Source organism: Alligator mississippiensis, chromosome 1 (genome assembly GCF_030867095.1).
Source record: "Alligator mississippiensis isolate rAllMis1 chromosome 1, rAllMis1, whole genome shotgun sequence".
Taxonomy (NCBI): domain Eukaryota; kingdom Metazoa; phylum Chordata; order Crocodylia; family Alligatoridae; genus Alligator; species Alligator mississippiensis.
The window spans coordinates 256,322,155-256,466,333 of NC_081824.1; the positions used below are offsets into that span (position 1 = coordinate 256,322,155).

Genomic DNA, 144,179 nt, shown 5'->3' on the forward strand with positions numbered 1-144,179 from the left:
TTTGAAAGATGCCTTCATCTCCATGAAAAGCCCTTGTATGGGCTTGTCCTGATAAAGCCTAGTAATTGAGACCCTGTGCATTCTGTGGTTATTTCTTAAATCTATTATGATCCAGATCTCTGAGAAAAAGAAAGGTCTTAATGAAATTTTATCTAAATGTAACAATAACATTTCATTGACAATTGCATGAAAATAATGCCATAATACCATCACTACAAGGATGGTGGAGCCTACACAGGGACCTTATTTTGCTTCAAATACATATATGCCAAACCCATTATTTCCTATATTAGTTCCAGTACCCCTAATGGAACTCAATTCTTTCAAATCCATTATTATGTTGCAGTACCTTATGCTATTGCAGCACTGTGCTCTTTATGATGAGGGTCTAGGAACAAGACCTAGGGCGAGAGTAAACTGTGCAAGCTTTCTGTGCGCTGTTTTGTTAACATAGCCCAGTCTTTGACTCCCTGTTATTCCAGTCTGGGGTTTTCCCCAAGGCACAGACGAATGAATAGGTGTCATTTCTGATATGAATAGAGGTATACCATCTGTAAGATGAGAGGCATTTTCTTATGCAGTTTCAGAAGAAAAAAAAACAAGGAAAAATCAAAATCAGAGCAGTTATGCTTGGTGGCACTTGTGACACTTGAGGACAATAATTCCTCATGTAACATTTTGGCTTCCATAAGCCAGCCCATTAACATGAGAACTCAGCATTTTTAAACACATGCTAACTGATTATAGAACATACGTTTGCATTTGATGGATGATCAGTGACATGAAAAAGCATGCTTCTGGAAATGTTATCAGTTCTTGTATTCTAAATTTGCCTTAAAAGTAAAAGTAAATAAACACCAATTTGCTTCTTGAATATCGCACTCAGGAATTCAAATGCAGGGCAGAGGAGATGGGATGGTGGCGGAGGAAACACTCCGATGGCAACCAGCTTTCCCACAGCTCCTTTATTCCAGAACTTTTGAATCCAACTCTGTGACTCCATCCTGCTGCCCTTGCCCTCACAAACCTCCTCCTTCTTGCCCTACTCCCCCCTCTGCTTACAACAGCAATTTGGAGCTACTCCATTCCCCAAGTATGGTAAAGGTGGTGGGCACAGGGAGGTAGACAGATTCTTCCCTCCCTCTCCAGCACCTTCCACTAAATCCATGGGAAGGCAACAGATAAAAATGAGCAACTGCATTTCTTCCTAGCAGTGCTGTAGCACATTCTCCCAAATTAGGAAGGGCTTAGGGCAGGAAAAATCACTATCGACAACAAGAGCCATGGGAACAAAACAGCAGAGTCCAGGCAAGGCTGCTTTACACAACTCCCACTGCTTGCAGATATTCTTCATGGCATGCTGCTTTGGGAGACAATGTAACCACTACCTTCCATTACAGTAGAAGCAAATTTTTCCTTCCCCCAGTAAATGAAATTGAAGGAAATATTGTTTTTTATATATACAAAAAAAATGTAATGAACTACATAAGAGCCAACACAAAATCAGGAAATGGGATGTATGATTTTTGTCAGCCACAATCAAACTATATGTACCAATATAGTGTCAGCAAGTCATGTGACACATGTTAAGAGCCATGTGATCAACTAATTTACCTTGTATTATTTACCAAATTTACCTAACAGTCACATGAGCAGACCTCAACTGGGGCAATTACAGGTTTTTTTTTCCTAATAAGTGTTCAATAGTTCTAGTTGTCTAATAACTTCATGGTTATTTTTTCACCTCAACATCACCAACTGGGGACAACTTAAAAATGTTAAATAGTATCATAATAATAAATGAATGTATATAAGGCAGCTTTCAAAATAATTCTTTAATATAAATTAACAACTTAAACTTTAGAAGTTTTTTTCCAAAAGCTCATCTTTCACCATAACATAAAAAGCTTTCTAAAATAACATGTTCATAAAAAAAAAAATAATTCACATTTTAACTTTACAAAAATATACACAGAAATTTTCCTGCTAGAATTATACTTCATTTATACAACATTAAATGTGTGTTCTGTCCACAAAGTCATGACACTTGTAAGGAAGTCTCCCTTCAAATGTGATCCCTTGCTCATGTGTAGTGTTGTAGCAAATTGTTACTCATTTTGGAACACATAGCTATATTACACACTTCAAAACAAAAGTTTCTTGATCGTCTACTGGCTTACTTGGCCCACTGTCTTGCCTTCATGAAGACCTAGTGCTTAATGCTTTGGTATACAGGGAACGTTCTTGCAGCAAAGTATCTGCAAGATCACAACACAGGACAATTTCTGAACCCCAGGAATGTCCAAGGTACTTCATAACACTGAACAACAAAGGACTCAAGTCTCCCTCCACCCCCAGCCTCGATCTTAAATTCTCAAGGCGAGAAAAAAAGAGAAGACAGCTCCTGCAAAGTGAACACAAGAAGGAAAAATGAGGAAGACAAGAGGATTCTGAGTTCCTGAGAGACTAATATACACACATAAAGTCCTTTAAAAAAATATAATAATTTAATCTACTTTTTCTAAACTTGCCAGAAATGGGTTTTGAGATCTATTTCAGAGTTACGGGTAAAATACAGGGGGGAGAAAGGGGGTGATAGTCAACAAGAGAGACGAGATGGAGGTGAGGTTGGGAATTAGACACAATGGGAAAAGCTTCATAGAAAGCTATCTTCTGGGATGAGCTCAGAAGATAGTGTGACTATCAACAAAATCAGTTAAGGTCTGAGCTTTAGAAAGCAGTGAGATTATGAAGGCAGGAACAAGGAATTGGGACCAGCAAAGGGACTTCTAAAGTGGATAAATGTGGTCAGGTGTCAGGCACAGTGCAAGATTTATTGCAACGAGCGTCAAATGGATTGAGAGGTGTGTGAAGTGAACATCAGGACAGTAATAAAAAAAGGAAACTGCCATATCCCAAGAGTAAGAAATTGCCGTAAATATGCTACATTTCCTACATACAGTCCGACATCATGTATAGTATTTCACATCACCACTTTTTCAGCAATGTGTCAGCACAACAAAATATCCATCAAGACATTAATAGATATGGCAAGCTCATCCCTCAGGCAGTTGCAGGAGGCTAGGGGCTGCTCCATGGATTCTCTAAAACAAAAAACAATGTTATTTAGAATTCATTTTAAATAACCACCTCAATTCCTCTTAAATACTTTGCATTATTTTTTTCTCACTACCACCATCTGACAAAGTGGACTCCAAGATTAGAATTCAAGAGTGCCTGGTCTCCAGTACCGCAGCAATACCCTTCTCCCTAGTGACATTACACACAGGGTAATGTCACCACCTGAACTTCTTTCGAAAGCAGTTAAAGGGAGGTAGATGTCCAGTTAACTGCTTTTGTTTTGTTTGAAAATCCCATTCCATAGATAGGCACCAAGAAGAATGGAAAGCCCTGAAAGTGAGTCACTAGAAACTAGCTAGGAAAGCAGAAGAGTCTATAATTTGAACTAGACCACAGCTCGAGTGAGACATTTTTAGAGTCTGGTCTGGGATTTTCCTCACTAAAAGAAACCTTTTTTACACCTCTGGACTTTTTAACAGTGCTTATACTCTGCTATAAAGGTATTGTTACACCTTTGGATCAGTCACATGTGCAAGCCTGCAGGGGCCTGGAGGACTGAAAGGTAATCCCCCTCTTCCTTGCTCTGGGTCCCTGAGGTTCCCTCTGCTCCCCACCGCTTCTCCCCCAGGTTTCCTCCATTTCCACCACCCACTGGTTACTTGTGGCCATGTGCGGTCTGTCCCAAGGGAGCTGGCAGGAAAGGCTTAACTTGTCTGTCCCACCGAAGCCATCAGGCTGCTGCTCTTGTCTGAGCTGGGCCGAGCCAGAGAGTAGCCACAGAGGCAGGTCAGGCAGGTTAACCCTTCCCTGCCTGCTCCCCCAGAGCAGACTGCACAGGCAGCCTCAAGGAAGTGGGGGGCAGAAGGCCAGTGTGCAGGGAACTGGGGTGCTGGGGAGGGTGAGGGGCAGTGACCCCAATCCAGGCCAGCAGGGGAAGGGGGGCAGGTGGGGTGTTTACACCAAGGTGTAGCCTAGAGTGACCACACCTTAGTGTGACCTGAGCTGCGTAGCATGGATCAGAGATCATCCTGCCCTGGAGTGTCAACATTTTGAGGTGCATAACTGGTGCTTAAAATTAGTTTCAGTTTGTAATGTACAGACAATCCTGGTGTTCAGAGCTCCAAGACCCAAAACTGCCAAATAGCAAAGCTATTCTTAGACAGGGCAAGATGCTTCATTCAGGGTCTACAGCAAAACTTGAAGCTCACTGGATTTTTAGTTAATGCATGTACTCTTAACAGAGGGGAAGCATGCTGCAATATAGCAAGAGGAGAAACAGGACGGAAATCCAGCACTTGACTTCTGCCAATGCACACTAAACTCCTGTTTATAATACATTTTCCCTAACTATATCCGGCACTTCCAAACAAATGAAATATAATTAATGAACATGATTTGTCTTGCTTATTTCTTTGTAATGAGCTTTTTCTGCCCTCACGCTCCATCATGGAAAAAAAACAATCATCATCATTTACTTGCTACTCCTCTCTTGTTCACTAGCATTTAAGCATTCAAAAAATCTTTTTTAATAAAAGCTTTTCTAACTAGTTTCTAAACCCTAAAATTATCTGCCTGATATTATAGATGCAACCAAAGTAGCATAGAAATTTAGCTGAGTGTTGGCTGGCAACAATAATTTCAGAACTCATTTGAGGACATCAGATCCATTTAGTACTATGACACTGAAAATTTTAGAATAGTGTCAGTGGTTTGATGTGTGGAAATGTCTTAACTGACAAATCTCACTGTCTTTCCATAACTAATACTTCAAATTTAAGAGAGAAGAGGATGTACACATGCTATTTCTGGAAATATGTTCTTTGTAACACATGACACTTACAAGTTAGCGTGAGAGAATCTGGATCAAGCCTTATCTTTGTACAGTCAAATGCTCCCTTATCATAATTATCTTCCTCGTCAAGAATATTTTGACGCAAGACATTCATCACAAAATCTTTACTCATTGTGTACTTCATGAACTCCTCAGTCACTGGCGGTAAGGAGAATAGCAACTGATAGGATGCAGTGGCGTTTTCATCACTGAAAAACAAACAGAGCTCCATGGACATATACACAAAATAGTCTAAGGGCTCATGTCTCCTGTCAGTCCTCAAGTGCAACTATTGTTGAGGCTAATAAGTTGTGCATGCAGTGCGGAGATAATGAGAGAGATGCTCTCAAAGGTACAAAGGGTAACTGGGCATGTAGTGATACAGTCAGATGTTTGTAACATACTTGTGTTATAAATTGAAAACAGCAATAAAAGGAGAGGTGTTAGCAACACAAAGCTTATTTTCATTAAGATCCCACAAGCAGCTTTCCTGATAATGATATCTGACACAACCCAACAATGCATCTAATGCAAAATCTGGAGTGGATTGTTCAAACCCCTGAACTAGAGTCAAACTCTGGAGCAGACCTGTTAGTTCACTGAGCTGGAATCACTGCCTTATATTCTGCATATACAGTTTCTATGAAAGTGAACTTAGTATGCAGAAAGAGGAAGACTGACACTAGCTCGTATGCAATGAACCACTTTGCATTTGCTGATCTTCTTTTAACTGAAAGAATCACACACTATATGACATCGACCAAACTGACCTGTTCCATGCCTGTCTCTAGAGTACTCCTCTACAGCCATCTTCTCGTAAGACACAAACAAACGCTCGCTAACTTACTCAAGGGAGGTTTTTTCTTGGTCTGTACACTGCAATGCATGCTGACTTGCATAGTTTAAACTACTTTCCTCAGTTTTTCCGCATCTTTCCAATCCATTTATTATATCTTATGTCCTCCACACCCTCCCTCAGTTTCCTTGTTTGGCATCACTTGGAAGGATTCTCCTTGGCTTCTCTCTTGCTGCCTCTTCTCTGTTCCTGCAGTTTCAACTACCCACCCTTTGGCAAGCTCAGAATCTCTTCCCCAGCCCCCAATTTCTTCCTTTTTTTCCTTTCACTGCAAATCACAGACAGGCATCTTCCTTCACCTCCCACCAGTGCTAATCCTGTTAGCAGCAGCAGCTCTACTACCTTCCCTTATCCTGCAAGTTCGTTGGATATCCAGTTGCTGCCTCAGACAAAATTTCCAGGATATTCTGATCCTGCTTTTGTCCTCTCACCACCACTTACTCTCCATCTTGTGCAGCTATAACTCTCTCCAGAATGAAACCATCTGCCACCTTGATTACTGCCAATTCTCCTTGGCCCCAGCTTCTACCTTGTCTGTCAGCTTCCCCAGTCTATACAAAGGCTTCTGCATTTCCCATCTCTCCCTGCTACCCTGAAAAAGCCACAGAAAATATGGCAAAATAATGATTCTCTCATTACTTACATTGGCCTATTACAGGGGTGATCAGCCCCCAACCTGCAGGCCAAATCCAGCTCATGGGGCTCCCTATGGGCCAGGAAATTGGGCAGCAGGGGAACAGTAGCAATTAATGCTGACACCCTTCCCCTACTGACAAATTCCCAAGCCCCAGGGCACTGGATCTGAGCTGGGCCACATCTCCTTCTCCCCCTGTGGCCAGGCTACATCCTCCTTACCCCTCTACGTGGCCAGGTTGGGGCCCAGCATGCCTGCAGGATCAGGCCACTAACTGGATCAGCATGCCTGCAGACACATCAGGCCCTGCCCATCTGGCCTGCCAAGTAAAAAGGTGGAATACCACTGGCCTGTCATATCTTTATGCTCTTCTTGCCCCTCTCATGTAGAGAACACTTCATAAAACATACTTGCACACTTTGAGGCACCATATAAATAATGGATATTTAAAATCAAGCTCTTCTGACTTTTAAGCCTCTTTCTTAATTCTGCAAGTTTGATTAAACTAGCAGTCAAGATCCAAAGCAATATGGATAATATTCAGGAGGTATCAAAATATTTTAAAATTATTTTCTATTTACACGCACCTTATCCCTTACAATATATTAGGCAAAATGTGATTAAGGTGCAATTTCACTGATTGGGGTGGTATTTCTTCTAGCAATAGTTATTTCACAGGTTTACACTGTTTTGTATGTCTGTGTCAGCGTCAATCCTCCTAATTCCTCCTCTCCACCCTCTCCCCCATCCCCTTGGCTGCTACATGTCTCAGGGAGTTTTTTAAGCCTCCCTCAGAGGCATTGGACGTTGCCTGCAGTCGAGGCTGGGGATCTTGCCTGGGGTGTGCCAAACATCCTGCTGGGACTTAAGCCCAGAGGTTCCTGGTTAGAGGGTCTTGCCTCTCTGCTCAGGGCCAGACTGATCACCATAGCTGTAGTCAGGAAGGAAATTTACCCCATGGTCAGATTGTTAAGGACTATGGTGGATTTTGCCTTCCTCGGTAGTGGGGGGCATGGCCCTTTTCCTAGGATCTCTTGAGAGTATATCAACAAACTGTACCGCAGTGCAACGTTGGCCACCATGTTCCCCCTGCTTTACCTGAGGCAAGTTAGGTGTTGTGTCAGTGTTGACTGTGTAGTATTGCTAAGAGGTTAGACAGTGAGTTTGTAAAGGATGGTTTGGATGGAAATAATCCTGTCTCAGGCAGGGGGTTGTACTAAATGACCTCTGCAGGTTTCTTTCAGTCATGCTTCTCTACGGTTCTAAACAAAAATAAAAGTTTAAAGAAAATTCTGATGATGGGAATTCCCTACCTGAAGGAAACTACATGAGCAGAGACAAAATAGCGCCCCAGGGCTGGAGAGGACTTGTAGACATCTGTTAACTTGAAAAGAGAAAAAGGTTAGCTATTTTCCCTATTGAATATCTTTCAATCCCCATGAAATAAAAGAGGACACATCCAGTTTTCAAAGTACTTTAAGAGAAAACATTGTAAGTACCAAAGTTTGACCCAAATCTCATTACAGTCTAATTACAAAATCCATTTAGCTGCTCCTAGTTGGTTTTCAATTTCACTTCCAATGTGTCAACTTAAATTGTTGGATTTATAAAATGATGTTCAACTAATCTAGAAAAGAAAATCACTAGAACTTGGTCCAAGAACGAGAGTCTCAAGAGCCTCCATAGAGTCTTCGCAGAATCTGTACAAGAAAGTAGGTAAAATACTTCCTTGGAAATAAAAGTAATGTCAAAACATCCTAGTTTCTGAAGCCCCCTGGAACTATGATATCTAAACAAGCAAGTTAAACGGTGATGTATAGCTTCACTGAATAAAATTCTGTAGTAAATGCAGAGCCTGTGCAAGTCCTAGGGAGACCAATGTTTGCTGCCTACAAGGTTCTTAGGACAAGAAATTTAGGGTTATACATATCCTAACAGATCACTGAAATGGAACTTATCCCCACTAACATCCAAGTTAAATTGTGTGTAGGGTGATTGTTGGGTAGCCCTGACAGAGGAAGAATTCAGGGTGAATAAAAAGGCTATGAGCTTCAGGCCACCACCCACTGATAAAAGCAATCAGCAGTTAGATCAGGGATGGGCAATTATTTTGGGCAGAGGGCCTCTTACTGAGTTTTGACAAAGCATCGAGGGCCGTATGACAGGCAGCACAGGGCATATAAATACTAATTTTCTAAATTTTTTAGAGGCCCCGGGCTGGATAGAATGGTCTGGCAGGCCACATCTGGCCCCAGGGCCACATTTTGCCCACCCTAGTTAGATAAGTTTTCCAAAAATTTATATGAATAGTGAAATAATTCCCTTCTACAGTACTTGAACAGATCTGTTGCATTTACTCAGACTAATTTTTGAGCAGCAATAGGCAAGGAGGAATTCTAACAGTAAATTTAACATGTCAGTCATTAGGCTCTTACAAGAATTTTTAACCAGAAGGCTTTCATTATTCTAATATAGGTAACCACTAGGGCTGTGCGAAATTTCACTGGGTGTTTCATTTCGAAGCTGTTCCGATGTGTTTCGAGCTCAAAACAGTGCAATCAAAATGAAACAAAAGCCTTTAAAACAACTTTGAAATGAAACAAGGGCACTCAATACATTTTAAAAGTTTTGAAACGTTTTGAGTTCCCAAATCGGGCTTACTTGGCTTCAGTGCCAGTCCCAGTCAGCAGCAGCAGTCTCCTGTCATCTGGTGCAGATCCGGGGGCCGTGCCCCGGGAGGATTCTGGCACAGCCCACAGCCCTCCCGGGGGTATGGGCCCTCGGATCTGCACGCCAGTGGCAGCACCAATCTTCCCAGCACTTGGCACAGGCTGTGCCCAGCGTCGGTCTCAGCTGGCAGCAACAGCCTCCTGTCATCTGACAGGTAGATTGGGGGCCTGCCCGCATCCCTGGGAGGGCTGTGGGGCTGTGCTGGACTCCCCCTGGGGGTGCGGGCCCCCAATCTGCCTGCTAGATGACAGGAAGCTGCTGCTGGGTACCAGTGCTGGGCGCAGCCCGCACCCAGTGCCAGGAAGATTGGTGCTGCCACTGGCCCCAGTCAGCAGAACCAGCCTCCTGTCATCTGGCAGGCAGATCAGGGGCCCGCGCCCCCAGGAAGAGTCTGGCACAGACACCAGAGCCCACCCAGGGGTGTGGGCAGGCCCCCGATCTGCCTGCCAGATGACAGGAGGCTGCTGCTGCTGCTGCTTGGGACCAGCGCTGAGCACAGCCCATACCCAGCACCAGGAAGATCAGTGCTACCGCTGGCCCCAGGTAGCAGAACCAGGCTCCTGTCATCCAGCAGGCAGATTGGGGGGCCCACACCCCTGGAAGGAGTCTGGCACAGCCCATGTAGCCCTCCCAGGGGTACAGGCCCCCAGATCTGCGAGCAGGATGATAGGACGCTGCTGCTGCTGGCAAGTGACAGGACTTTTGCTTTTCAAAGCCTTGAGGTGCAGTTTCCCAGAAACTTCTGCACCTATCTCCTTGAAACTTGGCAGGCTTCATCCCCTCAGAAGGGACTGCCATCCCTGCAAGCTTCATCCAAATCAGGGATGAAATGACAAAGTTTGGGGCATTTTCATGATTCCCCATTATAGCCTATGGGTGAAATGTCGAAACAGCAAAATATTTTCAATAAAATGAAACTGAACAGTGCTTCCGAAACTAAACGAAACTTGAAACGAAACACTCTTCCCTTGAAACGAAGTGGAATGGTGGTGTTTTGCACAGCCCTAGTAACCACACAGCCTAGTTCAAAACCACCTGCATTACTTTTACTCAGATGCTTAGAGATATGCAAATTGTTCGCTGGATTGAGACCTTGCATCACATGAGGAAGAGAAAAGAACCTCAGGAACGCTTTGCTTTAGTAAACTGCTTGGATAGAGGAGGGATCTAGAGGCAGTGTACAGGCACAAGAATTACTCAAAGGGACCCATACTCCTGCATTATGGTCAGAATTATACCTGACAGAAAGATGGTCAACACTTACCTTCTTTGTAAGATCTTCTGAGTAAGCAGTCCCAGCAGAACACTGTACTTTTAATGTTCCTGAAAAATTATGGTGATTTCCACTAGACACCAAGTCAGGGTCCCAATATTCATCTTCATCTATGTAAACCTCTATGTTTTAAAATGAGACAGAAGAGGAGCAAGATAAAAGTTCCTGTTGTCACAGATGGGTTGCAGACAAACAACTTGTTTCTACGCAGATCGTGAACTAACACAACACAGGCAGGCTTATTTTGTAGAAAACACTCACATCAGGATAAAGTTAGTCCTTGAAAAAGGTGTAGTAACTTGACCATGTCTCCCCGAATGTCTCTTCAATGCAAAAGAGCTTCCCTGCCACCTAGTGGCCAGGCCCTTGTAACTGCTACTACTGCAGGCAACTAACTTGGAGGGCTAGTCATGTATCTTCTTTCTACAGAGTACACGGAGATAAATTACAGGGTAATAACTATGTTGTGTACCTGCCCTCATAGAAAAATGATGCTGTTTCACTCAACATCTAGCAACTGTTAAGCATGTTCACTGGATGGAACACTGCCAAGTGGATCATTGGCTGTTATAGCCAGATTGCCAATGTATTTTTTCATGCTCAGAAAAAAAATATTTTCCACCACTTGTAATCTAGGCCTGGCTCAAGGTTTACAGACTTTATCTAGATGTAATCAAAAGTGCTATTCCTTCTATATATTTTCCAAGGCTGCTTTTCCCTGTTATTTTTCTGTATGTATATTTAAACTAGATTTAGAGAGAAGAAAACAACCAGAGTATGATTGAGTGAGGTGCATGTTGCCACTGACTTCAAGCCTTGTTTAGTGCCCATCCTGATGGTAAAGCACTAAAACAAACACAGCTTCAATGGAAGGATCCCAGTAGGATTTAAATGCACAACTGCCCAAGGCCAGAGGTCTCTGTGCATCTTACCCAAGGGCCTTTTTACATGTACTCCAGGAGTTGGGGTGGGGGGCAAGGGGGATTTTAATTAGAGAAGCTCTAATTAAAGTGCCTGGAGTGCCTCATGTATCAGTGTCCCCGGATTTCAAAATGGCAGTGGGGATGCTTTAAATCTATTTGAACGAGCTTTAGTTAAAGCACCCCCACCGCCACTTTGAAGCACAGGGATGCCGATACACGAGACACAGAGGCTGGCTGGAGTGTGCTAATTAGCATGCTCCAGCTGACTTGATTAATCGAGTCTGCTCCGGCGTGCTGTAATTACAGAACATTGGAGCAGCCTCCCAGCACATGTACAGGCATCCCAAGAGTCTGTACAAATTCAAGATAGTAAAGTCCTTATTTACAACTAACAATAACCCACAGTTCAGCCTAGCACCTTTGATAAATCAACACCCAAAACTGCAGTCTTTCCATCACAAAACTAAAGCCAGGTCACAGCATGATGTCATAGATCTCACCTGATTTGAGAGACATATACTATTAGGCTAAGGACAGAAGTTACACAAACTGGTTTAAGTGATTGGAAACTGGTTTAAACCTGTAACAGAACAGAAGTTCAATGTACATAAACTGCTTTCAAAATGGCCCAAACTGGTTGAAGATAAACCTGGCTGGATGCAGTATCAGATTTTAAGGAACTTGTATCCCAGAACCCCTCCTAACTCAAGTTAACTCATGGTCTCCTAGTATGTCAGGATGCTTTGAAGTTGTGGGCTGTGCTGCCTGCTCCATGGCTGGCTCTGCCCCCAGCTGTCACAGAGATTGAGGCATTAAAGCCTCTGCTCCCTGGCCTGCTTCCTGCTTGTGTCTGCTAGCTTGGCAGGTTGGGGGTTAGAAAAAGACTCCCAGGACCTTCTAGCCCCAGGCCATACAGCAACAGGAGGAAAAGCCCCTGTGGTGGGGACTTTTTGCTCCTTCCCTTGCAGTCCAGCCACCTGGGCTGGGATCAGCTTAGCCCTGCCCTCTCCCCAGCCTCTACCTCCTAGAGGTAGGGAACACCCCGCACCCCACTCCCACCTGGCATTCTCCCCACCAGGTTGCTTCCCCCACCCCGCAGCTCAGAGCCAGGCTGGGATTGGCTCAGCCCTGCCTTCTCTTTAGCCATCTACCTCAGAGAGGCAGGGGAGAAGGTGAGGTGGGAACGCACTCCCCTAGGTGGGGTCTGCCCAGCATGGTGCAGTGAGGACTGGGTGACAAAGGGGGTTGGGGGGCAGCAAGCCTGGCTGGGGATGCAGCCCAGTCTACAGAGGTGGGAACTGTCCCCTGGGAAAACCCCAGCTGGGGTCTGGGGCCAGGGAGGGGTTTTAAACACCCTTTCCCCTGCTCACACTTACTGTTGGCTGCAATTGTGGATTATAAAATCCCAGAGGCACCTGGAACCAGGAACAGGAAGTGATGAGCAACCCTGCAGAGTTCTGCTGTCGTCCTGCTGGACTGCAAATCCAAAAGACCTCAGGGGTAGCAGGAAGAGGAAGTGAACACAGCCAGAGAGCCATGCTCTAGCGCCCCCCCTATGTTCTGACCCAAACTACTGCAGGCATGTGACTGCACTTCCTGAATTAAAGGTAAATGTCTGTTCACTTCTATTTCAATTTAGTCTGTGCAGTTTAGACTAATGTGTAAAGATTGAATTGATTCAACCTTGGGCTTTTTGACTGTCTGTACCTAGCCTTAGACACTGAACATCAGTTCAGTTTGTTATCGGTTCAATCTATACAGCTTAGAAAAAACTGTGAAGATTGAATCAATTTTGTCGTGGGTCTTTTGAACCTCTGTTCTTAACCCCCATGTAATGTACATACCTGAATAAAGAATTAAGCTGAGGGTAATCAATAGGAGGATCACTAGAAAAACTGCCAGTATAAGCATCCACAGCTTACATTTCCAGAAAACTACTTTGCTACATGGTCTCCAGATTCTTTCCTAGTCACACAAAGAATAAAAAGGAAATTTATATTAACAAATAAAGATGGGGGAACCCCCCCCCCAACACAAGATTAAAATTTGAAAACAGATAATGCTATCTAGCTCTACATTTTCACTGTGCCTTTTCTTATTCACTCAAGGGTATCAAAGCACTTCCAAAATTATACACCTAGCTCTATCTTAATAAAAAGATGGCCAAATTCATGCATCCAAGGTCACACAGTAGCAAAACCAATTAATAGAAGGACCAACCGAGCCTTCTTTTTAACTGAAAGATGAAAACCAGGAGCTGTTGTGTACTATTTAGTCAACTGTTAAATGTGTAGGTTTGTTTCTACAAAAGGCAGACCTGCACTTTTGCAATTTTTCAACCAAATGTTCAATTTTAACCTGATTCAGCTAAGTTAGCTCAAAAGGTTGTATAAATACACTTGGCACATCCAGACAAGCACAAACATGCAGTATGTGGTGCCACAGATCCATCTGCAGCACCCACATCACACATGCATTTTCAGCACAGGGAGGTTGGTTTTATTTTGGTGTGGGTTTTTTGAACACAGGATCTCCTAGGTCAAAAAAAAGTGGGGCTGTGCATGTAGCAGCAGAGCACGCCACCCAAAACTGGAGCCTTGCTGACCAGAGCTGTGCTCCAACTACTGGCCAGGGTTTCTGCTGCAGGAGTGCCACAGCTACAGCTCCCAAAGGCCCCCAGGATACCAGGTAAGGCTGCTGGAGCCAGCACAGTTGCTGACCCCAGCCTCCCCTACCACACCCAGGGTAACCTGCCATGTACCAGAGCACGTGTGGCACAGGCATTCCCCAGGAACAAGTAGCAGCCTTGTGCCACCGCTGCTTGTCCCTGGGGGAAACACGCTTTCCCAGTTGTCTGGACGCACCCACTCATCTTAAATGAAACAGGTTTAACTTAAATACACCTGCATGGGTGGAAAATCAGTTTTATTAAATACCTTTAATATAAATCTGTCTGGTGAGAGTTACTGCCTTGATAAAAAGTCTAAGTTCCTTGAACCATTTTAACTAATGTGAAAAAGGTGGAAAACTATAGGCACATCAGGGATTTGATCAGGGGTTCACAGAAGTCACCAGGAAACTCAGGTCTTGCAGGTCTTGGTTACCTGCATAATGGGTAACTATTATAGGAGTTTACAAAGTCTGGAGGATGCAGCTATTTGCCAGTTATTCAGTTGGTTACCCCTCCCGCAAACACTGCAAGCTACCCTAACACAAGAGGACTTGTGTATCATAGAATCTTTCTAATGGTGAGTACATACAGCAGTTCAATAGGAAATTGTGCTCAGCACACAATGTCCACTTGCTAAATACCTTTAAGTATAGCTGTTTGGTTTAAATACTTTACAGACTGTGAGGGATTCATTTAAAAGCTTCCTGGTTTCCTAGGATCAGAAATAATCAGCAATGGTATTTGTACATTTCACAGCATTTCCAAGTTTCTTGAACCAGACCATATAGCCTGTTGCAGTTTACAGAGTCCACAAGCTGCCTCTTGAGTGTTTGCCTATTCTGGTATACTAAGGAGGAGGAGTTTACAAAAGTATTCACAATCTAACTAAAACATTAGGCCACAGAGTTTTCAAATATAAACACAGAGAGCAAATAATTCTAAGTTAACCTCTCCGTTTTCTAAAATAGAGTGGTATGTACTAAACCTTGCTCAGAAAAAATACTTTTTTTTTTTTGTTTTGCTTTTTTTTTTTTTTTTTTTAAGTTTTAGGGATTTTGGTTGTAGCCGTGTTGGTCTAAGGACATAGACAGGCAAGGTTCTTTCAGCAGATATGGTATCTTTGATTAGACTAACTAAATAGTTGGAAAAAGTTCTTTGCGACCTTTTAGGCACAAACACCCTTCCTTCAGGCATTGGGAGACTCTGCTGTTGTTCTGAGTTCTCCACGGTAGAAAAGAAGCTAAAAGTGTGACAAGAAGCCTGTGAAAATGTAAATGTGTGAAAGTTCAGAAGACTTCATAGATTTCATAGATATTAGGGCTGGAAGGGTTCCCATTAGGGATCATCAGGTCCAGCCCCCTGCCCCAAGGGGTAGGAAGTCAGCTACAATGGGTAGAGATAGGAGGGGAGGGAGGGAATGTGTGAAGAATGCAAATGGTAAGCTTCAGGCAGGTACCTGCTGAATCAGATGTCAGGCAGGTTGTAATGTGTCATAAATCCAATGTCTATATTAAGTCCATGATTTTTTGTATCCAGTAGATTTATGAAGTGAAGTTTGTAGGCTAGTCAACAAAAGGTATTTTGTAAATTCCCTTTGAGGATTATAACTGAAAGATTGGAGAGGGAATGATCATCTTGTGAGAAGTATATGCCCACAGGTAAGTGGATATTTTTATTTTGGATGGATTTTCAGTGTGTTCATTTTGGTATGCAGTTCTAATTTCTCAGTTGTAAACCTCAAAGGTAACTTACAAAACATCTTTCACAGATGAGCCTATTGGGATAGGGAGTTGGGATAGGAGTTTGTAAAAAAAAAATAGAAACAAATAACAACAAATGTTTACAGATAGATTCACACCACTGGATGAATTAACATTTGGTAGTTTTCCCTTTTTAGGAAAGAGTTTCAAGAATAAGGAGAAAATGAGTGGGGCATGCTATAGGGCATATTTATCTGAAAGATATATTTTAATTTGAATATTTAAGTATGCAACTGAATTTAACACTGAAAATTAATAGGAGTTTGGTTTTTAAAGAAAGTCATAGAGCTTTCAAATCAATACTTTGCACCCATGTCTCATGTTTTATCTGCCAATCATGTTTACTAATTGTTGCTTAAAACAATTCTGTAAACTCAGCAGGCATAGTTCCCATTTTAAGTTTGGGGCAACTAAGGAAAACACTTGCCCAAGGAACAGAATTTCTACTTTGGTTTCCAGCCATCTGCTAAAGCCATTACAAAAATGCTGCTTCCACTAAACATGTGTACACTGACATGACCTCAGTTACGTACTCAGATCTGACCCCTCCCTACAAAACGAACACACACCCTCTACTTACGAGCAATTGATGTGTCAGAGCTCGGGTGGGGAGCGGCTGTGGAAAGTTTTGCAAAGTTTTCTAGTCAGATATACTGGAGCAGATCAATAAGAGAAATGTCCAAAAAGGAGCCAGGAGTAATAGCATCCGCAACAATATATATCATTAGTCTGCTGACTAACCAATTGTTCAGTGGAGTTAGGGCCATATACATTCAAACAAAACCTTGCTTGCAGTAGTCTGATAGGTAAGGGACACAGACTCGGATTTAAAAACCTGGATTAAAATTTGGCTTTGCCACAGCCTGAGAGAGAGAGATTGTTTTTCACCCAAACTGAAGCCTGGGAGTCACTGAAACTTCTCAGTCTCCTCATCATACAAATTAATAAACTCTGTAGCACCTAAAAGCTGTGACCAGAGACAGGCCTGGTCTAGAAATTTGCTGTGCTATTATTTGGACAAATATAAATACATTTATATTTTATTTGGTGATGGGTTTTATCAACTAATATTGATCATCTCTAATTGTCATTGCTTCCAGTTCCATGCACATTAAGTTGTATATTAAAGGACAATCAATAATTTGATTTACATTGTGGGAGAGGACAAATTAAAAAAAAATCCCACTATCAATACCTTTTCCTAGTATGCTATTTCTAAGTGAAAAAATGGTTTGAATTTCAATATCCCTTTCACTTATGCAAAATGCAAGACACATCAAAAAAGGAAAGTGAAACTAATAAAATAAACAGGCTGCTTTCCCTTCGCTCAGGAAAAATGAAAAAATAACTTTATTCCCCAAATCCTGCTGCCATCCTAGCAGATGTCATTAACAGAGGTGAGAAAACACAAAACTAAGCCTCAAAACCTTGCTTTTAAAGTATAAGAACACATTAAGGAGGCCAGTGACATTTAAGCATAAGTGAACAAAAAATGTTATGAAATAGTTTTACAAAAAGCTCCCATGACCCTGAAATGCTCCTTTACTTCATTTTCTCTGTTTAGGTAACGTCTTTATAAGCACAAAGCAAATGACAAAGTCCTACCTTACTTTTTGTAGATTCTTCAGGTTTAAGTGGGTCCTTACTTTTTGCCTCATCTTCATCTTCATTCAGTTCTTCTCTTGCTTCTTGTAATTCAATAACCTGATAACCCTGCTCAGGAACATGGCCATTCACAGTTTCCATGTCTCTGTGAGAAACTGACTTTAAGGCAAGTCCTGAGAAAAAGCTCACTTCTTGCTGTGGTCACAGTTATCTCACTATCAGTTTAGCAAGGAGGTTTGAGGCATTGACAGCGAGGTCAGCATAGTTAAACAGGCGAGGGATATCGCAACTATGACAAACAAGGGGAAATCCATTTGTGAGTGTACCCTCTGCAAAGGAAAGGGATGGGACAAAAGTCTTGACTCTGGAAACAGGCTCTCATTCTCTAGCTGTGCAATACAGGATTTTCTAGTTTGGTTACCTTACTACATCAGCCCTCAGCAAGCATGAGCAGGCAAGTGACCCTGGGGCAAGAGAGTGTCCCTGATAAAACAACCAAGCAATACTAAAACAAATACAGTTTGTATTCCCAGCATCCACCACCCCACAACAGGACAAACAAGCAAAATCCTCTCTGTGTCACAAGCATCAGTTACTGGAGTGCACACATTTGGTATCCTGTCAAGTTGACTGGAGGGTCATACTGTGCTTCATGTTACTTAATCTTAGACCGGAGATGCCCTTTGCTGTCACAGACCCCATTAGAAGGCTGCCATGGGGAGCATGCGTTTGGAGAGAGAAGGGCTCAGAATTTGATCTTGACAGGGCTCAAGACCGTCAGTTTGCCTACATAGGTAAACTACTGTAAAATAAGGTAGGATGCATATCTGGCTGCTTCATCATGTGAAACCTCAGCTCACAGCACCTTTGGGCTATGCAACTGAACCCAGCTCCCCAGTCCCCCATTTTTTTCTCACTATGCCAAGGTGCTCTCTGTGCACCCCCACTCCTCTTTTTCCCCCAGACCTTCCTTTCCTTCACTGCCAGTTTGGTGTGCCATGAGTATTTCTTTTTTCTCCTCTATCCAAAATACCTTTCTTCCACATGGCTGAAAAAAGTTTGACAGAGGGCTGGTGCTTGCTTTTATGTTCAGTCTCTCTGAAGGTCCCTTCCACACTCAAGTGTGGGGGGAGTTAGTGCATGAGGAGGAAGTTAGGAGGAAGAGAAGCTTCTTTCACCCTCCTCTTCCTTCCCGCTGCTGGCTAAACATCCAGCTCACTGCAAGGAGAGCAAAAGTAACATTAAGTGTTAATGGCTTTTCCAAGTTCCATCACACTTACAATATAGTTCTGTCCACTGATTCTCTCAAAAATCAAGATTTCTGATTTTCAGGGATCAGCTTTCAAAGCTAGCTACATCCATCCATCCAATCATACAGCTGCCATCGAGCTTGATTGTAGTCTTGCTTTCCTTGTCCAAAACCAGAAAGACCCTTTAAATTTATGCAGCACCTTTTGCCTTAAATGACATCAAAGAGCTCAGCAGAAGAACCAAGTGCAAGTTATATGTCTTACTTTAGGGTGTTGATTCAGATCATTTCTACCTCAAATGGTCTCCTGGAACGTTTTGGTACTCCTGTCAGATCTCAGTTGCTTAATCCAGTGACTAGTTAGAAATCCAGTTCTGGTGAAGTAGGAAAGGTGACCTGCTTAACATCTTTCAATCATTAACTTGTGTAAACTTTATTAAGGTTGACTTTATATTTCTCTCATCCAACAAGATGGAAGTTAATTCATTTCACAACTGGAGAGAGACAGGCTTGCATACAAATTCTTGAAGCCAAATATGTTCCTTGGTTATGTTTGGACCAAGATCCATGCTTTGTGGTCCATAAACTATAAAAGGAATGACCTGAAACCTAACCCAACAACCCCTCCCCTCCATTTCAAAGAAAACTGAGAACTGAAATTGAACTTTGCCATCCAGATCTGTGATAAACCTACAGCATAAGACAAGAGGCTTGTTACAACCTTAGAAAAACAAAGAGACTCTAAGCTGCCAGTGCACCTCTGAGTATTCCAAGAATTCAGGCTACACATTTGTAGTGGTACAGAAAAACCAAAACACTTAAATCACTGCATTTCCATAAAGTTTATTTATTAAAACATAGGAAGGAAGGAAGTGATAGATGATTCAAGAAGAAGAGGAAGAAATACATTAGTAAGATAATTTTGTGATTTTTGATATCTTTAAAGTTTAGCAAATGGGGGGGGGGGTCATATTGGGTGCAAAATTAGAGGAAAAATACCACACATTTTAATATGTCAACTATATTAAAATCAGTCTTAGACACTGGGATTATGTACTAACCACAATATGATTAGAACTCCTATTCAGTACTTACATGATATTTACAAAAGATACCATGCACAAAATATACTGTAACACAAGTCAGATTGTAGAAATGAGTTTAAGAAGAAATAAGAAAGACAACAAAGAAGAATGGGATACTGAGCGAGATTTTTAAAGCTGTCTAAGAAGGGTTAGATAAATCTGTTGATAAAATTAATGAACTTAACATCTTCTGGACAGCTTTGGACAGTGTGAACCAAGTCTGTTACATGGATATTAGTAATGGACAAAAAAAGATTGTGATCAATTGGGTACATAGAAAACTACCAGAGGTGCACCAATATATCGGCATATATCGTATCAGCACTGATAAAAGGAAAATTGACATTATCAGCAATCGCCTTTTTTTGGCTGGTGCAGATGATAATGTCATCAATAAATGCCATGTGCATGTGCGCACCTGCAGCACACAAGCTGCCAGGAATGCAGCCCGGCAGCTTGGAGAGCAGTATCTGGCCAGTAAGTCTATGGGGGAAGAAGGGGCATGGGGGTACAGATTGAGGCCCCCCACAGTGAGGAAGGGAGTGGGGCTGGGGCAGGTGCTGCCCAGCTGAGGCAGAGTGGGGCAGGGTGTGGGATTGAGCTGTGGGTGGCTCCTCCAGGGAGGGAGGGCTCCCTGCTGCTGTGCATACCCCTGGGGGAAGCGTGGGGGTAATGTACCCCCTGGATTGTGGTCAGGGTGAGGGTGGGCTGCTGACTGCAGGCTGCACTGGCCTCTTCCTGGTCTGGGCAGGCTGGGCTCATCTGTGTAGGGCAGGAGGCAGTGACACTGGGAAGGGGGGCTACTGGATGGCCAAGGCAAATTTTGGTGTGGCTGTAGCTCACCCTGTAGCCCCCCCTCTCAGAGCCACTGCTGCCTGCAGCCCCAGCCCTGAACCTGCAGTGGGCCCGCTGGGAAGAGGCCAGTGCAGTCCCTAGCCCTAAACCCACAGTGGGCAGCCTGCCCTCACCCAATGCACAAATCCAGAGGACACGTGCCTCCTATGTGTCCCCCAGGAGTTTGTGCAGGGGCAGGGAGTTACCCCACCGCCCCACCCCCTGAATTCCCCCTGGACAAGCTGCCCATGGCTCCCGCCCCACCCCAGCAGTGCCTGCTCCTGCCCCAGCCCAGCCCAGCCCCATTTCCTCCCTCACTGTGGGGGGCCACAATCTGCCCCCTCCATGCCCCTTTCCTTCTCCATACCTCCCCCCCACCATATATTTACCAGCTGGATACTGCTCCCCAAGCTGCTGGGCTGCATATCAATTATCAGATCAGCATTGGCCAATATGGCTGATTAATATAATTGGCCATCAGCATCGGCCAAAACAATCTTTACCTCTGCACCCCTAAAAATACTATTCCCTTGAAACCTCCCTTCCCCTCTCGTGATTTGTGGTCCCCCTGGGTAGATATTCAGGCTTCTCCCTCTCACCTGCTTCTGTAGACATGCATGTATCAGCGAAGTCAAAAACTCTATGTAAAGCTGTGACAAAGTAACTCCACATTTGGGGAAAGGGAAGCAACATCCTGGGAAGATGAAAGCATGGGGAAGCTGCCCAGTAACTGGCTGTAACTGCTGAATGCTGTAACCAGGAAAAGATAAGAGCTCAGAAACCTACCGGTTTCTCTTGTATTTAGTAAATGAGTGGACTGAAGAAAAAGAATTCTAGGAAGAGGGCTTGAAGACCAGCGAACTTCTAGAGACTCAAATGTGAAATGCTGTTTTACTTGCATCACTTCTGACTGATTAAGCCACTGAACACGGGGCATTTGTCATCTGACCATTTCTTGAGCAACCCTAGCAACATACCCCTTTCATTTTAGCCATGTTACTGGGTCCTGTAGCATCTGAAATGTGAGCTGATAGCACTTGAAGAATTTGTTACTTCACAGCTTTGAACTGATGACAATTATATCCTAAAAACAACTACAGATCCTGATGAACCTCTAGCCTTCTGGAGGATCAACTATTCATCTGAAAGCTTGGATTCTTATTTAAACATATTACAGTCTTTCTGGTGTGGACTATCATGAGGTTAACCTCCTGACTTCAAACCACATCACCCTGACTTGACTTCTGTATATTCAGACATGACAAGTGGACAATGAAGCTTGCCTGGAAGCATTAACAAGAGAAAGGCAAGACCATAGCTACGCACATGGTCTGGGTACGTGTTCCTTATGCATTTGCCTCGGAGGCAAAAGAAACACTTTGAATATCAATTACGATTTTGTTGAATCTTAGCTCAAGGTTGTAAGCTGCTCTCACTTTTGTCAAACCTGTTGCTTGTTTCTCACGAGGAGGAAAACAAAAGATGAATCCATGAGAAAATAATGACACACACACAAAATACCATGAACTGTAATTGCCATGAAGATGTGCTTCACAAACTGCATTTCTAGGAATTTCAGCAAACAGGATGGTTTGTGCTGCCTGCCAAGTGCATCACTTTGTATACAGACGAATCCAGTCATAAAGAGCTGTCACTTTGGTGTATACACCAGGACGATTACGCCGAGCACATCCTTCACCCCAGCTCACAATTCCAGCAAGGTACCACCTATTTTCCTTTCCTATGCAGGCCAATGGACCTCCAGAATCACCCTAAAGAGAAGGATACAGTCCAGCCATTAGAACATACACAGAACACTATAATCAATGTCAGGATATATCTGGATACTTACATTTTTACATAATTTCTCCCCCAACTTCTAATCATTATTTCCTATTATTAGACAATGTCTATATGTCAGAGTAATTTTATTTAACATTTTCTCAACCAGTAAGACTCCAGCATGCAAATTAGCACTACAATGGTAAGAAAAAGGACAAAGGATATAAGGAAAGTGAGACTCACTAAACTCTCATGTCAAAATCATCATTCAACAAATAACTGATCATAAAGCAGAACAGAGGGGAAAAAAGACATGAAAAAGGGGAACTGCCATCTGTGCTAACCAATAAATTATTAACTGGTATCAGGAAGAACATGGTGACAAAGTCAAGCAATGAGTCATAAACCTAAAAGTATGCATACAATTACACCCAGATGATACAAGGAGATATCACTAATACTTTCTTAGGCAAGACTGTGGCAAACTTTGTAGTCATACTGAATTATAAACACAATGCAGCATATTCTTATTCGTTCTACAAATTTACCGCTCTAGCTTAGAGATGTCTTTCTGGAAAGGAATAGAAGTGTTCTGAGAAGTTACACAAGAATCACAAGTGTAAGATTACTTTCTTTTGAAATACAAGTCAGCCACCTATGTTTAAATACCCCAAGATCACAAATGATTTGGTGTTTTTAATTATTTTAAGCTTATTAGAGCAATTTCAGAACCATTAGCAGTTATATCTCTTAGCGCTCTTGAAGAATCAGAGAGGTTTCAGATTTGGGAAAGATAAACTTTCCCCCTTAAATGGGGGCAAAGGAAAGTGAAGGCAATTTTACATCAGTAAACCTAACTTCAGTCACCAAAAATAAATTCCTTTAGACCACTAAAGGAAACTACTATAAAATGGGTATGCAACTGGCTGGGGAAAAAAAACCAAACATTTTTCAAGAAGTGGTTATCAAGGGCTTGCTCTCAAAATGGAAACATTTATCAGAGGGCAGGAGGTAGGGGTGTTCTTCTGATGCTTATCTTGAATCAAGTATTCAATGGTTGCATCTACATGTGCCAATTTAAGGCAATTTAGCCCAATTTAAGGCACATTAAGGGTGCATATTTACACGTGTGAGCCCTTAATGCACCTTAAAAATGGCAATTTTAGGCTATTTGTGTGTGACTAGCTGAAGTGCACTAACACACATGTAGACACGTTATGGTGCATTAATGCTGTGTATGATGAATCCTGTGTAAGATGCTCTGTATAACATGCACATGGCATTAATGCACTTTAATGCATGCACACATAGATGCAAGCCTAAATTGCCTTAATGTGCATTAAGCTAATGCGCATTAAATTTAGGCATGCCTAAATGCATGTGTAGACACACCCAATGTTTTAATCAATTACTTGGATGACAGAGAATACACTTACTAAATTAGCAGGTACAAGGCTGGAAGGGATGGAACATATTTTTGAGGAGAGGTTTTAAAAATCAAAATGACAATTTGAAGAAAAAACCTGAAAATAATAGCTTGAATTCTATAAGAATGAATGCAAAGTATGACACTTGAGAAGGAATTGTCAGCTACATAAATACAACATGGGGGATAACTAGGTAGGCAGCAGTTTTGTAGAAAGTGAAGATGATTAACTAAATAGGAGTTACCAATGTCCTATTGTTGCAAAAACAGCCACCACACAGGGATATGTAAGCAGGAATATTGAATTGTATTCAGCAGTGAGAGGGCCTGAGCTGGATTTCAGTGTCCAGTTTAGGGTATTCACATGCAAAAAAGTTTGCCCAGTGCAGAAAGTTGATGGAAAGCAAGAAAAATTTTCATAAGATTTAGAAATTATGATCTCTGAGGAAAGATTGAAAGAATTAGGGTTGATTAGTAAAAGGCTGACAGAAGACAAAGTTAGAACGTTCAAGTATAAAAAAAATTACAAACTGTTTGCCACATTCACTGGACTTAGAAGAAGTAATGAGCTTAGGTTGCAACAAGGGAGATTTAGGTCAGATGAAAGGAAAACTAGTTGTAAAGATAGTTAAACACAGGACTGGGTTATCTAGGAAGGCTGTGGACCCTTCATCATGTGGCATTTATAAAAGCAGGTTAGATGAATATCTAGGAACAGTTTAGGTATAGCTGATATGACCTTGGAGGAAGAAGATAAATCACATGTTCTCCCAAGGTTCCCTTCCATCCCTATCTTTTTTATTCCATGGGGGGGGGGTTGTTTGTTTGTTTGTTTGTGTGGTTGGTTGGTTTTTTTGTTTTTTGTTTTAAATACACTGCGACTACTTTGGTGAATCCATCTAGGTGCAGTTTAGGGATCCAGTTTGTTATTTGGAATGTGGTTCTGACAGCGAATTCTAGTCTAGGACACTAGGTTTTTTTGCTCTCTTTTGCTTCTGTTTTAAGCCCAAACTGAATGGAAGCAACAAGAGAAATTTTTGCTTTTGGCACAGGACTAAACGTGGAGAATCATTAAACCTTCGTTATATATATCAATTTAATACAGCTAGAGCAAGAACCGCCCCCCTACCCAAGTAGGCTAGTATCTAAGCAAAGAATAGGCTTTGATCTCTTGACAAGGCTAACCACACAGGGCACTTGGCAAGGAGGACTGGAGATTATTAAGGGAAGGGTTTCTCACTAGTCTTTTGAGAGAAAAATAACAACAGACTTACTGTTCCAGAGGAAGAAAGCCATGTGCAGGCGGGATCGGAAAGGACTTTTTGATCTTTAAAAGTTTGACTTAAAACCATGAAACACTCAAGAACAATAAAGAAACCAAGGGAGAAAAATGCAGACAGATGTACCATTGTTTCATGAAAATCTATACAGAAGTGCAAGGTGTAGATTCAACCCCCCTCCAGCTGAGTGGGGTCTAGAACCCAGGCCTCCCACTTGATGGCTGAAAAGTACCATAAACATTAGGTTAATGGGCCAAATGAGGGCAGCGCCATTTCCTGCCACTGGGCCTTGGTTTACACTCAAGTCAATGCTCTTCTAAGATGTACTGGTTGAGGTAGACCTCTGAACAACCTAGAATCTAGGTCCTAGATTTGGCAGATATCTCCCCTCTGAGGTGGATAGATCCTGACAAAACAGACAAAAAAAAACTGCCCAGCATGAGAAGGGGAGAGCTATATGCCTCCAACATGTTGCAATAGGACTGGCCTCCAGAGGGGAGTATTTTTTGGGCAAGCAGCTGCAAAGTTTTTTAGATGTCCAGTAGGCAGATTAGATTTGAGCCATCAATCTTGCACATTCTTTTAAAATTAACATTTTTTTAAATTCTGTCACTGCTTCTGACACTAGGTTGCCGTGTTAAGAGTCATATTCACAAGCCATGTTCTCCACCACATATGAATAATCAAATATTTCTGATAAACCAAAAGAAATCCTTCTTCAAGTTTCCCTACAGCTTTCTGCTTTACCTGGCATGCATCAATGCCACCATTGAGGTTTCCTGCACACAGCATCCGAGAAGTAATGAGATCATCATAAAGCTTGCTGCAGACACTTCGATTAATTATTTTTACTCTAGCTTCTTGCAATGTTTTGGCAAGTTGACCTAGGAAAATAAGTATATAATTTGTAATGTTTCCAAAGACATTAACAAGTTAAGCAATGAGAGATCTGAACATACACTTCACCAGTTTTAAAAGAGAATTGCTATGTAATTCTGGCTCTCTCAGACTGTTTCTGCCCACAGCTTTTGCATGTCCATTTGTAATACCATTTATGTATGATCCTTCAAGAGAATAGAAAGTTGCAAACTTTTTACTGTTGATTTCTTGTATTTCCTTAATGCAGTCCTTGATCTTTTTAGACTCAAGGCACCCTTCCAGAATTTTTTTTGAATTAGTGGCATATTTCAAAAACTAAAAAAAAATTAAAAATGTAAAGACAACAGAACAGTTTTTCTATTGCAAAAAAACTCAAAACGACCACAACAGGACAGAATGGTTTTGACATCAATTTATTTATTTGAAATCTCTGGGTTTAATCTTGTGAATCATGTGCAGGTGTTTGCACACCAAACAGGATAATATTGTATGGCACCTTTAGAAGGATCTTAAGGCACCCTGGCTGAACATCATTGCCTTAGTCTTTCCTTTGATTAGCCAGTGCTACTAACAAAGGGTGAGAACTATTCGCAGAAATAGGCTAATAAAAATAAGATCATTTGTATAAGTTTATCTCATGACAGTTCTACCATTTTCCCTCCCAATATTTCACTCAGAGAGGGGTGAAGAGGATAAAAATAATGCCAGCTAGTCATATAGAAGGTTCAACTTTGCTGATATCAACTGTTTGCTATGCTATAGAAAGAGCCAGATTTGGTGCCATTAAATGTTTACCATTCATGTCACATACTGTCACCTTTAAACTTGGTCTTTACACATTTTTCTAGAATTTTTTTGTAGAATTATGGGAGAGCATGTGACCTATTTAATTCTACTTAGAGACATTTTAATTTAATCAGTTCATTGTTTTAATTGACAATTTAGGAAATTACATTTTTAAATATCTATTTGCAGTTTATTATCAAGTATCTAAGATCGAGAAGTTTGGGGTTAACTGCTAGATAAAGCTTATCTCAAGAAAGCCAAAATGAGTACAGTAACAACAAAGGATCAAATGCGAGACGTGCGGCCATAATACATTTCAAATTACTATTTAAGAGACTGGGACCCACAAGCTCTTGAACTCTGATTCAGATACATACTACTTCTTAGTCTGAGCTAAATCAAAACTTCACAAATAAAGCAAAGTATTCTGGAAGGGAAATGAACAAAGTACAATTTACTGCTAATCCAGGACAATTCCCCTTAGAAACTGAAAACTCATAGGTTATTCAAACAGTTATAGAAATTAAGAATCCTAACATTACTACATATAAGCATTCAGAATCTCTGCAGAACACCTTTTGTGGTTTGGTGCAGGCATTATTTAAAGTTGTCTTGGCTAAAAAGAAATATGTTAGATTTTAACAGATCTGTTAGGTAAGCCATAATTATTTTTCTTAGGCCCATGAACATGCAACTCCTTTACAGCCAAAATTTCAGTTAAACTTGCAAGAAACATATCCAGGAAATGAACATACTATTTTCTTTTATGGCTCCCCAGCCAGTTACATAGCAGACAGTTCCATAAAAAAATATTCTAGGGCTGCTGGGTAAACAAATGGGCTGTACCAGCTCACTGAAGAATACTGGCGTTTCCATTTCCAACAGGGCAACATCATAGTCTGAGATATACTGGTCATACCGTGGATGGACAACAATCCTTTTGATTGATCTCATAGCTACATGATTGCTGTTTTTGCTCATGATCCTTATGCCCATATATGCTTTCCAGCCAGAAGGCACAGAGTATCTGCAAGGTCAATAAGACAACCGTGAGGTAAGTAATACAGGACTAGTTTGTTTGGGTAAGAGTTAAGTGGGCTTCAGTTTTCATTGGTCATTCTCAAAAATGAGCAAGCAAGAGAGCAAACAAACATCTTACAAAGCATTTCTAGTAAGATAACTGTTTCGTGTTTTATTTTCATGGGAGGGTTAGGTTTTGTTTTTGCACACTGTTTACATAATCATGCATTCTGGGAAAGCATTTTTTTGCACTGAGAGATTTCCATCCCAAATTCCACAAAGTCTTCATCTAGGCGTTGTCTAGACAAGTTACATGAGCCAATTAACCCTTGGGTGGATGCAGCTGTAAAATACTCTGCACCTCTCTTATCCTTAAAATGCAACATTGTGCTTTCACCAGCATAGTGTAACTGCACCTTATCATGGCTTCTACTGGCTTACTTGTTCAGGGATTACTTACACCTCTGACCAACAGATCTTCCACTATAAATCTAATCTGTAGACATAGCCCTAAAGGAGGAAATTGGCCCCAATATCTGGAAAAAAAACTAGGGAGCAGGTAGGTTAAGGTTTTTTCCCTGACACCACACAGAGCTAAACTGGGAAGGCAAGGTCAGACAGTGTCAGCAGTGACTGCTACACATCAAACCACAGAGTGCTCATATGCCTCAGTTTTGTTTGTGGAAATTACTATTTCCTCTATATAAGCAGTAGCATGCCCATTCTCATTTCTGAGACAACAGGCAAACCTACAGGAAAAAAGACTTCTCTAGCGCCCAGCAATGGCTGCCCCACCTGCCCCAGCTCCCAGCACTTGTTAAAAAAAAAACCCTGTCTCAGAGAGTGCTGCTGGGCAGGGGGTGATCCCCGCTGCCCCAACTGCCCTACACTGCAAGGGGGGCTGTGCGTGAGCCCTGTAAGCCCTCCTTCACTCCCCCAGCCCCCCCATGGGTGCCCTGCCCAGGCCAGCTCTGGCCCTTTAAGAAAAAAAACCAAACAAACCAGAAAACCCCCAGACTCACCACTCCTGGCAGCGGAGGCGATCCCCACTGCCTCCCACTGCCCCGTACCACATGAGGGGCTCTGCATGAGCCCCCAAAGCCCCAAGGCCACTCCAGGAGCAGAGAGACCTGGGACTTTCCTCAGGTTTTATTTTTTCTTAAAGGGCCAGAGCACGCATGAGGCGCACTGGGGGAGTGGGGCAGAGGTTTAGGGGGTCATGCAGAGCCCCCCATGCAGCATGGGGCAGTGAGGACCATCCCCCCCCACACACACACATATATACACATCCAGCAGCACCTAGTGAACCGAGGCTTTTTTTTTTTTTTTTAAGTACTGGGAGCTCAGATAGCCATGAGGGGGCTGGGCAGCGGTTAGTGGGGGCTGGCAGGGGTCCCCCCATAGTCCCCTCCTCCCTCCCCCAGCCTCCACCTCCCCTTCCCTACTACTTACCAGATCAGAGTGGCTGCAGCTCCCTGCTGCAGCCACCAGGGACTGTCCGAATCAAAGCTCTCCAAATCTTTTCCAAAGATTCAGAGAGCTTTGAATCAATTTGGACATTTAAATTGGTCCCTTGATTCAGATTTGGAGATTTGGCCAACAAATCAAGCTAAATCTCCTCCAAATTGAAATCACTACCCAAAGGGTTGCACAATCCTACCAACTATTTCATTACAAAATGTTTTGTGAGCCACGCTCTTCATTAGACTCATATTTATTGAAGGAACCAAAACTTCCAATTCCCTGTCTTTGGGAATATCACCTATCCTGCCTATTTAAATCACAAGGCAACAACCCTTCTATCACCCTTCTATCAACTTTTCAGTCAGTGTACGCACTACCGTGCTTGTAAGTAAGTAGAGTGAGAGCATAATGGAGAATAAGTGGGTGGTGTGGTGTGGTTCATTAAGTCCTTAAGCAAGTCAGAACATCTATGGTGTTATCAAAGTTGCATCTGAATGTATTAACATGTTCATCTCCATCAATTACTCAGGATGGTTGGCAGGATAAGAATCACGGCAGCCATCTTACAGCATTTCCATCCTTCCCCTCCATTCCAGCAGAGAAAAATCAGCTTCCCTATTTAAGACATGCACTCCAACTCTGATTTTGAGGGGAAAGGTACATGTGATATTTGAGTAAATATGTCCAGCTCTCCCACTGTGAGTGATATTCAAATCTCCTGGCAATTTATTTGTATATAGTTATATTAAAAAGTTGCATTCGTAACCAGAGTCACATGGTTCAAACACAGGATTTACTGGTCACAATGGTGAAAGAATTAGTCTGAGCACTTCATATAGTATTCAAAAGTCGGAAGTATCTAAAATCTATTCAACATACCAATTACAGTCAGCACAGTGCATTAAAAGACTGCATCACTATTGGCATTGCATTTACTATAGATAACTGATGCCTAGAAAATGGTGTTTAGAGGTTTATTTTTGGGAATTAATTTTGTAGGTAAATATATATGTATTAGAATAATGGCCCAGGGTGGCAGCAAATGTTAACTGATTTCTAAAGCCTTGGTGTCACAGTCCTCACAGCCTTTAAGGCAGACTGGATGTCTAACACAACAAAACTAACATATATACACATAGCCTGGGAAATTGTGGGCATATACCATGCTGTTCCATAACCTGAGATAAGGTGGCATCAGGTCACAAGGCCCAAGAGTTGGGGGCCTGAGAATTCCAGTTTGTGGGGAGCAGACCAAATTAGGAAAAGACCTAGAAAGCCCAAATCAGGATGTGTGCACGTGATGGGCTTGTGAAACAAAGGAATATGCCGATAGGACAGAAAGCTGACAATATGACAACCACAGAAAGACCAATCAGTGATAACCATGGATTAAGGGTCATCAGGAGGTAAAATGTATACAAAAGGAGAGCAGAGACTTTAGTAACAAAGGGTCCCTGTCCCAAAGAGGGGAACACAAGGCACCATAGACTAAGGGCATACAACCAGCCTGTATCATTCACCCCACTGGATTGGGGGGCGGGGAAGGGGAAGGTGTGATGAGCCTCAGCCTCCAACCTCCAGGCTGCTGACATCTGACATTCAGGAGAGAACCTCAGACTTAATCTCACATCCTGGCCAGATATATCTTGACTCTGATGACAACTCTAGGATTGGTACCTATAGAATTGCTTGTATTATTCCTTTCTCTTATCACTGTACATCAATAAATTTGCCTATTATTGAATGAAAAGGTCGTGGTCAGTCTGAGGGTTTTGGGTCCCCACAGAACAAGGCATCTGGGTCCTAAATCCAGTGCCAACAATAACTTTTCTACTTTTTCTAACATATAAGTATAGTTCACAACCCTGAATTAAAAGTGGTTTCTACTGACCTTATGGAATCAGAATCCAAGAAACAGTGAGCAGCAGATATCAGCCATCTATTTGAAATAACAGATGCACCACAAATATGGCCATAAGTTCCCATCTGTAAGCTTGCTTGCCATGGCCACTTTCCAGACCTTGCATCCTCACCTCCCACAATTCTGTTTTTTTTAAATTGACTCTTTCCGCAGGCTAATAAAAAAAAAAAAGATGGATTAAGAAATGCTCAACACATTGGGCTCTTTTACATTGTTATTGTGTTTGTTTTTCTTATTTAGCTCTTACACTTATAATTTTTCATATGAAATACAATAGTACTTCCAAAAAGTAATCAGGAATACAGGTTGTAGCCATGTTGGTCTATAGGCAAAAACAATCAGAACTCATGGTAGAGGTGATATCTCTTATTAGACTAACTAGATAGTTGCAAAAAAATAAAGAAATTTAAAAAAAAGAAAGAAAATGTTTTGCAACTATCTAGTTGGTCTAATAAAACCAAAGTTCCTTAGGCTTTACTCAACCAAAGTGATGATACTTACTCCCATTTTTCTATAGAGATTACTGAGGAAGTGACTGACACAAGGTCATACTATAAGCAGAGCTGAAAACAGAACCATAATCTTTGGATCTTAAGTCCAGTGTTCTAGCCACTGGATCAACTATTAAAGAAGCTAAGAATTAAAGGGACACATACAAGTATAGGGCACCTATACATGAGCAGTGAAGCTATTCTGTCTCACTGTAATTACAGAACATTGGAGCAGGCTTGATTAATCAAGTCTGCTGGAGCATGGTAATTACTGCATGCGACAGGGGGAAAGTCACAAGGCTGCCCACAACGATGGCATGCCCCGTCTCACCTGTCATAACTTGATGTATAAAAGAAAGATGTAATAATGCAGGAGGTTGTCCATTTTATGCCCTAATACCTAGGACATTATACACAGCTCTGACCTTCCCTATATCATGTCCCATACCTTGCAGATGGCATCCAAAATCATCCAACTTCTCCCAGCTACTTTGCTGAGCTGTACCACTTGCCCTCGGGCCCAAATTCAGCCTCAGGGATCTGTAGACTTACCTAGGCCATTACACCCCCTCCCTGGGACCTCCACTCATGCCCCTTCACTGGGACCTAAACCCACACTCCCTCACTGAGTCTCACTCATCAAACTACTGAGGCCATCCTATGCACAGGGCCTGAAGGACTGGGGTCATTCCTCTGCCCCCTCACTGGGGCCTCAGGGCCTACGCCCCTCATGTCCCAGGCCTGATGATAATGCCTGGACCCATGCCTGTCCACACTCTAGGGTTACCCACCAGTTTGTGGGGGCTGTGACTATAAGGTGCCTCATACTTGCCTTTCACTATGGAGGCAACTAGTGTGGCATTTCCTGAGGACCACCTTGCCACAGGCACCCCACCATACCATCCTACCCTAACAGGGTAATTTTAGGTCATGCCCCAGGACCAGGAGTCTCCACCATACCCATAGCTCTTGTTCTGTACCTCCAAGATGTTATGTGAGCACCAGCTGCACTCAGGCAATGTTCCCCTTCCAGCTGCTTGCAGCAAACTGCTGGCCCTAATGCTCAAAGCCTGCTCTTATATCTAGCAGCTGGTCCCACTTCCCAATCAGCCAGCCCTCTGCTGGCCATATGACTCCTGACTGGGAGTGCAACCACCTGCAGGCTGCTTTGTTGTTTATTATAGCTCTTAAAGTGTCAGGCACCAAAGGTATCCTGCCACACTGCACTCCAGCAGATTCCAGTGTCTCATGTATCAGCATCCCCATGCTTAAAAATGGTGGCAGGGCTGCTTTAACTAAAGCTCATCAAATGAGATTTAGTTAAATCACCCTCGTCATCATTTGTAAGCATGGGGACACTGATGCACGAAATGCTCCAGGCACTTTAATTAGAGCAGTTCTCAGAGCCACTCTAGTTAACATCCCCCCACACTCACACTCCTGGAGCACGTGTATAAATTCCAATAGTAATTACAGCTGGGTGGACCCTCAGGAGGTTTTCTAGACCAACTCATTGATCATTACTGTCTAAACCATCCTTGAGAACAATGGGCACAAATTGATGGAGAGCATATTTAGGTTGGACATTAGAATTACCTTCTTCACAGTAAGGGTTGCCAGAATCTGGAATGGGCTTCCAAGGGAAGTGGTGCTCTCCCCTATGTTGGGGGTCTTCAAGAGGAGACTGGACAAGCACCTAGGTAGGGTCATTTGACCCCAAAGTTCTTTCCTGCCCAGGGCAGGGAGTCGAACTCAATGATCTACTGAGGTCCCTTCTGACCCTAACATCTTATGAATGTATGAGAAGTGTTTGCCTGACCTTCTCTTAAAAACTTCAAAGAATGGATATTCTACAACCTCTCTAGGTAGTCTTCTTCAATCCTTAACCACCCTCATAGTAAGAAAGTTCTTCCTAAGATTCTGTCCCTGCAGCCACAAACAATCAATTGCTGATTGTAGAGTATTTGAAAACTGTTATCAGAGCCTCAGTCTTTTCTTCTTTAAACTAAATAATCTCAGTTCTTCCAATTTTTCTTTAGACATCAGGGTGGGTAATTATTTAGGCCAGAGGGCCATTTAGGGAGTTTTGGTGAGCTGTCTCAGGCTGGGCCAGCACTCCCTTTCCCCACCCCCCACATACTACCTTGCCAGGTCAGCACTCCCTTCCTACCCACTCCACTACAGCTTGCCAAATCTCCCTAAATAGCTCTGCTACATGCTCAACCAAGAAGATGGGATGGGACTGTAGGCAGGTGGGGAATAGAATGGCAGGGCAGTGACAGTGCAGGCATGGCACATGGCTAGATGGATGGGATGGGGCCACAGGTAGGCTGGAAGCAGGATGGGCACAGATGGGGCTGGGAGGGTAGTAAAACATTGGAACAGGTTACCCAGAAAGGTGGTAGAAGCTCCATCCTTGGAGCTTTTTCCAAGACCTGGCTAGACAAATTTCTGGCTGGGATGATCTAGTTGGGGATGGTCCTGCTTTGAGCAGGGGGTTGGGCTAGATGACCTCCTGAGGTCCCTTCCAACCCTAAATTTCTATGATTCTATAATAGGGATCAGGATCTTGGGGCCATGACAGCATGGGACTTGGGCTCTGGGCAGAGCCATGATCTGCTCCCTGCACTCCCCTGCCCATAGCAGAAGGTGCAGGGCAGACAGGCCACGGTACATGGGCAGCAGCAATCATGGAGACCGCCAGCGGGGAGTAGTGGCAGGTCCAGTGGCAATGGCAGAGACTGGCAGTGGTGGCAGGAAGGAGATGCCACTACCAGGGCTGCCAAGAAGTGAGTACAACTGCTGCACCGCTTCAGCCCCACTGCACACCCAGGGGTAGTGGGACTGGCCACACACACCACAGCCCAGGCTGCCCTCCACACCTGGGATGGGCATTGCTAAGGGACCTGCTGAGGGCTGGATAAAAACCCTTGATGGGCTGGATCCAGCCCCTGGGCCATATTTTGCCCACCCCTGTTATATGTCATGGTTCCTCAATCTCAAATCAGTTTGGCTGCTCTCTGATGAATTCTTTCCAATTTATTCACCTATTTCTTGAAGTGCAGTTCCCAAAACTAGAGCAAAAGAGCTGAATAGAGCAAAAGAATGACTTCCCTTAATTTGCAAGTGACATTCCTATAAATACAGCTCTGTATGCTACTGGCTTTTTTATTCTTTTTTTGAAACAGGAACACACACATTGTCTCATAATAAGCTTGTGATCTACTCTAAACCCTAGGTCCTTTACGCAGTACTGCTGCCTAGCTGGTCATTTGCCTAGGCTGTATTTGGACTGGAACAAAAGCATGCATTGATTTCAAACAAAACCTTGCAGCTCTACACCTACTAAAGCTTTGATGACAAGTTTTAGTATCAAACTTCCATGTTTCTATTTACATATACATCCTTTACTTTTTAATTGTGGTCTGTACAATGAACCTAGACTGGCTAGTTTAGCTTATTCCCAATAATTATCACTTTTAGATGGCACAAGGTAATGATAATTGGTCTAAACAAACCACAAGGAAAAACAGGGAGAAAACTAGCAAATTGCCCATCAAGCATGATAGGGTGGCCAGGCAGGGACAGAAGCCTGCGTTGCCCCCCCGCCTGGGTCAGGTTCCCGCTTCCCTCCCATCCCCACCCACCACTTTGGCCTGGGCTCATTCCCCTCCTCCCCCCTGTCATTTAAGGTCTGGTTCCCCCCATTCCCCTGCTGCTTCAGGTGCAGGCCCATGCAGCCCCCAGCCCCATGCCTCCCAGGACTGGGGAGGAGAGAATAGCTTGCACACAGTGGCAGCAGCTGGCCAGCAGTGGCGATGGGCAGCTGTGACGCGGTGGTGGCAGCCGGCTGCCGCATGCTGCCACCAGTAACGCCCCCTCTCCTTCCTGCTCCCATCCATCCCTCCCTTTCTTCCTACCCTCTTCCCCGCTGCCTCCCCCTCCCTGCCAGCTGTTGTTGGGGGGGGGGGGGTCGGAGGGTCCCGCTCTGGCCCCTGGCTCCAAGGAGCAGGGCTGGAGGGGACAGCACTGCTGGCCTCACCCCACAACTCTGGTCCCTCAGTCCCCACCATCATAGCAGTGCTCTGCTGTGTGTGTCTGTCTGTTGGAGCACTCTGATTGGCTGCCAGGATAACCAATTAGAGTACAAATAAAGTGTTACAGACAGATGGACTAAGGCTTTTATAATATTAGTATATTTTCATACAAACAATAGCAGAAAATTATTTTTATTCATATCTAACTGTATAAATCCTCTGTTCTACTAATTTTTAACCAAATCTACTGCTAGTTATTTCAGCTTAGTGTAATAATTCAGCCCTAAATTAAACCCTAGTTTAAAATGGTTTTCCATTGGACCTTAAATGTTACATACCACAATTAACTTCATCAGATCCATCAGCACAGTCTCTTATTCCATCACATTCAGGGTTTGGTTTCATTGAACACTTGCCATTTGAGCATTTATATGCATATGGAGAACAATTTTTAGAGGCTGAGAAAAAAAATACATGACTTATGAAACATCTTGGAAGGTACTTTTTCGCAGGTTACTTAGCAGAACTCTATCTTATTAATGACTTGTATAAGGAAGTGAAAGGCTATAGGCTATCTCCACCTGACACAGTTTTAAATTAATACCAGGTTGTGGGATGTTAACTACATCACTGCTGTTTGCAGATGGTAGTATGCGCTACCCATACCCACCTACTGGGCAACTAGGTTCAGGACAGAATGCAACATATCAATAGATGTGATCGGTCCTCTGGCTGCATCGCTACAAAATGAGGTTGTTGGTATTAATTGTAGGTATACTAAACATTGATTATGATAAATCCTATGCGTTTAAGAATTCTACCTATCTCTACCCCCAAACAGTGGCATTTTATACCATCTCATTCATATTTTTGTTGTTTAATTATTGATGAACTTGTTAATTTAACATTTCTACATGGACTCAAAGTCCTAGACTTGTCCTGTGTATCTATGTGCAGTATGTGATAATATGTGATACTATGACCAATGATGGAGAAAAATGAGAATGTGCGGAAGGCAAGAAAGGGAGATGAAGCAGATGTTTTGGAAATAGCTAATGCTGATTGCCATGTATTAAAGAAATTGAGACATGTTAGATCATCTGGCTTCAGACTATATAGTTCATTCTGTTTGAAAAATCACAGATATTAGATATGAATTTTAATCTTGTTCATTTTAGCCATAGTGTAGATCTCTGTATTCTTCTTTGGTGCTCTCTCTACTGCAGTTTTAAAATATTTGAAACAATTATATTTCAACTACTACCTAACAATAATATTAGATATACAATAGATCATCACAGTGTACCAAGGTGGAGCTGTTCAGACAGATTTAACCTCATACCTTTAACAGCAATGAAACAGTGAGCTGTATGGTAACACACAACTTTTCATTTGGATGCACAATGAAATCCAATTTGAGAAATCACTTGATAATACTCCAATTCCTACAAGCTAAAAAATGTATTGCCTGTTTTATATATTAAGACTTTCTTCACAGTAATGGAGGAGACTACAGATATGCTAGAATAGATGTCACTTGGACAAATTAAATAACCCATATAGCATATATCCTGAAAATCATAAAGTGAGATGTGGAAAACTTAAACTAAAATTTACTTGAGGATTAACATTTTTAGATAACAGAGTACAAGTTAGATGGTTTTTAATGCTTCTTAATGAAAGGTATTACTATGCCACTACTGGTATCTTCAGAGTTGAGTTTTTTACTTTTTGTTTGGAGAAAATACTTCCCTTATGATCTGGGTCCCCAATCCTTACTGCAGAATTTGTTGTTCCACTAGAAAGCAGGTGATTCATTTCATGTGTCCCTGTTGAAAAACTTGTACTTTGGGCAGATGGTTCCATCCTAGCTTGTCTGATATTTGCATTTAAACCATGGTCTTATTGCTAAGTCAGCTGTTAAGACTCCAGGAGTCTCCTCAACTCAACAGTTCAGTGGGTGGAAACAGTCTGCATGGTAGGACCCAGAGAGTTCTCATGAACAGATCTGTCATCCTGGTGAGAAGTGTCCAGTGGTGTCCTTTAGGAGTCTGTGCTTGGACCAGTGCTTTTCAACATCTTATCAATGATTTAGATGTGGAGGGGAAAAGCTCGCTGGCCAAGTCTGTGGATGACACCAAGTTATGGGGGAGTGTGGTCATACCAGAAGATAAGTTGCAGATACAGGCAGACTTGGACAGGCTGGAGAACTGAGACGAGTGAAACCAGATGAAAGTCAACACTCAGAAGTGTAAGGTGCTCCATCTGGGGGCAAACAATCCCCCACATGCCTACAGGCTCTGTGGCAACAATTTGACTTAAACTATGGCCAAAAGGGACCTAGGAGTAGTTACTGACCATCACATGAATATAAGCCAGCAGTGCAATGCTGTGGTCAGCAGGGCAAATAACATGTTGGCATGCATTGACCGTTGCATCTCACACAAAACTCAGGAAGTGATACTCCCACTGTACTCTGCACTGGTGAGACCACAGCTGGAGTACTGCATCCAGTTCTGGGCACCATACTTCAACAAGGACACTGGAAAAACTTGAGAGGGTCCAGAGAAGAGCCACCCATATGATCAGGACTTGCAAGACAAACCATATGAGGAGAGGCTGAGTGACTTGGGCCTCTTCAGCCTACAGAAGAGAAGACTGAGAGGGGACTTGGTAGCGGCTTACTGCTACATCAAGAACTCGGTGAACACCTGTTCACCAGGGCACCCCTGGGGAGGACCAGGAGCAATAGATACAAATTCCTGGAAGGCCGCTTCTGGCTTAATTCCAGGAAAAATTCCTTCACAGTCACGGTGTCCACACTGTGGAATAAACTCCCTCCAGTGGTGTGCAATCACCTGCCTTGGAAATCTTCAAACAGAGATTGGACAGTCACCTTGCTGCAATCACCTGACCCCAGTTGTCTTTTCCTGCCTAGTGCAGGGGGACTGGACCTGATGATCTACAAGGTCCCTTCCAGCCCCTAACAATCTATGAATATTTCTGAAAACTGATTTATATATAAAGCCCTCATTGTGTCAACAGTTAGCATCTCAGAAGTTACTGCTTGGTAATGCATTTTGAAGTAACAAAAGCTACCATTTCTGCTGCATCATACAGCAAAAACAGTGTTTATTAATGAAATTTCTTGTTCTGATCCCATAGTTATCATAATATGCAGAAAAATATGATTCCACAAGCCACATAGGAAAAGCAATTTAAATTTCAAATATGAGGCAAGTCTGTTACCATACATGTCTAAAAAGAAGAAAAAAAAGCATGTTTATTGTCCTTTCTTCATTTGGGGAGACTAATGACTCCTCCATGTTCAGGATGTTCAATATATGAGCATCCTACCTACAAGAAGAGAGATGACTGCTACATCAAAGTGCAGTAGACCCAAGTGCACCGAGTGTCATGCTTCTAAAACGGGCAGGCAAAATACAGCCCACAGGCTGGATCCAGCCCACCAGGCCATCTATCTGGTGCGTGGGGCACCTAAAAAGTTAAAAAAATAATATTCATCTGCTTCTGGCTGCCTGTCAAAGATGACAGGAGCCAGGGGCAGTAAGACCCAGGGGAAGCCAGCAGGAGTCAGAGCAAGGCTGGCTGAGCCCTGCTCCCCCAGTTCCCTCCCACAGAAGCCTTTGCCTGCTCCATCTTTCACTGATCCCCTGTGTGCCTACTCCAGGACCCACATGGCCCTGGGCTGCATCACCGAACCATGGGAGCACTGGGCTGTGCCGGTACCCCAGGGCCAGGAGCAGGAGGGGGTGTGTATATGTGCATGAGTCCGTCCATCTGTGCAATGAGGGAGGGAGAGACAGCAAAAGTAATGGGGGAAGGTGTGTGTGTGTGTGTGTGTGTGTGTGTGTGTGTGTGTTCGTTCATAGGGTGAATCCCACAAGCAGACACCACCATACACATGCACCCACAGCCCCCTCACCGTGCCATACATTAAGGCTCCCACCCCCACACAAAACCCCCACAAACCCCATACCCACCCACACCCCACATAACCACACCCATATGGTCCCTCACCCTACACCCCATATACCCCTATACACCCCCTGACAACCCCCCACAAACCTATACCCCCCATGACCCCTCCCCAGGTTTACAAGAGTAGGCTTCATTTTAAGCTTTTATGCAATCACCTCTGTGTACTCTACAAGTAAATCAGGACAAAAATATTTTTTGAAATCAAATTAATTAATGTTGTAGATGTTTGATTTTTAGAATATAATTGGGTATTTTTCTGGTTCTGAGATGGCAAAACCCCTTGCTAAAAAGGAATATTTCTTGGGGCAAAGGGAGGGACTTCTGGTGGCAAACGCCAGGGGTTAGGGGGTGGGACTTCTGGTCCCAAGATGGTGACCTGGGGTCAAGGCACCTGTCAAGGGGTGGGGATACATGGGTAGCCCTCGACAGCTTGCCAAAACTGAGCAAGCGGCCCTCTGCCCAAAGTAATTGCCCACCCCTGCTCTAAAACATCTGATTACTGATGTTTATTAACCTAATACCACACGTGAAATAGAGAAACGAGAGAGAAATATGTTGCAGATACCACATTTTGTTGACACACTTGTCCAAAATCATCAGATTTACTGACACAGCAACACAAGGAATTTATGAGCTTTGTCCTGCTTTATATTACAACACCATTCCAGGATGCCCATATTTAATTACACTGGCAGAACAAACATTAATGTCAGAAAAATCCATTTTATTTTCCTTGGGGCTATTCATGCCAGGACAGAAATAGTTACCTGAAACCACTCATTGACTAGCAGTCACTAAAAGTTCCCAATTGTTGTTTCAGGAAATAAATCACTTTTGCACATAAGGAGAACTGTTGAAATGGTTTGCATCCATATATTACACACACACACACACACACACACACACACACACACACACACACACACGTGCCACAAAATCTACAAATGCAGTTAGTTTCAGAAAGAAAATGACAGTGGAAATGTTCCTGTTTCTACCGCTCATGCATCTCATATAGAATTACTTCACAGTATGCTTACAGCAGTTGTTTTCATCACTGTCCTCTCCACAGCTCTCCTCCCCTCTGCACATCTTAGAAGCATGCTTACACTTCCCATTACCACAATTAGACTCCTCTGGACTGCAGCCTGAAGCAAAAAAAATGTTAAAGCTTCCCATTAACTGTACCATTTGACCAGGGAATGAAGAAAATGTAATGGAGCATCAATACCCTGTGATATGGGTTAAGATTATTCTTTGTACCTCCTCTCATAGTCTAAGCCCTCCTTACAGAAATCTCTGTAATGAATGCATAACACATCATAGGTTTCTAAATAGAAGGAGGGTTTTTGGTTGTAGCTGTGTTGGTCTAAGGACATAGTAGAGGTGATATCTTTTATTAAAACAACTGACTCATTGGAAAAAAAGTTCTTAGCAAGTGTGCAGGCAAAGCACCCTTCTATGGGCATAGGGAGTCTGCTGTTCTGAGATATCCAAAGAATGAAAGAAGCTAAAAGTATGAAAAAAAAGGGTAAGGGAAATAATGCCAAGGTAAGTAAGGGATCAACTATTATAGTTGAGTTCTCCAAGGTAGAAAAGAGGTAGTTTGGGAAAAAGTGAATACCTGGAAATTAGGAAGACAAAGGGTAGAAAAGGAAAGGAGGACAGAGACGGGGGTTGGGAAGTGTAAATGGTAAGGTCAGGCAGGTACCTGGTGAATCAGATGCCAGATTTATGGCACATTAGAACCTGCCTGACATCTGATTCACCACATAGCTGCCTGACCTTACCATTTATACTCCCCCTCCCCACTCTCTCCTCCTCTCCTTTTCTACCCTTTGTCTTCCTAATTTCCAGCTATTTACAAATTCTGATGCATAATACATTTTATTTCTATGGGGTATATGCAACAGTACTGAAAGTTAGTATATTAAATGTTAATCCCTCTGTATTTTTAATGTTATACAGTCACACAAGTGCCTTGGTGCACCACTTTTGTTCCACAGTAATAATTACAAACTTACCACAATCTAATTCATTACTGCCATCTGAACAATCTTGCCGTCCATCACACTGATTGTTTAAAGGAATGCATGTTCCATCTGTGCACTTAAATTGTCGAGGACAAACTAAAGGAACCAAAGATGGGGAAAAAGTCACAACATTCTTGAAATAGCTTAGAACCCAATTTTCTCTTTCACCTCTACATCTGCCAGGCAGAACCAACCACCAGTTTTGTCCCACAGTTTTATTAATTTCAATCAGAAAAAATGAATTGAGTCTACTTTTCTGTATACTTCACACAGAAGTGGGGAAAGAGGATCTGATAAATTACTTTCAGGTAGTTGTCTATTCCTTTCACATCTTGAAGAAGGGTAATCCACAGTTACACATCCTTTTTTCTATATATATCTACATGTGCCACAACATGGATCTAGGTGTTTTTATTGCAACACTTTAGTAAAATCTCAAATAATGAAAGATTATGGATACTCAGCAGTCTATGAAGGGAGGAATTTGTTTTCTCCTAATTTGCAATTATCAGGCAGGATTGCATTGGGAGAACACAGGTCTCAGAATCCTGTACCCACATAAGCCACACACCTTGCCAACATCCTTCACTGAGCTTTCATAGGCTGCCTATATACGTGCTGAATCACATTCTAATTAGAACACATCAGAGCAGACTCGATTAATTGAGTCTGCTCCGCATTCTAATTAGAAGGCCCCAGTGTGGCCTGATCATCATGTCTATAAGCCCCCATGCATTTAAAAATGACTGCTGGGACACTTTGTCTAAACCTCATTGAAAGCACCCTGAGGCCATTTATAAACCCATAGGTGTTTAATACATGTGACAGTGAGACATTTTAATTAGAGTGGCTGTCTGGGAACTGCTCTAATTAAAACTCCCCCTCTGCCCCCGAGCAAACGTACAGGCAGCCATTGTGTCTAGGTAGCCACATTACAGCACTTGCCCACTGCTGTTGGCTGGCCCTACACACAGAACCATGAAGCCCACCGTTCTGGTCTTCACTGGATTAGCTATGTATTGCCATACCCACAGCCAAGTGGGAGAAGAGCATACAATGAGTGCATACCACTAGTGTAAGGAGAAAGAACTCTGTTCATTTTCTTTAAAGAAAAGCATTTTTAAGCTCTAGTTCTGTACCATTCTCTATTCCATATGGCAACCCAGGCAGCCAAGGGACCCTTAGCCAATGACACTTTAGAAACAAGAATCACCAAGGCATAGATGAAACGGCATCCCTGGAAGTTCCCAAATGCTGAAGTCTTAATGGCCATTGGTCCTGCCCATATTCTCCCAAGCTAAAACGTAAAACTGAGTCCTAAACTACTGAAATATGATAACATTAAAAACACCAACAAATCAGAAGACCAGAAAAAGCAAACAAACACCTCACCAACAAATCCAAATGAACAAAAAAAGGATACCACACACAATTCTCAATAGTAAAGACATCTAAGGACCTGATCACAACTTTTCAGATACTGCATAGATCTTCTGAAGATCAATACTTGTTTTGTTAATAAAGGAGGTGGTGTCTGAAAAGGGGAGTGTAGAGGTCTTTCAAAATATCAGTCATCCAAAATGCTGACTAGAGGACAGCTGCTGATAAATTTTTAAATAAAGCAGGCAAACCTTAGCCACTCCTTTAAGGGCTTATAGTTTATTCCAAACTATTCTGAAAATTAGTTCAGAACAAAATAGAAGCAATTCGTCAACTTTGAATTCACATCCTAGTTAATTCATTGGGTGGCTGCTTTTATTTTGGAATTAATTTGCTTTATGTCATTTCTGGAAAGCCACAGTAAGAGCAGCCACTGCTAAGGTAATCAGGAATAGTTAATACACTTTCAAGTCACACTTTGCACTATTCCAGATAGATATCAATGAGAAGACAAGCCCTAAATTTACCCCTTCTCCCCCTACTAGTGGCAGTGATCACAACATGGACCTTTTAAAATGGCTTGAGAATTTCATAAGCCTTCAACAAACTGGATTTGACAAATTTTTGGAGGTTCAACTATTATCTGCCAGTTAACAGAAATAGGCTGTAGTCCTATTTTCTCAATGTAATTCAGTGAAAAGTCCAATGCTTTAAACATCCAAATTCATGACACAAATACTTTTACATTAATAAATGTAACTAATCTAGTGAATTACAAGTTTAACAAGATTAAAGAAGCAAAAGAAATATTAACCCCTTAAATTAAAATGCACCTGTATCCACTTACGGTCCATGTAACTGAATGCTTTATATTCAATGTAAAAACCTCTATGAGTGACCAGTTCATCTGAATGGAAACTGATTGCAACTGAATAACCATAGTCTTTATTTCTCTGGCCTTCTGCAATAGCTTTACAATACCTGGAAAGGGAAAAGAATCATTATAACAACATTCCACTTCCATTAGATCTTAACTCTTTTTAACGTAGCAATTTTAGATTATCTTGCCACCCCAGCCTTCTTTTTTATTCACCATACAAAAACACTAATATCTATGCATGGGCAATACAGTTCCAATAAAATCTATACAAGTTCCCCAAAAGGTCATAGGGGTTTTAAGTGTGTGTGGTTCCCCTCCCCTGCAAGGATACTTTTCTTATCTTTGAAGTTACTGATTTTCATTAGGACAGGAAGCCAAAGAACAAGTATGCAAGAAGGCCGACATTAAAAACTATGGCCTATCTAACTGGAGCCCTTCTAAAAAAGTCTCTTTAAAAGGTTTCCTGTTCAGTTCTGCAAACCCAAGAAGTTCAGTTTCCACTCATGGAATTCCACAGTCCAACTGCATATAAACTTACATGTATTCCTTCCCAATGATGGACACTGGACATTTCTAAAACACTTTATATTGCCATGAAAAATGAAAGCAAACTGCAATCACTACAGATACATTGCAACTACAAAGCAAAGTTCTGCAATGACAAAGGAACTCACCCATCAGAACAGAAATCTATTTCAAGAGGGTGGCCAAAAATCATAGCTCCAGCAGCCCAATGAAAAACCCTGCAGTGGATCTCATGGACCACCACTGTTTTTAATCAAAGTTAACCAATTAAACACATTTTTATTATTATGAAATAGGAACGATGCTACCATTAGTGATATAAGTTTGTTGTTTATCCACAGGTAATAAAGTCAGAGTGAAAACGTGATAGTGTTTACAAAGCTGTACAATTCTTCACAAGAAACAGTTGAGAAATACAAGGTTTTAGTACAAAACATTTTATAGCACTAATTACATCCTCTCTCAAGATCACCAGGCAATTAGTATAATTTGTTTAACTCACCTAACTCCATCAATTTCTAACCAATCCTTATCACATTTACTAGATCCTGGAGTCTTCTCCTGAATTTGTATTACAAGAATTTTTAGTGACAACTTATAGCCAGGCAATGGTGCCTAAAATCAAAGGGTTGAAAAACAAAAGAAAGGAGTTTTACTATGGCAAATATATATTTTCAAATTGGCTCAGTATAAAGCAGCATTCAAAAGTTGTGTTCTCATCAGCAAATGATGCAGACCTTTCAGAAATGCATGGATTCACACGTTCTGTGGTGGCAGCTCTCTGTCACCAGGAGTTCTGGGCAGCAGAGCCAAGTAAGCATAGACAAGTCCTGAGCAGTTGTATCTGTGTTCACGAAGTAGAAAGCCAGCAGACAAAAAAAGCACCAGTGGTGAGCTTGGCCTAGATACGAAGCCAAGAGACAGCTGCTTTGGGACACAACACTCACTGGAAAGGCAAAACTGGATACATCCAAGTAAGGGAACTTTCTACTGTTTCTAGTAGTGTTGGGGTGCTGTTGTCTCCATGATGGTCAGGAAATGTGAAAGGCAATGATTTTTGTGGGTGATATCTGAATGCATTGCATCCTAACTATGCAGTTGGTTCAATAAAAGATGTCACCCACAAAAATCCTTGCCTCTGCTGTTTCTAGCATGTTTAGGGAAAAACAGGACTGTACTAAAAAAACACCTGAATAACGTTTCCTCCTGAAACAATTGAGCAATGCCCTCAATATGGAACACTAATCCTAACTCATGCAGTGACAGAAACTGTTATACCCTCACCATCTAAGATGCCTTCCTATCTTGCACATTGTGTGTAACACTGCCAAATCCTGTCTCCTCAAGGGACAGTGCCCCTTCTCGCCTCTGAAAAGACCCCAAAACCAGAGCTGCAGCCATACTTGGCTCTGCTGCCCAGAATTTTAACTGTCCTCAGATTTGTTCAAAACTGTTGCTAGCATGGCTCTCAGAATGGTTTCCTTTATTTCCTTCCTGTTTTACTGCCTCAGGATGTGCAATGAAGAACTTCACACAAAATCACAATGAATCTCAAGTGCAAGGACTTACTCTGATTATCCAGCTGCAGTCAATGCTTGGTGGATAGTAACTTGGATAATAAGGGGAGCTCACAGTCCCATTCCACGAGATGTAACGCCCGCCACATACTGGGAGAAAAAAAAACATTAGTTAACAACACAATTACAGAAATTGCAATTACATAAGTTGCACTCAGGGGTCAGCCCATGGGCTAGATCTGGCCCACAAAGATCTGATGCAGCCCAACATGGCCACACAGCTCCACCACTGCAGTGCCTGTTCTTACAGCCAAACTTACCGTTACAGGTAACAAATCAGCAGCACTTGGTGAAGGGGCATGAATAGCAGGGGTTGCAGTAGGGGAAGGGGCATGAGAGGGACTTCACCCTGATGCTAATTGTGTATATGCAGAAGCAGACACCATTAATGAACTACCTAGAGCCAGGAACAAAAAGTCACCTATGGGAAAGATGTTCTAGCTCTAACCCCAGGAAGACTAACCCTAAGAAGCAGAAGGATAGTATTCCCCAGACTCTGCTTAGCTGACTGAAACCTGCTTCAAGCAGACAGTGTGGGTTATTAGAATGATACTTCAATATCGTTGTCTCAGGGAAAACCCAGACAGTAATGTTTTAAATTACTAGTGACTATGAAGTATGAATATGCCTATGTCCAACGTGCAACTTGATTTGGTTACCTACCAATTTTAGGAACTGCCTGGAAGTAGGCTTTTAGTATGCTGTTCTCTTTTCTTTTGTCCAGCGAGAAGGTGACCAGCATTACATTACTTGATGAAGTTAACCGAACAATGGGGGGATTCCAAGCCCCTGGTACTCCACACCACCTGAGAAGCATGCAGATTTGATTAGACCGTGATTTCTATATTATTTATACTTCTGCTCAATTATATGGTAACAATGCCTAGAGCCCTGGACTCCATTTTGTTAGAGGATATACCAACAGAATAAAACAGATGCACTCCAATACTTAATACTTGGTGCTGTTTTATGCCATAGGGCCCCTCTAGATGTGCAGGTAAAGGTGAGATGGGAGCTGATGTGTGAGTCGCATGTTCATGCTTCTTGCTATGCCACACATGCATAGCAGGAGGCATGACTGTGGGATTATGCATTAGATTCTATCATGCCTTATTGCTGGTCCAGGGGGAGCCTGGGATCATGATCCCAGGCTCTGCCTCCACTAGCAAGTAGTAAACTCCCATGTCTGCGCGGCCCCTCAACTGACCAGGCTCCCAGACATGAGGACACCCTAGGCTTTCCTGTACCAAGGAGACTGCTGCTGGTGCAGGCTTCCAGCAGTGGGAGCACCCCAGGCATTGCTGCAGCTGGGAAACTGCAGCTGATGCAGGCTTCCAGTGGTGGGGCCACCCGGGGCGGCCCTGCAGCTGGAAGCCACATCAGCTATGAGCTCCTAGACTCTGGGGTGCATGTGAACCCCCACCCCACCAAACCCCTAATCAGCTGACAGGGCTCCCAGGTGGCAGAGGGGCTGGCTAGGACATGAGAGTAACAAAACTATAGAGCCATGTGGCTGCCCCCACCCGAACCTGGTTTGCCCAGGCTCAAACTGCTGCAGACCACATACGCATTTCCATGCAGTAAATGACTCTGCCATAAGATAGTACTGTTCCCAACAGTACTATCCTACGGTGGAGTCAATTAATTTATTGCAAGCCAATAGTAATGCACATGTAGATGGTTATGCTTTTCTGTGGAGCTAATTAGTTAACTCCTCGGTAAAGCGCACGTGTAGATGCACCAACCAACTGCAAAAGGTTACTGTGTGAAATACATTTTTCATTATCTTAACTTTTTAATGAGTTAAACCTTAATGAGTTTCATTTCCTACTCCTCTACTGAGACACTGCCTATTTAGTGTTGCCAGTTTACCTTCTCTAAAAACCATATATTATTCAATATACTTCTATTGCATTCCTTTTTATTCATCTTTTACCAAAATTAAGCGGTCTTAATTTTTCTCCACTCTTCATCATCAAATAGTCATCTTCCAATGCCCTTACATATTAGTCACCTGTTTGAGCCATTCTATTTTTGCTCTGCCTTTTTGACTTGGGACTACAAGAATGAGAGGGTGAGGACACATAAAAAGGGCCTGAAAATTTACCCAAGATGCATGCTTATGCAGTATATAATCACAGCCTTATTTCATACCCTCATAGCTAGCTTGTTGCCATGGTACATGTTCACCACTGCATTGTATAGGAAGTAAATTAGAACCATTTATGACATGGTTATCTGCTTGGATGGGATACCTATACAAAAGTATCATGAAGAAACTAAATGCTAAGGATCATTAAAGAAGATTTCCCTACAGTTGACTTGATAAACCAATAGGGCTGGGGTTTAAAGTACATGATGTTAACCTCAAGTCTTCATTTTCCATGTATATAGCTGCGTTCTCCCTTCTCCTGCAACATGACTTACACTGCCAAGTACACAGAAAAGGATGGTCCTTCAAAACAGCTCAACTGCTTTTCCTCTCACATGTCTTGGATCATGCACAAAAGCTGAAATACTCAAAGTACTAAAAACTTTTTATATCAAAGATAACACTGGATACAACACAAATAGTATAAACCCTACAGATTATCTCCTCTTAGCTAAGAATAGTGGCAACATTCAATAAGTTTTTCCAGAACGAGAACAGGCTGAGAGAGAAACCTCCAATTGCATATAGACTTTCTTTCCAAATATGATTCTTTTTCTTGAGTATACCTAGTTCTTTCAGTGTACTCAAACCCTATTTTTTGTAGGTTGCTATATACAAGCATCAATGCATAAGCTAGTTCTGTATACTAAGTACATGAAATATACTAAGTACATGAAATAAATTGGGGGGAAATGCCCTTATCCAAAGCTGGACCTGAAAATACTGAAAAAGCTGCTTGATATTAATGAACTTTTCTTTTCTGCTTGTTTTAAAGTAGTGTTCTTATTAAAAGTAGTAAGAGGAACATTGATGGCCCTTGAAATTGACGTCTACACCATAAATAAAAAAGTATATCAGAGGAGTTTCCTGTCATAAGCTACCCAAGTGTTCCAATACTAATTTGAGGGTAATTTAAAACTAACACTAATTGGTGGCTACACAATATCTGGTCTCTTTGCTGAACTCAAAGGTGAGTATTAGAACTAAATATCATTAAGACTTGCCAAGTCGATATCTGTTAATAAGAACTGGCAAGAGCCCATCTACTCATTTTAGATAGGTTTGTGATATTAATGATACTGAATTTCAGTCACTACTAACCCTGGCTGTATTCTGAACAGACTTTTTCAAGGTGCATGATTCTCTATTTCATTGCCAGTCTCTTGAGCTATTCAATCCTCAGGCAAATGTTTTTGAATAAAGATGTGTTCAGAAGAGCTCCTACAGGCAGTGGGTGCATGTGCTTGGGGTTTTTGTTCTTTTATTTAAGCCCAAAAGGTAGCATTTTGTGTACAGTCATACCTCGTAATGATCTTGTTCTGAAGAGGGAGGAGGAAATCATATGCTGATAATCTGTGAGATGCACAGCTCCCCGGAGTGACACCATGCAATGTAAGAATGACAAGTCTCACAACATAGTTAGAAGGAACTCGCAGCCGCCACTGATAAAAAGATTTCTTGGGATTCACCAAAGTCAAACTCCTGTTGTTACCTGGCTTTGCATATAGGTCAAAGGATACTGTTAAACAAAAGAGACTACATCAGCAGCTGCAAAATTCAAAACCAAGGGAGGGCAAATAGAAATTAAACCGGGGAAGTCTTAGTATAAATCAAATGGATAGAAGCTGTCTGCAAAATAAGGCTTCATCACAACAGACATATTCTAGATGTCAGCAGACAAGACAAGGACTGAACATATGATAAAACTATACTGCAATACCTTCTCAAACAAACAGGTGGTCCTTTCTCCAACAAGGCTGAGGTAAAACTATGAAAATAAAAGCTTCATACAGTTGGTCTGTAGATATCTAAAGTCTTACTTTCTATTGTTGCTAATCTCACAATTTTCACTAGTGCTAATTGCAATGCTACAGCAACTTCAGCAAAAGGAGCATTCATTGCACTTCCTAATGCTTGAAGTCATTAGGCCACAATTAGTTCTAATTAAGAAGTTAATATGACAGCTTATGTGTATGTAAAATATTGAATGCTCATAAACAAAACAAACAAACGAAGCAAATTTAGGGCTTTTTTCCCCTCTATAATTCAAATTTAGGGCTCAAGTTCCAGAACACACAGGCATTTCACATGAACATTACGAAATGCAAGCCCCAAATCCCACCACCTAAAACATAATAATTGATTTCACCATTAAATTGAAAGAATGTGAGAAACCTATTTTAGTCGTGAGTACTTTTGGCCATTTCCATCATTCTTATCACTTGGAGCTTATGTTTCCACATGGATAGACCAGTGTAGAAGAGCTGTGTTGCTGCCACATCAATATCTTTCAGCTGCACATCTCTAGGAGCACTTCTATGTCCTAAAGATAAGAGAATCTGTGTGCAAGGATCTGTATCCTGTAGCTTCCTCTCAACTCAGACCTTCCAATTCAGCCTGAACTCTTTCTTCTGTAAGTCTGTAGGCCATTTTTGGTATATCTTTATGCTATTAGATTAACTTAACTTTGGCAGAAACCCTACGCACATACACATTTCTCTCCTATGCCTGCCAACAAATTCCAGTACTCCATAATCCAGTATGTGCAGAGGCTGTTCTTCCCATACAAAAGCACATAATTCATTCCTGAAGTGAATTGAAACCCTATTCATTTTGCTGTCAGCCTGACAAATCTTCTTCATCCCTACCATCTTAAATTTCCATGGGATAAACACTTTCTCCCTTGCCTCTGCCACTAAATTATTCTCTTTCTGCTTCAGTTCTAACATGAGTCTATTGCCCTGAGTTTATAAAGTATCTTGAGATACAGGTCAGAGGCAGACAACCTCATGCAAAAATGAAAACCAGTGGAACTGCATATTTCCAATGATGATGGTCAATATTTTCTAAGTTGGGTGTCTAGAGTTAAGCTGTTCAACCTATAAGAAAAGAAGATCTATGAAATGGCTTGCTTTCTGGGTGCTAAGCAGCAATCTTTATCACTACAAGACATGGAAGGCTGCACATTCTCATTAAACTTGAAAATGTCATGTTCCTAAACAAGTTTTAAAAGCTCAACATTAGATATCCAAATGTAAAAGATTTTGGAGAGCACTTGCAGAGAATTATCACACTATTACTTAGACCAAGCGAGTTCTTCAAGGGAGGGACTGTCCACTCCTATGTATGCACAGTGACCAACAAAGGGGTCCCCATTCTCATTTGGTTTCTTGACTACTATAATTCATGCCTGGGGCTCTGATCACTTTGTTGATAAAGGCACTTTTTTTTGCAAGTAGTATTACTTATTATTACCTTTTATTTAATTACCTGACTTTAAGGTCACACCATACTCAGTAGCATCTGCAACTTAAATTAAAAGGGAATATTAGTCAGATATGAGCAAAGCATACATATTTTAAAAGAACTATTAGACTTATTTTTAATCAGATGCATATTTACCAAAAAGATCCATTGTAAAGAGATCAAAATTCTCTTCTACCAAAAAGCTTTCAGCAGAAGAATTAACATCCCAAGGTACTTGCTTCCTGATGATTTCCTTTTGCTTCAGTGAGATCAGTTTTTTGAAAGAGCCAGTAATATCTTGTGGTGCCCAGAATATACTCCAGCAGTAGACTTTGAGACCATCTTCTCCTTCACTATGGGAAGGAAGGGGAGATTTATAAGAAGCTTTTATATACATTTATGTGGGTTTTTATTGTTTTAGAGCCAAGTTTAACTAGTTTGCACACTAAACTTTAAAATTCCTGCATGATGGCTCGGCTGCTGGTATACATGTTTGTGTCGACTCTCTTAGTGCAAGTGTTTTTAAGTGGACAGTTTTGGAAATGGTCAAAGGCCGTCCCCCACTCTCACCCCTGAAATGTATCTTTCCCACAATGAAAGTCCTGATTCCTTATGAGAACTGTCTGCCAAAATTCAAAACAGATGAATTTTTGTTTCACAATCTGAGAACACGTCTTGCATTTTTGTCAGCTTGAGGAAACAAATTACACAGAAAAATAGAAACAGATAAAATCCAGTTGGAAACTGCTTTTCAAAATTGCATCAGAGGGAGGGATAGCTTCAAAAGCGATCCTTAAATAACCCTGAAGCAAACCTATAAAACAAGTAAAACTTTGGTCTTGCCTGATTGTATCTATTGTTTGCTGACAAAAACTGACAGCAAAACTCTTCAGAGAAGGTGCTAAGAAGCCATGAAAATTACATATAGCTGTTGGTTTTAAAGTAGGCTACCAAACTTGCCTATTTTCTCTTATTTCAATTCTGCATAACCATCCCAGTTAAGCCATTTAAGACAAAACAAAAAAATACCAAAAGATACTGAGAAACATTTCTTTAATTTAGAGTACATGGACTTACCTAAATGCAGCAACCACTGAGTTCAAGTAATATTTCCCTAAGGTAGAAGATTCATAGAATTCTGCAAACTGACAGTTAAATAATTAGAAAGACAAATATAAGATTAAAAAAATTGGTTACATTTTTATGTCTAATAAACTTTTAAAATGGTCATAGTGTGATCACCTCAGTAGTAAGCTGCATCTTGCAGATACTGTCATCATTTTCACAGAAGATAAAAACTTTCTAATTTTAAGAGCAATAGCCACGTACATATTTCTGCTAAAATTTTCATTGCAATGCAGAAAAATTCTCTCTTTTACAACCAAGTCAAAGTAAATCTTTGATTTTTAGCCAGGAAAGAGGATGCCTTCTAAGGGGATTGATAAAATTTTAAACTTAATTATGTATTTAGATTCATTATATAGCATGGCAAATTTCTGGTTTATAATTCAGTCATGGATAACTCATGTTGGCCACATATAAAGCAGCTTTGAGACACTAGATTAACTCTGTTGGGAAATACAGGTTAACAGAGGGCTGCTTTGTGTCTAAAACTTCTGTTCGCATGGACCCAGGAAACTGAATTGATCTCACAAATACAAGCCATGAGAAGTGCAAGAATGCAAGCATTGTTGTGATGCTTGTAAAGGAAAACAAAAAAAAGTGTGCATATTCAATTTAAACAGTACTTAAAACCCCACAGACAAAGGGAAACAAATCCATTCAAAATAGTTAAGATGGACAGAAAAAACAAATAGAAAAGATAAATGTCATGAACAGAGTAGTGGGTTTCTCTTAATGTAAGAATTTGTACTTCCTCTAAGACGAGGGTACTGCACCTGGCTACTTATATTCCCAGTGCGCTACAGCAACACAACAGGTTTACAGCCTCCCAGCCACTTGCCCATCTTATCCAGCACTTGTCTTCAGCTTTGTAACTTAACTCTCTCAAACTAATCCTAGATTTCACTCATTTGAAAGAATAGAAACAATACCTGTGACTCAAAGCTTAACTTTATACTAAAGTTGGAATTTCGCAAGATGGACTTCAACCGGTGGTAAGAAATGCTTCCGAGATTTCTTATTTTACACATGAGAACTTACATAACTCTGGATCATTTCTGCTTGCAGTATAAATTTCTGTGACTTTGGATCAGTGAGGTCACTTGTGTAAGTCAGGTTTGGGATTTCTACACTTCCACCAATATAAATAAATGAGAATGCTGGAGCTAAAAATAAAAAATAAATATAAAGGATCATGCATTAGCAGCTTAATAGACATTGTTGAAAACATTACAGATGCTTGTGAAAGCATTAGATTAAACCTTGATATTAGTGAAGACAGGCCTCTAAGAGAAGTACATGGCTATATGGTGCACACATTGAATCAAGCACCTTTTATTCAGTGACTGAAGACAACACCTTAGAGGGAACAGAACTGTTTTGCTACAGGAAAAGAAAACAGGTAAGAGTAAGTCAATTTCTATATATACAGTACATTCACATTTTTATGGTTTTAGGCTAGGATTTTTCAGGGAAGTCTAAAGGAATTAGATATCCAAGCCCTTTTGAAAATGTGCGTGGACTGAAGACAGCTAATCTAGTAGGCTCCTTTGAAAGTTGCAGCTGTCACGATTATGGTATTTGCCAGGAGAGTCAAAAGGACCATTTGTAGCTTTATTATTCTTTAATCACTGTTTATCACTTAAATCAATGCACCCCCTCCTGTCTGTGCAAAATGCTATAAACAAAAAGGGAAACTCATTAATTTACTTTTCTATAAAATGCACCTTTCCAAGCATAATGTATTCAAATTCTCAATGCTTAGCAAAAAACACTGATAAGAGAAATGGCACTTACATAATGAATAGTGCAAGACTAGCACAAATACAGTGACTGCTAAGGAAATAATGGGTAATATTCCTAGATGCCATCTCAGCCGTTTCAAAAAAGAATACTTCAGAAATGAGCTTTCTTCCTCGGAAGACTGGACCCAATACAAGTTTGGACTCTATTTAAGGAAAGAAAAAGGGGGAGGGCGGAATTAAATAGTCAGACAGTAAAATGAGGACAGTTGTTCTTCTATACCTCTGCATTTAAAAAAAGAAAAAAAAATTTTCTTTTAAAATTGCAACAATATGCTTTTGCTGTACCGTGAGTAGAAACTTTCACAATTCTAGATTACTCATTTGCAGTTTCAGTTTCTGCTGCCAACTTCAGGATACAGCAAGTTTATTATCACCTCAGTTACGAGCAGGGTCAAATGTGTTCCCAAATAACAATACACACTATTGTTTAAAAAACTCATGGAATAACTCTTAGCTGCAGTCCCTTACCTGCCCAGACACACACTCACAATCATCAGGAGATGGTATGCTGTATACAACTGACACCCTTTTGGAAGCGACAGACTGTATCATGATGCTTGCAAGATTTGATTCCTGCAAATCAAAGTTCTGAAAGAAACTTCATTTAACCTAATTGTTTTAACATCATTCAGAAGAGGTGTATGTCTTCCTCTTGCTTCTTTCCTTGCACCTTCGCCATACTGCTTAGAGAGAGAAACAGCCGATCTGCAATCAAGGTAGGTGGGAAGGGAAAAAAAGTCACCATCACTGTAACTCTTTGTTTTCCTAACTGGCTCAGTAGGATATGGATTCCACAAAAATATCCAAGATCAGTTACTAGTCTTCTTTGAAAAGACATGAGCAAGATAAACTTACAGCTGGTTATGTAAAAGAACGAGCGAGCGAGCTTGTGTGTGTGTGTGTGTGTGTTAGTGTTACACAAATGTAAACCTCAGGTTGAACTGAATATTCTACTGAACACCAGAAGGAAACCATAGGAATAGTATCAAAGGAGCAAAAGTGCTTAACTTCCATGAAGAAATTACTTCCATGACTAAAAATAACAATATTGTGCCTCTGTTACAGGAAAAGTGTTGGGCAATATTTTTCTCAGCTTCCTAATTTATTTATTTATTTAAAGCAATAGCTTTATGTGGACAAACCAACAAACAAAGTGAAATTGTACCTGTGATGCAAGAAAACTAATAGTACTTTTAAGGCCCAGTTTCAATAATTAATTTTTGAAAAGTCTGAGAAATACAAAAGCCAGAAAGATTCTGTTTGAGAGCAGTTAGTCCCCTTTGTGGTTAAGGATTGCAAAACAAATGGCAGGAAACCAATTCTCTTTCAAGTAGTCCTCCTCTTTCAGCCTATGGCCACCTTATAAATAGCCTGTTGATTGACTGGAATTTCTTTACTCAAGACAGAAGGAACATGTAGAAAAGCACTGGTCAAGAACGCTTTTTAAATATCTTTTTTATATTACTAACCATAAGTAAATTAGAGATAAATAAAAAAAAGCTTGAAACCTTAATTTTGTTCAGTGCCCAATTCTGCTGCAGTTTGTACCTATTAAAATTAAAATTCACACACATTTTTAAACACTTTTGCCGGAATAAGAAACAGGAACATGAGTGTCTTTCACAAAGCAGTATTTAAACGCCCTGCTAAAGGACTTCAACTTTTCATCTGAGAACTATCACACAGGCAAACTGTGCAGTACTATCTCCATTTTGAGGACTTTGAGACATGGAAGTAAAAGTCACTTTCTAAAGGGAAGTAGGTGACTTATTACATTCAATCTTACACTTTTCCTGAATGTATTTCCCTTATTTTCTCCTAGAACTAGTAGAATTTGTGAACAAAATCCATTCTGAAACCTCAGGCATATGTGCGATAATTGGCAATGTGGTTAAGAAACTGGACACATTTTTTTAAATTAAATATAACATTTAATGGAGGTTTCACCATTAATTTTGTTCCAAGTTGACCATTTCTGAATTACAAAACTGAAGGCACATATCTGTGAATCCACGGAGCAAAATTTGACACCCTTGTGTAGACTCCAGGAAAATTTGGTCTTCCACAGCCATAGCCCCAGCTAACAATACCAGTCAAAAACCATTTCCCATCATAATTGTTTCGACATGACAGAGGTCCACCAGAATCACCCTGAAAAATAAATATTTTAGTTCTACATGGATCTGTAATAAAAACAGCAACTGAGACAAAATCCCAGTGTATTTACTTAAACTTCCACTGAGCTAAATAATTACACAAGAACTTGTTTTTCAAAGAAACAAAGTAAAATGATGACAATACAAACCAAACTTCTCCATGTACATCAATGTATACCATGGAGGACCAAGATATGGCCTATGGGCCAGATCCAGGTCACGAAATCTTGTCATCCAGCCTGTGGGGAACCTTATGGATCTAAAATTTTGCCAGTGTGGCAAGTGGTGGAAGCATTAAATGTCACAGTTCTTGGAAGCTTGGCAATTAATGTTGCCAGCTCTCCACTTGCCACCAAATTTCCAGACCCTGGTGGGAGCCCTACAGGTCAAATCCAGAGCATGGAGCCATATCATCTTGCCTGCAAGGCTATCTGTGGAAGAAAAAATCTGGTGTCAGGAAGAGTAGCAGCTGCCAGGGCTTCAGGAAACACAGCAATGAATGCTGCCACCACCAAATTCCAGGCCCACAGGCCAGACGATACAACTCTGCACTCCAGATCTGGTCTGCCACTGATCCAGTCTGCAGGGCTACATGAGTTGGGCACCATTGATTTATATGCTTGTGTATTTAGCTTTTCCATCATCTATTTCTTCATGATTTGTGATTAAATTAGGCTTAATTCCCTCAAACTGGACTTAAGCTTACTACTAAAAAGTAATAACGTCATTGAGGATTTCAAGTTATCTTTCCCAGATTCAGACAGAGATGAAATTCTGTCTCTGCACACCAGATGAAATTCTGATGTATGCACACCTTCTCCTGATTTCTTAGGTAGTTTAATACATTAGCAGTAGTTCCATGCATACCTCTAAAGGAAAAACCTAGACCCCTATATTGGTGTTCCACACAAACTGGTAACATCTTAAAAATACACACACACACGTCATTAAAATTTAAAACTAAGATACATAAAAAGGATGGTAAGGGACCCAATCTACCCCTATTTAAGTTAAATGCAAGTACAAACCAATTGGAACGGTTAATTAAGCCATCATCTTCCGTTATATTATTAAAAAGCACAGTGTAGCAGCTTTTAGCTTTAAAATATTTATAAAGAAATAATAAAGCATTTCAAAATTCATCATTAAAACATCTCCTGTGAAATGTGTGAACCCTGACAAAGAGAATCTAGTAACGGCTTTTCTTTTTCTCCATCACTAGGTTATCCTACAGGTAATACTATATGTATATATGGGGGGAATTTGATGATCTGTTGTATCATTCCTCCATCTTCCTGGCACAAATTTATGTCCAGGAGTAAGACTCAAGTATGCCCTTAATTTGGTAGCAGATGCCCCAAAATAAAGGTACAGTAGGATAATTACTAGAGTTAGTTATAATAATTCCAATGGAAGTATCTAATTTGATTAACTAAAAATGTTGGCACAGTTGTGTTGATTATATCTGATTTTTGACTAGGCTATTTGACTGAATTGTAGAAGGATTTTATTTGGACTTTGTCACAATTTAGCTCACAGATTAGTCAACGATCCAACTCCGATATTATCATTAACAACAACCAAAATAGGACGCTTTGGTGTTACTGAAGCAATATTTGAGAATTTGTATATTGTTGTAAAATTCAAAGATGCAATTTTTTGTCACAATTCAGGAAATTTTGAAGTGTTGGCTTTTCCTACAGAATGGAAATTCAATGACTTGATAAACTCTAGTTATTACCAGATACCAATCACTACCATTGACTTCAGGGGAACACATACCAGTCTTCCATGCCAGAGAAGTATAGCTGATGCATATTAAATTTCCTTTCCCTGAGTTTTGGCCAGCAAGCCAACCACATGGCTGCATGATTGGAGAATATTCTTCAAGTAAACAAAGCTTTAAATGTTTTTTACTTGCCTTGTCTGACACTAATGGAAGGATAAAAAATAGGTCCAAAGCTTAATCCACATTTGTATATCAGCCAGTACTGCGAAGGACTTAAAAACTCAGATGGTGAAGTTACACGTTACACTTGGACCATATGAAATCCAAGGAATTTTAAGCGGTGTTAAAGTTAGAATGCATTGTAAGCAGTTGCATGATAAAGGTTCGGGGGCTGGGACATGTGACTTATGAGGAGAGGCTGAGGAAACTGCATTTATTTAGTCTGCAGAAGAGAAGACTGAGGGGGGATTTGATAGCAGCCTTTAACTACATGAAAGGTGGTTCCAAAGAGGATGGAGCTGGACTGTTCTCAGTGGTGACAGATGACAGAACAAGGAGCAATGGTCTCAATTTGCAGCAAGGGAGGTTTAGGTTGGATATTACTCACTGGGAAAAACTCTCTCCCTAGGAGGCTGGTGAAGCATTGGAACAGGTTACCTAGAGAGGTGGTAGAACCTCAATCCATGGAGGTTTTTAAGACCCAGGTAGACAAAACCTGGCTGGAATGATCTAGTTGGGGCTGGTCCTGCTTTGAGCATGGGGCTGGACTAGATGACCTCCTGAGGTCTCCTCCAACCAACCATAATTTTCTATGATTCTAAGATTATTTGCTTTCAATGTTCAGTCAAGTTATTTCCACATAGTAGCTCATTAGTGATGCTAGAGTCTCCCGTTTTTAGTTGGTCTTCATCTATTAAGCCACACACTGCTCACTGTCAGAGATACTTGGACAGAGTCCACTGGCTCATACTGGCAGACTTGCTGATAAGGAGATCTGTTGTTCACTGCTAATTTTAAGGGTAGAGCTACATGTGTGCTGAGAGAGTTAACTATTGTCAATATATCAGTGATCACTTTCCTACTCCTCATAATGGAACAATAAGAGAATAACTGGTTTTGAACTGAATTTAGATGATACATACTTTGCAGCCATCTCTTTTCCCAGACATAACCCCCGCACATAGCATCCTGGCAGTGATAAGCCCATATATCGAATGACACAGTGTTTGGTCAAAAATTTCTATTTCTGCTTTCTGCAGAATTGCTGAACCATCATCATCTGGAAAACACATTGAAAAAAATCTGATTTATTAAACCCTCAAAATTATTCATGTGTTTTTAAATTATGCAAAAATCTACAAAATGTTATCCACAAACAGTTTAGTCCCTTGTGCCTGGTGAAGACAATCTTAACTATAAGACTGTGGGCCACAAATAAACTGTTTTGTCTGAGATGTATGCCACAGTGTCAGTTCCTTCGTTTGTATCTTTTACCTCTACCCAATACTGTACAGATAAGGGCCTGCTTTCATCTATGAAAGACAGCTCTGTTTCGAAACAGTTTATCACTGCTATTTGTTGTTCCCATTTGTTTCCTGGCTACACTGCCCTGCATCTTGACAAAACAAATAGGGCTGTTTAGAAAATAATGGCACTTCTTGAAATGTTCTGATATTCCAAACATTTCCACTTCTTATTAGAAAAAAAATGTATCCTTTCAAGTTATGTTGTTTTGCAAGGGACTCACTGGCAGCTTGGTGGTTACAGCCCAGGCCTGGTTAGAGCCCAAGGTTCAGGTTTCTGTTTCAGAGTAACTGGGGAGGGAGACTGCTATCTCTAAAATGTTTTGCAAAATATCTGCTTTGGCTAGGAGAGAATTTACTCATATTTTTCTACCAGATCTAACAGTAGTAACTGCTCCACTTAAACAGAAAAGAGCCTAACAATACAAATTTATCAGACTTCAAAAATAAAATTAAATTAAAAAAAAATATTTTCCACTCTCCCTACTTTGTGTTAGTAGTGTGCAGGCTTGTTCCTCTTCATTTTGGAATTATACTAATTTAGAAGATCCATTAACAAGTTGACTGTCAATCTTGCCCTCATTAAAAGCAAAGAAACAAAAGATATACAGGAGAAAGGAAGAAGTGTACTCTTGAGGCTCTCTCTGAAGCTGCAAGACAAATCTAGGACAGAGAGGACTGACCAAACCGAGAAGACCCCATGATTCAGAAACAGGCCATGAGTGCCACAGAAGGATCCTAGATTCCCTAGGAAATTTAATTCATGCTCCAAGAAATCCCAACTGGTGAGGAAACTTGAATAAGATTTACTGTTTTTAGTCTGGAACTTTGCACTTTTTATGCTATGAAAAAGCATGGAGTGAGTGAGTCCCTGCACCTATCACGTAGCTGTTTAAGACTTAAATGCAAACCAATAGGTTCACATCTTCACTGGAATTCGGTGATAGGTATAATCCAGTGACAATAGAGTCTGAGGAGACAATACAAGGCTTGGGAGATGGAAGTAGACCCCAGATTCCGTCTCTCATAAGCTGTGCACTAGATATGCCAGAAAAGAATTAATACCTGGACTGTACTCTGACTCAAAGAGGATAAAGCAGATTAGGGGGATTTCAGCATGTCAGTCACCCACCCCAGATTAGTTTTGTAAGTACTCATCTAGGAGAACCTAACCCAATATACAATAGTTAGTATGAAAAAGAAACATTATGTTAAATCAGTTAGATCAGGGGTGGGCAAATTGCAGCCCACAGTCCAGATGCGGCCCACCAGGCCATTCTAGCTAGCCCACGGGGCCCCTAAAAAAAATTAGAAAATTAACAGTTATCTGACCCGGCTGCCTGTCACGCAACTCTCGATGGCTTGCCAAAACTTAGTAAGTGGCCCTCCACCCGAAATAATTGCCCACCCCTGAGTCATCCCCTGAGACCTTAACACAAATCATTATTTCCCATTCTGTCTGGTTCCCACAAGAACTCTGGCCTGCTGAGTTCTCCAAACAAGATGTCATACTTGATTTTCTTGGGAAAGTTGTTTCGGGATGCTGAGACACTAACAGTGACAGCCAGTGATCCAAAACACACATCCCAGCATATTAAATTGAAGGTCGGGCTGGATGTATCCCAGTTAAATGTCCACTATCCTATGATCTACCTCATTTCTCAGTTAGCTGAAAACAGTGCTTCTCCATTCTCTCTAGACTGTACAACAAAATAAAATCTCCTTCTAGAAAGTATTGTTCCATATGGAACAGCCCTGTTTGAATCAATAAATGTGTAGATTTCACTATCATATTAAATAACAAAGTGTCTCTCATCATTGCCAATTAATCCCTAAGTGTTTACATAAACTGCTAACAAGCTAGAAGAAAGCTATCTTCTCCATTTCTGAATTCAGTACAGAGACTATTACAACAGATCTCACAAATGAGTAGTTAACAGATTATACTATCACTGCATTAACCAAGTATGAAGAATAGAGCAAGCAAAGGAGAATTTGAGCCTGGACTTCTTTACTGCAATAAACAGTGCAGTGGCAATTAATTCTAGATACAAGTCAAATGCAGAGCCACTGCAACTTTACTCAAGAGAACAGAGATGCTGCTGCTTATATACAGAGCTAAATAAGGCTCACCTGCCTCTTGCCTTTGGCCCCAACCTGTTACCCAGCATTTCTCACCCCCATGTGCTTTATGTGAAAGAGGAGGTATGCAGACGGGCTGAATGACATGTCTCATTGTGTCAGGCCAAGGTATGCTTAACTGTAGCAGTGCAATATCATAGTCATAGTTTCTGCTGTTGTAGTATTCATGGACAATGATTCGTCTGACTGAAGACACAAACTTGGCCTTCCCTTGAGTGCGCATCCCCAAGTGTGCAGTCCAAGCTCTAGGATCAGATAACCTAATTGAGAAGAGAGCAATACGCCATTGACATTTAGGATAACTTTTTAGGGAACACGTCCATAGCATAATGGTAAGACCAACATGTTAAAAAAAACAATGGACTTCAAGCAGGAGGGAACCAAAGTAGAGGCTGCATGACAGCTATCTTCTTTGATCCATAAAACTTTTTTTTAATGTTTCATATTATCTTGCCTACTGCTGTTGGCAGGAGTCACCAATACTATCCAATAGATGCTTGCTTGTATTTCAAAGTTAAGCTTCCCAGGGGTCTGTGCTTAAAGATGTTTTCAAAAGCTTGAACCCAGGGGAAAAAGTAAGGTTTTTCCACATATGTGAACTAAGATATAAAAAAGGAATATTTTCCCTAATATTACGTTGGCTGAAACAGCTCATTTAATTTTCAGAGTTAAATGAAGTGAAATGATATCAGAGTATGCAATTAAACCATTGGGTGCTACATCTACCACCACATGCAGATGTGTTAAGAACAGTTTGAGTGCATTAAGTAGAAGTCATTATTTACCTGGTCCCCTGAAAACAATGAGCTGCAGACACAAGCCATTCCCTTGCTATCACTGAAGCCCCACAATGAGGAACTCCCACAAAATGGAGACTGACTTGCCAAGGCCATTCACCTTCTTCTGTGTCAGAGCCTCCTATGATTCGATGGACATGGACATGACTGTTTCTGCTGCTGCCACAGCCTGAAAAAGAATGTTGGGCTTATTTTATTTCTAGTGCTGTCACACTGATCATGGGTTAGGCTGCTTTTTATAAGCAGAGAAAGAAAAAAAAATACCCCACCCTTTAAAAACTTTATGAATGCTTTTTACTGAAAAGCTTTCAAAAGAAGCAGAAGTCTTAGATTTGTTTTATCACTACTTGGGAACCAAAAATGAGGTTGGTACATTGGCATGGAACTGTGGGAAATCCAGTTTCTTTTCACAGTTCCGGCACAGACTATGGGTAAGTCACTCACACACAGTTGCCCTTGATCAAACTCCATGTGGCCACACTTGGTCTGGAACAAAAGTGCTCATGCTGGAGTTAGTCAGGAGCAGCTCATGTGCTTAAAATTCACTTAATTCACTTAAAAATTAATTAATTCACTTAAAATTCTAAGCCCTTATCTTCTGTGTCCTAATTTGATGTTTAGGAAGCATCCTTATTTCAATGTTGGAAGGATTCACTAAATATATAAAACAGAGAGAAAAATATAAAATCCTCATACCCATTCAAGTGCTTCAACCCCTGAACTAAAATGATGCCTTTGGAGAGAAAAAAACAAAGTTCAGCATCACTGAACTTTAATTCTTGTTCCAATATATTCAAAAAATGAATCATTGACAGTTAAAGCTGCATGATTTGGATACTTAATCATTGGGCCCAATGATTTGAAGTAAACCCAGAGCCTGAAATTTCAGTGTTGTTAACTCATGAATTGCTGGCACCATGATTTTCACTCCCTGCTACAGTTTTATTACACAAAAATATCATCCAGAAATTTAGCAGGTAAGGGAGAGAGATCCGTCAACAAGAACTTCCTCAAGCTCATTTCAGAAACAACTGAGACTAGAATTTAAGGATGTGAAACAGCGTAATCTACGCAGTTTTTGTACAAATATGTAAATTACACCAGGATAAGGAGTGGACAGATAAACAGTTATCCTGGAGTAGTAGCCACAGTAAGCTCAAATGCAGTATTGGATAGAAAGAGGAAGTAATACACCAGTTGGATTGAGCAAACAAATTTCCTCTGGTAGCCATGGACACATGACATCTAAGCCAGCATATTTTTGGCTGATACTTTTTCCTTAGTTCCATGGGGTTGCTCCTCTTTTTTGCTGGTGTAAAGGTAATTTACATTGGTGTAAATCAGTATCCATTTTAGTTGAGGATATAACAGAGCAAAATCTCATCAATTTTTCTGCCATCATTCAGATAGAACCTTTGTTATCTATATAGTATCTCTTTTTCTCAACCCTTACTGCTTAATCACATGTAGGAGTAATTGGTGAATCTGGCACTATTTACAGTTCAAGAGCTCTGGTTCTTTACCTAAGATGATACAGGTTCATGCTTTCGCATCCACAGATATTGGAGTTGTCTGTACAAATCGGACTCAACAGCAACTTTGATGATGCTATGTGTAACTGCTAGACCACACTGAACCCAGTGCCAGAGAGAAATGCAGCAGGCAAAGAGCTTAAGTTGAGTCCCAGGCTTGACATCCTGCTGTTTTGATTGGTGGAGCCCATCCACCAATCAGGAGGCAGCAAGAGAAATAAAGGCATGCCCCTTTCCTGAGGGGCGGGGGAGAAGAGCTCTCTCGGACCTGATTGAAGACTGCAAACTGTCAGGTCCAGAAGACTTCAGGGGCGGAGCCCTGGAGCTGGGTGCCCAGCACAGGGTGCCGATGCAGCGAGGGACTCAAGAAGAGCGGAGCCAAGACAAGCTGGGCAATAGGCCAAGGATCCTGAAGCTGCCAATGGATGAGCAGCCTTGGGCTGCTGATGGCACACAAGGACGGTGTGCAGAGATCCAGCCCTGAGAGCAGTGTAAGACCGCTTGGGCCCATCACAGTGAGTGGTTCAGTGAATGAAGCCCAGGCTTTGGGAGCTGCAAGGGCAGCTTGAGCCTGTAACCCCAGCAGGACCAGTGGGCCACACAGTGTACGGGGCAAGGGCCTTGGGGGCCACAGTGAGGCAGCTCAGGTCCCATCTCCTGGCAAGCAGCCAGGTCTTACGGTGCACAGGGCGGCACATGGGCCCAAGCCTTGGGAGCCAGGGGCAGCAGAGGCTGCTTGGGTTAGCCACCTGGTGTGAGGACAGCTGGCTGGAGCCTGAAGGGCCCGGCCTGTGCTAAAAGAGCCCTCAGTGCTGAAGCCAGGGGACAGGGAAATAGTAGTGCTGCAGCGTGAGGCCCAGCACCCAGGAGCCAGCAGCAGTGGTGCAGCAGCTGAGAGGAGCTGAGCCCTCAGTGCCCAGAGTGGGGCACAGGGTAGTGAGGAGCCCAGTCATGTGGGAGAGGCCTGGAGACGTGCTCCAGCAGAGGAGACCCCATCGAGCTGTGCCCTGACCACCGCCATGTGAGGCAGCAAGTCACTGGGCCCTTGGGTCCCTCAGGCGAAAGACATTTGGGGTGGGCAAACCCAGAGAAGGGGCTGGGTGAGCAGCCTCTCACCTAGTCAAGGCCCTAAGGGGAGGGGCCCCTGGTGCCTCCTGGACACCCACAAGGGACCCCATTGGAAGGAGGACTATCTCTTGCCATAGGTCAGGGACTATATTAAGGAGTAGGTGTTATTAAGATTGTTCCTGTTTGCACCTTAGATTTTGTAATTGAAATGTTGTATTGTGATGTTGTATTGTGTTGATGCTGCTGAAATTGCTTTATTGTGATGGGTACATAGTGTTATTTAGGGTTTGTCCTTGGTTATTGATTAATGTTCACTGTGTAAGTATATATATATATGATATTTAGTTTTATGATTATGTACATTATAACTCAATAAACTGTATTGCAGAAACTGGGTTGCAGAAACAACAGAAAGCTGATAACCAGCATTGCATTGCCACTTCCAAACATATGCATTACATTGATATTGCACATTGTTTCTCTGTCCAAAGGTTGAGCCACATAAAGGATCAGAATATTTGAGATAATAAAACTTAACTTTCCTGAAAGCAAGGCCTCATTCTCAAGAGCCTAACTCTGGTATATATGGAGGACAAAACAATTCAAGCTATTGCCAATGAGCTACACAATCTCATGAGTATGCTGGCCAGTCTGAATCCAGCCCTGTTTAGCAGGGACTTAAGTCTTGTCTACCCTACCATCTTTCCCAGCATAGTCCTCCAGGGGAGACACTGTGTGCAACAGCAAAAGCAGGGTGGGCAATTCTTTGGCCGGTCACTTAAGGAGTTTTGGTGAGCTGTTGTGGGCCATGGGTGGGGAAAACCCATGACAACTGATCCTATCTGGCCTCAGGTCCATCTGTCCTGCATCCACTGCTGGGCTTACTAGATGGAACAGGTGAGTGGAGAGACCATCCCAGGAATCCCACCGGCAAGACATACTTGGCTGAGTGGATGGCATGGGGCCACAGATGGGCAGGGATCAGTGTCTAGGAGAGCGATGGGTGGCAGGGCTGGGGCTAGTGCTGGGATTGTGGGACAGTGACAGCATGGGGGCCAGGGCCTGGGGCGTAGCAACAAATCTGCTCCCTGCCTATCCCTGCCCTTGGAACCAGTGCCTGTTGCAGGGACGTGCAGGGAATGGATCACAGGTCTAGCCTGGGCCCCAGCCCTACACTGTCACTGCCCAGTGATCCCAGGCCTGGACCCACTCGCCTGTTCCTCTCCTGAACTCCACTCTCCGCCCACCCATGGCCGCATCCCATCTTACCAGGCCAACTGAGTGCTCCCTGCCTGCTGGGATCCCAGGCCACTCTCCATAGAGACCACGTCCACCCACCCACTCTGTTGGGTGCCCTCAGCAGCGAGTGTGGGGCAGATGGGCTAGGGTGCCTTGGCAGCAGGGTCAGGTCTGGCAGCATAATTCAGAGACACTGGCAGCAACAGATGGGGAGAGTGAGCCACTACCGTGGGGGCTGCCTGGAAGCCACCCCCTGCCTGCCATGGTGTCCCTGTCTGCCGCGTGCCCAGGGGCAGCAGGACTGGCTGCACGCACCGTAACCCAGGCTGCCCCGCTGCGCCTGGGCTTGGCGGGGCTGAGGGACCTGCCGCAGGCTAAATCAAATCTCTGGGCAGGTTGGATCCAGCCCACAGGCCAGATTTTGCCCACCCCTGAACTAGAGGCATGCCATGGTACCATGTCTGGCACAGTTGTATCTGCACTTGGGCATTTTCTTGCAAAGCTGTATCAGCTAGATTTTTCACACTCCTGGTAAACAGTTTTATTTGTTAATACCTTGGCACATATAGATAAATATCATAGGCTTTTACTATGTCATGGAAATTTGGTTGCTGGTCCCTATGTACAATGAGTGTTAGCTAATCTAATTTTCAGCTCCCATGTAATAAACTCACCCTCATGCTTTCCATCAGAATAGAAGCTCTTCAGGGCAAGGACCACTTCTCACCACATGTTTGTACAGCACATAGCCAGAGATCCAAGGATCAGCTGGGGCCTGCAGTTTTGCAGGCAATAAATCGCACTTACTATAAAGCAACAGCAGTTGGCAACATGGTCACATTCATTGAGGAAGAGGGGTAGGAGCAGGGCAGGGGGCATGAGTTTAAAAATCATAAAGACCCAAATCATGATTTTGGTATCCAACCAGCAGTTTCAGCAGGACATGAGAATACTAGGATTTGAGAGAAGATTTGCAGATTAATTGACTAGCTAAACATCACTGTTGAACTAACCCTTATTCTTTTAAAATATAAGACTTAAAACAGAAATGTAGGTTGAGTTACAGGTCCCCAGAAGAAAAACTTTTGATAAAAGCATCATACCAAGTATGTATTGATCTTTATGCATTAGCTCACTGGTATCACAATCACAACACTTCTCAGTCCCATCAAGGCATTAATCCTCTGTGGACATACATAGCAATGAGAAGAAAGTATATACACATGAAAGGCATATCCTGATGAGTACACATTTGTAGTTCATGGCACCTCAAACCTGTTTGTAGCACCACAAACTGCACACATGCAATTGTGTGCCACACTGCAAATTTGCAGCACAGCATCAAAATTTGATACTGGGATGTCCCAATATTAAAAACTGCCACAAAAAACGGTGTGGTGTATGCAACAGCGTGCACTGCCAGAAATGAAGCCACGGATCCTGTTGGCCAGGATCCATGTGGCCAGATCAGTGCCATCGCTGCCCTGGGAGGCCCCCAGGACCTTAGAGAAGGCTACTGAGGCCAGCATAGGTGCTGGCCCCAGCCTTCCCTTCCCTACCCCACCAACGGCCCCAATTTGGCATGCACTAGAGCGTGCCCTGGGGCACAAGGGTGCGGTTGTTTTGGTGCCCCTGGAAACACATGTCTCTGCATGTGGGGATGCACCCTAAATGGGAAAGGAAAGCAGTGTAATTTAAATGCAAAACCTGATGCATGAAGTTTAAGATTAGAGAGAGATACTTACTGCAGTTGTTTTCATCACTTTGATCAATACAGTCCACTGTCCCATCACATTTTGCATTTCGCTTTCTAATGCAAATGTTATTGCTGCACTTAAAAGTATACTTGGTACAAGGAATACCTGCAAAAACAAAAAAGGCTGTATGACTAATGGGTTGTCTGCACCCAAAAATGTAGATCTTTGCCCTCTGAGCTCTTTTTTCTAAGGACACAAAAGCTTCTACTGGGTAACATTGCTTTTAACATCACTGTATTTAAAATGGTTACCTCTACTGAGCAACTATAACTGCATCTTTACTACAGCTTTGACCAAACCAGCTGTCCCTTCGCCTCTCTGTCCTAATCAACCAACAAAACCTGGACCAAACATTTATAAGGCCACATAAAGCAGCAATTACATAAGAAACCAATGTATTTATTATAAGAAGTACAATTTAGACAAAGAGAAGCACCTAAAATAATTTCAAATAAGCTGCCCTTCCATTTCCCACGTCCAGCTCATCTTGACTACAGTTTGGGGGTGGCCAGAGTTACTCAGCCTGGTAGCCACATGCAATCCTCCACGAAGTTCAAGAGCGGAGAGCAGGGGGGACAAGGTGCGGGGGGATGAATAGCAACCCAGAGTGGAGGTGCCAAGCCCCCCCTGCACCCTCCTGGCTGTACTTTGGCCACCATGGCTTGTCCTCACAGTGGCTGTTTCCCCACCCCCTTCCCTTCTGGCAGCCACTGGACACTGGACGCAGGATCAAGCTCCTGCTACCATAGTGCCAAGTTGCTCCAGCTTACCCCATGGGGAGCACACCCCGGAGTAAGCGACATGGCTGCAGCCCCTGCCCCAGCAGCCCAGCGCATGAGCTAGCAGTCCCAGAGGAAGAGAAGGAGGGTGGGCTTGGGGCATGCTCCCCATGGGGAAAGCCAGAGCAGTGGGAGGTGCCAGGCTGTGCAGTCCCTTGGAGCCGCCTTGGGGAGAAGTGGGCAGGGCTTCAGGCAATTTCCGAAGAGCCGCAAGTACCATGCTGATGAGCCACATGCAGTTTGGCCACTGTGGCTATAGTTGATTGCAATTCAGACAAACATTTTATTCTACCACATATGGAATGAACCGTGAAAATTTATCAGATCAATAGAATTAAGTTCAGAGCTAAAAAAAATAAGTCACTTGCCTGAAAAAATTCTGTTTTGTAGCATTCCCCCAATTTTTTTTTTTCGGCTTCTTACCCATTTTTAACTCCTCTGTGAAACTACATCTTTTTGTCTCAAAAGTATTCACGCCTAATGCCTAATAATAAAATTCACCACTTACATAGCAGTGGTCAGACATTACCATTTAGTCCTAAAATCCTAACAGAAACCTGGAAGACAAGTTCAGACAGTTACAGCTGTTTTTGTAATGGGAACACAGAACTTGTTCAAGTTTGTATTGTGCATAGAAAACATCTGAATTTGAATTTTTCAACTCCTAGTTCACAAGAGTCAATTGTGCTGCATGAGACTGCAGCTCGTGCCTGTGGACTTATTAAAAGGAGACATTTTGGCTACATACAAGTGTTCCACTTAGTGTGCTTTAAGCACACGGAAGGTGCTTTATAACTGTAACAGAATAGATGTTCATGGCACAAGGGACACCTATACACAAGGAGCAAGGCTGCTTGGATGCGCTATAGATTAATTGAGCCTACTGGAGCATGGTAATTACTGCACTCCAGCGTCTCTCGTGTCAGTGCCCCCTCCCTGCCCCCCACACTTAAAAATGGTGGCAGGGGTGCTCTAACTAAAGTTTGTCGCATGAGCTTTAGTTAAAGTGCCCCTGCCTCCATTTTTAAGCACAGGGATGCTGATACATGAGACGCTCTGGGTGCTTTAATTAGAGTGGTTCTCAGAGGCGCTCTAATTAAAGTGCCCCATCCTACTCCTAGAGCATGTGTAAAAATGCCCAAAGTACTTTAAAAAAGGTGGATCCTGCTTTAAGTTAACTCTGGATGGGTGTATGGATGTATACTAACCTATAGTGCTTTCTGTTAGAGTACTTTGTTGAACACCTGTGACAAGGTCAACTTAGAGCGTGATCACTACCATCCCAGGTGGTGTTGCATAGGTCTGCACTCTAGCATCAGGCAGAGCTCACTTGCTCTCCCCAAGCTTAGGCTTGCCCTGCCCTCCCAGATATCACTGACCCCAGAACTTCATGAAGTCTGGCGGGGGGAGGGGTAAAGGTATGAGGGAAGCGGGGTTTCTGTTTCTACAGCTGCCCTAACTCACCACAGCTGGGGGATGGGGACAGCCTGCAGGGGAAGGAGTCCCTACTCTCTCCCAGCAGCTGCCCTGGCCAGGATGTGGCATGCTGCTGCTTGGCTAGAGACAGGGGGCTTGGGGCTGTATCCCTGCAGCAGCCCTGGCCAGGCAGTACAATAGCCCCCCACCTCCACCAGGCCACGCTGCAGTGGTGCCCTGCCAGAGCTGCTGCAGGAACACAGACCCTGGGGAAGCCCTGCAGAAGCCCCGGCTGGGTCACACTGTGTGGTAGTTGCTGGCTGCAGCTTTCAAGATGCTGAGGGAGAAAGGGAGCCCTGTCACATGGACCTGCCCCCATATGAGACCCCAGACAGTTGGGGGGGGGAGGGGCTCTGTTCCCCACCTGCCTTGCCCCACTAGCTGCTGCTGACAGTGGCCAGCTGGTGGAGGGGGGTCAGTAGAGGAGTCATTCTGGCAGCCTTGCGGGTAGCATGTGGGAGAGCTCCCAGCAGCCTGTACAGGCAGGCTGCAAGCCCTCTCTCCCCAAAACAGGAAACATCTGTTCAGCTGCCTCCTGCTTTAACTTGTAGTGCCTTGAGTAAAGTGCAGTAAGTTACAGTACTTCCACCATGGGCTTTTTAAACATCTGTACTTAGCCACTGATGTTCAGATTATTTAAGGGGATCTTAAGAAACTAAGCATCATTTTCTACCCATACAAAAAATGTCTAAGATTTTTGGCAGAGTTTCAAAATACACTTTGAAAGGAACTAATCTGTTACTAGAAGTCCAATAATGGCTGGATACATGATAAAAAGTGAATATGGTTGCTAAAATGCTTACTTTCAGTGCAGTTCTGCTCATCGCTGTCATTTTCACAGTCAGCTTTTCCATTGCAAGCAAGTGAATGATGCTGCATCAAGAAGCTGGCATTACAGTTGTGCCTGGGTACAGCTAGAGAAAGAAGATGTCAGATAAGGAATGAACATGCTGTGGTTAGGTTTGGAGGGCTGTCGTGTTCATGCCACTATCGATGTGACTGCTGCTGTGTAAAAGTTTCAGAGCTGAGTTGGATGGAGAGTTAAATAAGGTACCCAAGGTCACACACACAGCAAGTAAAAAAGTCAGTAACTGGAACCAAGTGTTTAAAAGCCTGATCATATTGAATCACTAACATATACTTCCTTATGTACTGGGCATAATGAAATTTGATACCCACTTTGACTGGAACAGAAATTTCAGCCTTTGCTTACTAGTTATTTTAAATTAGATGTTCAAGTATTCTTTCTACCAGGTGACTTTTAGAGGTATCCTATCCTGAAAGCTAAGGGCTGTTGTGCTAGCTCACCATGCAGCCATCAAAACCCAGAACTAGGCATTCAACAAGAACTTGCATTGCTAAAATAAGAAGGTAAACAGTGCAGAGAAGGCTTGTTTCAGCATGAGAGAGAGCGTGAGAGACCATGAGAGCCATTTCTCTCTTTCGTCAGCTTTAACAGGCTGTTTCCGCTGCACTGGAGAAAGCTCCAAAAGTTAAATATGGATAAGTATCCCACAAACTCAGTGCAAATTTGAATGCATCTTAGCCTGTAAAAGCAGTCTGGAAATTTTCAGTTTTTCAGTACTTCCCTCCATTTGTTTAAGTTGTAACATAAGAAGACACAAATGCACTCACTTGGTTTCTCTTTTCAGCTATTTAGTAAGTGAATACTGACCACAGAAGAGCTCATCACTTTCATCAAAGCAGTCATTTATCCCATCACAGCGCTGCACCTGCTGAATGCATAAACCAGTGGAGCATTCAAAGTAGCCAGCTGGACATGCTGAAAGCAAAAGGACAATTTACAAATGCTCTGCTTTTTAAAAGCTCATAGTCCCATCTTAGCTAACTGATGTGAAGCTAATTAACGATTGTATCGGTTTACCTGTGTTACCAATGGCTGCACACCATAGTTCATTTTTCTATACTTCACTCAGCTTCCAATGCTGAAGCTACAACATTCTAGTGATTTTAAATATCCAGATTCCCTTTCTGATTTCCCATTTTTCCTTAATACATATTTTATGTGTACACTGTCCCAAAACTTCCATCACTGCAGCATATAACTCACATATCTTAGCATGTTGGGTCCAGGCAAGTCCAACTACACTGTATAACAAAGGTTAAGACAATTCACATAACTTACACACCAGCTCTTTCATAGTTAAACATGCTTCTGACAGTCTCTAAAGGCTATCAGCAATTCCACAGTAGCTATCACTGAGGAAAGTTTGTGCAGGACACACGCATAGCAAAACCAGTTAAGGTACATTTGTAAATGCCTTTTAACTACAGATTCAAAGAAGTAAAATGTTGAGAAAATGACCATGCTTACACAGCATAAGACCCTATGCAGTGAAGTAATCTAAGAACACAAGAGTTATACATGTAAATTATTATTCCTTCATCACATTAACATAGAAATTGGTTAAATGTTTTCTATATTTAAATAGAATTTTTTAATCATTTTGCCACAATATATCCTTAAATCTCTCCCTGCCTCCATTCTCTCCTCTCTCTCTCACACACACACACACACACACACACACACACACACACACATACACACACACGAGTCCTCCCTTTTATGCAGCACCCTCTTCAGTAAAATGTCTTCAGTGTTTCACACCCAGCAGATGGGTTTGGCTATCAGATGAGGGTGGAATTTGGCCCTGATTTCTTTATGGCCAAACATGCACATTGATGAAAAAACTAGCATGGGATGATCTTATTAATCAATATACTGTTCACTTGGGGGAAGTCTCTTGTTCAGCAACAGTAGAACAATGTAGGGGAGACATCAACGATAGAGCCTTTGAAAAAAATAACAGCAACAGAATGCTGGACAACTGGCAGCTTTCACACTGTTATTCCACTATTTACTTAGCTTTAACGTCTCTGTCTTTCTTTAGATTAGTGAAGAAAATTATTTCCTCGGGACAAAACTTTCCAGCATTTCATGTATACAGTCAAATTTACAGTGATTTAAGACCTGTGAAAGTTGGTGGACATTTTTCTCAGTAAGAGTGGTTCTCAGAGCATTTATCAGAAAAAAAAAATTAAATTCGGCTTACGTTGGCTGATGTTGTAACTTCCATATTCCACCAGAAGTGGCTGCTCGGAAAGCCTGGAACTACACTGAAGCTCAACATTAACTACAGAGCTTGCAACACGGAAGACTGTTTGGTGATCAACATAATAACCACAGTACCTAAAAGTGAGCAATAAAAATATTGTTTTTTAAAAAAAAAGCAGCTTTCACTCTTAAGCACTTTATGTAGTATTTTAATATAAAAATAATTGAAAGGCTCACACAATGCATGCCTAGAGAAGTTGTGAAATCTCCATTCCTGGATATTTTCAAGACCAAGGTAGATAGCTCTGAGATCCCCGGTGTAGGGTGTACTCAGAGCCCCTAGAACCCTGCTTTGTCGCTGGCTCACTCTTCCCTTCCCCAGATTCATCAGCAGGGAAAGGAACCAGGACAAGCAGCAGCAGCATAGAGCCTCCAGAGCTGAGTGAAAGCAGGGTCTGTTGGTGGCTAGCATGGTTTAGTCAGGGATGATCCTGCCTTGAGCAAGGGGACAAACTAGATGACCTCACAAGGTCCCTTCCAGCCCTACTTTCTTATGATCCAATCATCAAGCCACCTGCCACATTTTAGCTGATGCTACAAGGGCAATCTTAATTGAAAGAGAAGCCTATCTCCCAGAGAAGTGCAAAAGCAGGAGTAGTGGAATGCATATGAATTTGTACCTATCATTCCAAGAAGTTCAAGTGTTCCAAATCAAGAGCAATGGGAGACAGAGGGGGAGGGAGCCAAAGCATCATAAATCTTCTATATCATAAAACATCTGTCTGCAGGAAGAGCTTTAATATTTGATGTACAAAGTCAATTAGTAAGTATTAACATAGCCTATTTAAGCAGAGATGAGCACATGGTAGCACTTGGGTTCAAATGCCTGACCCAAGTAGTACCACAAGGTGTTCAATTATAGAAGTACATGCTTTGCAACAAAGAATACGAGGTGCTTCCTTTCTGTATTAGTTACTCTGTCCAGAAGCATCACAAAGGAGCATGGGCAGATCCAGGATTGCAGCTATAGGGATGCATCCACACCCACTTTGGCGTGAGGTGCATGTGCAGTGAAGAGAGCTTATTGTCCATGTGCCGCACAGCTGAAGGGGGTGTACCCACAGCTCCTCACTATGATGCTGGATGCCAGTGTGTTTCCAGCAGTTCCTGCTGGAGCTCTGCATGTGACCTCTGAGATCCCCAGTGCAGGGTATACTCAGAGCCCCTAGAACTCTGCTTTGTCACTGGTTCACTCTTCCCTTCCCCGAATTCATCAGCAGGGAAAGGAGGAACCAGGACAAGCAGCAGCACCATGAAGCCTCCAGAGCAGAGTGAAAACAGGGTCCCTGCAAAGTAAACCTGGACTGGTTCTTTCAGGCCAATCAAAGCTACTTGCAAAATGATGAAAACTATCTATCATGATTTTTTCTGATTATTTCAGGGAGATGGTTTGCTCTACCCCCTACAGTTGGTTGAAAAGGTTTTGCTGCAATTGTTGTTTTAGTTTGCAAGAGGGGTTTCAAAAAAGGTTACAAAAAAAGGGTTTGAACCAAAACAAGCAAAATATTCACAAAAAAAAGTTGTTTTAACCAAGTTTTATTAATCTCCAAATTAAAGTGGGAGCATTTTTTCTTAAATAAAGTTGAAATATAAAAGGAATTTTTACTGTAACTCCATTTATGATAATGAGACTAACTCCAGAAACCACAGTCTTCTGGAAGATTTAAAAGAGCATTTGGTAAGGATACAAGAAAGGAATGGGCTGGTAGAAGTTTTCAAAATTTAATCAATCAAAGTTGTCTTTTCATCATCATAAAAGGTGGCAGTCCAGCTTTTCTCCCATTTCTAAGATAGCCCCTATGAAGCAGAAAGGGAAATGATGGACAAGGAAGTATCTGACTGGTTTTAGAGAAAAAAAAAGTGGCAGAAAAAATATTAGGTATTGTCCACCATTAATATTCAGGAGCTTTTGAAAGCAAAGTCTTTAAACTGGTAGACTGTATGAAAGATGGAGAAGTGCCTTGGGTGCTCATCTACTTTAAGCTGCCACCTTGGCAAACAGCTTCCCTGGATTTCTGCCTAGGTGCCACTTAATGAATCTGAGAACCCTAAATGCCTGCAGATGCCAAGAAACACTTAATCCCCACCAAAGCCATCTGCATTTCTATGGTGTCCTTTATCCAAAGATGCCAGAGGCTGTACGTGGTCCTCAGACACTGCCAAAATAAACAGAGAGAAAACCACCCAGCAAATATTTGAAGTCACTTAAAAAAAATAACAGAATGAATTTTTAAATGTGGTTAAATTTAGAGCAATATTTCAATAGCTGTGGTTACTCTGGAATTTAAACAGACCTTTGGAAAACTTCCCAAAGCTAAGAGTTGATCATGTGAAATAACTTTTGGGTTTTAAGGACTTTTCCCAACGGAGAATATAGCGACTAGAAAACATGTTTTCTATGAAGAGATCCCCACTAATACTGATGGTTCATTTTTTAGCTATTACACTGGGTTAAGACATCTCCCACAAATATTCTAGCCTCCAAAAATACCAGTGACTGCATAAACTAATGAATACACTACTGTATATTGTGACAACAGGAAGGCATTTTTCCTAGCTCTTTTTAATTAGCAATTTTACCATCAGACAGGCCTAAGCTTGTTATACCTTGTAGAAGTGAATTAAAAAATGTATATTTAACTTAAATAGAATTGGATTTGATTTTCACTTCAGTGATATTGTACATACAAAGTAACTCAACAGAAAGCAAGCATTAAAAAACCTTTCCATCACAGAAATACAACATCCCAGCGAAAACAAAACCAAGCAATAGCAATAACATAATGGAAAATGCATAAGAAATACACCATACTTAGAGCAGCCAACTATACCAGTTTAGGCATTTGGAGTGGGAAATGAGAATAGTTATGTGGTCTCCCCATGACACCCTCTTACTACAAAGCCAGTTCCAGTGTTATTAAACATTACCTTTCCCACATGTTAAAAGCTCTTAAGAAGAGAGCATCCACACATTAAGTCAGGAAAACACTAGCTAAGGGAGAAATATCACTGGTGGTGTCAGGCAGTTTGTGTTGCAGTGATGACACACTGTTGCATGGGGCCAGCATAAGCAATTTGAGGTCCTCCAGCATCCCAGGATTCATTGCTCCGATTTGCCCCCATGCTGCTGATATATCCTCCTGGATTCTACTACCCAGGAGTAATGGAAAGGCGGCAGCTGCAGGAGGGCCAGCAGCCATGGGACAGAACTGGCAGTCATACCCCTGCTCCCCAGCCTTCTAGTGTCAAGTCCAAGCCGTGAAGCTTACAGAGGGTATTAACCCTTAACAGGCAACTGCTCACAGCTTGCACTGACTTTAAAATTGCCTAACATTCCCTAGAATTATCATGTGCTAATTATAACATCTGACAACACCCTTAGACCCAAAGTCCTTACAATCAATGATGGATTAAGTTCCAGGTTCTACAAACCTTTTTTTGGTTAACCCAGTAAACCCTGAACTACTTTATGAAAATAGATACCCTGTGAACCTTAAAGTTCTCCCATTCCTACCTCCCACCTGAGCCAAGAGAGCTCACACATCTTCCACCCATCTATTCTTTTAATTAGGAATGTCATTTATTTTAGATAGGTATAGTTATAGTCAGACCAGCCAAAGGAAGGTGTTACAGATATTATTAGCAAATATCTATCCTTGTTGTTCAGACTCGCTAAACTTCTTGCCTGAATAATTTAGTAAAGTTTACCCAGATCATCTCAGGTTAATAACCCATGTGAAAATACTTACATGTGCTCATTAATTTTCCACCATCCCCGCTCACAGCCTTTGATGCTTTTCTCACTTACGGTATAGTTATGAAACTTCAGTGCTATACCTAGGTTCTTCTGAGGAGTCTATTCCAAACAAGTGAAAAGGCCAGTTAAAAGGGGTTAATTTATGTTGTGTAGACACTACACATTAGTCATCTTTAAAGATTTTTCTCAGCAATCACTGTCCACAAGTTACAGGAGCTACAGTACTGTCCACAGCTCAGCAGCAAACACCTAAGATGGCTATTCAGCTGCCAGGAAAAGCTTCCACTGACAGAGGCCAAGTGCAGCTGCAGGCTTTCCATCTCCTACCAAGCAAAGAATCCTTTCATCTTCCACCGCCACTGACCATATAAGGAATGAAGCTTTTGTGCCAAGATCAAAGGACTCTGGTGCTTCCAACCTTGCTTATACAGGACAGGTTGCCATGGCTGAGTGACAAATAAGACACTGCCATACAGAACAGTTGGCTCTCAAATGCTTTTTGCTGGTGCCTTTCATCCAAATAATTCTAAATATTTCACATCTTATTTTAAACTCAAGGGTACCACAGAAGTATGCAATTACTATGCATTCCTTTTTTAAAGGAACATGATATTTGACAAACCAATGGTCATACTAAATGGCAGAGCCACGATTAAAAGTCCACAGCATTTATCCCATCCATCTCTCTTTTTAAGAAAAGTATAATCTAGGCAATGCACAGTGTGTGTGTGTGTGTGTGTGTGTGTGTGTGTGCACACGCACTCATGGGGGGGGGGGTCATGGAAGGGGAAGATGGGAATTTTTAGCTCAAAAAGTTTGGCTCTATTCAGCCTTATCCAGAAAGGTCTAGGAAAAAAAAAGTCACCCACCCCAGTTCTCATGGGATGCTTTTAATGTTCACACTCCAAAAATGCCCCTATTAGATTAAATTATAAGTATTTAAAAATTGTATTTCATGCACACATGGCAGAGGCAAGCTAGTCTTTTACAAATAAACCCACCAAATGTTCCTTCTACCCTGAGCATGCTCTAAAGCCCAGGTCCTAAAGCAAATTTCCCTTTAACGGGAGCTGTTGACTGGTATAAGCCAGGCTGATCTGGGACCAGGACTGAAAGCAAGTTGTCAGCCTCCCAATAAATCTGCTGTGCCTCAGTAGCACAGAGCATGAATTTGCCTGATACCAAAGCATGGGGGAAAGGAATAGTAGGGCAGAAGTTGTCAGTGGGCACATCTCCACAAGACATTTACTGAGAAGCTGCCTGGTTAGCTCTGCAGTGAAGTCTCAAAGGCTAGGGACAGGCATTCAAAAAGCCTGAGCCTGAATTGCTTCAATCTTTGCAAGTTAGTCTAACCTGGCTAGGCTGAACTGGTTTATAACTACACAGTCATTCTTTCTGGACTGAGGAAATTCAGGCATATGCCTGCATTGGCTTAGGCTAAAAGCTGGGGGGCGCTAAAGCCCTCCCTTCCAGAGTGCTGAGCTGCAGGGAGGTGGGGGGGTGCCAGGCCCCGGCAGGATGCTCTGATTAGGGAGGCGTGTAAACCCCACCTTGCCTGCACTGTCCCAGGCTTTTCCCTGCTCCCTTCTCAAGAGCCAGGAGTGTTGCCAGACCACAGCCCAGGGCTAGTACTCTGGGACAAGGTGGGTGTTCAGTGCATGCTTCTGTTGATGGTATGGAGCTTTTCAACCTCCTTCCCTGCTTCTTTATACTGTCTGCAGCAAACTGACAGGTAAGCAAGCCAGCAGGGAGCTGATAATGGTGGTTAATCACGTCATCAGCAAAACAATAGCCTCTCTCCATTAGTTCAAACTTCTTAAACAGGAGGGCTGTTTGAAGCTTCCGTCCCTGATTTGATTCGGTGGAGATTTGGCCCAATTTGGTGGCTGAATCTCTGAATCTGAATTGAATCAGAGGACCCTTTAAATTTCTCTGAATCGATTCAGAGAGATTTAGAAAGATTCAGCGATTTGGACATAAACAGAGCTTTAAATGTTTTTTCTATGTACCTCTAGGTAGCAGGCAGCTCGTGAATGCTGGGATGCTGGGGCGCGTGAAGCGTCCCATGGAAGTGCAGGGGACCCCCCAGCATGCTTGGCAACAGATCAGAAGCACTCTGGTCCAATTCCAGGTCTGCTGGAGAGCATGCAGCCCCCACCCCTCGTGTCTTCCCAGCTCAACAACTGGTGCCTCCTGGGTCTGGGGGGGCACCTGGGTCCTCCTGTAGCCAATCACTGAACTGGGGGGGTGCAGGGGAGCCCCCCAGCACACTCGCCCATGGACCCAGAAGTGTCCATTTAATTTCTGTCCACTTCCGGGTTTGTTGCAGAGCACGTGGGGGGCACCCCCCGCACTCTTGAGAGATGCTTCATCTGCCCCAGCATTTCAACATTCATGAACCAAGCCTGGTACCTCGAGGTATGTAGAAAAAACATTTAAAGCTGTGTCTATGGCTGAATTGCTGATTCTCTGAATCAGCATCAAATCTTCAGATTCAGATTTGACTGAATCAAATCAGGGACAGTGATCCAAATCAAATCACTGTTCTGTCTGCCTGTCCCAGTGAAATTGGAGACACATACAGACACCTCTTGGCAATAGCTAGCGTACCACATGTCTAGCGTCCCTGGGCTTGGGGTCTGTGCTATGGGAAATGGGGTGGGAGGGGCAGGGAATCCTTGCTTCAGCAGTGAGTGGGGAAGGCGGGAGGGCAGAGGGAATCCAGGCAGACCCTGATGTACCTGAAGTCTGCCAGAGCTCTAGCCAGGGAGCAGAAGGGAGGGGCCAGCCCTGCTATGTAGCAGAGAGCCCTGTTCAGCCCAGAGAGCATGCTGGGATGCTGGGGGAGTCTGGTTTATCTTAAACCAGCAGGGGGTCTGGGACAGACATTGCATAAACCGGTTTGATCCAAATCAGTTAAGTCTGATACTACATTCAACCAGGTTTATCTCAAACTGGTTTCAGCCATTTTCAAACTGGTTTATGTGCACTGAACATCTGTTCTGTTACAGCTTTAAACCAGTTTCTGATCATTTAAACCCACTTATGTGTAATGTCTGTCCCTAGCCAATGTCTACACATGCAGTCCACAGGATATTAACTAACTCCTCTGCCAGTTAGAACTTGTAAATACAAGTACTATTCTGCAAAACTTTTTTTAGTGCGCAGCAACAAACATAGATGCTGGTAGGGCTGGTTGGGGCATAAAGGTGTTTTAGTGCAGGGCTGCCTGCTGGCTTGTCCTCCAGCCAGCTCCTCTGCAGCACATTAAGCTGGGTCAGAGCAGCCCGGACTAGCTGACCCTTGGGGCCCCCTGTTAGCCAGGGCTGCTCAGACCCAGCTAAATGTGCTGTGGTCTCAGGCTCTCATGAAGATGTGGTGCCCAGGAGCAATAAATACCAGCACAATATGTATCAGAGTTTATTTCTTCGCATTAATTCCATGTGTTGATGCTCCTAGTAAAGCTGTGCTTAATTTCTATCAGTCAAGTATTAATTGCTGTAGATTACGGTGTAGTCAGAAATATCTACCAGATCTCTCATAAAATGTCACTCCCTACAGAAACCTATGTTGGGCATGCTCTGAGGTTTTTGATGCTTTACATGTGTGTCAGTGCCAGAGGAAAAAGAGTAGACTTTACCTGGAAATTCCATATACAAATACATTTTGGAGGATAGTAGCTTGGGTAATAGGGACTCATGATTCTCCCCTCATACCCACTTTTTTCTTTTGCCAGTATTGTTTTTCCACATTCTAAGGGGAAAAAAAGAAGTTTGTTAAATTCCATGCTGAGTTCTGCAGCACAAGTGGCCAAATTGATCATGTTCCTTAAACAGTATAGCAGAGCAACTTAAATGTTGCAATCAACATTTAGTCAATCCACTGAACTAAAAAAGAAGTCAGAATTACATATTACATATAATCTCCCCTCCCCCTGCCTCCCTCCATACACATGCATACACATGGAACTGATATAGAAGAACCTGTGGCTCTCAGCCCTCAAATCCTGGGAATGCTGTCTCTGATAATTTGCTGAATGTCTTTCACAAACAGAAAGGTCAGCAATTCATGCAAACTAATCAGTTCTACGCAGTTGCCAGGAACAACCTCAGTTCAATACACTGAACTTCAAAAGTGGCCCACAAAAGCCATTGCCTCCATTTAAAGGGGCCCCACAGAATTGATCAGCCAAACTGTGTGTTTGTAAAAATAGATAACTTAAAAAAAAAAAAAGTTTGTAAGTGTGGTAAACCTAACATTAAGAAGCCATATTCACTGCCAAAGTGACCTGAAGAACTACTCTGATCACTTCCTCATTCCTCTGTGCAGTGCAAGTCATTTGATTTCCATGAAACAATCTCCATTTGAAATAAAGCATCTCTTGAAAAAAATCCCAACCAAAACTTAAATTTGCATGTGTAACACCCACACACACTTCAGGATGTGTGGTAAAGTGTGTGCTTTTGGTTGCTGTATATTGTGGGGGGGGGGGGGGGGGGGTTGGAGGAGGTGGGGGGAAGGACTGGAAAAGAACCACCTCCCCTCTCCCTCATTGTGTCCAGATCATTGTCTTAAGATTTTTTTAAAAGAACCTGTAAACCCAGTGTAGTGATTCTGGAGGAAATCCTGGAGCACTGGCCACCTTTTATAGCCAAGACTGCATGTCCAGGCTGCAGCCGTAAGCCTGGGCCTCTTTTTGCTGTTTCACTGCTATTGCAATTTCAGCCCACCTGTGTGGGGCTGAACACTGAGGCCTGGATCAACAAGATGTGCCACTCACCAGATGGCTGGGGTTGGTATAGGGCTGGCTGGCTTTTTGGTGCCCAGTCCAGGCCCAGCGAGATAGGTCTGGGACTCCTTTTGCCCCTTTTGCAGTTTATGCCCCAACCAAGCTGAGTGGTTGGGCACTAGTTGTAGTTCAGGGCCAAGTGAAAATAGACCTGCCCCCTTTTTTTGTCTCAGCTGTTAGGTCTCTGCATAGCAGTATAGCTGAGACTAAATGTCCAGGCTGCAGCCAAATAGGCCTGGTGCTCTTTTGTTGCATGTTCAGACCCTGGTGCAGAACAGGCCTGAGCGCTCCCTTTATTGTTTTACAGCTGTTGGGTCTCAGGCTAGCTGTGTTGTTGAGCCCCACTGTACATTTGCTGTATGTCTGGGCCTGGCTTTGGGCCTGGCACATGTTGCTTTTGTAACTCTGGTTGGTGCTGGTTGCAGTTCAGGCTCTTCTGCTGTTTGGCTGCCTTGTCTTTGAGTTCTCTTGCAGTCTCCTGCCCCAGCAGAGCTGGGATTAGGACTAGAAATTTTGGGGTGCGATATGCTGATGACAGCTGCTGTTAACCCTTCAAAGTCACCACACAGAAGTGGAGATCAGTGCTACAGCTTCGCAGGGAGCAACAAGAGACCCCTTACAACACAGAAGGACCTATACTCTCTAGCAGCTCTCTGTGGCACAGTAGACCAATGGAGCAGCTCATAGGACTCCCTGGCGTGGGCCCCCCTCGCCAGCCCATTGCTGAAGGGCAGCTGTGGGGGTGCAGGCCCCCAGAACTACCCACTGGGGAGCCCCCATGTCCCAGACTGCCTGGGTATGGGTAAAGACTCCCCAAAAGGGTGTCACCTATAGACCTTGTTTTGTAGTTTATAGTGTTTTAAAATTATAGCTAGTGTTTACTTTTGTTTTTTCCTTATTCTTTGTAATAGACTTAGATTTTGTGTTTACACTGCTTGAGAGGGAAGAGTTGTTGGTTTTATTGAACACCCTAGGGATTCATTTAGTGTTTCCCAGGTAGTCTGGGTGGAAGCTCAAGCCGAGGTTTTATATATATATATATATATATATATATTATATTATATATATTATTTTATATATTAATTATAAATATATATATTGATATACTAAATATATTTAGTACCCCAAAATTGAACCTGGCCCTTGTTACTGTTGACAGGATAGCACCACAACCATAATAACCTGCAGGTTGGAACAGGAGTTATAGAGGCAATGATATGGATGGTGGCAGCAGAAAGCTTCCCAAAAGCTGCACGTGCATGGGAGAATTGTGCAACAGCTCTGAGCACACAACCTATGACAGAGCTGCCAGGAGCAGCACTGAATGCTGTGCACTTAAATAAAAATCCATGTTGCTACAGTCCAAAGAAAGTCATAAAACAATAGCCCTTGGTAAATTGTCCCAATGATTTATTTAAAATTACTGTCAAATATTTGCTAGCCTACATCTTTCTGGCTGCAACTTCCAGGACTCTGTATTTTATTATACCTTTTTCTTGCTAGTCCTATATTATCTGATTTTATTTGTAGATGATTTTATTTCATATTAGATTTCTATGCCACCTTCCCCAAAAGAGGCTTGGGTCAGCTTACAAAATAAAACTGATAAATCATAAAGGCAGATTCATAGATTCATAGATGTTAGGGTCGGAAGGGACCTCAATAGATCATCGAGTCCGACCCCCTGCATAAGCAGGAAAGAGTGCTGGGTCTAGATGACCCCAGCTAGATACTCATCTAACCTCCTCTTGAAGACCCCCAGGGTAGGGGAGAGCACCACCCCCCTTGGGAGCCTGTTCCAGACCTTGGCCACTCGAACTGTGAAGAAGTTCTTCCTAATGTCCAATCTAAATCTGCTCTCTGCTAGCTTGTGGCCATTGTTTCTTGTAACCCCTGGGGGCGCCTTGGTGAATAAATACTCACCAATTCCCTTCTGTGCCCCCGTGATGAACTTAAAGGCAGCCACAAGGTCGCCTCTCAACCTTCTCTTGCGGAGGCTGCAAAGGTCCAGTTTCTCTAGTCTCTCCTCATAGGGCTTGGTCTGCAGGCCCTTGACCATACGAGTGGCCCTTCTCTGGACCCTCTCCAGGTTATCCGCATCCTTCTTGAAGTGTGGTGCCCAGAATTGCACGCAGTACTCCAACTGCGGTCTGACCAGCGCCCTATAGAGGGGAAGTATCACCTCCCTGGACCTATTCGTCATGCATCTGCTGATGCACGATAAAGTGCCATTGGCTTTTCTGATGGCTTTGTCACACTGCCGGCTCATGTTCATCTTGGAGTCCACTAGGACTCCAAGATCCCTTTCCACCTCTGTGCCACCCAGCAGGTCATTCCCTAGGCTGTAGGTGTGCTGGACATTTTTCCTCCCTAGGTGCAGCACTTTGCATTTCTCCTTGTTGAACTGCATCCTGTTGTTTTCTGCCCACTTGTCCAACCTATCCAGGTCTGCCTGCAGCTGTTCCCTGCCCTCCGGCGTGTCCACTTCTCCCCATAGCTTTGTGTTAAAAATATTTAAATTAAATAAAATGTAGTAGAACAAACTCCCCAAACAACTATGATCAAGTGACTCTTGAACTCAGAAAGGAAGATGAACAGACGTGGAATACAACACTAGTGCATACATTTATCCTTTTTTGCTGCCTAAGCAGAAACCTAAATTAAAATACTGAAGATTATAAATGCAAACACAAATTTTAGTTTTAATACTGAATATTTAATGCTCACTACTTTCATCTTTAAGACTGGAAATCAGAGGCTCCAGCAGCTGGGAGCAGCTACAGAACTAGTGTAAATGGACTGCTATGTGGGTAGAAGGAGCTATAACTAATTTCTGGATATTGACCCCAGTCAAGAACTGTGCAACCCTCTTGCCCCCAAACTTTGCTCTGCAAGTCTCCTTGGGACAAGATGCATTTCCTTTGGTGCATTTATATAGTACCTAGGCACAGCAGAGCTTGGTTGGATGATTCTCAGGCTGTAAACCAGAAAAACCACTAAACGTATCCAGACATAGAATTTTTATGAAATTTCTAAATGGACAGCAGCCCTTAAGTCATTCAATGTTGAACCTACAGCATTTTTCTTGTGATTATGGAGATTTGCTTTCAATAAAATAAGAAGTAAGAAGCATTTTGTTCACTTACTATATGCTATAGTTACAAACCATCACTTAGGCAATACAGCAACATCTCCATCTAGTGACAATCAGTTGTATTGAAGATGATGGGTTGGCAACGAAAATTCAAGCATTTTTCTTTAATATACTTCCTACCTGCTTCACATAACAAAAGCTAATCCAAAACAGAGAGGACAACAAGAAAGGATTACAGGAAAAAAAGTCCCAGTGTTAACAAAACAAATGAAATAAAGAAGAGAATATAATAGAAGGAGGTAGGAGGGGAAAGACAGATTAAAAAAGAAATCAATCAAGGAGCTGCTAATTTAGGATTCTAAAAAAGTATCAGCTCTGGACTCTTGACTGGCTTCTCCATGATAAATACACTTCATTTAAAAAAGAAAAAAAAGATTACTTACTTTCTTGTGCAATGACCTCAAAAAAGCCATGGAATTTCTTCAGTTTCTGTGTTTGTGTAGACTTAAACGTGACCAGCATCAAATTATTTGTGGAAACAAATGACATTAAGGAGTTGGTTGGTTCACATATTCTAAGAGAGGGGGAAAAATGACAAGAGACAAAAGGAGTTATTTTTAAAAGCAGATTATGCTTGTTAGGTTTTTAAATTTCCACTCAAAGACTAAAGCTGGAACACAATCTTATTTTTTTATTAAACTCCTATTTACAAATCTATGTTGCTAACCACTAAGAAGTGTGGTTGAAATATACTGAGAAAGTAGTGTCGTGTAAGCGTGCAGTGGCCCTATCTTACATTTACTATGCTTACTTTATTAGGAATATTGGACTGGAAGGGACCCAAATGCATCAACGTGTCCACCCAGTCCCCCGCAACTGGAGTCAACCATGGAACAAACGTTAAGTCCAAAGTGTCCATAAAGAACATCCACTTCAGCTCTTCCACCCACACACAATAAACCACCTCTCAGTAAGAAAGTTTCAGTAGCCAAAATGAATGTTACACACAGAGGGCACATCCAGACAAGCCCGCAGATGCTTCTTGCATCATCTCAAACCGTTTGAGACACGGCAAGAGGCACATGCAGGAACAAGAAAATGTTCCCTGCGCTGCAAGTTTGCAGCGCAGGGACAAAATGAGACCCCTGGATATCCAGGGGTCAAAAAAACCCCTCACAGAAAAGAAGTGGGGCAGGGCAAAACCTGAGGCAACCGGAGGCTGGATGCTCCATAAAGACACTCTGGCTGCCGGAGCATCTCTATGGTTAGTCCTCACCCATGAAGACAGGCAGCATGTCAGCAGCAGGGAGCTGGACCCAGGCTCCACTGCTGGTAAGTAAGGAGTCGGGGGGCTGGAGGAAGGGGGAGGGGACCATGGAGAGGGCCCACCGGCCCACCCGCTCCCTCAGCCCCCTGATCCTTTCCCTACCTGGCCCCACCCCCTGCCTGCCCCCTGAGCCCCCTCATCTCCCAATCCCTTCCCCACCAGCCCCACTCCCCACAGCCCTCCCTCCAATACCTTCCCCACCCAGCCCCATCCCCTCCCAGACCCCTGAGCCCTTCCCTGCCCGGCCCCACCCCCCCAACCCCCTGAGCCCCCTGGTCCCTGCCCCCCACCCCAGCATCGGAGGGAACCCCCCCTCCCCCCACAAAAAAAACCAACCTCAGCACTTATTGGCAACTTGAGCTGCCATCAAGGTCATTGGGGCCCTGGACACACAATGCAGGGCAGGGTGACAGCCCCCGAGGCCCCAGCCCGGGCCCTGCTGTCCCCCACTGCCCTGTGCTGCCCACTTAGAGTTCACTTCATTATTATGATAGAGGCACTGATAGTCTTCAAAATTGTTTTAACATTTTAGATATATCAACAAAACATTGCCCAACTGATCACTGTCTCTCCGTCTCTCTCTCTCTCTCTCTCTCTCTCTTTATAGTGGTCTTTTATTTTAATTGTGGAGGAACATGGATTTGGGGGTATTTTACAGAGTGACTGGGATTTTTTTTTTTTAAATCATGGATTTTTCATTTTTCCAATAGGGAACACCAGAATTCCTGCTAGGGAGGTCAGTGGCGAGACCCTGCCTGCTCAGAGCTGGCACCTTGGACCCAGCTGGCCGTGGCTGGTCCCCTGGCCAAATGGGGCCGGACATGCTTTGACAGTTTAAAGCAGGCCACCATATCTGAAACATCTTCTGGGTGATAGCTGCCCAGATGGCCGGGCAGGGGGGCACACATGGCAGTAGTGCTGCACAGAGGCCAACCCTGCAAACACAGTCTACTGGCAGCTGACCCAGAGGGGCAGATGCCTCATCCAGGTCTGGCAGGTGTGCAGCAGAGCACAGCCAGGCAGCAGCCCCCACTGCCAGACTGCTGTAATGGGTAGAGGGTGCAGGGAACTCTCAGGGCTGCTTCAGCAGTCCACCTGGCACAAGGGGTAGTGTCCCCAGGTACCAATTGGCTGGGCTCCAGAAGCTCCTGAGAGTAAGTTGCCTTGAAGCTGCTTGCCGGGGCAACTTTTTGTACTGATGGGGCCAGGACAGGGCAGCTTTTTATACTGCTGGGGACAGCACAGGTGCTGGCCCCGGGCTCTAGGTCCCCCTGGCTGCAGATCTAGGGGGAGCGAGGAAGGGTTATTTTGCCCCAAGTGGCACAATTTGCTCCACAACAAAGTGCATGTCTGAACACGTGCGCTGAGGAAAAAAGCCCCAGCTCAAATTTGCACCACTTTTGAGCTGCTGCAAGTGCATGTGCTTGCTTGTATGGATGCACCCAGAGAGCCAGACAAACCAAGGGCACTCCACTAACACCTTGGGCCCATGGAGTGGCAGGGAATTTAAGTAAATGGTCCCAGATGATCTCAGGGAGTAGAACATGTTCCACTCTACAGATGAATGCAAAACCTCTAGTAGTCCTCAACAATCTGAGCTGGCATAAATTCCTTCCTGACCCTGTATCTGGTTCTCAGAAGCATTCTCTGGTTTCTCAAATATGCAGTCATATCCCCTTTCTTATCTTCATGCTCCTAGGCTAAACAAACCATGTTTTTAATCTGATCTTCCAAATGCCCCTCATATCCCTCCTCTGCATCCATTCCAGTTTAAATTCATGTTTTATTTGACGCAGATTACCAGAACCATCTACAATATTCAAAACAATGTCTTACCAATGCCTTTAACCAAGAGGCACTATAGCTTCACTGTCTCTACTAAAAATAAAGTTAGCTAGTACAATGTTGAATCACATTTGCATTCTGGGGTTGTCATATTGGTACCTTGTGGTATCCTACAATCAACACTATATCCTGATCTCACTTCTTTTCCTCTACAGCTTCCAAACTGTGAGCCTGTGGATAACAAAAATTCTTCATATTATTCCTCACAATGTGTCCTCCACGAATTTTGGAAGTGCACACCCAATTATTTTGTTAATAAGAATCAAGTGCACAATGCACGAATCACTTCTGGTTAATAGTAGAATATTTCTTTTGTCCATCCCTGACTCATTTGACCTATAGTTCCTAGTTATATCTATGCTCTCTCCATGACCTGTTCTTACAGAGAGTTTCAGCTCTCACCTCCACAGTACATTTATTTCTCCTAGTCAGTTGCTTCACAGACCCAAGTGTAGATCTGAAAGGACTCATCTCATGTCAGGTAGTAACAGAGTGGTGACTGGAACCATTTCCCAAATGCGCATGCAATTCTCTGATTTCCTAAACATTCCCATCCAGGTTCATTTATTCAATATTCATTTCCTCTATCATTCTCTCGCCCATCACACCCACATCTTTACACACCACCCTCTGATGTCCAATAGTATTTGACCATTCTATCAAATGGCTTAAAAATGGATGTTGTCTTCAGAACTTTTTCATGATAGTTCTTCACCTTCTTCAATCCTCCTTTCTCCCAGATGTTCACTCAGTGCAGCTGAGGGAATGGCAGAAATGCTTGTGATAACTTGTTAATACGCTTTAGGTGTTCTCTAGCAAGTTTAAGGACTTTGGCTCCCTCTGAGATTTCAACTAAAAAAGATTAGATTGGCTCAAACTTTCACAAAGTAAAATTCTCTTCTTCCCAGATCAAATGCCATAATCGAAATTAAATTTTGTGTTATTAGATTAAAAGGGAGTAACAATAGCAATAACAGGATGCTTAGTAGTTTAGTAACAATAACAGTAACAAGATGCTTTTAATTAGAGATAGACCAAAAAGTGTTGATGCAACAAGACCATGATGAAAATAATGTGCTTTTATCACCTTTCTGAGAAGAAAAATAAAAATTCATTAATCATTCTCAGGAAGAGGGACTGACTCTCTCAAGGAAGAAATGCTGGGTCACAAATTTTCACAAATGAAGTTTTGGCAAAAGTTAATAATGCTGTTGAGTTGTTTACATACTGGGCTAATTATCTCAATCAAGTTTCCAGTGGATAGTTGCAAATGTTCTAAAATAAATATCACATCTATTAGCACCTTTGTTTACATTCCCTAGATAGGAAAAAGGATTTAATGTGCTGCAAGCTTCTGGTCTTCCTCCTCCCTTTAAAAGGTGCTCCTTACAGATCAGTTGAGTCATTAAGGGAGGTGATAGCTCAGGTGATGCTGCCACTGACTCCATTACACCTGCACTCTGGATTTATTATTTGTTTTTGCAGCTGTACTTAGAAGACCTTTTCAGGTCTCAGGAACCCAGTGTGCTAGGTGTGCTTGGAACAAAGCAAAAACACAGTCCTTGCTGCTCCCAAAATTGCCTTGGCCTATTGTTTCATCTACTCTCTCCACAATAAAATTCAGCACTCAAAATTTTAAACAACCAGCAGGAGAATTTTTTAGAATAAAAAAAATGATCATTGTTTTTCATACAAGGAACTGCTATACAAACTAAGCTAGTCAAGAGAACTAGACTGACTGGTTTAAGATATGCATGAAACTATCGATTATCATCAGGAATCCTGGTTTTCCGTTTCCCATGGAAAAACAGAAAACCACAGATTTCCCCTTTTTATCAGAGAAAACATGGATTTCTCCTTTTAGCAGAGAAACCAGTGGATTCCCTGCTTTTGCAAACGGTTCTGCAGGCTGGTTGAGCTCCAGCCTGCAAGAGCTGTTTGCAAACAGGGCAGAAAACCCCCAGGCCTGCCTGGAGGGGGAGGGGGAGGGCGGGGGCTGAGGTGCTCAGTCAGCCACAGCTCCACTCAGCTCAGCTTCACTCTTCACTCCTGGAGCCTGAGGTAAGTGGGGCTTGCAGAGGGCTGGGGGGGGGGGGGTGGTCATGGCAGTGCTGGGTGGGGCAGGGCCAGCTCCTGGTGGGAGCTGGCCCTGCCCCCACCAGAGCAGGTGGCAGCAATGGGGGAGTCAGCTTCATGCTGCTTCTGCTGCAGTTGCCTGCTGTTGGGGGCAGGGAGCTGCAGACTTGGGTCCCTGGCCCCATAGCCCTGCAGCTGTGGGCTCCCACCAGCAGGGCTGGGGGGCAGGGGCTGTGGGTGGAGGCAAGAGGTATGAGTAGGTCAGGGGGCTGTCGTGGGGACAATAAGGGGCACCAGCACAGTTGGGATGGCTTTGGGGGTGAGTGAGGGGCACCAGCAGGGCTAGGGGGGGACTGCAGGGGTCTTTTAATTTTAATAATGGAATGGATTTTGGGTTTTTAAATCAGAGAATTTGTGATTTTTTGTCATAGAAAACCAGGATCCTGGATCATCATACATTTTGCTTTTGCACATTTTCTGTGCTTCTGCATCTAGTTGAATAATCACCATTTTTCAAAGGAGGAATTCAGTTCTTTCATTCACAGTCCACCATTTTCTAGAGATCATCAAGTGTATTAAAAAGTAGCTATTACATGACACAAGATTTACCAAGTCCCAGGGAAAACAGAATTAAAAAAAAAAGCTGATAAAGAACTTAAAGAATCAAAGATTTCTTGTTTAAAATATATACATACCGGTACAATATCTTACTTTTGATTGGCATCAGAGAGTCATAAATGGTCAGCGAGTCTGTGATACAGTTATCCGCTTCAATCTGAATAGATGCTATTGAGAGACGGATTAGATGGCCAACTAATGCAATCAGTTTGAAATAACAGATCATCATCCCTGAGGTAGCAGTGATATCCAAGGGAAACTGCTGGTGCAGGTGATCTGCATACAGGTCATATATGCAACTTGAACCTGTGGAAATATAACATGGTAAGTATGATTTATTCATAAGTCTTTGGTCAAAGGAAGCTTGAGCCACAAGAAAATTTTAATAAAACAAAATTGTGATGAATATGTAATGGGATGAATCAACAGCTGCAAGGGTAGGTCCAATAGAAGTACAACTGTTTTGTAAAGGTGCTTTTTGCACATTAAATATGAAGTAGGCCAGAATTCCAAGATAAAAAACAACAAGGTTTAAATGTCATCCTTCTAAAGAGATCACCCTGTTCCAGGAGAGAAGTCAATAAGATTTCTTGTCTCTATGTCCATTGAGTTTTTCTCTTCTAAAAAAGTCCATCTGGTTACATATTGTTCTCTTAAATGCAAAAATTTAAGTCAGGGTTTTGTGAAACACTTGTACTATAAGACCTACCTGCATAAAGCTTGTCTTATTTCAAATTTGGTTTTTTTTTTAATTAAAATTTGAAACTCCCTCATCAAAAATTACTACTAGAAAGTAAAAATCTGATTTTAATGAAGCAGAGTCAATTTATGGTTTTGTGGTCAACTATGTCAACTCTTTAGTTCCAATTTCCATTCAAGCAGCCTTTGGATATTCAATTTGATTTTATCTCTAATCTAAACAAAGTTCCTTAAAAGAAGAGAAGGAAAATAAGTTAAATCGAGACAGACGTAAATAAAATATTCACAAGAGTGTCTTCAACATTAAAAGGGTAATCTTACATTTTAAGTTATTATCGCCTTGAAATATCAATGAAATTATCACTAAAGTATTAATTATCTAGACAAGTGAAAGAGCGAAGCCAGGAGTGAAGCAGCCAGTAAACCAGTAGTGAATCAAAACAGGTGAAGGCAGCTATTTATAAGACTCACTTGGAACATATGTTCTTGAAAACAAATGCCATGTATTTTCAGGTGTAATGAATAATGGCCATCCAATTTGCCATAGTCTCAGTTAACAGCTTACATTATTCATGCATCTCTTACTAAGAGCCACAAAAAAGTGTTTGATTAACAGTTATACACATTTTCCCCCAATACTAGAAGAAAACTGGAAGAATGAATTGACTACAATAACCATGTGGGGCATATTATTAGGGAGGAAGAGAGGGTCCTGAGAGGTAGCTAGAAACCATGGCCCAATATAGGCACCCACACTCCTGTTTATGATCTTGCTCTTGGTGTCTGAATTGCAGCCAGGAATGCAACAGTGTGGCATCACCACAGGTTTTCCCAGACTCTACTGCAAGTCTCTTCAGGGTTTGACTGGCACAATCTAGTACCAATGACCAGCTGTACTCAAATGCATACTGATTATATGTTGTGGACAAAGAAGATAAGAACATGGCACCTCATTTTTTTTCTGTTAGTGATTCAGTTCCTAAGAGAGCCTGAATGCAAGTTTTTGCATTGTGTGCTCCTCATATTCCCCATTTTTCCTTCCTCCTCTAAGCACCACACACACAACTAAATCAACGCAAATACCTCATAGGTTCACACAATCGACACCACCCGGGAAATGGACTACCAAGAAACACATGTATTTCATTGGATCAGTCCCACAAGCAGTTTCCTCACATATTTAAAAAGCCTATAAGAACCACTCTAAAAAATGTCCAGTGTTGTTATAGCTAACAAAGCTAAGCAGCAAGCTAATTCTGGCAAGGCTTGGCTGATTTATGAGTAATAGTGTGAGATGGAGTTCGGATCTGAAATACTGTCAATAAATAAACTCAGCACAATTCAGCTGTTTTGAGTCATTTTGGTTTTCGTTTTCGGTCAGATACTACACCAAGGAAATTGTTGATGGAAAGGAGTGGAGGAGACGAGACCATTTACCAACTAAAATGGCCCCAGCAATATCCTCAGAGAAAGGTTGCATATGTTTTGCCACACACAAGACTCCGGTTGACTCCAACACCTACAAACCAAGGCTGAAATTGAGCCTTCTAGTATACAACAGACAGTTGTAAACACACAGGAGAAAACAGCACATAGTGAAACTATCCCCCACCCCATAACCAAAACGGATGCTCACGAAAGGTACCTGTTCCAGTTGCTGAAGAATAATCTGATCGAAGCCCAGCTGCATAGGTAAAAAAATTGAAGTGAGCTTCTCATTTTACAATTAAATCAACATCCAGAATTTAAATGTACCCAAACCCATGTTACTTCAGTAATAAACACACTTTTTGCAAACCAAAGCAGCTGCAAAATGGATAGCTGCCCTGGGCCACCTGCCAATTTATGTCAGTTCAGCAAGCAGCCTTGGACTAGGTGTTTCCCCAAGTAACTCAGGCCTTAAGGCAGAAGAGACTACATATTTTCAGTGACACTTGAATGAGGACCTGAGATGTACAGAAAGAGGCACCCAGGAGAGATATTGTTTGGCGCAAGACTATGGTGCACTACCTCAGGTTTCTGCTAGGGCCAGCTGCTTGTAAGCAGTTTGTTATCACCTTTCTTCAAGGGAACAGAATTTGTGTACTCTTCTGAATAAAGACATTACCCCAAGAAAATATCTAATTTGGCTGCACTCATATTGGATGCAGTTAGGGAATCTGCTCTGAACACTGAAACAGGTCATTGGAGAAGCAACTCCACAGCTTGCTTTTCAATCTCTGTATCAAAGTAATTTTTATGTTAAATTAAGGATGCTACATTTTGACATCTGGGGAAGCCTTAACACTATAAGTTTGTCATGCTTGAAGAAATAGAGTCTAATCAAAATGTCGCAGGGCACGTCAGTGCCTGGCTCCTAAGGAGTGAAAACTGCCTGGGAGAGAGCCCTGGCCGAACATAAGGGGGACAGCTGCAGGTTGCTGGGGCAACTAATGGGAGTCAGCTGGCCAGAAGGGGGCAGGGCCTGGCCCTTATAAAAGCCCAGGGCTGAGGCCAGGCTGGCAGTTCTCTGCCAGCAGCCAGAGAGGCAGGAGCTCACTCAGCCAAGCTATGGGGAGAAGTCTGAGGGGCAAGTACAGCTCATGATAGCCCTGAGAGGATTGGGCACTAAAGGTTTAGCCAGGGGGCTTTATGTTTGTGTTACAGCCAGGAGGCTTGTGTTTGTTTGGCTCTGTTATTACACCCGGAGGCTTGGGTGAGGCTGTAGGGGTTGGAGGGGGCCTCAATAACAGGGACCCCAGAGAGTGTGGGGTGCCCTAGCGCCAAGAGGGCGCATTATTTGAATAGCGCCAGGGAAGGCGCAGCTCGCACGCCAGTGCGTGAGCGACTGGTGGCGAGGAGCACGGCCAGTGTTCACGGACGCAACCAGTGGGTTGCAGACGGGGGGACTGAGACCCCGGATTGCGTGTGGGGTACATAGACCCCAGCCCCAGAGAGGGGCGATTGAGCCCAAGTGGGGGCATAGGACTTATAGGGACCTGCAGCAGCGTGCGGGGACCCCGGCGCCCAGGAGGGCACAGCATATGGGGTGTATAGACCCAGCCCTAGGGAGGGGCATTTCTGAAGCCCCAGCATGGGCGGGGCGAGCTCCCAGGACGGGGGCCATTTTGTGAGCCCAAGCGGGGCACAGCCAGATGCCAGTGAGGGCGCAGTTTATAGGGGCATAGACCCCGGCCCCAGAGAGGGGCGATTGAGCCCAAGTGTGGGCATAGGGAGCTCAAGTGTGGGCATAGGGAGCCCCAAAAAGGGGGCAGCATAGTGAGTCTCTGAAAGGGGGCAGAAGAGAGATGACAGCATTTACATCTGCGAGGCTTGGGCTGCGGTATTAGGGGAGGTTGGAGCCGCAGAGCGCCCCCCCCCGGCATCGGGGTATTATAATGGGCAACCTCCCGCTAATTAATTAATTAACATCAAGACGTGGCAGGAGAGAAGGTGGGCGGTTGCCGCAGGAACAGGTGATCGGGCCACAACTTGGCTCGGAAGCGATGCCTGTTACAATGGTGCATTGGCCGGGAAGGTTTTGTACGGCAGTGCGCAGCATTGGACACTGGTTTAGCCGTATCAGGGAAAGAATCCTTGGGCCCGGAAAGAGAGAGAGAGGGGAACAGAGGCCCGGCCTAGACCCAGAGTTTCCACCACAGGTTGTGGTGTCGCTTCAGCAAGCAATCCAATGCACCATTGTAACAGGCATCGCTTCCGAGCCAAGTTGTGGCCCGATCACCTGTTCCTGCGGCAACCACCCACCTTCTCGCCTGCCACGTCTTGATGTTAATTAATTAATTAGCGGGAGGCTGCCCATTATAATGCCCCGATGCCGGGGGGGGGGGCGCTCTGCGGCTCCAACCTCCCCTAATACCGCAGCCCAAGCCTCGCAGATGTAAATGCTGTCATCTCTCTTCTGCCCCCTTTCAGAGACTCACTATGCTGCCCCCTTTTTGGGGCTCCCTATGCCCACACTTGGGCTCCCTATGCCCACACTTGGGCTCAATCGCCCCTCTCTGGGGCCGGGGTCTATGCCCCTATAAACTGCGCCCTCACTGGTGTCTGGCTGTGCCCCGCTTGGGCTCACAAAATGGCCCCCGTCCTGGGAGCTCGCCCCGCCCACGCTGGGGCTTCAGAAATGCCCCTCCCTAGGGCTGGGTCTATACACCCTGTATGCTGTGCCCTCCTGGGCGCCGGGGTCCCCACACACTGCTGCAGGTCCCTATAAGTCCTATGCCCCCACTTGGGCTCAATCGCCCCTCTCTGGGGCTGGGGTCTATGTACCCCGCACGCAATCCGGGGTCTCAGTCCCCCCGTCTGCAACCCACCGGTTGCGCCCGTGAACCACTGGCCGCGCTCCTCGCCACCAGTCGCTCACGCACTGGCGTGCGAGCTGCACCTTCCCTGGCGCTATTCAAATAATGCGCCTTCTTGGCGCTAGGGCACCCCACACTCTCTGGGGTCCCTGTGATTGAAGCCCCCTCCAACCCCTACAGCCTCACCCAAGCCTCCGGGTGTAATAACAGAGCCAAACAAACACAAGCCTCCTGGCTGTAACACAAACATAAAGCCCCCTGGCTAAACCTTTAGTGCCCAATCCTCTCAGGGCTATCATGAGCTGTACTTGCCCCTCAGACTTCTCCCCATAGCTTGGCTGAGTGAGCTCCTGCCTCTCTGGCTGCTGGCAGAGAACTGCCAGCCTGGCCTCAGCCCTGGGCTTTTATAAGGGCCAGGCCCTGCCCCCTTCTGGCCAGCTGACTCCCATTAGTTGCCCCAGCAACCTGCAGCTGTCCCCCTTATGTTCGGCCAGGGCTCTCTCCCAGGCAGTTTTCACTCCTTAGGAGCCAGGCACTGACGTGCCCTGCGACACAAAACTAGGCTTGGATAGAAGTGGTGAAGTTGACTCCAAAAATAGATATAATTAGGAGCCTTTGGGGTTCATTGTCTGAGTTCTTTTCTCTCCTTAATTTTGCTTCAGCATAGTTTTCTGCATCTTAATATATATTCATTTGGAGATAGAGGACTGGAAATAATAAATATTTATAGTAGTTGCTCTTCTAGGTCAAAAGACTTCTGATTAAATTATTGCATGAAGGTTATAGACACACTCAAATACTGACCGCTCAGAACAATGGAATCCATGTCCACTGCAAGACCTTGAAGACTCCCCACAGAAGTCCGGTTGACAATACTCGTCTGAATAGAGTCCTTTAAAATGGCAGCTACACAGTCTTCACAGAATACTTGGCCTTTTGCTGGTGGTACCACAAATACTATCCAGAAATGAACAAGAAGGCCTCCATTGTTGTTGTTACTGAAATAAGTATTAAAATAGATTCTGACACATTGTGATGTTTCTCAGGATTGTTACTCTTAATGTAGGCTTCTGGCTAGTGATTCAGATTAATAAGATTCCTATTTTTTTTTTACACGTCTTTACTCTTTTGACTCACTGAGCATATTTTCCTTCTTCAAAAACACTACTTAAGACCCTCAACCAAGAAACTAATTTTCAGAGGCCTGGCATATTTTTACTAGGTCTAGTGAAAATTTTAATCAACTTGAGTTGGAGCTGGAATGTACCCTAAAGGGAGGGAATGGAAATGATTATCTCTGTGCCCTTAAACAACCCACCTCCATCATCCTGCAGCAACTTCCAAAAGTATTTAATTGAATCTTAGGGCCTCAACACTCTCATCAACCCATCATCTCCCTGGTCTGCTGTGTGGTCATTAAGGCCTGGTCCCCACCTGAAAGCCATATTAGCATAACTATGTAGGGCAGAGATACAATTTAAACAATATAATTATACCTGTACAGCCAGGGTAATATGGATGCAGCTATACTGTTATCAAGTTGCATAACACAACTATACTTCTTTGTCCTTCCCCTTCCCCTGGCTGCAGAGGACAGGAATAGGAGCAATAACCTCAGACTGCTGCAGAGAAAATTTAGGTTGGAGATTAGAAGGAACATTCTCACTGAAAGGGTGGTCAAAAAGTTGTAGAATCTCCTTGGAAATTTTCAGAAGCCGATTAGATAGGCAGTTGGCTGAGATGGTTTAGTCAGGGATGATCTGGACTTGAGAAGGGGGCTGGATTAGATGACTTAATGGAGTGCATCCAGATGAGTGTTCATGTGCAGTTTGTTGTACTGCAGACCCATCTACAGTACTAATTTGCAGCGTGCGGGGCTTTTTTGACACAGGGAAATCCCTGGGTTAAAAAAAAAAACCCACAGCAGAAAAAAGCAGGGCAGCGCATGAAACCAGGGCCTGGCAGCCAGAGGCAAACTCCAGTTGCCATTTGGCTCCGTGCACCTGGGTCACCACCACTAGAGCCCTAGAGGGTGGCAGGGCCCCAAGTAAGACTGCTGGGGCAGACTGGTGCTGGTCCCAGCCTTTAATACCCTGCCCAGGGCAACTTGCTGCACACCAAAGCATGCAGGCACAGGCGTTCCCTGAGGACAAGCACCGGCAGCACAACTATGCACCACTGCTATATATCCCCAGGAAAATGCATGTGCATATTCGTCTGGATGTGCCCATGATGTCCCTTCAGCCCTAATTTCCTATAATCCTACAGATATAAAGTACTTTTATTAGTATAACTGTGTCCATATTGGAGTACTGTACAACTTTAAGTATATTGTAGTAAAAGTTAAGTTGTTCAACTTTTGTTTTACTAAAAGAGCTACCAAACTCCAATAGGGCACTATTTCAATACAGTGAAAAACTTGGTTCAATTTGATTTAATCTAGTTTCTAGCAGTTATGCATGAAACTAAAACAGACCCAGTGCAAACAGATAAAATAATGTACGCATAGCCTTTTATCCTGATTCACAAAATCAGCCTCATGTGTTGCAACATCCCCAGTATTTCAGCTTATAATTGTTTCCCTTGCCTCCCAAATAAGGCCCAGTGCATCAGCCCTTATTTACAAAGAACTTTGCACTGCTAAAATTAAACCTGCCTAGTTAAATGGAAACAAACACCTGTACACAGCCACAGCTATCCTGAAGAGTTCAGCTTATCCCTAACTTCCTTTAATCATCTTTAAGGGTCTGCAAAGTTTCAGTGGTCTAAGTAAAGGTCCAATTCAAAAAAAAGATCTAGTTAGAAAAGCAACTGCATATAATGGACCAAAATGCCAGGAAGAAGTCATGTAAAACTAAGTTTGCTTGGTGTACTTACTCCTGTATTCAGGGTCAACAAAACCAGAGAACAATTTCACCACTGAGCTTTACCTGACATCTGAAACAATGGACTGCTTATAGAACTTGGAGAAGGCGGATGTTGTATAAACCAAGTTCATCTGAAAGAGAACAAAGTATTATTTCTTTGGGTCATTCAGGATCCATAGCTCTCAGAAAGATCTTGAGGAGATGGGCACATCCCACTTTTCTGTACACACATTTAACAATTTGTGGTGATGATATAATTGCAAATTCCCTGTGATTTAGCAGTTTTTAGCAAAGCATTTTCATCACTAATACTTGCTTCCTTCATGTCTGTCAAACAAAAACGGTCTCCACCTTTCAAGCAGGCCCCTGGCAGACGTGCATTTAAAGGTGAGATGAGATCTGAAGTATGACGCCCCCAGTTGTGCTTCTTGGCATGCCATACATTCATGCAGGAGGTGTGATTGTGAAATCAAGCATCAGATCCCATCACACCATATTGCAGGTGCAGGGGGAGCCAGAGATCCTGGACTCCCTCAGCACAGACAAGTAGCAAGCTCCGGCTGCTGGGAGCCAGGGTCAGCTGATCAGGCCCCAGCTACGGGGGCCTACCATGAAGCTAGGAGCCGAGGTCAGCTAATGGTGCTCCCAGCTGCGGGGGTGAAGTAAAACTTTTGACTCCAACTGTGCCCCAAAGGCTGAGAGCCCACAAGCTACCACTGCTCCCAGTGGAAAGGGCATATCAGAGTCAAGGGTTCCAGTGCACTCCTATAGTTGGAAGCTGCAGCCGATAACAGCCCTCAGCTTCAGAAGCTCATGGCAGCTCTTGACTCTGACAGCCCCCACAAAGCTAGGAGTGGCAATCAGCTGGTCGGCGCACACAGCCTTGGGAGTACATGTAAGTCAAGGGCTCTTATATGCTCTGGAAGCTCAGCCTGGCCACGTGTTCAATTAATGACATGATAGGGACCAGCCATAAAGTTATTATACATATTTTGTGTAATTATTTTGTGACTTCCCTGTTTTATCATGACATTACGTGCATTAACTTGTGGCCAGGTACTACTTAAGACATGATTAACTAGTTAATCACATTTTAGGTGTAACATGTGCCAGGGGCTTGTGACAGATTTCACACTGGTAACTAACCTGTCTTGTTCTGAACAGATTTCCAATCCATTTACAGAAAAACGCCTTGTCACTTTGATAAAGTCTGCAACTCCTATGAGCATTAAGTAGGATGATGCTTCAGGTAAGAATATTCCAAAAAAAGCAGCTACAACTTGGAATGGCAGCTGGATTGTTTGAAGAAGTATTTTGCACTTTGCCATTAGAGGGTACATGCCTCAAGAGAGCAGAGGCTAGTTAAAAACTGTAGTCACAATTAAATTCAATACAGCTGCAGCATTGGCTAGTAGCTGAGGTCTGCCTCCTCCTTTGTAAAGAGCAGGCTAATTAAGAGCCTGCAAGTCAAAGGGCATTGTTTGTGCTCATTACCTTTCCACAGTAGGCTTAAAAGTAACTGAAGATTGTTTTGTTTTTTATTGGGGCATCAAGAAGTCAACCTTAAAGGGATCCCCCATTTCACTGCAACTCCTGTGACAGCCATACACCTATTTGGAAGCTTTTATAGATTCATAGATGCTAGGGTCGGAAGGGGCCTCAGTAGATCGAGTCCGACCCCTGCCTTGGGCAGAAAAGAGCGCTGGGGTTGCTGACCTCAGCCAGGTGCATGTCTTGTAAGAGCAGGTTAGACAAACATTTGGATGAAATGGTTTAGACTGTGATGATCCTGTTTGAGGGGTTTGGATTGGATGATCTTCTGAGGCCCCTACTTTTTCTATGATTTTCCATATTTTTGAGAGACCTTTGAGACAGTAATTAACAAAGGGGTGTCATATCAAAAGCACTGCAAGAAATAAGGAGACAAAAGAGTTTTCCTTCTCTAATTCCCTTTCTAATACCTATACAGCTGGGGATTTTTTTTTCTAGTGAATAGAGAAGTCAACTGAAAATGCAGGTTTGGTCATTTGGAATTCACCCAATAGTTTCAACTAAAGACAAAGCAAAACAAAACAAAGCCACTTGGAGCTAGAATTGAATCTTCAGCCAAATACAGGACAAGTATTTGAATCTAGGTTTCCCATGTCTCAGGAAGGTAACCTCTAAATCTATTGTATCCTTAGGTGGCTCTTACACCACCCCTCCGGTTGGAGCTGTTTCACTTGTGTACAGTAATGACCAACACTAAGCATTTGGAGAATACCACCACTCTTCAGGCAGGGAAGTATCAGAAGGAAACTAAACATATCTAGCCCAGCTATTAAGCTGAAAGCAAACATTGTCTTCTAATTAACATTTCAAACTTAAGGTTAAGTGTCAGCCAGTTTCTCAAGTGTTACCTTAAAAATGGCTTTGTAGGGTTCTTTGCTGGTTTCTTATTATGATCTGATGAAGTGAGCTTCATCCCATGAAAGCTTCTACTATATGCACACACAGACCCCTGGCAGACGTTCATTTAAAGGTGTAATGGGATCTTGGCCACAACCCCAACAATAACACCTCCTTCCATGTATATGTGCATAGCAGGAGGTGTGATTGTGCCATCAGATCCCAATGACTCCCTATTGCCTGTGCGGGAGCCTGGGGGGAGCCTGGGATCATGATGGAGCTCCAATGTGCTCCTGAGGTTAGGAGCATCAATCAGCATACCAGAAAGATAGGCTCCAATGCATACCAAGCTGGGTGCACCCGTCATCTGACTGGCACTTCCTGCCATGAGAGTGCACCAGAGAAAAGGCCTCCGATTCACTCCAGCAGCTGGGAGTGCCCATCAGCTGATAGATGCTAGCCAAATCAGCAATTTAATATGTGATAGGAAACAGCTACAAAGTTATTACACATTTTGTGTAAGAATTTTGTGGCTTATTCTTTTTTATTGTGCCATTAATTACAAGAATGTGTGGCAACATTACCAAAGACATGATTAACTGGTTAATCATGTCCTAAGTGTAACATCTGTCAGGGGCCATGCATAGATGCACGCATGCACATGCACACACACACACACACACACACACTTTGGTTAGTTTATAAAGTGCAAATCTACTCTGCGTTCTTTTTACCTTCCAAGCCAAAAAAGTTCACTAGAGGCCCTAGAATTGCAAGAAAGGTTTGTGAGCTTGTACAACTCGTCCTGCCTTTAGTTTGGCAGAAAAGACTGAAAGCAACCAATTCTAGCCTGCTTCCGGTTAGCAAAACTATTTGCAGCTTTCTATGGAGAGCTACCATCACTGCAAGAGAGAGGTTTTCCTTAATGCCACCTTATATCACCACCATAACCTTTCCAATTTTGAACTGTTTGCCGGTTGAACAACATGCTGCCTCTTACCACTTGCTGCACGTTCTGTGCCACCGACACGAATTCTCTTGATTCCTTCCGCCTGTGTTCTGGGAGAAACTCTATGTTGGCAACACGAAATAATCCAACAAAATACAAAGCATCTTCACCTCCTGGCTGAACTGTAAAAGGAAGGTTGATCCCCCTTCACTTAAACAGCAACAAAAAATGATAACTGATAAAGTTCCAGTCCAAAATCAGTTATTTATTTCCACAACAGGACTAACCCTACTGTGGGACCTCAGAGAGAAATAGGGCTGGAAGGGACCTCCTGAGATCAATTAGTCCAACCCCCTGCCTGAGGGAAGATCATCCCTCTCCAAACTATCCCATACAACCATAATTTTAATGCTACATAAGACTACCCTCAAATTTGACACAAGACCTAACAACCTAACCTGCCACAGGTAAAGCAGGGGGACCATGGCAGCCAATGCCCTGCTTCCATATTGTTTCATGAAGCAAGCTATGCTTTATAAACAATGTTTTATGCAATGAGCTCAGTGCACTCTAAAGAACTGTGACCAAGCAAGCCTCAAGGCCCCTGTAATGCACAAAATTTCATAGACAAGGAGCCCAAGGCACAGAGCCAAGATCATCTCACTGCAAGTGGCAAAAGTATTTACCCTGCTCTTTCCCTAAAGAGCACAGCCATCCTTTCAAAGTAAAATAAAGACTGCAGTCTCCTACAGGCATATTACTTAGAGTGTACCTTTTGGGCTGTAACCTGTCTCCAGTAGCTATGCCTACCAACAACCGGAGTGGGGAGGAAGGGAGGCTTTCCTGAGGGAGCTAGTTCTGGCTCTACAATCATGCTTGTCCTCATCTGATTTAAATTTGGCACGTGACCCTTTTTTCAGTATTAAAACTTATGTGCATACCTCAATAGAAATGAAAAGCAGAATCAGTCTATGGTGGACTGCCTAGACCAGGGGGTGGCAATGTTTTCTAGCTGCGGGCTGGAATGATCCTGCTCAGGCCTGAGGCTGGCTGGCAGTAAGACCCTGCTGCCTCTGCCGTCTCTCCCCATCCTCTGGCTGCAGCACAGGCAGAGTTCCACCTCCGCTGAAGGCCCTGCAGCTCACTGCAGAGTCTCCCATTGCCAAATGCCACCAAAGCCATAGCTAGTACTCTTCCCTGCCATGGCAGGGGGTTGGACTTGATGATCTGCTCAGGTTCCTTCTGACCCTACCAACTGTGAAACTATAGCCCTGGATTGCCCATTGGATCCAGTTACTTGCTCCTTGATTCCTACCCCAGACGGAGCCTGTAGTTTGGTTCCAACCCTTCTCCAGTGACCTAACCATTAGGCAAGGCTGCCTATGTCCCAGGCCATTATACTCTTGGCCTACACCTTCCTGTTCCTAATTGCAATCCTTGCAATCACAGGACCCTCAGCACTATAGTGAAGGCACCACCAATTGTAAGATTCTGGAGATAAGGAAGGAAGGTAGGATCATACAGACTGAATACTAGCAACATTGAGTCCAAAGGAGCACCTCTGCCCATTTAGACACACTCAAGAAAAAGGGAACTTTTGTATATGTAAGGTAGTTGTTTCTCATCAATCAGAAATGCTTCTGTGCTATCATAAATAGCTTCAGAACAGATAGTCAAGTACGTTTCCACCTCTGTTGTCTTCTTCCCCAAATTCACAAATTTTAGATATTTTCTACATTAGAAACAAAAGGCTGTGCAGGCTTTGCTAAAGGATGAAAATAGGGATCCAGACCTCCCTAGGCATGCCAGCATCAGTCAGCTAGGCAGCACTGAAGTTGGCATCATTCGCACTGGGAGAGAATACTTTGCCTATCTTTGTAAAGTGACACCAGCAGCTTCATTAATTTTTCTCTGGCAAGTATTATGTCTAAACTTCAGTTGGAGGAAAAGTCACTGTAATGTTGGTTATGAAGATGGCAGTAAAGCATCCTGAAGGTTCCTCTTAAACTTGGTTCAAGTGCATTTCAGGCAATCAGCCAGAGTTAACTGAAACTCTAAGAACAACTAAGTGTCATCCAGAACAGTGATGAATGAAACATGCCTGAGCTGTCAGTAACTCACCAATGAAGAGCCACAGTAAGGTCCAGGTTATAACACCTATGATAAAGAGAACCAGGGTAAAAAGAATTATTTTATTTTGTAAATTCCAGAACGTTGGTGTCTTTACTTTCCTCATAGATTTGGATTTCATTGCAAGTAACTTCTTTGCCAGCTTCTCTTCTGTATTTACTATTTGGAGTGAAATATTTGATACCTAAAATAAAAGGGGGAAACCACAATGAGTTATGAAGAAAATGGAGAATATCAAACCACAGCTTTTGTTTTATTGGTGTCCAGAGATAGGTGAATAGATTAATTTTCCCCCTGTATAATTTTACCTGTAAAATGATCATAATAATCATTATTGTGCTTGTAGGTAGGATCCTCAGTCATGGACTGGTATTCCACTATGCAAGACAACTATACAAAACAACAAAAAGATGGTCCCTGCCCCACAGGCTGGACAATCTTAGCATCAGTTATTAAACACTCACTGACCTTGTGCATGTCTACTCACAAAAGGGAACACCCCCCACACACCCCTCCACAGCCCACTAGTGCCCTCTAGTGGATGCAAAGACGATTTATTCAGGCAGGCACCTGTACATGAGCAGGAAGGCTGCTCCGACATGCTATAATTACAGCACATCAGAGCAGACTCAATTAATTGATAAAGAGGTTAATCGAGTCTGCTGGAGTGTAGTACAGTGCTCTCTAGCAGCCTCCTGTGTCTTATGTATCAGTGTCCCCATGCTTAAAAATGGCAGCGGGGGCATCTGAACTACAAAGCAGGAAAAGGGGACAACTGGATATGAAACAGGTTAGCTATTTTTACCACTTGGTGCATCCTTGTTAGCCTTTTCTGCCTCATCTTAAATGTGTCCTGAGCAAAGTGTACCTCACATCATACACGGAGCAGCAAAGTAGTTTGTTATACATGGACTCTGCAGTTGGCCACAAATATTACCAGTGAAATAACAGAGTTCTTACCAGAGGGCAGAGTACTGGTAAAGTCATGATCTATTCCTAAGTGGTGGTGGGGAAGGGTAACAGAGCATACCGTATTTTCTTCACCCTTAAATACATGCATACAATAAATAGTAAACCATGCACCTTGTTTTTGGAAGGCAGAATTTAGGGGGGTGGGGAAGATTTTTCCAGAGTCTGTTTGACTGTGCCATATAGATGCTCTGTATTCCTTGGGAATACAGAGCATCTAGGAAATGTTGCACCAGAAAATTCCTGCTGCCAGCTGCCTCATCCAAACCTTCTCCTATATACTATCTGGACACTCTGGGTGTGTCTCCATGTGTTGCTATAGCGATGTTGTTACTGCACCATGATTTAGCACTTCCAGAATATACTATACCAGGGGAGTGCGTCACTATAGTGAAGTAGCTATGGGTCGCATGTAGACACCCGTGGATGCTACATCGCTGTAGTGCACCACTGTGTTGACATAGCATCACATGTAGGCAGACTCCAGAGCCTTGTGAGGCCAGTAACAAGACTATTAATTCTTTACTGTACGTAGTCTTTATATAACATTCCTGTAAAGTAAGTGTTGTTCCCACATCATGCGTCTCATCAAGATACTACCAACAGATCATTTACTGGCAGGCAAAACCTTGTGCCCAGCCAACAGCTATGGCTGCAAGAGTGTTAACACTGGACTTTGCCATCTTGGCAGCTGTATAGTAAACACAGTGTCTCCAAAACTGCTGCTTTTCCTTGGCGTGCCCTGGTGAACAGATGTTCTCCCATATCCTGATGCCACCCCTTATGTACTTATAGGCTGTCACTAAGTCACCCCTGAGCCTAGGCTTTTCCAGGCTGAAGAGTCCCATGGCTCTTAGCGTCTTCTCATAAGGCCTGCTCTCTTATTCTGTAATCATGCATGTGGCTCTCCTCTGGACTCTTTCAAGCTTTGCCATATCCTTTCTGAGTTGCGGAGCCAAGAACTGGATGCAGTATTTCCAGCTGCAGCCTCATCAAGGCCGAGTAAAGCAAGAGGACGACTTCCTGGGTCTTCCTTGACATGCATCAGTAGATGCAAGCCAGAGTTTTGTTTGCTTTGCCAGCTGCAGCATTGCATTGGTGGCTCATGTTCATCTTGTGGTCAATCATAACCCCCAAGTCTCTTTCAGTCTATAAGTGTGATGCAGGTTTTTTCTCCCAAGGTGGAGCACCTTGCATTTCTTAGTGTTGAATGCCATCATGTTTTGATCCACCTACCTTGCAAGCCTGTTGAGGTCGACTTGGATTGTCAGCCTATCCTCTAGGGCAAGAACACTTCCCCATAGTTTAGTGTTGTCAGCAAACTTAGCCAGTTCGCTTCTGACACCAGAGTCCAGATCATTTATAAATACATTAAAGAGTACAGGTCTGAGAATGGAGCCCTGGGGGATGCCAGTGGTCACCAAATGCCATGTTGATTCAGTTCCATCAATTTTCACTCTCTGGGCCCAACCACAGAGCCAGTTCCCCAGCCAATGGACCATAAAGTTGTCAAGGTGGCAGCTCCACAATTTTTCCATGAGGACATCATGGCACACCAGGCCAAAGGCTTTTTTGAAATGCAAAGATATGATATCAGCCTATTCTCCTTTGTCCAGGTTAAGTGTCACCTGGTCATAGAAGGAAATGAGATTGTTCAGGCAAAATCTACCTGCAATCAAGCCATGTTGGCTATCTACCAGAGTCTTGCCTTCTGTTAGCCAGTTGTTAATGGTTTCTGTGATGATTTTTCCAAGACCTTTCCAGGGTTGAGGTCAAACTGATTGGCGTGTAGTTCCCTGGATCTTCCTTCCCCTCTTTCTTGAAGATAGACACCATATTGTCCCTCTTCTAATCTTCCCGTACCTCGCCTGAGTGCCACAAGTTCTTGAATATCCTCACTACTGGCCATGCTATGTCAGCCAGTTTCTTTCCTTGGGTGCGTTCCATCTGGGCCAGCTGATTTGTATATGTCCAGCCTCTCAAGGTGTTTCCTCACAAGATCTATGCCAATGATGGGCATATGTTCATCCTTTCCCTAATAATCCTGCATCTTGTCAGGCAGGGTGATCCCCTTGAGCTAGTGGAAGACCGATGCAAAGTAATTGTTAAGGAGATTGGCCTTTTCCTGGGTGTCAGTTATCAGCTGCCCCATTTGGTTTGGCAAGGGCCCAATGTTGCCCTTGGGGGGTTTTTTTTTACTTTCCACATGTCTGAAGAAGGACTTTTTATTGTCCTTGATTCCTGTAGCCAGTTTGAGTTTGGTTTCAGCTGTGGCTTTCCTAGTTTGCTCCCTACAGGTTTGGGCCAATGCTGAATACTCCTCCTTAGTGGTGTTACCTGACTTCCACCCTTTATAAGCTTCTCTTTAGGTACAGGAGGTCCATGAGTTCCCTATTGAACCAAGGGGGTCGCCTGACCCTTTTGCTACCTCTCGTATGGGCTGGAATGGACTTCCCTTGTTCCCTTGTGCTTCAAGGATTACATCCTAAAGGAGTGACCACTCATCATGGACTCCCCTCCTTGTCATCATGGCATCTCAGGGCCTTGACAACTAGTTTCCTGAACTTGTGATAGTCGACTTTCCCAAAGTTGAGGATTTCTGCATTGCTGACTGATTTGCCAGCTTTGTGATAGATAGAAAAAGTGATCAATTCATGGTCACTGTCTCCCAGCTTCCATTCAATTTTCAGGTCGGTCACTAGATCATCCCCTTTGACCAGTACCAGGTCCAGCAGCACCTTACCTCTTGTCAACCTGTAGACTTCTTGAGACAAGTAAAGCTCATCAATGCGTGTGAGGAAGCTTTGTGACTGATTGGATTTGGCTGAGTGCTCTTCCCATGAGATTTCACGGTAGTTGAAGTCACCCATGACAACCATGCACAGAGAGCATGCAGTTCCCCTGTGAATTCGTGGTCAAACTCTTGCTTCTGATTAGGTCTATAGTAGACTCCTACTGTTATATCCCCTTCACCACATTCCCCACCATATTTTAACCCAGAGGGTCTCATGTCCTAAATCAAACAAATGACTTCATATTATTTATATTAGCAAAGTAGATTTTTGGTTCAACACAGGTTATAACACTGTGCAAGTCAATATGTAGCCTACCACCAATTCAAAGCCAAGTTTAACAATCATTTCTTTTACATATGTTGCTAAGTGATATTACCCATTCATACAAGTATTCTTAGGATTGGTCCTTAACGAAGAAATTGAAGTAGAACAATATCCTGTAAGATTGATCATCGTATTTGACTGCTGGCAAGGATTTTTGTGGGTGATACTTTTTCTTGAACCAACTGCAAGGCTGCAATAGATTTGGACAAGCTTTGGATGCAGCATGCTCTTCAGGTCTGCTGAAAAAGAATAAAGAATGTGCTGCATTCAAAAGCTGCTCTAAGTCTATCCTAACCATGCAGTTGGTCCAGTAAAAAATTGGGTATACAAAAATCCTGACCTCTTGCATATTTCCTGGACCATCACAACTGTAACATCACTCCAACTCTACTACATATTTGACTGTTACAATTCCCTGACAGGTCTAAGCATCTTATTAGGATACAGTCAACTGTATTTGGCTAGGGAAGTAGTAAAATTGTAACACAGGCTATCTTCCAATACCAAACCAAGATACCAAACAAGAGCTAAAAGTCTATTCATGTAATTTTGCCATTTTCAAAAGAATTAATAATGCCCATTTTGTATACCTCATGAAAAATGATTACTGTAGCCTTTTCTGTAGTATTTTTAAAAGACCTTTTTAAATTGGGTACAATTCTGTATAATGATTACAAATAGAAAATGAAACTTATTTGTTTGAAGTTTATGGTCAAGAGTACTATAAAGGTGCCCAACATGATAGTTTAAAGATGCTCACTGAATGCTTAGTACCTGACACCTGAAAGTGAGGCCAATTTAAATAATCAAGCTGTCCCCTTCCCGCCCCCCCCGCCCCCCCCAAAAAAACCAAACAACTCTCAGCTTACACCAAAATTTTTTCAAGACTTATTTCTATTAAAATTAATTCAAGTAATTTTCTACTAATTTCCTTTGTGCCTACCCATCAGGGTGGCTGTATTTAAGCAGAATTTAATGGGAGAAGTAGATATCCTCACCCAACAAACTTGAGAAACACATGATGGCTGTTCAGCATTTGCATTGCTAGTGAGTGTGCGAATACGTTCCTACAAGACACTTATAGATCAATGCTATTTATGACAGTTTTATTAAAAATGCACTTTATGCACCAAGTTCTGTGTATTAGCCAAAGCACTAAGCTAATGGAGCACTGAAAGCTAAGTTATTTTCAACATCACAGTAAATTAGTTTAAATGTTTTATAGCAGTAGAAGCAAAAAGAGGTTAATCATCCTGGATTAGGTTTTTCTTCTCTCTCATAACAACAAGGAAGCATTTTCCTGCCTCCATTCAATTTTTGTATCATCAGATCCATTCTGGCTAATAAGGCTATTTAAGTGTCACAGTACAATGAATTATTTAATTCCTTCCTATTCTATCTGTCATGCACAGACTTCAGTGGAGAGATAGCCATACTTAGTTATTTGAAAAGTACCTATATTTAATAGTGAGTTCTCCCACTTGGAAATATATATTTTTGGCAGGAAAATGTCCTAGGTCATCATGACCTACCTAAGCTTTACATACTGTTACATTGACACTTGCACAATTCCAACTCTGCAAGTATGCAACATAGTACATTTTATCAAAAGACACATGAAGAAACTGGCATTTCACATTCAGAGTGGTAAAATAAATAAGCTTTATCACAATGAACTTAGATATCATCATACTTTGTGAATAAGGTTTAACTCTTTAGCAGAGCACACAGATGTAGTAATATAACTGAATGCGTTTAAATCACATACTTACACTTAATTCATCTTCAGGTTTGGCTGACATGGTACTGTTTTGTATCTCCATTCTACATGTAAAGAATTACATGCAAAGTTCACACCTATAAAAGAATCCTGCACTTATTCCTCAGCAATATTGCCAGCTCTCTTTGAAGGGGAACCAGTAACAGTGTCCTTCTACCACTGAGCAAGGCATCAATTTACATTCATGAGTTTCCAATTGTAATTTCATCTGCCTTGTTGCAAACATTAAAAGGATGCTATCAAGTAGCTTTAAGCCCCAAGCTCAGAGATCATGGGTATACTTTTCCATGTTTGACAGTGATAAAAAAAAGTTCCAGCAGACTTCAGTATATTAATGTGCCAAAATTTAGAATAATAACGTTTACTGAAGAGTAAATAAAAACTAACAGAAATAACAAATCAAGGAGTTAGCAAAAGTAAACAAAAGGGGATACATTTACATTGCTTATTTAATACCTAAATATTTTTAAGCATTAAGTGCTATTCATAATAGGTAAAAAGGTTTTTTGTATGAACAACAGAAGTTTGACCTGATTCTAAAAGTAGGCCGAGCAAACTGTTTTGTAAGATGTTGTATTTTGTTTTGTACTATAAAGCTAGAAAATAAGTTTTTGCAGATAACATATCTTGTGTTGTTAAATAAAGCAAGCTCAGAATTAAAATCATGAAAGTAACCTCCAAACTGAAGATCCCCGTTACAATCAAGTATGGGAGGTCACCTGTACTTAATTTTTATGACACTTTTCTTTAATAATGAAATATTTATTACTTTCCTTGAAAAATACTGTACCCATTCACACCCTACCACCTCTAAAGCTATCTTGGCTTCCAAATTGTGAATTATTTCAATGCCTCCTGTGAATAAGAATGCTATAAAAGAAACCCAAATAACTGATACAGTTTAGGAGAATCACTAAATCCTCCTCAAAGATGGATTGCCATTAGCCTAATGACTGCTAGAAAGACTAGCTCCATGCTCTGACCGGACATGGTAGAGATAAGTATTTGACAGATTTTTTAAAACAGTCTAGTGCAAAATACTTTCCAGAGAATATACCACGTTGGATAAAGCATGATGATTTATATCCCTTGTTAATTTTTGTCCTTTATGACAGACATACAGAACTTAAGCTCTCACCCTCATTTACTCCTAGAAAAACCTATTCTTTAGTAGTACATACCTTATTCTTTATTCCTACAAAGGAACTGAAAAAAGTAAAGCAAAAATACACCCAGATATAAAGTCATGCTCTAAATGACAGTTTAAATCCTTTGGGAATTATCTGATATAATATATTTACACAAGTCCTAGCACGTGAAAGCCCTAAAAAGGGCTTCCAAGAAGTATTGCAAAACAAATAGGATTTTGGAGCAGTGAGTCGCAATCATTTGTTAAAAAAAAAATCCTTTCATTTTTTGGTTGGAAACCTGTTTTTTGTGTTCATTGAATAAACCCCTTTGTGCTTTAGAAAAGCATAAATATATTCACCGGAGTTTGTCTTTACCATTTGTTCTTTTATGTCTCTTATGAAACAGAAGACCAAGTGCTATTAAGATGGCTATGGAAGACATTACCAGTTGTACAAAAAGGATCTGTACTTCTTAAGAAAACAAGAGAAAATAGTTGTTCTAAACAAAAAGAAAAATAAAGATGGTAGTATGTGTACTGCTTTGTGGATTATGCAGGAAGGTAGAAGTTATTTTCATTCCTATACATGAGGATAGTTTATCCTATGACACCCACAATACTAGTCTTGCAACTCTTCTTCAAGTCAGCATTAATTGCTCATATGTAACAGATTAGAATTCAGCCCAATGTTTGTTTAATTGAAGATGCCAGAAACTAGCAGATGCTGCAATAGAGCATGCCTTTTACTTTTTGAGGCACATGGGATTAGGAACTAGATTTGTCCCCTTTTACTATTTGAAAGAAATGTATTTCCTCAAGTGAAGGCAAGAATCCAAAAAAAGTTATTTAACAGAGTCAAAATACATTAGAAATAGTACTATGGTTCTTAAAGTAACAGTGTATAACTCCCATCAGTTAGATCGGGGTGGGCAAAATATAGCCTGCAGGTCAGATCCAGACTGCCAACAAATTTGATCTGACCCATGGGTGGAAGGGCGCCGACTCATTGGATCTGACCCATGGGTGGCTGGCAGCTGCTTCACAGTGCTGGGTGGGCAGGACTGTTTCTGCCCAGTAGTATCAGCCCTTGATGCAGCAGCATCAGTTCTGGAAATGGGCAGGGCTTCTGTTGCAGCGAGCAAGCAATGATATCAGCTGTGGACACCTCTGGCAGGTTCAGGAGCCCTGACAGAACCTCCCAGTGGTGTCCACACTGACACAGCCACCCTCCCAGCAGAGTGAAAGCTCTCACCCAGAGCCCCAACCCCGAACCTGCCAGCAGCATGAGTTGCGGACCCAGGCAGGAGCTTCTGCCATGCCAGAAGGTAGCAGTATCAGCTACAAAACTCCTGATAGGTTCCACATTGAGGTTTTGGAGCCTGCTGGCTGCGCCCACTGCTGGACACTGGTGCCTGCCCACTGTGGTGGAAGTCCCCATCTACGTCAATAGCTGAGCTTCAGGGTTCCTGCTGAACTTCAGCTCTGTGCAGGCTCTGGAGGGTGAGAAGGAAGGGGAGAGAGAAAACAGAGAGATGGCTGGCTGCCCTTGACAGGTCCCCAAAACTCATTAAGTGGCCGTCCAGCCATCAATAGTTGCCCATGCCTGATTAGATCCTATTGGGCCCCGTACCAATATTTTCTTCAGTTGCACAGTTCATTGATTTCATGTCCACGTTTTATGTCCATATAACAGCCTCCAGACCAAAACTAAAACCATAGCTTCTCTCACCATTTTAAAGGACTTGGACTTGATACTGCCAGCTGGCATACACTGTCAAAGATTAGCATGAGTTAATATTTGTCCACCTTGGAGTTTCATTGTGACCATACCTGCATCACATGAGCATGTTAATGCCTTAGCATGACTTACAGATATACAAATTATGCTCCTCACTCAAATTATAGAAGTGCCTTTCATAGACTAAAACAACACAATTCATTCAGATTATAGCATTTATCCCTTTCCAAAGTTCTGAAATGTAATAGTCGGTAAATATGGCATCTCAGACTTACTTCCAGACTTAGAGCTAAGTGTACCCTCCTCAGGCATGTTGAACCTAAATCCAACTAAAAGGACAAATTCAATGTCATGTTCCTTGAAACTCTCCATTTCTTTTCATGAAAACACTTGCAGAATTTTCTGTGAAAACACTCATACATGCTATTTACACAAGTATCTATAGAGGAAGTCTTAAATGCTCCAGTTTGAGAGAATCATCTAACTTTGGAAGACTGAACAATGGTAAGTGATTTTAAAATGATCAGTCACAACACACAGCTAATAAATCTTCAAAGTGCTAGCTACAGTTTACCATTGAGAACCAACACTAAATTGATATGTATTTGTATATTCCATCCACTAGTCATTTTCCTATAATTAAAAAAGTATGGTCAGGATTAGCAAACAGGAAAAAAAAAAAACTACCAACACTGCTTTCAAGACCACGCTAAATCTAATTCTATTCCTCATTCAGAGTGTATGTGAATTTGGGGAGGCCAGAGGCAGGTCCAGAGGGGATACAGGTGTGAGTACACCCCCTTTCAGATCAAACTGTATGGCTGGAGTCTCTAGGGACTTTTTTAAAGCCGTCAAATAGGGCGGCTACTGACACATCCCCAGAATAGAGGACTTGCCTGTGGTGCGGGGCAGGACCCCCCCTCTCCCCCACAGCCAATCAGTGGTGAGGGGTGGGGCCCCCAGACCCCTTCACCAGTCATCAGTGAGGGTGGGGCCACCACAAAAAGGGCATCTCCCTCCCTCCCTCTGGCTAGCTTGAAACCCTGCTCCTCCTGGCTGTGCACCACCCTACCTCTAGGCACAGCCAATAGAATTACAAGGACAAATGATTGACCATATTTCCACTAATTAACTGAAAAACGGGACTTTTTACAGACCATTCATTCAGAAATGGACAGGGGAAAAAGGGTTTAAAAACAGGATTGTCTGGTATAAAATAGGAACAATGGCCACCCTATCCCCAAAGCAGGCAAGAACCCTCTACCTTCCCTTTGTACTTAAAGGTATGTTCCCAGCCCCCCTCTCCCCCTTCCCCACATCTGCCACTTCTGCTTCCCCTGCTCTCCCAGGGTTGAGGAGAGCTTCTGCCTCCTCCAGCCAGATTGTGGTGGCTGAACTCAGCTGGGGCAGTGACGGGTTTACCTCCTCCCATATGCCCCCTGGGGAAAGGGAGGTCAGGGGAACCCTGCCTCTGCCTATGGCTGCTGCCACTGCCCCACTGAGCCCAGCCCCCCACAACCCCACCCCTGGGGACAGCAGGGACAGGGCAGTGTTTTGTCTATAAATGGCTCCAATCGCCAGTCTCCTGCTGCTGTTCCCAGCAGACGTATACTACAGTTCAGTTGATGAACTGCTTAGGAAGCTGATTGAGAAACAGGCCTACCTCAGCTGCCTTGCATTAATTCCTCCTCCTCCACTGCAAAGTGGCAGTGAAGCAGCTTCATGGCCTTGAGGAAGATGGGAACAGTGGTGACCCAGGGTAGAGGGGAGGAGAGGGGAAGGGAAGGAACAAGCATCTGAGCACAGAGGAGAAGCAGGGGGGATTCTTAACTGCTTTGGGGACTTCAAAAGTCCCTGGAGGCTCTCACAGTGCAGTTTGCCGACACTGGGGGGTGGGGAGTGGAGGGAGGAAGAAGACTAGGAGCAGGGGTACAGCCAGCTCTCACACCCTACTTTGCCAAATCCAGGCTCCTCCCCAGGAGAAGCCAACTATTATTCCTGTAATGGCTTTCCCACCTGCATAATAGAATTGACACCCAGTAATTGTCTGCCTAAGAGGTATAATAAAGATCCATTCTAATTTGCTAAGTTCTACATGCCATGGATGCTAAATAAGAATAGTTAATATTCTGGGCACACCTTTTCTTTATTTTATAACATTTAAAAGAGCTGCAACAAAAGAACCATTTTTTAGTTTTGAGATGAGAACAGGTATCTGAGGTTACCTTCTTTTCTTTGAGATGAAAGGAAGCCTTTGGGTGTTTGCCAAGCAGAGAACCAGATTCATTAACTGCTTTACCCAGTATTATTTTATTTTTCCACTTCCAAGCTCCCTTCCTTCCCAGCTCCTGACCATTTTTTAAATAGTCTAAGGATAACATTCTACATCTTGTATGAAAACTTTTCAGCTTACTTTCAAATGATCTTTGTTACCTCTTATTCACTACATAAAAATTGTAGCCTCAAATCACAGAGCCCCTTTTCTTTCACTTTAGCTTTTTTTTTTGTTACTTAGGAGAGCTACTTGACTATTCCCTGAAAGCCTTTGATGTAACAATATATATTCTGATGAACAAGACCATCTAGGGAATTGGTTTGCTGGAATTAACAGCTATTGACTCCTCTTTAAAGACCCAGACATGACACCTAACTGTAGTTGACAGGACTGAAAGAGAGGGGCTGATTGACTTGTGCAGCAGTGTCTCTGAGTGCTAATAGAGCAATTTAGCTCAGCTTGGGCAGACTGAAAATGGAGTTGGTTATTGCTATCCCATCATTTTCAATTAAAGCAGAAAGGTTAAATGAGCATATCTCCCAGCACAGCCTCCATTAATCAATTCATGGCATTCTAAGGAGGCAAAAGAAAGAGCTATTCCATTAGTTAATATTTTTGCATCACTTGCCTTTTATTGAGGCCACCAACTCATTTTACTCTTCATTTCTCTGATATTCCCATAAAATCTGGTAGTTGCTCAAAGTAGTAGCAAAGCAAGTGAAATGTGCAGTCCAGAAACATCTGATATTATTCATACAAATCAGGCAAGACTTGACCAAGAGCACACATTGGTCCCAGTGTCCTCACAACATTACAGCTGTGCTGTGACATTTGCTGCAGGTTTCAGAAATAAAGGGTGGGATATTCAAGATGTCAGTGTTGGTGTAACCCCACACTCACTCAGGTCTGATATTTCTCCTGTCAGCTTTGAGTGCAGAGCATTTTTGTAACATTCCCTTGTGAGCTGTCGCTCAAACAAGCAAACAAACATTTCTTCCCTTTCAGGTAGAGAAAATAGGCTGATATACAAACTCATCCTATTATTTTTCAGTTGCAAAAGCTTCAAAAGCTTGGGTTGGCAGCTGAACAGGAGACAGGCAAAGAATAACCATAAACCAAAGTCAGTGGTTCTGAAAGAGAGTTGGGGTACTTACAGGTGTTACATTTTGATGGACCTGGTTAGGCCCATCTAAAGTCCACTACTGCAGGCATTTGGAGGGTTGAATCTAGGAAGGAGTTAACCAGGATCCTTGGTGATCAGGTTTTCCCCATTTAAAAAAAATCCCCAATTTTCAGTTAAAAAAGTAATCCCAAATCCACATTTTCCATGATTAAAATGAAACACCACTATATATTAGCAGTGTTTCATTTAAATCATGGAAAAATGTGGATCTTGGGTTACCTTTTGTTTTTTTAAATTCCCAATTTTCAGTTAAATCAGAGAAAACCAGGATCCCAGCTGATCACATGAATGCCTACATATGTTCACAGCACAGTCCCGGCACCAGGGAAGTCCAGCTGCTCACCCCAGCCCTGGAGTTGTGCTGTTTCTACCCGCTCCCAACCTTGACTGGACTACTTTTAGCCCCTCAATACCTCCCCACCAAAAACAGGTAACCCTTCCTACCCCATCCCCAAACCAACCCTCCTGCCCCTGCAAATCCATCAGCTTCTCCCCACACTGCAAGTTATTTATCTTGGCTGCCTCTGCTGTTCCCAGCAACAGTAAATGGCTGTAGATGTCACTGTTAATCTAGGTTTAGGTAGCTTAAAGTAAGCCACCCAAACCTAGACCAGGTGCAGCAAACACTTGTTTGTACCCAGTGTAGCTTCATTCCTTGGGAAAAGGCCATGAATCGGTGCCTAGAGTGTTTCTAGAACACAGTTAATAAGTCCACCACTTTTCACGGTTAAGTCTCAAACACTTATGTTTCTAGAAGAGCCCATATTTAGCCAAGTGTGCCCAAAGTTCTGTCATTATGCCGTCTTCAAGTTTCTACTGCATTTTGCATTCCCCTGCCAATAAAAACGGAGAGTGGAATTTTTGCAATGCGCTAGAAGGAAACTACCTTGTGAATTCTCACTTACCTAAACCCCATCCATCTCTGCAGATAAACAGCCCCCAGGAATTGCTGAACTGCTTTTTCTTCCACTGGCTGTCAGCCATACTTTTCCTTTATGTCTTTGCTCACCTACTACAGGGAAGGGCACAGCATAAAATTGTAAAGAGAACCAGTCTTGTTTCCATCCTAGAAGGATCGAGTCCCAGATTCATTTTTCCTGCTTGAAGGACTTCAGTAAAATTTCCTGAACACATGTATAACGGCTTCATATAAGGATAAACCAAAGCAAGAACTCTACTTCAACTTCAAATGAAGGTGAAGATTACATTAATTAGAACACACACTATGCACAACTTCCTTCCTCTCGCTCAGGTTTCACCCTCCTGGAGTGTTACCACGCAGGTGCTCTAAAGAAGCCATTTCACTCAGTCTGGATGAGGGGAGGGAAGGCGACCCGCTCTGGTTTCACCCTCTCAGGTTAGGATACCAGGGAAAGGCCACTCAGCTTGAGATGCTAGGACATGCTAGAAACCACAATCCTACTAATTTGGCATCCACAATTCAACAAAGTGTTGAAGACCTGGAGAGGGGTTCCAGAAAAACAATACAAACATTTAAAGAATCAACATACATGCTTTATAGTATAGGATCTATTTAGTTTTGCAAAAGGAAGGTTAAGGTGTGAACTGATTAGTCTATACCTATCCATGCAGGGAACAGAACTTTGATAAGACAGGTATCTTCAGTCTACAGAAAAAGGTCTATTTATATGCAACTGCCAAAAGCTGCAGTTAATCAAATACAAGCTGAAAATAAGTTACAGGCTTTTAACACTGAGATAATCAGCTATTGGAGCAAAGTATATAGGGTTGGGATAAATTCTCCAATAATGAAAATTATTAAATCAATGCTGGACATTTACTTTTTCAATCATCTACTTCCCTTCAAGGAGCTTCTTCCTAGCTACCTTCAGGAAAGTCCTATGGCCTGTATGGTAGTGAAGATCAGTCAGTCATCTCTTCTGAGCTCATTATCTATCAAGCCATGAATCCCAGGAGTAACCATCTCCACACATTTATGTGTGGCTATTTTGTCCATGAATTACAGTCTGCCTTTCTGTTTACATGGCGAGCTCTGCAGTACATGGATGTGTGTGTATACAGGGTACCCCAGAATAATGTAGCAGGGGCTCTGCTGTAGTATAAATCACTTCTTTCATGCTTTGACCCAATCAAATTCCATTCAAATTTCTGTCAATGAGGATTAAGATTATATTACTAATAACTTTTTTTACTGTAGACTTATGAAAAGCCATCCAAGTATCTTTGTTTCTTTGATACTTTGAAAAACAGCCACATTCTTAACAATGTAATAGTTAAACTTCAAAATCTGGAACAGCCTTGCAATCACAGCTTTGTCACTCAGTATAAGTTACTGTACAGTTCAGAAGTGAGAAGTATCTTTCTCTCCATTTGAAGTCAACTCTTCAGTGTCTAGTCCCTGAGTAGACAAGTCTGAGTCTCTCAAGTATCATTCATTTTAGTTTCCAGTAACAGTAGTTTGTTTCCTAACTTGACAAACTTCCTTCTCCAGTGGAACCACTTGTTTCCCCTCTAGTAAAAGCCAGCTCAACTGGAACAGGATCAAGATGATTCAACCTTTCTCAGTGGAGCAGCATCCCATCATTGTGTTCCCCACTGGATTTTTCCAGCATTCATTTTATAGCCAGTGCACCAGCTAAATCAAATAGATACTTAAAAAAAAAAAGATCATCTAGAGACAAAGATTTAATCAGGCATTTTCCAGATTGAGGAAGGAATTATTTTGGATGTATTTGATGATTAGTCTTTTAAGAGGAAAGGATAAGAGCAGGGTTAAATAGGCTCTATTCTGGTCAAGTGCATTTTAATAAGGATAGTTTGTCCAATGTGCTAGACACTGTAGCAACATTACAGTTAATTTTTAATATCTGGAAAGCACATGGATGCCAAAGCTATGGAGCTATGTGAAGTTTTATATAAATCTATCAGAACCCAATTAAGTATGCTGCCTGCTGCAGAACAGAGATAATTAAACATTTAAAGTTTTAGCTGAAAGTCTCAAGATACCCATCAGTGCAGTAAGTTTTTTTTATCTCATCAGTTTTGACTGGACATGTTCCCAGCACTAGAACACCCACAGGGATGGGTGTTAAAACTGGGAATAATTTCTTCGGTTGTTTTAAGGTCCTGATCAGAGGAAAAGGAGGACCAAGTCAAGGCAATCTGAGGCATCAGCACATTTTATAGGGTCCTATTACTCTTTGGGATAGCAATGGCAGATACACCCAGTAAAGATATATCTGGTAGTCTGGCAAAGGACCTGCCACTATCCTTCTTTGAGTAAGATGAGTCCTTGCCCTTCACAAACTAACATTCCCTATGTCTATGAGCAATGTGGGCTCTTTCCCAGCCAAGATGTGCCTTAGCCTCTACATGCATAAATGTAATACAGCATTGAACCTCCTTCCCAGACTTGTCAATTATTTCCATTTTGGGGAGACAGAAGCAACATCCAAGGCCTTTATCATTCACTGATATTCTGAAGTGGATGTATTGCTGTTGTCCCCCAACAGGAGAGAAAGCTTCAAAGAGATTGTTCCAGGCTAGCGCCAACTACAATCAAGCCAGGTTTGCATGGTTTTACTCAAAACCATGGAGATCATATATTCTAAAAACAACAGAAAAATACAATCTTGATCACATTGTGTACCTCTGGGAGCTGGGTCTCTATGCCAGCACCTTAATTTGGTCACATGGGATTAGATCCTTCACAGATTTTGCAAACTACCTTGCATTTTTCAGAATTTTTCTTTTGAAGATCGTCAGGCACATCTACAGTATTTCTGGCCTATGGAGTCCTAAGTATAACAAACAGAGACTTGAAAAGCCTATCTGATTTGCTTTGGGTTACATGGTGGCAGTGCCAGAGGGCCACCATCTTATCAGTTTCATAAGGAAGGTTCTTTAGACACCTATTTTGCAAGCCAATTTTCTGCACTGTGAAGAGCAAGAAACAAGTTTTCAAGAACACCTATACTTTGAAGGTCATATTTTCATTTTGATTCATAGACTCTTGTGTGTAAATCTGTAAGAAGTGACACCGAAACAAGAATTGCCTTTCATTTCTTCAGATCAGTAGTACTCTTCAGACAGAGGAACAGTTTATGCAAATAACTGAGCCTTATATACACAGATGAAGTTCCTTAAGTATATAACCTTTGTCTTTCATTTCATCATGGTTCCAAGATGGGGAGGTCAACCAATGTCATGTCTGGTAAAGAAGTCTACATAACCAAATCTATATATCTATATCTATGTCTTCACTCATATTGTTAATATTGCCGTTTCTTAATGGAAATTATCAAATACCAACCAAAGAAACAAAAAAGGATTTAAATGGCAGAAACCCTTCTTTTCTGCTGTAATTGCAAAATGTATTTGTAAATATTAATACGTGTGATAGGTGTATGTTTCCATAACTAGCAGTTGGCTTCTTGCTTCTCACCCCCATCTTGAAAGAGAGGGAGACCTTTTTTCTTCTGATTAAACACCTAATTCCCTTACTGCTCATCACTGAAGGTTTCAGGCATTTGTGTCCAGCTGAATAAAACTAGAGCTAGACTGGTCTCAGTGGTGACAGACGACAGAACAAGAAGCAATGGTCTCGAGTTGCAGCAAGGGAGGTTTAGGTTGGATATTAGGAAAAACTCTGTCAATAGGAGATTACCTAGAGAGGTGGTGGAATCTCCATCCTTGGAGGTTTTTAAGACCTGACTTGACAAAGCCCTGGTTGGGATGATCTAGTTGGGGATGATTCTGCTTTGAGCAGGGGGTTGGACTAGATGACCTTCTGAGGTACTTTCCAACCCTAATTTTTTATGATTCTAAGAAAACTATGATTAAACTTGTCCTTGTTAGTTGGACCAGATGAGACCAAAGCACAAAAAATAGCTTTAATCTAAAATGCATATGTTAAGAGCCCAGTGGAATGAGCAGTAAAGTCCTATTCCACAAGGACTCTAATACACATGTAACATTAGGCAGATGAGTAGTGTCGCAGAAGTCTTCAGGGCAACTCCTCTGCACAAAACTAAAGGAGTATTTAAGTTGACCCCAAACCTAGATAAGCTTGGCCAGCACATAGCAGGTTTAGACCTCAGTTAAAAAAAAAAATCTAACAATTCCTAGCAACACTTTATTTCCTAAGCAATCTAGTCTGCATGCTAAGTTCAGTATCCTGGATAACTTAAAACAGTTCTGAATAATGAAATAACAGAATACATACAGCATCTCAGTAGGGGAATACACCTTGTGCTATTTCCACCATGGACATGCTTCATTCTGAGTTTAGTGTGAATATCTATCTACATATTAAATACCCTTGCCAAGATATTCCCATTACAATCAGCCAGGAAACAGCTATAATGAACACACACTACAAGAAACTATTTCCAATCAATGTAGGCTCCACTGAAGACTCTTTCTGATCCCTCTTTCTATGCTTTGCAAATCCACAAAACATTCTTCGTTATATTTTGAAGGCTATTTTAAGCTGCTCATTTCAGAAGGCCCCTTTTAATCCATCTGTATCTGAAACGTTCATGGTGACACAATGCAAGTCATTGGGTGTATTTACATATGCAATTACGGCACTTGTGGAGCTTATTGCTCTGGAGTTGATTGCCCCTGGGCACACAGTTTGAACATGTACCCGAGAAAGAATTAACTCCAGAGCAATAATCTCTGCAGTTTATTTAGGTGCAACATATGGAGCCAGGGTAGAACAGCCCTGGCTGGCAGGGTTAGACTGCCAGCCCAGGGCTACTTCCCCTAACTCAACATGCTGCAGAGGGGCTGGAAGGGACACAAGGGAGCTTCAGTTGCAGAGCTAGCCAGCAAGCAGTCTCCATACTGAAGCACCCTCATGTCCCAGCCAGCCACACAGCATCTACACATGTACTACCATCCTGCTCTGTAGCAGGATAATACTTATAAATACTCCAGCCTAATAGGGGCAAATGTGTAGATTGCAAGACATTTACCACACAGCTAATTAGTCAACTGTGCAGTACATGTCTCATGTGGATGCACCCTATAAGATGAGACATGAGCAACACAAGTCTCTCTCTCTAAAGGGGTAAGCCAATATAACTAATCCTGATTTTTACAGGGTTTCTTAATACTGGAAAGAAACTAGTATTATATCTTTAAAGGGCTGGGTTTTTAAAAATTTTCTTCCAACTTTTTTTGACTATGCTGCTTATTTGCTTTCTCAAGGTTGCATGTTCAATCTAAGAACCAAAAAAAATAAAAATAAAAACCCACAAAAAAACCCAAAACAGTTTATGTTTTTTTAATTTCTCATGCCTCATTAATAAGGCAGTTTTGTATTATAAGTCAATAACAGTGACCATTCAGTTGCAGTTCAAAGTCCAATGGACTGTCCACTGTTAAAGCAATGCATTTATTTTGTGCATTTCATTCAGTCATAACACTGCAAAAAAAGAGAGAGAGAGAGATTGTTTCCTTTATACTTATGGATGGCATCACTTTCTAAAGTGTATCACTTCTTAGTGCAATGCTTAGTGAATTGCTAAGTTTAATAAAAGCAAAACCATCTATTAATTCCAATTAATATTACCTGAATTTACAACCAAGAACTGAATTTAGCAGATCTGATAGGCACTGTGACTCAGGTCTTAGTTTCAGCATGCAGTTTTTTTAGAAAAGCCAAACTAAGGTCAAAACTGAGATAGCCATCTCCCATGCTTTGCAACTAGAGGAAGCTGCTTTTATGCTTGTTTGCAGGATGCAGGCATCATCCCTTCTTCAGTTAAATGCACCATGGGCCCATTTATCTGCATCTAATGATCTAATTTGCCTGGATCTACTTGGTTCCAGTGGGAGCTCAATGCACAGAGCAACTAGAGGCAAATTCTTAAGTGGCTCATCATGTTACCCAGGGACACTCATTTTCAGTACTGATAGGTTTTCTGCTCTTAAAGTGAAAAACATACACTGTCCGCTACAGTGACTTTGTATAGTCCAAGAGAGCATGATTTTTATTCAAAAATTGAATTTAAAAACCTCTCCAACTTGAGTCATCAGAAGACAATTGGTACTTTGTAAGAACAGTCATCTAGCCACTCTTTTAAAGGAGAGACAGATAGCCATGGTCACTTGAACTTAGGCAGAAGTCAAGGCAGGGTGACATCCTTAAAGAGAGGCATAAGCTTTCATAAGCCACAGCCTACTTCATCAGATACTATTAATGAAGAAAGCAGGGGTACTAAAGCAATTAAGTAATAGAAGCATATGGAAAGTAGGAAGAAAGGAAAGGACAAGTAGCATAGCCCAGAGGCAGAAATCAAAACTCCTAAAGCAAATAAAGCAGTTAACTCACAAAAGGACACAGGGGTTATAAAAACTAGTCCACATATAATCCAGAGTCTCTGTTGAGACTGTACTTAGCACAATCCAGTCTTCCTTTCTATTTAGTAAATTTGTTTAGTAGTACTTCCCATAACACAGAACAATAATTTTTAGCTAGAATTAAGCTACCTTCAAATATAGCCAATTTACTACTCAGCTGGGGTTACCACAATCCAATGTATACATAGTAACATCATGCCTCTGGCTGTCTTGCCTGAACATCTTGCCTCTACCTTCAGTCTCCAACTACCCTCCCTCAGCATACCTCAGTACCTAGAGAACCCCAAGCAGACATAATCCCATCCAAGTATCTCAAACTCCCTGACTTTTCAACAACAAAACCTTCTCTAGCTGCAGCCCTTTGATTTTTAAGCTTAAATGGACTCAGCTGACCCTGATTGGCTCATGGCGGGGAGATCCACAGGTCTGCTTGAACTTAGTACTACCATGGTAGTGGTAAGGCCAGAGGTCCCCTTCAGGAAACCTGGTGAGCTCATTACATGTTAACATCTTTCTTGCCTTCCTATTTAAAGCTGGTATTGGCTAGTATCAAAACCACATCTATTTTAGATACCTGTTTTATGTTCTTATATGACACCATCACTACAGCATGCAAACAACTCAAAATCAGATGTCACACTTTTAGCTTCTTTCATTCCTTAAGGATCTCAGAACAGCAGAGACTTCCTATACCTGAAGAAGGGTGCTTGTGCCAAAAGCTTGCCAAGAACTTTTTTCCAGTGACTCAGTTGGTCTAATAAAAGATATCACAACTACCCAAAGAAGCTTGCCTGTCAAAATCAGTAACATAGTTATCCTCACAATGCCCTACTGAGGTAAAACGGAGCAGTTACCCCAATTTTACCAATATGGAACTGAAGCACAAAGGGACCAAGACCCAGATGCACAGAGGCATTAGGAACCTGACTCCCATTGAAAACAATGAGAGTTAGGAGTTAGGCACCTCAATCTTTGATTATGTGGACCTGCGGGCTAGTGCGCTTATAAGAGTTAGGTGCAGCAATGCCTAACTGTTAGGTGCCTGCCCCTCCCCACTTGTGAAATCCCGGGATATAGTTAGGCAGCTTTGCTACCCATGTCGGATATGTGGAGAGTAAGACACCTCTGAAGGGTGATCCAAAAGACCTGTAGCTGGAGGAAGGAACTGCCTAAATCTAGCCAACAGGAAATGTTAAGCACAGGGGTGCTTAACCCTGCTCCACAGCTTAGGTGCCTGATTTAGGGCTGCTGGCAGGTGCCTCAATCCACTGGTCTGCAAAGCCTGACATTTTGAGGGTTTCTTAGGGTAAACACCCAAAACTGTTCTTTCCAAAGTAAAAGGGAGTAGCTGTTGCTGTTACTGCTGCTTACTTCCTGCAAGAGTCTAATGGTCAAAGCAATTGCTCAGGAAGTGGGAGACCTGGGCTGTAGCATGAGGATCCAAGCCCACTCATCCCATCTTCCCACCAGGCAAGAAGCAGAACTGTACTGGAGGGGAGGCAGTCTCCACTCCCTTTTAGAAACTATGCTGCTGTGCAGAGAGCAATGTGAGACACTTGGGGACAAGAAGAGAAGGTACAAGCAGAGGTGGGACTTGGCTGTCTAGTTGCTGCAATACTCATTTGGGATGGTGGAGTCCTGTGGTTCCAACCCTTGCTACAGGGATTATTTATACATTTTACACTAAACAGTGACTGGATAAAAACTAGAAACCAGGGCTCTTTCCTCCCAGCTGACTGCTGTATTTACAGCTCCTTGCACTCTCTCATCCTGTTGGCTTGAACCCCATCAGAGGACAACTTGCCACCTCCTGGGCAAGTGCTCTTTTCACTAGGTTAGTATACAAAACTAGGCTGACAGCAACAGCAACACCACCTTCTCCTGCTTCAAAAAGCTGAATCCTCTGTCAGGGCAAGATCCTGTCAAACTGTATTAAGTATGCTGTGAGTCCTTCAGGGAAGCTGAGCATTGTTTCACTTACTTTTTGGCTGTTCTATCCAGGTGCGTGTGTTGAAGCCAACACCTAGGGAAATGTCAGCCCAAAGAGGGCAGTGTTTAACCCAGAGGTGGGCACAATACAGCCCAAAAGGCAATTTCATCTGGCCCATGAGCATCCACCATCTAACCGTACCCAGCCTGCGAGCCTTGCTCCCTTGTATGTGGAAGGGCCTGGATGGCGCTGCTGCTGCCACTGCTGCAGCAGCTGGGGGACCTGCTCTGGTTCCCTGGCATCCAGCAGCTCCTCCTTATCTCCCTGCTGCAGTGCTTGTTCCAGGCAGCACATAGAGAAACATTTGGGGCAGGGAAAAGGGGGACCCCCCATGCTCCCATCCTCATGGCACACAGCCCCTGCTGCCAGGAGCAGCAGCAGGTGCTCAGGGTTCTTGTGGCCCGTGCAGGCACTGCCGCCCAGTGGCATGCAGCTCTAAGCAGAGCTGCACATGGCAGCAAGGAGAACAGCCAGGCTGACCCACCCACACGCCCCCACCCTCCCTCACAAGCACTATTGCGTAGGGCTCCCTGCAACACATGTGCAGCTCCCGACACTTGTGCCTATCACCAAGGGAAGCCCCATGCGATGGAGCCAGCTGCCTTCCCTGCTCCATGCTACCACTTGCAAGTCCCAAAACTCCACCAGAATTGGAGGGGAGCCCCGTCCCCTGTTTCCCAGCACCTGCATGGCAGGGAGCAGGGAAGACAGCTGGCTCCATCCCATGAGGCTATTCCCTGGTGGTGCACAAGTGCTGGGAGCTGCATGTGCAGTGCAGGGAGCCCCACACAATAAAGGCTAGCTGACCAGCCTGCCTGCACTCCTTGCTACCATGTGCAGCTCTGGCTGGAGCTGTGTGCCACTGGGCAGCAGTGCTTGTACAGGCCATGAGCACCCACCACCTGCTGATGCTGCTGCCTCCAGCGGCAGAGGCTGTGCACTGTGGAGGAGTGTGCAGGGGGTCCCCACACCCCTTCACCCTCTCTCACACCCCACAAACTCACACCCTGCCCCCATAACCCCCCCGCATACACACCCCAACATACCATATGCCCCCACCCACACAGCCACACCCCCTCACAAACCCCACAGACGCACACACAGACCACCATACACCACCACACACAATATATGAGCAAGACTCTATTTTTTAGTTATTATGCAATCATCTCTATATACTCTATGCAAATATAAATCATGACAAAAATATTTTGTAATAAAATTAAAATATGTTATAGTAGGTATTTGATTTTTCATGTATGGTTTGGGTTTTTTCTGGTTCCAAGATGGCAACCCTCCCCTCCAAAAGGAGTACTTCTAGGGGCAGGGGCGGGACTTCTGGTGGCAAATGCCAGGGGTTAGGGGTAGGGGTTTAGGTCGTAGCCATGTTGGTCTAAGGACAGAGGCAGACAAGGTTCCTTGGGTGAATTTGATATCTTTTATTAGACCAACCCAAATAGTTGGAGCATAGTTATTAAGCAAGCTTTCGGGTTCAAAAACCCTTCGTCAGGCTAAGGAAGTTTCAGCAGTTGGTGTGTGCTCTTCCTGGATGGAATGAAAGGTAAAGAAGCCACCGGCTGGGCTCGGGAGTCAGTGTTTAGGGGTAGGACTTCCAGTCCCAAGATGGCTACCAGGGGGTGGGGCACCTGCCAAGGGGCGGGGCTACCCTTGCAGCCCTGGACAGCTCACCAAAACTCACTAAGTAGCCCTCCTGCCAAAATAACTGCCCACCCCTGATCTAGACTTCAGGATAAGGCAGCTACTGAGAAGGGTTTTCCTATGGAGTGTAATTTTGGACCTGATGTATGCCTGAGTCCTGTTTTAGGCTTCTATCATATTTCCCCCTGTGTAAGACATGAAAAGAAAGTCTAAGGTTATGGTGCATCTTATACATTGCAGCTATGTCATGAAAAACAATTGAAATCACAGTAGTAGAAGTTGAACAATATCCAATCAAATTTATGTTCAAATTTTGTTCCCGTAATTTTATTTGTTGTGTTATGGCGGTGTGGGGCTGATCCAGCCGAGCTCCTGCGCATAGCGTGGGGCTGCTCCTGCTAGGGCAAAGCTTCCAACATCCCTTCAAAGATGGTGCCCAGAGCTGATGCCCCTTTGCCCCACAGGAACTAGTTATACTAGTGGTGCAAGCACAAAATCAAGAAAGAGACAATATATATAGTAGATTCTTCTAAAAGTCAAGGTCAAGCTGCCAAGTGCTGAATCTCAAATGGCAAATGATCATAGATCCTTCTCCAACACATCTGCACTTTAATCTTAGATTAGTTTGCTTAGCCTTTTTTTAGGCCCTGTCATCCTCCCAATCTCCCCTTTCAGACACATTGGGCCTGGACTAGTATCAAACCTTGGACAGTCTGCGGTTTAAGAGAGAAAGGGCTTGTCTTTGAATAGACAGAAACTGCAGTCCTGCAAGCTTCTTCATATGGTTGACCGCAGCTACTGATCCTAGCTCTCAGGATTTACATGAAGAGAATAAATGAATAACATTTCTACCAGAGAGAGCCAGCCAATATAGATTTCATTAGAGATAAAGGTCACCACTCTAATGACCTTTATAAATCCATTAGAACCTCAGACACATTTATTTCTTCTGCTCCTAAATAGCATTGCATCTTTATTTTAAGGTCACCAACTCATGTAGTACACGATCACAGAAAGTCTTCAGCTATAGCTGAGAAACCATTTTTAGTCTGAGCCCAGTTTTTCTACCCCATTTCAATGGTTGATAACTTTCCTTCTACATTATCTCCTGGTATTTCTTAGTCATTTTTTAATATTGGAGGAGGGAGAAAGAAGTGGGGCAGGCACAGGGAAAGCTACCAAAGATCTGGTTAGTTATTTCAGGGGGGTTTTGGGCACAGTTAAAAGATGGCATTATCCAACGATGGATTCTGTTTTCTTCTTCTCCAGCTTGGATTGACAATATCCAACTCATCTTTTGTAGGGGACAGTAAGCATTGTTAAGCTGCCAAACACATTAATAGCATATTGTACACAGGCCATGGGCACATCTACACTCTGCATTCAGGTCACTTCTAAATTAGGGAACCTTTAGATTCAGACCCTGAATACATAGTTTGCGACAGTCTCACACTTAAGTCAGTTGGATTAGTTTATTATGTTACCTGTAGTGAGCACCTGTGTTTAACTGTACTATGTGTATGTATACATACATACACACACACACACACATACAAGATGGTTTGTTTCCATCTCCTGGGCTCTACCATGCAATTCCTTAAAGAATGATCTGGGTCATATTCCACATTAGAGATGCTAGCCCACATGGAAGAATTTCCTACAAGCTGAACTGCACCTCATCTTGGCTCCTGCAGTTTAAGAGGAATTGCCTGGTGTTCATCACCCAAATATCTGAGCTGCTCCTCAAGTTTAAAAAGAAAGCAACCCCAGTAAGATGAGTCCTCTCCTCATTTTAATACAGGGAAACAGAAGCAGGAAAATTAAACAACGAGGGTATCATCAAAGGGAGTCAGTTGCAGAGAAAGGTATAAAATCCTGATATAACAGTTTTCCATACTGGGCATATCTGGATGCTACTGCAGTGGTTACTGTGCATTTATTTAGTACCTGTACAAAATAAATGTGCAGTAATCAGAGTTACTTCACAGTAGTGCTGGCAAATGCCTTTTAAGTGATGCTACTGCTCAGTAGCCAAATAATACTGCACAGTAGCGTATTAACATTGTTGGTGCTGTGACACTACTGCACAGTATTTTTCGGCTACTGCACAGTCAGCATCTCATGTAGATGTACCAAGTTTATTGACAAGGATCATCTCTGTCTTCCCCTGCTGCTGACCCTGTTGCAGTTTAAAACGCTAGTAATTAACATGAAGTAATTTGATGTGGACTACAGTGAAAACACCCTGAAACAAGGAACACACACCAAAATGAAGGCCTGACAGGGCTTCTGTTATTGTTAATAGCGTGTTTTCCTCACTTCCTGACTACGAGTGGGTGATATTAACCATACACATGCGACACAGGGAGGCTAGAGGCAAATTTTCTAATAAGCAGAGTCTTGTCTTGTGGTTCACCCTCATTATTTGTTATTTAAAGCATGTCATGTTATATTATCTAAATAGCCCTCAAGCTCTAGTTTAATTGAGCTGACTGAACTTTATATTGAATTTCAGTTTATCGCATTTCCTTTCCTTTGTCATTATAAATGAGTTGAGCCCAGACTCAGTTCTTATGCTTACAGCTCATATTCATATTGCCCACATGCACATGAATGCAGGCATGTGCACACACACACACAGTTTCCATCACAATAGGGCCTTTAGATGCTATCATAATATCATTTCATTGTGGTTTTTCACCATGCTTCCTGTGATCAGAGACCTGATGAAAAATGTCTTGCGTTTGAAAGTTTGTCCAACTTTATCCCAACAACATAGTTGGTCCAATAAAAAGTACCATGCTAAGAAATCCTTGCCTCTTGCATAATTTCTGAACCAATAGAGCTACAACATCACTCTTACACTATCATATTAAAATAAAGAATAATGTAGCACTTGAGCACATAGCAGATTAGTTGTACAGCTGCCTGTCAGGGAAACAGAGGACTGATACCCCTCTCTTTTGCAGTTGAGGAAAACTAATATACAGAGAATTGAAGAGCCTGGCCTAATATGACAGGGCAAGAGCTAGTTTCCTTTAGACTGAGAGCCCAGTATGATGTTTGATCCCCTGTGGAATCATATCCTCCCTCACTTGGCCACACCCAAGCTTGTTTCCCCATTCTCAAAATGAAATTATTTTTTTACCTACCACTTAGGGGTCCTCATATCATGGCAAGAATTCTGTTTACTGGTGTTTGTTAGCTGCATCGTTGGGGATGAATGGGAGAGAACTCAGATCGCAACAGCCCTTTAGAATGATTCAGGTCATGGGCATTCGATAGTTGTAACCGTGATGTAAACAAGAGAATTTCGTTCCAATCCATTACTATGCTTCTGGAGAAAATATTGGCTTTAGATTAGCTTACACACATTAGCTGCCATATTAGGAAAGGAAACTTGGTAGAGAAGTGCTTCATGGAGGATACCGCACTGTACACTTGCAATTTCTATTAAGCACCTGCTGTAGTTGTAGGAAAAAAAGATGGAGAGCTGGTCAATCAGTAAGCAAACTCCTGCAAGAGCTTGACATCAGACAATGGCACTACATCCTACATGTGGCAGAAATGTTTAGTTTTTCAGCCATCAAAAGGTAACTAACCCAACATACAGGATAGCTCTTTCAGAAATCCATGATTTCTGAGAAACCACACTCCTTTGTCTGCCCTCTGTCGTAGTCCCACAATCTTTATTAAAGGCATTATAGCTACTAGCATATGCGAGGAGAGACTTGCTTTTCATGTTTATTGTTGTTCTCTTCATTGCAGCGCCCTTCATTTTCAAAGCATTCTATGACCATTAGCTAACCAATTTATCTGGCATAGCACTGCAGCAGATAATTATTAGCCCCATTTTACAGACAGGGAAAACAGGAAGGACTATTTCTTTTAGTATGCAAAAAACTAGGTAACTTCTTAAGCTAACTCAGACTGTGGATCATAGAAAATCATAGAAATTTAGGATTGGAAGCAATGGTGATATGTAGGGGGTGCATGTGCACCCCCTGAGAGCGCTGGTGCTCCTCCTGTCATCCAGCATTTCCGGGCAGGGGGGGCAGGTGAGAGCGCTGGTGCCCCCCCTGAGAGCACTGGCCAGGGAGAGGGGGCGCCAGGAGAAGCAGTCCCCCCATGGCATGCCTGGATGTGCCAGCGGTGTGCCGCTGCCACTTGTGGGTCGGCAGGATTGGCTGCAGGGGACTCCCCCTCCACCTACCCCCTGGTCTGCGGGATTGACCATGCCCCCCCCTCGGGGTCACTGATTGTCCACTGGGGGGTGGGGGGGGCGGCAAGTGCCCCCCTGACTCAGAAGGCAACAGTTGCCCATGATTAGAAGGGACCTCAGGAGGTTATCTAGTCCAGTGGTTGTCAACTTCTTTGCACACATTTGTAAACATCGATGGCCAGTCCTGACCCAGTGCCTCTCACTCCCCACCCGCTGCCCCCAACCCCCAGGTCCCCGCCCCCCAGTGTGGGGGACACAGGGTGCATGTGTGAGGTATGGGGGCGGGCAGGCAACCCTCTGCAGTCTGAAACTCTGCCGGCCTGCAAGGGAAAAGTCACATGCACCCTAAGAGTACTGGTGCACCACCTGACAACCAGCATTCCTTGCTTAGGCAATGGGCAGGGGGGCAGGCGGGAGTGCTGGTGCCCCCCTTGAGAGCACCAGCCAAGGAGTGGAGGCACTGGGAGAAGTGCCGCTGGACTTCTGGGCATACCTCTGGCACTTCCAGGGCGACACGATCAGCCGTGGGGGGACCTGGTCCCATGTCAGTGTGATCGGCCATGGGGGGACTGCCCCCCAGTTGCTCACTGGCCTCTGGGGGGCAAGTGCCCCCCTGACTCAGGAGGCACCAGTAGCCCATGAACCACAAGTTTCTTCTTATACTTTGTACAAAAAGTGGCTGGATATGGGTGACAGCCCAAAGAGAAAGAATGCAAACAAATGAACTGAAAGATCATATGGCCATTCTGTGATTTCTATAAGCAAAATGCTATGTAGCCACCACTATATCTACCCAGAAACTAGAATAGCAATGATACTTCTTATAATTCTATAAGTTGCTATGGATAGACTCTTGGTCCAGGAAATCTAGTGCCAGCAACTTATCTGAGGTCCTCCACCACCTCCTATTGGCTACCAAGAGAACGGAACTAAAATAGGCTACCAGGCAAATTTACAAATGCATATAGATTACCAAGTCAAACTAAAGACAGTTTAATTGGAATGCAAGTGTTCAGGTCACTTCTTATTTCTCTCCTCGTATTTTAAACGCATTTTGTATTTCCAGATTCTGATCAATAGAAGTACCCAAAAATCTCAAGACAAAGCCTGATTTCATCACACTAGTAACCCAGGTTTGTAAAAGCTCAGGAAGTTTTGATTCTTCTTTAAACCCAGAAGTCCTTTGAACTCGGTGATGTTTACTTAAATCAAATCCAAATTTTGAACTAGCTCTCATCAGGTCTGAGATGCTAAAACTGACATGTCTTACATAAGTCAGATTCAGAGAATATTTTTTTTTTCTGCTAAAAAAACATTTAGGATTATGTCATTGTGCAAAAGCTATAACAAACAACTAACAACATGTTGATGATTATTACGCTAGGAAAACTGAGGTTTTGAAATGACATGGTTTTGCAGAGTATAACACCAAACTGATATTTAACAAGCCACCCTGTAGTGGTAATTCTCGTGGGTTTTTCCCCCTTTAAAGAATCACTCTAAATGGAGTTTTTTTTAATTTAGCTTTATTTTAACAATATCATAACTGAATAGAAGGACGAGGTTACTTGTTGAGAGCTAGAGCTTTGTAATACAGAAGGTAACAGTTTGCAAATAAATAAATACAGAAAAATAGTCTTTGCATAGTTTGGAAGTGAAAAGCAGATGGCAGCAGTGCGCAGTTTGAACTGGGACCCAACGACACACAGATCCACGTTCTTATCTGAGAAAAAGTTGCAGCTGCAAAAAAGAAAAAAAAAATCTTAAAGAGCACTAATTATTTAAAAAAAAAAAAAAAAAAAAATCAGGTTTGAGGCTGAAAGGGAACTAGCTAGGTTTTTCTAATCAGACCATGCTGCAGAATGCATGTTTTCTCTACAGAGATCCATTCATATGATCTGCCGTGGCATTCCATAGCCCGTCATGCCAGATTGTGATGCTCCTTTGTTGCTACCCATTTGAAGTCCTATTACGTTCTGTCCCTGACGGAGCTGCTCTTCTGAAAATCCCCGCCGGTTCTGCTGCGCTTTCCTGTCCAGATGTAAAAGTAAAACACAATCACAGTCTGATTAAGCCCAGATAATCATAAAAGCCTGCAGGGCTCTGACCTGTGTTACAAATGTTCCCTCTGCACTGTCATACTTTATTTCACCATCCTGGCAGGAGGTGGACAATTCCAGCAATCTGATTATTTTTCTGCAGTTCGAAATGTGACAACCAAGTGCATGCAACCTTCATTGTGCCCAACATCCAGAATCCCCAAGCCTTTTATCATTAAGACTCCAACAAAACTCTCACAAGTAAAATGTTTCAACTGTGATAGATGTGCACTCCTGATGAGGCTAATCTGTACAAGGCTACGGCTTTCATAAGCAACTAGAAAGTGTCCTGCTGCAAGGTAGGATCAACGATCTGATATTTTTTTTTATTTTTTTTTTAGGTACCCCAACTTAGTATCAAGCTATAGTAGGGGTGGAAACTGGGATTAACTCAATGGACTAAATGACAGAAGCAAGAATTGCCATTTTACTCAGAACGTAGAAATTATACTTATTTAGAGGAAAAGGGCAACTGTAACAGAGAAGTGACTTGCCCAGTGTCACCTAATGACTTAACAACTGTTCCAAATCTGAAACCTTTAACTCTCCATCACCTGTTTACTACTCTGACAACTAGCCCATATCTTTGCCCTTGCAACAGTGCTGGTTCTTTGTCTCTTAATGAAATATAATGACATCTCTTGCCTCTCCTTTGTTCCTGGCCCCAAACCTCTGGGGAATATTTCAATGTTGTTCAAAGATGCCTCTTTCTCCAGAAAAAGCTAAAAGGAGATTGTCTTAGCTCCTGTCAGAAGCTTGACCCTTGCTGTGAACAACCCAGCTGGGAGTTATTTTTATATATATATATATATATATATATATATATATAAAAAAATAAAAATAAAATAAATGTTGATGAACAAACAAAATAACATCTTGAATTTTTCATCTATGTACGTTTAGGGGGGCTAGGGGAAAACCATTAAGAATTTTAAAAGACTCAGAATTTTCTATCTGCTTGGGAAGATATTTGTCAACATACAGCCAAAGAAGAGCACAAAAACCAGCAGAGCTGCAGCAGAACGTCACCTTGCAATGTTCCTTCCTACTTTAACTTTTCACCACCCCCTTCCTCCCTGCTATCATATTTAAATCCTACATTCAGATGCTACAGGGATTAAAATTCATCTTTCTAGGCCTCTCCAAGGGCTTTATCCTTTAAGATGCTGAACTCTCTGGCTCCAGTCCAGTAAAGCATGTAAATGCTGTTTCACTGGATTAGGCTCAGAGTGCTTAACACATTGCAGTAAGGATCCCCAATTCCTCAGATAACCAGGTTGGCAAAAAAAGGTGGAAGGTATCTATGGCCTGCAGTTTTTCAAAGCAAGTGGGCAATTTTAATTCATTCAGATTTGTGAGGCGATGAGCTGCACCCTGGTTGATGACCAAGTAGCTCAGGTATGGAAAGCAATACAACCACACCAACACGGTGCTTTGCTAGGGGTAAGTAGTCCTGCTTTCTGCTCTACAGCTAAAACAGCTGCACAACTTCAGTACCTGAGCATCTCATTCAGAGCTGGCTTGGGTATTTCTGCACTGTGATAGACAACAGACAAAACACAGACTGGGAGGGTCTAAAATTATTGGAAAAGAAACAGCCATATTTTCCCTTTTGAAAAATTATTTTTAAGCACCCTAAAGCAAGTGATTCATCTAGAGCACTAGCTACAGAGGACTTTTCTTTACTATTTTTATAAGCAGATCCACTGCTTTATTCAGGCACAGTAAAATAATCCTCTCTTTATTTTAACGGAAACCTCAGAAACTGGTCCCACTTTCTTTTTCCCCTATCATTTTAGGGTTAACTTGCTCCTTGGCTAAAAATAAGCTGAAGTCTAATTAAAGAGACACAAAACTGTGATTGAAAAAAGAAACCCAAAGGAAATTCTGGGTTTGTTAATTCTGGATGAGTACACCTATAGTTGGCATTGTTCAACATTATCCTTGCTATCATACACACTATAATGTGTCATGCTCTTTTTAGTCTCGCTGATAACAGGAGCTGCTACTGTTTTTCTATTCAGAGTAACAGGACAGAGCTTGAGTAAAAAATGAGGAATACAAGAGGGCCTGACTCTCTGTTTATTAAGGTTGGGTTCAAGTTTTTACGCCCAATTTTCTACTTTGTGGGTACATCTATACTTTGCTCTATGGCGACATAGCAACACGCTATGGTGACGTAGCAATCACATGGGTCTACACGTGATTGGCAGCTATGTTGCCATAGCAGCGTGGTCCTGCAGTATAGCATGCTGTTATGGCAATGTAGCGGTGAAATCTAACCATGGCTGTGTGCATGGCGCAGTAACCACCCATAGTACATCATGCTTTAGTACTTCCGAAGAGAAGTACTAAAGCACGGCACCATAGCAACATTGCTGTACAGTGACATGTAGAGGCACTGGACTCTACTGCAATTGAGAGTAACATGCTACATTAGTAGCATTTTTTCAGCAGCATTAATGATTATAAAATTGCAAAGCAATGAAGAATTGGACCAAATGACTTCTAAGGAATTGTAGATTTATGTAAGCGAGAGGGAAATCAGGTCCTGAATCATGTCTAAGAAAGTGTTTACACAACGTTACACTGGTTTAGTTTAAGTGAGGTTTTAAACTGGAGCATATCCCTAGACAGATATCCTTCAGTTTAATGCAGGATCCTTTCAATCTAGCTGAAGTCATGTAGAAATCAATCTAAGGATTACTGAGTGAAAGCTTTACTAAGCTTTTAAACCAAACACAGCATTTCCATGCAGGACTTTATACTGTTCAAAAACCTTTGAGATTATTTTGGTCCCAGTGTCATGAGTTTAGTCTCTATAATAATGCTTGTAACAGTTTAAATTAAAATTAAAACAATAGTCTCTACACAGACCATCTTAAATCAATTCACTCGTTGTCAGAGGGCCCACTCAGTGGTCTGTGCTCATTCACCTAAAAATCAAGCCGCACCACCTAACGTTTAGTTAAATCAGTACATGTTTTAATACAGATAAGGCCTTAAATAGTCTTCTGCTTTTGCTGACCCTCATGGAGATATTAAGCTAAAGCAAGAAATATTAAGAAAAAGTCCCCATTGCCCATTTCATTTATACAACAAATCACTTAAGTGGAAAAGGCCCCCTTATGACCATATGACCACAGCATTTAGGGGAAATAACAGCAAAAAGATTACTTTTTATCATCATTTTCCCCTCAGATTGCCTGCCTGAAGCTTCTGGATCGCTGTCCCTGATTCGATTTGGCTGAATCCAAATCTGAGGATCTGATGCCGATTCAGAGAATCAGTGATTTGGACATAGACACAGCTTTAAATGTTTTTTCTACACACCTTGAGGTACCAGCGTGGCTTGTGAATGCTGTGATGCTGGAGCAGACGGAGCGTCCCACATGAGCGTGGGAAGCCCTCCACGTGCTCAGCGGCAAACCCAGTAGTGGCCTGGAATTACTTCTGGTCCACTTCCGGATCTGCTGCACCGCTCCTCCCCCCACCCGGCTTGGGAATCAGCCATGGGGGGACCCCCGGTGCCCCCCCCGTCCCCCCCAAGACCCAGGAAGCACCAGTCGCTAAGCCGGTGGGGGGACGGGGAGGGGGACCCAGTACACTCCCCAGCAGACCCAGAAGTGGAACAGAAGTGCTTCTGGTCCACTTACGGGTCTGCTGATAAGCACGCTGGGAACCCCCTGTGCTCCTGTAGGACACTCCATGCACCCCAGCATCGCAGTATTCACCAACTGCCTGCTACCTAGAAAAAACATTTAAAGCTGTGCCCATGTCTGAATCTCTAAATCTTTCCGAATCTCTTCAAATCAATTTGGAGGGTTCCATTTCGATTCAGAGAGATTAAAGGGTCCTCCGATTTGATTCAGATTTGGAGATTCATCCACCAAATCAGACCAAACCAAATCAAGGACCAAAGCTTTGTACAGCCCTAGTTTCTTTCTCCTTACTAGACGGGTTGAGGGGAGTAGCTGAAGACACTCAATCGGCTGGTGTCAACAGTGGAGGGACCTGAATATCTCAAGTGTTGTTTCTGTCCCTTAAAAGAAGACAATGCCAGGAAAATGTTTGTGAACTTGTAAAAGCCAAGTCCTGCTTCCTCCTCTGTGGTTAGAGTGGGCCCTGCTTCCGGTGATATGGCCATGCTACAAGGACAGGCTTTGAGAGCCCTGTGTTGAATGTATGCTCAGTAGAGAAGACAGCCAGCTTTCATTTGGATAATGATATATATATATATAAACTAAAGGAGACGGACGTAACTAGGAGCCAACTCTAACATACACCAGCCAACTGTTCCTGACCAACTACCTGCAGCCAGTTCTTGCCAACCAACATGGGTACTTTGAAACAAGCCTCTTAAAGGACCAATATTCATGCAAGCCCCTCTAAATATAGCATATAACATCTGACAAAGTAGGTTGTTGCTTGTGAAAGGTCAGGCCTCTCTGAACCAGTTAGGTGACACCTTGTCCTACCTTCTTCTTGAATACACAAATCACCGCCCTCTGGAAGGTTTCTTCAAAACTCCTCTCCTGTCCCCATACACAGCCCTACAACAGAATTATTTGAGCGGGCTGCCTGGGAGAGGATCAGGAATTAGGGGCACAGATCCAGCAGTTAGCATTAGCTTTGGCCATTATCAAGGGTTGCAACCAAGTGCCCACAGCATGGCTTCAGGGCTGCTGTACAATTTGGGGAAGGATTCCTTCACTCCATCTACTCAGATGCACTGTGTGCCATTCCAGGCAGCTGAGTCATGGTGAGTGGGCATTAAGTGTTTGGTCCCAACAGGGGACATTAATCCATTTGGAACTGTTGAAGAGCTAATGGTGCCAGTTGTCTCTCTGATGCTGGCCTTCACCTTTCTACATAACATTCTTCCCTTAGCAGAAAACCTCTTGATTACAAGGTATCCAGGTTGTAGCCATATTGGTTTAGAGGCAAAAGGAATCAAAACCTGTAGCAGAGGTAATATCCTTTATTAGACCAACTAGATATTTGCAAAAGATTTTGTTGTTTTTTTTGCAAATATCTAGTTGGTCTAATAAAGGATATCTGCTATGAGTTTGGATTCCTCTCGATTACAAGGATATTTTGGAAATATTCCTCACTCCCAACTCATTTAATAAAACCCACTCTGTAATTAAAGGCAGACCCAGGGCAGTTATCTCTGCGAAGCTTTGCTGAGCACTTCACCTGTGAAACCAGGAAGGATCTCCTTTGTAACATTCATCATCCTTGGTGACAGCCAGGCTGCCTAAAGCCATTAAGGTTCTCTGTACTGCAGCCATGTCCTTCCCTAGAAAGCAAGACAGTAAAATCCATTTTAAAAATGTTTATTGTCCGTAGCTGAATTGCATGGCAGAAGTGCTGTTTTCCCGATGTCACTGTGCACATTCATAGACCTTCCCACCTGACAATGAAAATAATTTCATGAACTATCCTAGGAAGCAGATCAGTATTTTCATCCATTTACAGGCTTAGTTTGAGGGTCTAGCTGTAGCTGCAAGAGATGAGACAAGATCACTTCCTTACCTAAAGTAGACTCCCTCTGCCTTGACTCAGCTACCTCAACAGAAGGCAACTTTTGTCAATTTGATTTTTGTTACTGAGGGAGAGAGACTGTAGCTAAGTTGACAGAAAATGTCCTTCTCTGACTGTATGCTATATCTCCCCACTAGAAGGCTCTGCTGCCATCACTCTGCCAGCAAATGCATGGCCGCTGCAGCTTGTAGTGTAGACAAACCCTGACTTGCTGAAGGTCACAAAAGAAGTGGCTGTTTGAAATTAGAATTCCAAAATGCCTAGCTCCTAGTCCTATCTTTATTTTTCCAGGCTTTCCATGTTGCCTGCTAAACTTCTATAAGATCACCTAGAAGAACAACAAGTACATGTGGGGCACATCCCCATGGGCAGGAACATGTGTTCCCAGGGACAACTAGCAGCAGCACATAGTTGTCCCTGAGGAACACTCCTGCATATGCACTCTGGTGCAACAGCAAGTTGCCCCAGGTGGGGTAGGGGAAGCTGAAGCCAACACCTGGGATGGCCCCAACAGCCTTACTTGAGGTTCTGGGGGCCTCCTGGGGCTCCACCAGTGGTGATCCAGGCACACACAGTCTGGCCAGCAGCTGGAGCATGCCTCTGGCCAACTGGGCTGTGATTTTGGGTGGTGCATGCTGCCGCCATGTGTGCTACCTTGTTGTTTTTTTTCCCTGGAGCAGGCTTTTTTTACATCAGGATCTCCCAGTGTCAAAAAACCCCACAACGCTACAAATTAGCAGCGTGGTGAATGCCTGTATGTATGGTGCATGCAGGTTGCAGTGCTGCAGACAGGTCTGCGGTGCCACAAACTATGTGTGTGCTTGTGAGGATGTGCCTGTGATGTGCAAATTCAGCGTGCAAATTTCACTTGAAAAACAAAGTGCAGAGAGATCACTGCAGGGTACAAGCATTAGACATCACCTTCAACATGCAAAGCATTCCAAGAAATTAGTGCCTGGACCATAGCAACACCATTCACAGAGCAAATGGGGGTTGGGAAGCACAGTTGGGATGAGCTGAAGAGTTTGCTTTCTGAATGAGAGGCAGGGAAATGGGCATGTGTGGGCAGGGGAGTTTTAAAGCTCTGGCCTATCATTTGGGAGGTCCGTTGTTCCTTCCTATTTGGTAGATTGTTTTGTCTTTTATTGTAAACTGCTCTGAGCCTTTTCAGTAGCTCAGAGACAGGTTTGCTAGTCTCCTGAGCAGAGGGTCCTGGGCTTGAGACCCCTCTCTGACTAGACTGCATCAAGGGTCTGTCCGCCTCCAAGAAGGCTGTGGCTTTTCTTGCTTCAAGCAAAAGTTGGACTTGATTTCGTCCTGAGGCCCCTTCCAGTGCTACTTGTATATGAGTTTCTACAAAGTCCAAATAGAGCATAATCTAGTCCTTTAGGAGTTATAAGGCAGTTAATTCACACCAGCCCTTTCTTGCACACCCCAGTTCACTTAATTGGTTTCCTATATGGCAATACATTTGAACTCCTTGAATTCTGTAACTATCGTTTCATGTCATCTATACAGTTGTTTTCATTCATCATCAAACTTCTTCTTCACTGTCTTTATTCATCTTCTCATCTTGCACTTCACATTAGTCACTATGTTACATTTATACTCTACCATGCTGCCCCCCATGTTTGGAATGACCTGTTTCTTGTGTACTACCAGCCAGATTTCTAAGAGTTCAGGCATTATCCACACACTCAAATACAAGGCTGTTCCCTCTCCCCCCCACCAATAGAGATCAGCATTTCAGTTGCCTGAAAGCTTTTCATTAAACCATTTTTCCAAACATAATACAAACAAACAAGCTAACAAACATTTTCCTTGTTCTTAATTTTTTCCCAGTCCATCCCCCTTCCTCAAATAAAAGGAAGTAATAAAAGGATGAATATATTGGTTGCCCCTCCCTTTCCTTTCCCACCTTTACTTGTAGGGAATAAAGTAGGGAACAATGGAGTAAAAGAGCAAAGGAAAATTGTTTGGTTTTTGCATGCGGACTTAAAAAAAATCTCCATAAAATAAGATGAACATGATGAACAGCTTTCAACTGCACTTAACATTTCCCAGAAAATTCATAGCACTTTTAATGCACCAAAGGTAAGCACTAAAAAAATCTTGCCGTATGCCATCTTTCTGCCCCTCCTCTTTGAACCAACTATAATATCCACTTTTTCTGTGGATCTGGACAGGCCAAATGTTTACATTGGCACAAGAAGCATAACATTGGGTACAAGAAATATAACACTGGTATACAAAAATTAGCAGACAGATGATGAAAATCCCTAAACCAGCTTTATGTTTCCCAATCCAGTAGAAATTTACCCCTGAAAGAATCAGTGAAAATTAAATGGGTTCGCATTTTATTTATCTATGTTTGTGCCATTGACAATCAGTGCCACTAGCTGCTCCCCATGATGTGGTAGTGAGGTGCCTATTTTGTGCAATACCTAAGATAGCTGCTGATCTGTTTTTAACTGAGGATATAATTTCCATTGGTCTAAAAAACAGATGTAAACTACAATGAGGCATACGTGCATCTGTCCATGTCTTATTGCTTGTCCATTGCAGTTTCTCCTGCACCTCCCCTTTCCTAAGCTATTATTCTGGGCTTGATCTGGTCTTTCTTTGACTGTCTGTTCTTCAAAATGGGAAAAATAAGGGTTAATCTAAGTTTAAAATATGCATGATATTAAACACACAATGGTGTTAAACAGACAACAAAAAATACTTTACTCTCCAAAAACATTTCCAAATGAACTGTTGCAATCCAGATTGTGTGGATGGAAATCAAGCCTAAAGTGTTATATTTGGCATTTTTCTAACAAACTGCTGAGTAAATTAAGAGGCATGATTCACCCAACACCTGAAAGCACACAACTGTTTGCAATGAGCACAACCACGAAGTGCAACACATCCAGCATCTTCCAAGTGTCAACATAATGCCACGAACTAAAGTTTGCAGGCATCTTGTTGGTAGGGGGTTGTTTCCTTATAATTGCCAGCTGGTGACCTCCTTTTCTTTACTGTATCCATTAAAACAAGCTGCAGCAGCTTTGCTCTTTGCTTTCAGCAGGGCAGTTAGAGAGCCTGACATTTCATATATCCACACCCCCACCCAGAGTACAGCTTGAGGTTGTGGCATTCTGGGCCCCCTGCAGTAGCAGATGTACCATATGCTATAGCAGATGCAGTGTATAGTGTTGCCCCTCTGAGGCACCCCATGGAGCAAGGAGACAGAAGCTGGCTGTGATAAGGCAGGATGGGAAAAAGCATTTTAACTGAAAACAAAGATGACACGTTTAAATAGCAGGGATTGGTGGCCAAATGTCAGGATCAACCTGATTGAGCCATCTGTCTTCTTCCCCAACACATCACATCCAGCTCCAGCAGGCTGCCGCCAAAGCTCTGCTTTCGCTAGCTCTGGGGAAGTGGGAGAAGGCACAGAGGAGAGAGAGACAGACTGGAAAAGGATTGTCACATGATGAAACAAAGCAGCAGCCAAGTTTGGGCTCTGAACTGCCTCCCTGATAAATGGGAGAAGTCTGAAGAACACTGTAGGTCATGTGAATTCTGGTTGTGTGCGCAGACCTCTTGTGCTTAACCCCTTCTCCACAAAAGACACAGGGATTTTAAGAGAGACAGCAGAACAAAGGAAGACTACATCACAAATGGAGGTGGAGAAATTTCTTGTCAGTCAGCCAAATAGGATGATCATAATTGCCGTGATAAGCTTTACATTGGGAAAAGGAAAACTATAATACCAGTCATTTTGAACTTTATGCCCGTCTTCAAACCAACCTCTACTCACGACTTGGAGATTCAGAAAATGTTAGTTAATACTCTCTCTCTCTCTGAGACTCTAAACCATGCTAATCTACAACGAAACCTCATACAATTTTCTCCCCCCTCCCCCCCAGCCTTTCTTGCAAAGACTGAAACATGGGGCACTCTAATTCTAGGCCCCTGCTGTCATTTTATCCAAACTCCAAACACCCGTGTGCTAGTAAATACTAGTACATATAGAACAGCATAGCTTGGCAGAAGAGCTGGGTTCAATCAGTTGTAGGGGGGATAATCTTGGGGCTGTCCATGTAAGAAGCGGCAGAAAGAAGTCCATTTTCTTTGAGGCAAAGCTATCCAAAAGGTGCCTCAGAGAGGAATAGGACCTGGGAGATCAGTCCCAAAGAGAAAGGCTGTTCTGGGGGAGAGGACTTATTAGGTAGCATAGCTGCTTCCCTTCCAACAATGGATGCTGGAATTCATTCTTCCAGGGCTCTTTTCCCACAGCAGAGGACAACCTGGGAATTATTTAAGCTATAAAGATTTGCCAATACAAAGTGAATGCTCAACTCATCCCCATATCCACCTTAGCTGTCCTCTTACAGCATTTTAATTCACTCTTACCCAAACTGAAATGCCTCAGCATTGACATAGCAGTGGTACTAAAAGCTAGAGCTTGGTGAGAGAATCAGCGGGGCATGAACCAAGACAGGATTAACAGTTGCTGCATCATCTCAGAATGGAGATGCTCTGGCTGTGGAAAGCTGGACAGCGCTGGAACAACAGTGTGAGGAACACGTGTGTGGCACCTTGTGTGAATGTTTGGCACCT

The 144,179-nt window shown here is 42.8% G+C and overlaps 4 protein-coding genes across 12 annotated transcripts in view; all 4 read right to left on the reverse strand.

Moving 5' to 3' along the window:
* Positions 1-1,816: 1,816 nt before the first annotated feature.
* C1H3orf52 (chromosome 1 C3orf52 homolog) lies at positions 1,817-18,958 on the reverse strand. Of its 6 annotated transcripts, none has more exons than XM_014599144.3 (8): positions 18,879-18,958; positions 18,398-18,582; positions 17,365-17,653; positions 13,173-13,293; positions 10,397-10,527; positions 7,716-7,786; positions 4,922-5,121; positions 1,817-3,104 (listed from the first exon to the last, which is right to left on the reverse strand). In XM_014599144.3, coding segments are annotated over exons 3-8 (666 nt in total). In that variant the 5' UTR covers positions 17,506-17,653; positions 18,398-18,582; positions 18,879-18,958; the 3' UTR covers positions 1,817-3,102. The 6 variants fall into 6 exon arrangements, with proteins under 6 accessions (XP_014454630.1, XP_019332063.1, XP_019332064.1 ...); XM_019476518.2 differs by having other exon boundaries at positions 17,365-17,693; XM_019476519.2 differs by lacking the exon at positions 18,398-18,582 and adding an exon at positions 18,645-18,774 and having other exon boundaries at positions 17,365-17,693.
* Positions 18,959-20,833: 1,875 nt separating this feature from the next.
* Positions 20,834-52,567, reverse strand: LOC102571438 (suppressor of tumorigenicity 14 protein homolog). 4 transcript variants are annotated; one of them, XM_019476024.2, is made up of 15 exons: positions 52,488-52,567; positions 51,567-51,763; positions 51,435-51,473; positions 49,467-49,683; positions 46,676-46,818; positions 46,005-46,102; positions 44,938-45,050; positions 43,878-44,011; positions 41,642-41,746; positions 40,658-40,765; positions 35,957-36,076; positions 31,061-31,244; positions 27,441-27,712; positions 25,768-25,904; positions 20,834-22,304 (listed from the first exon to the last, which is right to left on the reverse strand). In XM_019476024.2, the coding sequence occupies exons 2-15, from the start codon at positions 51,577-51,579 to the stop codon at positions 22,146-22,148; spliced, it is 1,842 nt and encodes a 613-aa protein (XP_019331569.2). In that variant the 5' UTR covers positions 51,580-51,763; positions 52,488-52,567; the 3' UTR covers positions 20,834-22,145. The 4 variants fall into 4 exon arrangements, with proteins under 4 accessions (XP_019331569.2, XP_059576508.1, XP_059576509.1 ...); XM_059720525.1 differs by lacking the exon at positions 52,488-52,567 and having other exon boundaries at positions 51,567-52,468; XM_059720526.1 differs by lacking the exons at positions 20,834-22,304; positions 52,488-52,567 and having other exon boundaries at positions 25,789-25,904; positions 27,532-27,712; positions 51,567-52,470.
* Positions 52,568-55,751: 3,184 nt separating this feature from the next.
* TMPRSS7 (transmembrane serine protease 7) lies at positions 55,752-110,419 on the reverse strand. The gene is made up of 18 exons (XM_006270579.3): positions 110,369-110,419; positions 104,500-104,692; positions 102,430-102,560; positions 99,105-99,172; positions 96,979-97,172; positions 93,522-93,560; positions 91,255-91,483; positions 85,755-85,885; positions 81,069-81,181; positions 77,421-77,527; positions 73,610-73,746; positions 72,211-72,318; positions 71,339-71,449; positions 68,269-68,385; positions 62,673-62,853; positions 61,879-62,147; positions 59,365-59,501; positions 55,752-56,488 (listed from the first exon to the last, which is right to left on the reverse strand). Exons 1-18 carry the CDS (start codon positions 110,417-110,419, stop codon positions 56,318-56,320), a joined length of 2,487 nt encoding a protein of 828 aa, XP_006270641.1. The 3' UTR covers positions 55,752-56,317.
* A 23,012-nt stretch (positions 110,420-133,431) lies between these two features.
* TAGLN3 (transgelin 3) overlaps positions 133,432-144,179 on the reverse strand; it is a 15,150-nt gene continuing 4,402 nt past the window's right edge. The window contains exons 4-5 of the mRNA XM_006270572.4: positions 139,224-139,326; positions 133,432-133,956 (exon numbers count right to left, since the gene is read on the reverse strand). Coding sequence (XP_006270634.1) covers positions 133,815-133,956; positions 139,224-139,326 — 245 coding nt within the window. The 3' untranslated portion in view covers positions 133,432-133,814. The remainder of the gene's footprint in view (positions 133,957-139,223; positions 139,327-144,179) is intronic.

Excerpts from the sequence above, each read along its gene's own strand:
- C1H3orf52 (XM_014599144.3), bottom strand. The coding sequence starts at position 17,505 with ATGGAAACTGTGAATGGCCATGTTCCTGAGCAGGGTTATCAGGTTATT. Across the intron at positions 13,294-17,364 it reads AAGAATCTACAAAAAGTAAG|GAAAGAATCTGGAGACCATG; the intron begins GTAGGACTTTGT and ends TTGTGTGACTAG. Across the intron at positions 5,122-7,715 it reads GCTCATGTAGTTTCCTTCAG|TGATGAAAACGCCACTGCAT; the intron begins GTAGGGAATTCC and ends TTTGTTTTTCAG.
- LOC102571438 (XM_059720525.1), bottom strand. The coding sequence starts at position 51,807 with ATGTATATAAAAGCTTCTTATAAATCTCCCCTTCCTTCCCATAGTGAA. Across the intron at positions 41,747-43,877 it reads AGCATTCAGTTACATGGACC|TTTGTCCTCGACAATTTAAG; the intron begins GTAAGTGGATAC and ends TGGTTCCTTTAG. Across the intron at positions 40,766-41,641 it reads CAGTAATGAATTAGATTGTG|GCTGCAGTCCAGAGGAGTCT; the intron begins GTAAGTTTGTAA and ends TTTTTGCTTCAG.
- TMPRSS7 (XM_006270579.3), bottom strand. The coding sequence starts at position 110,419 with ATGGAGATACAAAACAGTACCATGTCAGCCAAACCTGAAGATGAATTA. Across the intron at positions 104,693-110,368 it reads AACCTGAAGATGAATTAAGT|GTATCAAATATTTCACTCCA; the intron begins GTAAGTATGTGA and ends CTTTTATTTTAG. Across the intron at positions 85,886-91,254 it reads AAAAGTAAGATATTGTACCG|AATATGTGAACCAACCAACT; the intron begins GTATGTATATAT and ends CCCCTCTCTTAG.